This window comes from Acipenser ruthenus, chromosome 52 (assembly GCF_902713425.1).
Source record: "Acipenser ruthenus chromosome 52, fAciRut3.2 maternal haplotype, whole genome shotgun sequence".
In the NCBI taxonomy this organism is placed as follows: Eukaryota; Metazoa; Chordata; class Actinopteri; order Acipenseriformes; family Acipenseridae; genus Acipenser; species Acipenser ruthenus.
In genome coordinates this window covers 8,229,500-8,342,063 of record NC_081240.1, presented here as the reverse complement: position 1 = coordinate 8,342,063, position 112,564 = coordinate 8,229,500, and the positions used below count along the sequence as shown (strand labels likewise).

Here is a 112,564-nt window from a genome sequence, read left to right as displayed (position 1 = left end):
GTGTTCCCCAGCAGCCTCTATTTATGCTGCTGAAGGGAGCACGGCACACACCAGCCCAGCCGCCACAGCAGAGGGAGCCAGCACCGCCACAGCCTCCCTCTGAGTGGCCAGCATCCGCCCCATCGCCTCTGCCTCCACCACCACCAGGAGCAGAGCAGCAGGAGCTGCCTCTGTCTCCACCACCACCAGGAGCAGAGCAGCAGGAGCTGCTTCTGTCTCCACCATCACCAGGAGCAGAGCAGCAAGAGCTGCCTCTGCCTCCGCCGCCTCCACCGTCGTGGGAGGACTGCTTGCCCCTCCCACCTCCACCAGCAGAGGGTGAATGCCTGCTGGTTCCGCCTCCACCGTCGTGGGAGGACTGCTTGCCCCTCCCACCTCCACCAGCAGAGGATGAATGCCTGCTGGTTCTGCCTCAACCGTCGTGGGAGGACTGCTTGCCCCTCCCACCTCCACCAGCAGAGGATGAATGCCTGCTGGTTCTGCCTCAGCCGCCGTGGGAGGACTGCTTGCCCCTCCCACCTCCACCAGCAGAGGGTGAATGCCTGCTGGTTCTGCCTCAACCGTCGTGGGAGGACTGCTTGCCCCTCCCACCTCCACCAGCAGAGGATGAATACCTGCTGGTTCCGCCTCAGCCGCCGTGGGAGGACTGCTTGCCCCTCCCACCTCCACCAGCAGAGGATGAATACCTGCTGGTTCCGCCTCAGCCGCCGTGGGAGGACTGCTTGCCCCTCCCACCTCCACCAGCAGAGGGTGAATGCCTGCTGGTTCTGCCTCAACCGTCGTGGGAGGACTGCTTGCCCCTCCCACCTCCACCAGCAGAGGGTGAATACCTGCTGGTTCCGCCTCAGCCGCCGTGGGAGGACTGCTTGCCACTCCCAGCTCCACCAGCAGAGGGTGAATACCTGCTGGTTCCGTCTCAGCCGCTGTGGGAGGACTGCTTTCCCCTCCCACCATCGCCATTGCCTGGGGATGGCTGTTCTGCATCGCCTGGGGCTGCCTTTTGTTCTCTACAGGACACAGGGTACGAGGGAGAAGTGGAGCTCCCGCTGCCGCCTCCATGGCCAGGGGCTCCCCTCCCGAGTTCGCCTCCCGAGGGTCCGCTGCGGCTGCCGTCGCCTTCCGAGGGTCCGCTGCGGCTGCCGTCGCCTTCCGAGGGTCCGCTGCGGCTGCCGTCGCCTTCCGAGGGTCCGCTGCTGCTGCCGTCGCCTTCCGAGGGTCCGCTGCTGCTGCCGTCGCCTTCCGAGGGTCCGCTGCTGCTGCCGTCGCCTTCCGAAGGTCCGCTGCTGCTGCCGTCGCCTTCCGAGGGTCCGCTGCTGCTGCCGTCGCCTGGGGTCGCCAGGGATCCTGCTTCGCCTGGGGTCACTACACTGTGGTCAGAGCCCCACGGAGGGGAACTGCTGGCCGTGAAGAGGAGGGGGGAGGTCAGGAGACCAGCTCCCCCAGCCGCACTTTCGCGGCAGGAGTTTGGGTGGTCAGAGCCCCACGGAGGGGAACTGCTGGCCATGAAGAGGAAGGGGAAGGTCAGGAGACCAGCTCCCCCAGCCGCACTTTCGCGGCCGGAGATCATGTGGTCAGAGCCCCACGGAGGGGAACTGCTGGCCGTGAAGAGGAGGGGGGAGGTCAGGAGACCAGCTCCCCCAGCCGCACTTTCGCGGCAGGAAATACTGTGGCTGGAGCCCCATGAAGGGCAGCTGCCAGCCATGAAGAAGGGGGGGGAGGTCAGGAGACCAGCTTCCCCCGCAGCAATTTCGCTGCAGGAGAAAGGGTGGCCGGCCATGAAGAAGGGGGGGCAGGTCTGGAGACCACCCCCAAAATTTTTTTGGCCAGAGGAGCCGGCCGGTGCGCGGGCCATTGGAACGCTACGGCTGTTTGGGTGGGAGGAGGACATCCCACCGTGGCCGCCACCTTTGGTCCGCTGCTGCCCCTGTTCCTGCGCCGGGACTGCTAACCGGGACTTTGGGGACTAAGGGGGGAGGTGGCCGAAAAGGCCATGTGTGCTGCGCACAAGGGGGGGCATGTGTGGCGGAGTGTCCCGCCCCTATTTATTATTATTTGTATTTTTGTTTGCGGCGCGGGTAAAAGCGCCGCGTCTTTTATTGTTATATTTAAAAACCTCGTGAGGATGCATGGCTGATCAGCTACTGATTATTTAACTAGCTGACAGTCATGCATCCTTACCAAACGCGTGCAGACTCTGGCCGGGGGATAATAAGATAATTACCAACTAGTTAAATCCCTCGGCCAGAGTATATAAACCAGCAGCACTATGCACTCGGGGTGTGGAGTGTTCGAGAGTGGAGAACGGGAGAGAGAGAGAGGAAGAAAACAATTGCTAAAACGTGCTGGAGTATCCAGCACGAAACTTACTTGTTTGTTTATTCGTTCGGCCCTCGTGCCCTTTTGTTTGGTGTTTTGTTAAATCTTTTGTTTTTGTTTTGTTTATTAAATACGCTGAGTGCACCAGCACTCAGCTTCAACCGCCCATCCACTGTTTTGGTTTGAGTTACTTCCTGGTCCGTGACGTCATCCACATCACCACTGCGAGCCAGACTGTCACAAGCTCGTTCTAATATTTTGAAAAGAAAGGGCAGATTTGAATGGGGCCAAAAATTATTAAAGTTATCCAAGGCCATATGTGATTTTGATGAAAATTAATTCCTGGTATTCAAAATGAACTTCAGATATCTCAAAATGACTACCTGTTAATTTCGAGCTGTCGCTAATTTATTTTGAGATAACGCAAAATGAACAGGAAGTCACTTTGAGATATCTCAAAATTAAATTGAAATATCTCAAAATGAATGTCGATATCTTCAAATTCAGAAAAATACAGTTACTGTATTTAAACATTATTGCAATGTCTAAATCATTTTGAGTTGTCTCTAAATCATAATTGGCCTTGCCAATCCTGAGAGAACATGAAAACAACAAATCTTCAAACAACACATATCTGCAATGCAAGAATACAATGTGACACTCGCACACAATATTAAATGTGTTGTACACATTTTCATCACCCTAATATTGATGTTCATAAAGCTTGGTATAAAATTTGAATCCATAAGTAACAACATATTCTGCGTCTGCTAAGAAATAAATAATAATAATAATAATAATATTCAATTGTTTTATTCAATAGTGGGATTGCTGATACAGATTTCCCTGGAAGCAACAGACTCTGCACTGACAGTGGTAAACTCTTTGAAAGGTATGTTTCTCTACATTCTTTGGTGAAGGTTGTGTCCTTTTCAGTTGGTCCGTCTACAATGTCTTGTTTTTTTTTGCATTGCAGGTGGCTGTGTTTACCGTCCCAACATATGCATCTACAGAGACAACATTGTTAAGTTCGAAATCCAAGAGCAAAATCTTTCCAGGATCCTAAACGAAAAATACGAAAGTCTGTTGACAAATATCGAAAAGTTTGCAACATCCGTTTTTCAAAACATTGAAATTAATCGCCACATTGAGGACATTGTCACAACTGGAGCACATGTAAATTTCTGTATGTCGCTGTTAAATAACAAAATCAAATTCGAAGAGTTTAAAATCAATAATTCAGTCGTGATGCATTTTCCTAATGTTTCTGAATATTTTATTGAAAAGTTTTACAAGGAAAGGGAAGTCTATTTTAAGAATCTGGATATTGCACAAAAAGCATCCTCTTTATTGTACCTTGTTAACCGCCTTACATTTAAATCGCTCAATAGAATCATATCTAAGATATCTTTTGCGTGGTCTAGTAAAAGTATGTTGAAAGAGGAGACATTCAAAACATTTTATCACAAATACACACAGGAGTACCTGTCTCAATGGAAAGTTAAGTCTGGTGTTTTCATTGGGCCAGTCACACTGTCAGAAACTCTCAAGGCAAAAGTCAGAGGCTTTGTAAAAACAGCCAGCATTTATATAAGGGATTCCGCAAAGGATTTTTACAAAAGCAAAACATTTTGGGGGACCACGGCAGTATCTCTGACAGGTGCAGTGATATCACAGAGCCTGCAAGCACAAAGGTATATACAGATTGAAAATGAGATGAAAAACTTGGTGGAAAATCACAAATCTTTACTTTTAAGTCTAAAAACTATAGAACAAAACATCACTGATGCAATGCAAGATGTAGATGAAAAATGGCAAATCTCTCTTGATTTTTTTAGGAACATGACCTCGTACATAAACGACACAAAATCATCTTTTGAAGAGATACCCACAGAGCATCAATTCAAGTTAAAATACATGCCCAGTTTACAAAAACTGTTAGAAAACAACTTTGAAAATATCAATGTTAGCAATATTTTAATGAAACAGAGAATATTTTTAAATTATCTGACTGAAATGAAAGAATCAATTAAAAAGGTCAAAGCTGTTTTCTTGCTGGAGCTACACCTTTTGCTAGGGACTGAACGGGAACTACACCACAACAGGGAGGTTGATGATATTGTTGCTATTATAAATGGACATCTTGACAATGATGAGACTATGCATCAGAAAGTTGACAAGAAAAGAGTAATCTGTCAGATAGCTGAATGGCTTGAGCAAAATTATTATGATTATTACAACTTAACTTATTTTAGACAAAACTGCCCAAACTATTTCGATATGGATGTGATAGAGGTAGAACGCTTAAAACTCAAGAAAACAACGACAGTGTTAAACTCCATATTGATGGTTTGTGAAATGTCTCAGTTTAACCAATGCCCCCCTCTTTCACACATTTCAGAAGTCCTAAATTTAAGTGAAGAAGAAGCAAAAAGAAAAATCAAAAGTCTTAAGCCACACCTAACTATGTTCAATGGAATTGAATTGTGAAAAACGTTGACAGGCTTTTCAGAGAGTAAATGGAAATGACAGTTACACACTGAGTCTATCATTGTTTCAAATGATAAGGTGATTTACATAATCGGGCAGCAGTGTGGAGTAGTGGTCAGGGCTCTGGACTCTTGACCGGAGGGTCGTGGGTTCAATCCCAGGCGGGGGACACTGCTGTTGTACCCTTGAGCATGGCACTTTACCTAGATTGCTCCAGTAAAAACCCAACTGTATAAATGGATAATTGTATGTAAAAAATAATGTTATATCTTGTAACAATTGTAAGTTGCCCTGGATAAGGGCGTCTGCTAAGAAATAAATAATAATAATAATAATAATAATAATAATAATCAATTTTGTAAAAAGAAATCAGAAAATAAATGTTAAAGGTTTTTCACACAATTTCTGAGACAAAATGATGTTATATTTTATATTTTCTTTTTCTTGTGTGTTCTTTTCTTAATATTAGTTTTTAAAGCAACCTGAAAAAAAGTCTCCTTAAAGGTGAAAGACAAAAAAAGTTACTTATTGTATACAAAATTGTTTACATAATAAAAATTATTCCTGTACTTCTCCCCATTATAATGCAATATTTTTGTATAGTTTTTTTTCCAGCTGTGCACATGAAACTTGTTCTAAATACCTCAGGGATAGATGGTGTAAAAGAACATTAAAAAGTATTGCCAAATGCATCAGATCCAGTTGGCTGTTATATACAGTATGAACCCGTTCTCTGCTGAGGCCCTGGTGACACATTGTGTTACAGGCATTTTTTAAAAAAAATTTGGGACGCTCTCTTACATTAAATTACTGTTTATTTTAATACTCCTGGCAAACTATATATATATATATTTATATTACTACTGTACTATATATTTTTTTGTCAGACTCGGAAGTTTCTATTGGTGCCAAGTTTCTGTGGCCTATCTAGTCATGCAACTGTAACAGTTATAGACTATATTTAAATGGTTAATCAACGGGTATTAGTTTTAATAATTAGAAAGTCTAAATAACATTTATTGTTAACGGAAAGTGAAGCACGGTACAATGTTTAAAAGTAAATCAATAAGAGTTTGTGATATAGTGTTTGCTAGGGGGAATGTTTTGGGGGGAGCTCACTTCCGCTAGAGGAGGGAAAAAGAGCGTGTGTCTTGTGGTGGTGTGCTCACGTTATACAGCGAGAGAACAGTCCATGAGTTTAATGTGGAATGCCTGTAATGTTGGACTGTGATTAAAAATCACCTTCTTGAAGACAATATCTGGAATGGTCTTGATTTACAAACCCACACGAAGTCTCGGCAGTCTTACATTATTATTATTATTATTATTATTATTATTATTATTATTATTATTATCCATGTTATTGTGCGCAGGTCACCACTTACCTTGTATTACTACCGATGCCATTCTGCAAATCTATTTTCTTTATTGTAAATGCTTTTGAAGACCGTGACGCATCAGATCATGGGTGAGTGTTTGAGCGTCTCTGACTTCATTTACTGATGAATAATTATATTATCTATGCATTCAGACACTCCATCAGTAAACTAAAAACACGTATCCCTGTATTTCACATCAAGTGTTGTGTTCAGATTTGTTATTATTACTATTCATGTATTTGTCAGACGCCCTTTGCGCCACCTAGCGGCCACAGCTCGAAATGTTTCCTAAAGAAAAGTAGAAAAAACAGCTTTTTTTTCACCACATTCAAAGGAGGAACTAATTTGATGAATCAGTAAGTATGTTTTTATTTTATTTAATTATGAGACGCCTGCATAGACTGTATATCAGACCGCATTTTATAAGCAGGTGTATCTGCGCATGTCGGTAACCAGAAAAGTGAAGCGCTTCCATCAGCCCCCATAACTAAACTCACACATTACAATGGTGTGTAATTAATTATTAACAAATACATTTCCGCTGAGATTTTAATTGTTTAGTCTAATTGATATTTTTAGTAACCTAGTGACTGACTTCAGGGTCACCAGTTTAACATTATAAAACATCAGATTTGTATTTCTCAATTTGTTGTAAATGGATTGTACCGTATTGAAATTAATACAATAAAACGCAAACTTGAGTAAGGAATGGATTATTTATTACACAGGGTAGGTATTAGCAGTTACCATCATAACATGTGAATAAGTTAGTTAACATGGATTTGGCTTCAGAAACAGATGGATTTACTGTTTAATTTATTTAGAAGAATCAGGATACAGTTTCATATGTGTCTGTTTCCTGACTGGGTGAATCAGTCGGCTGCATATGAACCCCAATTCTGCAGACTCTGCTGTGTAACAGAAGCAGGGCTTGTGATTGTCGATGCTTTACCCCGAGTTCTTCTCCGCTCTCCTTTAACAATTCAATCGATACCTGTGAAGACATTCGTGTATCTCAATCACACTGAGAAACGCCTTCATAGTAACATTGATTTAATATACTGTTATTTTTCTGTGTAAATAGGCTTTTAAATTGGCCAAGCCTTCATTTTTCTTTAACAAGCAGAACAAGATCGCAACATGTCAATAAGCGACTCATCTTTATTAAAACCATAATGAAAAATAAAGTTCTGTGCTGTTCTGTTGTGTCTGTCATTGTGATGTCACTGCGAACATTGACACCCAAGCTGAAGTTTATTCTTATGGTAAACCAAGTCAAACCTTTTGTGAAGGAGGGCTGCAGAGCAAACTCAGACTTCACCTCTGGAGTATAGTGATAGTGCTGGTTGAATCACTATACCTTTTCTACACTCCACAATATTAGAAGAACAAATCTGTATCAAACTACAGCATGATTTCAATAACTCTGCCAGCTAATGCAAGTGAAGAGGATCTGGTGGCTGCTGTATGTCTTTTGAGAAGTGAAAACCCAAAGCTGAACCGTCAGTCCATTCCAGATATATCTGCAGGTGTGATGAAGGACCAAAGAGCTTCACAGCTTATCATTGCAAAGCCTTTCCTCACTCATGAAGAACACATGACATGTCCCTGCAGATAAACTGAGAGCTCTCGATTTCTCTCCAGTAGAAAGGAAAGATCTCGTCTGACTCGCTCGTGTCCTGTGTCCTGTATATAGGACTGGGTTTTTGGAAGGAGGAGGGATTGTTTGTGTGGCCAGTGTCCGGCCCTCATTCAGAGTCTCTACTGGGAATGGGCCTGTCCCATTGGGAGAAAGCTTCAGTCTTGAAGGAGCGCTGTGACAGAGGGTGACATTCTCAAACTCCTGTCCCACTCTCTCCTCTCCGCCCCTCTCACACTGATTAAGCAGTCTCTGCTCAGCCTGCTTGTCTAAACCTGGCCTCAGTACCAAACCCCGCCTCTTAGAGCTTTATATAACTCCTGGAATTCAGAAACACTGGTAAGTTTTGTTTCTTGTGAAACCCATCCCTGTCTCTGTATCATCTCAACAGAAACAGCAGAAGCACATATTGTGATTCCAGCCAGGATCACACTTCATGCTGAATCGAGGGTATTGACACAACTATTCCAATGGCTGGAGTTCCATCCTTCTTATATTCCTGTACAGAACCAGACACTCTAACACAACAGTCAAAAACATTGTGAATACTGTGATAAATCAGGAGAAATGGACAGTCTAAACATGGAAACAAGCTTGTTCTTGTTATTCCACTTGTTTTCCTTGTTGAAGAAGAAAACTCCCCTCCCCTCCAAAAACAATTGAGAACTGAAGTGGAGGCATTTCTGTTAATTTTACCCACTCAGATCCCTCGCTTTCTAAATATATTGGTGCATCTGAAAAGATAATAGCACCGTCTTCAAATACAAGCTAAAGATTGTCAGATTGTTAAACTATTTTACTTTAACAATGAAAATAAATAAATAAACTAATGTGAAATGAATAAATAAGTTTGTATTTAAGTTTTTAAAATAAGAGATATGATTTTCAATTTGCACTTTAATAAATACAATTGATTTGTTTTAAATTTTATCAGCAATAACTGCATGTAAATCTTTTTATTAAAGAAATACAATTGAAAATAGGTTGATCAAAGTATTGTTTATATCATCTATATATTCTTAATATTACATGTCTGATCTTTAATATCCCAGTATGTGTGTGCTGAATGATTCAATGTGATTTTTGCTTAGATCTTTATTTGAAATGCTTGCTAACTATTCCAGCAAGAATTGCCTCTGAAAACTCTTATCCAGTCTGATTGTGTGGAAACGAGGTGGGGAAGCATATTGGTGGTGCGCTGGGCACTGAAGTCCACAGGGTAAGCATTGTGCACTGCAGCCCGTGCAACAGACATACGCTTCCCCACAATCAGCCTCCAGGAGTCTTTTCAGAAGCAGTGTTTTGCTGGAATAGTTAGTAAGCATGGTGAATAAAATCTAATCAGAAACAGCCATAGACAATCCTCATCAGGTAAGAAATGTAAAGAACATGATGACGTTTAAACCTTTAACCTCAGTGTGGTCCCCATGAGTGTTCATTAATATCTATCTATCAGGAGAGTTTTCAAAATGAGCAATTGTATCTGTTCATGAAAACACAGCAGCATGGCTGATTGAAATGAAATCTCTTTGAAATGTTTGATGAAGGGGGTCAGGAGGTGGGGTCCTATTACCTGTAACACAGGAAGGAAGGAAGTGAACGGGGAGAGGAAACCAGTGTGGGGGCTGCAGGATCAATGGGCTTCACCTGAGTCAAAGAGAGTGGAAATAAAGAAGTGTGGAGAACAAAACGAGCAACAGCAAAACAAGAAGGGACTTGAGAGGATGATGTTCTGCTGATGAGAGGGAAGACATTGTCTGAAATGAATAAAACAAATAGTGCACAGATTTGAAAAGTAGGTCCCTTGATTGTAAGCTTTGTTTGAGTGTCTGTTCTGTATAAAATGGTTTTAACTCCTGAAATCAGCACTGTAATAAATGAGTATGTCAGTAACGTACACACCCTGTCTGATAACACTAGAACATGTCTAGTTCTCATAATATACAGCCTCCCCTGGACTGGAGGGACCATCCTTCACGTTCTCTTAGGGGGGGAGCAGTTCAGACTCTGTGCCTCAAGCTTGAACTGGAGGGAAGAAAGCAGTTGGTGCTCAGAGACAAGTTTGTGGTTGAGGACTAATGGACTTTGAGATGTGGATTAATGCCCACGAAGATTGAACTCCGCCAAACTCACTTCCCTTGTGAACTTCTGAGGAGTGAAGGTCTAGTGCAGTCAAATACATACTGTAGCTATAGAAGGGTTAATGTGACAATGCCATTCTCAAACTCCAGTCCCACTCACAACTCTCTCCTCTCCGCCCCTCTCACACTGATTCAGCAGTTTCTGCTCAGCCTGCTTGTCTAAACCTGGCCTCAGTCCCAAACCCCGCCTCTTAGAGCTTTACACAACCAGGAAATCAGCACAGTGAAGTTTCTGTTGTGAAAACGTCAGTCTCTCTGTCTCGCTGCAGCAAGAATGGCTTCAAACTTGTGGTCAGAGGATCAGTTCAGCTGTCCAGTGTGTCTGGAGCTATTGAAGGACCCAGTCACTACAGCATGTGGACACAATTACTGTATGGGGTGTATTAAGAACTGCTGGGATCAGACTGATCATACAGGTGTCTACAGCTGCCCCCAGTGCAGAAAGATCTTTACCCCAAGGCCTGTTCTGGGCAGGAACACCGTGCTGGCTGAAGTTGTGGAGAAATTAAAGAAGACAGGACTCAATCCTCCTCCTGCTCAAAGTTATGCTGGACCTGGAGATGTGTCGTGTGATGTCTGTACTGGGAGAAAGTTCAAAGCTGTGAAATCCTGTTTGACGTGCCAGGCCTCTTACTGTGAAACACACATCAAGCCACACTATGAGAGGGCTGCTTTCAAGAGGCACAAGCTGATCAATGCAATTGGAGATCTGGAGCAGAAGCTTTGTGCTGAACACCAGAAGGTTTTGGAGGTCTTCTGTAGAACCGATCAGACGTGTATTTGCTTATTGTGTACACAAGATGAACACAAGAGCCATGATACAGTCTCAGCTGAGAAAGAAAGGACTGGCAAACAGGTAAGGGTTTGAACCATTTCCTTGTAGCTAACCTAGAAGATAAGAATTCCCAGGGATATTTAAAATGCCTGTTTACTAGGTTATACAGTTTCTGATCAGATTTTAATTGTAGAGCTGTAGTATTTTAATTGCTCTACCTAAACTCAAGGCCGTAGCCAGCTATGAGGCACGGGCCTCGGTTAAAATCATACGAATCATTATTTATTTCGGTGCTTTTACACGTTGCTTTGCGCATATATATAGCACTCAGAAATAAAACTAGAAAACCTTAAATATCGGTATTGGAGGCTGTGTGGTCCAGTGGTTAAAGAATAGGGCTTGTAACCAGGAGGTCCCTGGTTCAAATCCCACCTCAGCCACTGACTCATTGTGTGACCCAGAGCAAGTCACTTCACCTCCTTGTGCTCCGTCTTTCTGGTGAGACGTAGTTGTAAGTGACTCTGCAGCTGATGCATAGTTCACACACCCTAGTCTCAGTAAGTCGCCTTGGATAAAGGTGTCTGCTAAATAAACAAATAATAATAGATAATTTCAACAGAGTTGAGCACCACATGGTCAGATACCAAATAAACTAATAATAATAATCCGTTCTGGTGTATCGTTAAAGTGGGGCTGTCGGTTAAAAAAAAAAAAACATAATAAAAAATAATATAATATAAATAATATAAAAACTGACATTCGCTCTAGCCTATCAGAGGCTTTGTTGAGTTGTTCTGTTTGAACTGGTGCGAGTAAAATTCATCCCTCTTTCAGTAAACACTGAGCTGAGAAACGCCACAAACAGAACTGTGAACTAGTGTGGTTTACTGAAATTAGATCAAACTGGCTACCTCTGCTTGTATTTTATTAATTATTATAGTATACTATTACATATTCACTGTAAGTTAAAAACAAAACAAAACAAAAAAAAACCTAAAAAATGTTTTCATTACTATGGTGTTTGAAAAGCTATTCTGGGAAAATCTATCATATCCCGTTTCAATCACAGCATGTTTAACTGTCCCCAGCATGGGGTGGCCATTCGTCCGGTTTTATACCGAACAGTCCGGTTTTCAGATGGTCTGTCCCCTGTCCGGTACTGGTACGGGTCCGGTATTTTTATTTTGAAACGCCCAGCTTCTAAGAACCACAATTGAATGTTATATTGTGTGTCTTCATTGGTTAGTATGCGTCATTTATTTAATCTCGCAATTATACTGGTAATGCGAATGCCACCAAAGGGCTCTCACTAAAAGCCCGGTGTTACGAGTGTGACGTCAAGAAAAAACAAAAAAACCCAGATCATCACTGGGTATGCGCACTGAAGGGATTTGACAAGCGCGCCACATTCAAAACTAATGCAGTTACTCGTCAGGTTTGCCATCTGCGTTTTGTACATTTGTTTACTTAAATATGAACTATACCACACCACAGGAACGTTTGTATTATTGTATTCACTTACTCATTAATACTATATTCATTATCAATAACGAGTCTTAACAAATCTCTTGTGGTATGTTATAGTATTAGTTTGCATTGCATTTCCCATTACAATATTATTTCCCTATATAGTAGGCAATGGCTATCTTATACAATTTCACAAGCTGTGTAAAATGACAGTAATATAGCAGTGGCACTTCATATTTTTTTGGTGCGCGTTGAAACAATGTAATATAATGTCGATGTACCTGCATGGTGAATAAACTAAGCAATCGGAACAATGGCTTGGTGCCAGTATTTATATATTACTTTAGAAGTGACACATATGCATCTATCTGCACTGGCAGAGCTGCTGTGCCCGTGCCTTTAAAAGTGACACATACGCATCTATCTGCACTGGCAGCGCTGCTGTGCCCGTGCCTTTAAAAGTGACACATACGCATCTATCTGCACTGGCAGAGCTGCTGTACCCGTGCCTTTAAAAGTGACACATACGCATCTATCTGCACTGGCAGCGCTGCTGTGCCCGTGCCTTTAAAAGTGACACATACGCATCTATCTGCACTGGCAGAGCTGCTGTGCCCGTGCCTTTAAAAGTGACAAATACACATCTATCTGCACTAGCAGAGCTGCTGTGCCCGTGCCAGGCCGTTGTTGCCAGTCTGCCCACAGTGAGAGGGTGTGTTTTCACCACAATTTTCAATTCTGTTTTAAATTCCACGAGTGTGTGAATCCTTCCTATTGAACTGTAATATAGCTTTAAATCCCACGAGCAAGAACAACCCTCCGTTTCTAATTGTAATCTCATTTTAAATCTCAAAAGCGTGTGCAATCCTCCAATAGAAATGCAGGAATGTGCTGCCACTCAGTTTAAAGTATTCAGAATGAATCAATGATAGATTCAAGTCAGGAAGGAGGTTCATTGCCCGACTGCGCTGGGAAAGGGATTTTTTTTTTTGGTTTTAGGTTATTTTATTGTATTTTTTCACATGGAAAGGGGTGAAGTCAATGTGAATTGAGTAACCATGTCCAGTGTTTGTCTGGTGTTTATTGGGTATAAACTGATTTCATTGTTTTGTATCAGGGCTGTTTTATCTGTGTTTATCGATTAAAAATGGAAATCAGAAGCCCTAAATATCCATTATAGAGAAAGCTGCTTCAGTTTCTTAGGTGCTTGACAAAAACAAACATGTAACACATGCTAGATCAGCCATCATTCACTGTTACTAGTATGAAACAGTACCATCTAGTGGACAGCTACTGTGGATCAAGTGTCCTTTTGTATTGCTGGCAGCTGTGCACTAGATGGTGTTGTATCTTACTACTATACACACATGTTGTCTGATCTAGCCTGTGCTACAGATGTCTATGGCCTGCAACTAGAACTGAAGTCAAAATATATTTGACTCAGAATTATTGCACACATTGTAAAGAGGTAAGGGGACAAGAAAATAGAAATTATATTTGAAGTAAAATGATTCCGTCAGTTTCAATAGCATACTTAAACAGGCCTGTGTTGGGTGTGACAGGATATCACTCAATGCCACATCAGAAATGTCACTGTGTCACTGTGTTTCTACACAGAAGCAGCTGGGAGAGACACAGACAGAAATACAACAGAGAATCCAGGAGAGACTGAAAGACGTGGAGGAGCTGAAACAGGCTGTGGAGTCACTGAAAGTGGGTATTGACAAGAGGGGGATTATTATTATTATTATTATTATTATTATTATTATTATTATTAACAGATGGACTGGAACACATCTACAGAAGTTTACTGTCTATACCTGATGTGTTGTTGATATCAATTCTAACCATGTCTCCTCTACTGTGTTCTTTCACTCAGAGATCTGCATACATAGAAATAAAGGAAAGTGAGAAGATCTTTACTGAGCTGATCCGATCCATTGAGAAGATCCACACTGAGGTTATTGAGCTGATTGGAGCTAACGAGAAGGCTGCAGTGAATCAGGCTGAAGGATGCATGAAGAAACTGGAGCAGGAGATTGCTGAGCTAAGGAGGAGAAACGCTGAGCTGAAACAGCTTTCAGAGACAGAGGATCACATCCATTTTCTACAGGTAACATCGCTGCTTGTTAGAAAATCTCAAGTCCATAACTGGGACGGTTTCAGACAGACCTCTCCAATTGAATGAATCCTTGCTTTTCCCCAGGAATGTTTTGGACCCCATTCTGTTTCACTGAAAACTCCTTTTCTCCACTTTCCTGTTGTAGAGTTTCCAGTCTCTCTGTGCCCCTCCTGAAGCTGGAGACTTACCCAGCATTACTGTCAATACAGACATCTCTTTTGGGGCTGTGAGGAAAGCTGTATCTGAACTTAAAGACCATATTGAGGACTTCTGCAAGGGGGAATTAGTCAAAATAACCACAACAGGTTGGTGTGAAATAGATTCCTTTTGTAGAGATTTATCAAATAGACCATGGCTTGAGGAGGGGCAGGACTTGCAAGACATTAATAAAGACCGCTTGCAGATTGTTGGCTATATGAATATTGCAGCAGGGAGCATGGAGGAGGGAGCAGGGAGTATGGAGAAGGGAGCAGGGAGGGCAGAGCAGGGAGCATGGAGTGAGTAGGGAGAAGTGAGCAGGGAGCATGGAGGAGTGCATGGAAGAGGCAGGAGGGAGCATGAAGGTTGGAGCAGGGAGGAGACAGGGAAGATGGAGCAGAGAGAAGGGAGCATGAAGACTGGAAGAGACAGCAGGGAGGAGGGAGCATGAGAGTGAGTAAGGAAGAGGGAGCATGTAAGTGGGAGGCGGCAACATGGAGGAGGGAGCAGGGAGCATGGAGGAGGGAGAAGGGAGCAGGGAGGACGGAGCAGGGAGTGATGAAGCAGACTGGAGGGAGAAGGGTGCATGCAGGAAGGAGCAGGGAGGAGGGAGCATGGAAGAGAGAGGAGGCAACAGGGGGGAGAAAACATGGAAGGAGGGAGCAGGGAATACAGAGCAGGGATTGATGAAACAGGGAGGAGGGAGCAGGGAGGAGGGAGTGATGTGAGGATGGAGCAGACAATGACTGCTGTATGTTTGATGCACAAGGGTGTCCTAATATGGACACCGTACTGATGGGTAAAGATATGTGATGGAGAGGAAGGAACACAAGACTCCAGTGCAGTGTTAGACGTGTTCACATTGACTTTGGCTGCTGCACCGATACAGAAGGAATACATATTCATTGTAATCATGAACATCTTGAAGTACGGATTTTTACATCCTGAAATGCCGTGAATAAGCCTTGTTTCTTTTCAGATTGCTGTTTGGAGTCTTGTGTGTGTTGTGTATTAATCCACATGTTTCAATTCTATTTCTCTCTCTTTTTTCTGCCCAGTGAATGAAGTTGCAGTTTACAGTCTGCAGGCTCCACAACCAAGGAACAGAGCTGAGTTTTTAAAATGTAAGTCTGTTTTCACTGAAACATTTGATTGAAAGATGTGTCACTCCATTGTGAGAAGAGCTAACACTACAGAACAGGGAGGGGTGGAGCTTGAGGGCAGCAATTATTATTATTTATTAGTAATTGTGAAGCCATTAATCTACACTCCTCTCCAACTAGTATTGGTTCAGATGAATACATGCAGAATGACTGGGGGAGGGGCATTTGTTGCCTGTTTTTCCACTCAGACCTTTCTCTCCCTAAATATCTTGGTATCCCTGAATAGATAATCATCCCATCTTTTAATACATGTACAATGCATGTGAAACCAGTTGTGGGGTAAAATGAACAGCTATTCTGTGCTGGTAGTAAATGTATATTGCAGTATCACTGCACTTGTGGGATGGATTGCTCATTAAAATATTAGACAGATTGGATGATATTCTAATGAAGATATTTAGTAAGCAAGGGGTCTGAGTGGGTAAAATGGCAACACATACCCTGTAGGAACATTAAGTGAACTGTAATTGTATGCAGAGCTGCATTTGATTGGTTCCAATTGAAGAAGTTTGATAAGATCGAGGAATTATAATGAACAAAACAATCAAACAGCAAGAGGGTTTAATTAGGAAGAAGGGAGGAGGGAGCATAAAGGAGGAAGGAGGGAGCATAGAGGGAGTAGGGAGGAGGGACCAGGGAAAAGGGAGGAGGGAGGATGCAGCAGGGAGCAGGTGAATTGTGTGAATTGTGACGGGTTAAATTAGGTGTGATCCTTCATTTTCCATTTTAAACGTGATTCAGATGAGTTTGTCTCTAGACTGATGTGAACTGGAGGAACGCTAATCAAAGTTTATCAGCGTTTATATTTATGTCATGTCAACTAGATAACTCCGCTATTCAGAAGAAGCTTCTTTTTATACAAGGGATATAAACAGAAAAACTGTGTCATGCAAAATATAGCAAAGTTATATTTAGAAAAACCACGATGTGAAACAACACAGAGCACAGAAATGACACATGTTTGCATTGTCTTTGAGACACTAATGACTCAATAATTGTCAACTGAATTTGTAAAGGGGAGGAGAAAAAGATAAAAACACAGAAAAAGCTAACGTTAATCAGACGTGATACCCATACTTCCACAGAAAAGCATGCACGCCGCAAAGCAGTCTGCACATTGGACGACACTTAACATGTGACAGTGCGCCATGATGATGTCACAAACAGTCATGTGACCCACAAAAGTGGTTTTTGTCCCACAGAATAGGTATTTTGTGCACATAATTAGCATTTTGTCCCACAGAAGAGCATTTCGTCCCATAAAATGATAGCTATGTTAAATAATTTTGTGGACGAAACTGATAACTTACTGCTCATGTATAAATATCCAGAGAAATTAGCATAACAACGTGATTTAACCCCTTAAATACACTTGTTACTTATTCAATGATAATACCTACATTGGCATGTGTGCCATGTTTGTTAGCTATTTTGACCATGAAATCAGTGTTGGGCTGAGCAAAAAAGAAATGAATATTGTTTAGGAGCTACCCCTCTATAAATATCCAGAGAAATTAGCAGCCCAAAATGATTTAACCTCTTACATACAAAGCCAATCATTCAGTTTGGAGCAAAGTCTGAATAAGAAACAGGCAAATAAAAAGCTATCTTCAGCCTCGTGTGAAACTGGTCATTTGTGAACAGGGTTCGGGTCAATTCCTTCTTTTCAATCTCAATTCCTTTTTAAAATCAATTCCCATTCCCTTGTAATCAATTTCAACACATCATTGATCACAATTGTAATTGGCAACATTCTGTTAAAATGGCAACAAATTACATTGAATTCACTCCTGTTTGTTAGTCAATTAAATCGACTTTAGATGAAAGACGTTGAACAATCACAACAATTATTATAATGTCTCTAAAATATCAATTCAAATTCCTTTGAAGGAATTGCTTTTAAAAAGGAATTGCCTCAACCCTGGTTGTGCATTGCCTGTATATTAAACACAAAGTGACTCTAAACCTTCTTTAGTAAGTACTGTAGACCCCTACTGGAATCACTTCTGAATAACGTTTCCAGTACCTTTTACAACACAGGCTGTATTGAACAAACATAAATACACATTGTCAAACACACTTACAGCTTGTATACAACACATGCAATTGTATAAGCTTTACATGTGTTTGAAAAGTTGTGTGTGTATATATATATATATATATATATATATATATATATATATATATATATATATATATATATTAGTGCCTATAGAAAGTCTACACCCCCTTGAACTGTCAGTGCCTTAGAGTTTCATGCATTTAAATGAGGATGTTTTTCCACTTATCTACACACAATACTCCACACTGTTAAGGGAAAAAAGTTCTTTTGGGTCATTATCTTGCTGTAGGATGAACCCCTGACCAACTAGGCGTATACTAGGGTATTGCATGGCGCTGCAAAATGCTGTGGTAGCAGTTTTGGTTCAGGGTGCCACTCACTCTGTGCAAGTCGCCGACTCTGGATCCAGCAAAAGAGCCCCAGACCATCACGCTTCCTCCTCCATGTTTGACAGTTGGTGTCACACACCGTGGAACCATCCTTTCGCCTACTCGACGGCGTACAAAAACCCTGCGTGATGAACCGAAGATTTCAAATTTTGATTCATCGATCCATAAGACCTTCTTCCAGTCTTCAGTAGTCCACTGGCGGTGCTTCATGGCCCAGGCAAGCCTCTTTTTTTTCTTATTTTGCCATCTTAGCAATGGCTTTCTTACTGCCACTCGACCTGTCAAACCTGCAGCTCGAAGTCTTCTCTTCATAGTTGAAACTGAGACTTGCTTACTTGACCAGTGTTAAGCTGTGCTTGAAGCTGTTGTCCTGTGAGCCACCTATCACGCAAGCTGTTGACTCTCAGAAACTTGTCTTCTGATTCTGTTGTGGCTTTGGGTCTGTCAGACCTCCTCCTGTCAGAGTTTCCTCCAGTTTCCAAGTGCCTTTTGATGGTGTAGGAAACTGTACTCACTGACACCTTGGCTTTCTTTGCAATTTCTCTAAAGGAAAGACCTACACTTTTAAGGGTTATAATGGTCTGTCTGTCTTCCTTTGTTAATTGCCTTTTTCTCGCCATTATGAGAGCAATATACTACTTCCTGCAGTACAATACTTTCCAAATAATGCTTAAGAGGGTGTAGTAACACAGTCTGTTCCAACACTGCTTTTATACAGACAGAGGGTTTGTAAGTAATCAACAAAAGTTGGGACACATGTAGGAATTGTTAGCATCAACTTTCAAGGCTTAATTTACTTCCATTGCTGCAGAACAGCTGTAAGTTGTTAACCCATTACTTGTTCCCTGAAAAAGGCCTTTTTGTATAACTCTGAAATGTACATTATTTTTCAGTTTTTGGTAACCTAAACTTTTTTTTTTTAACCTCTGGCAGTTTACCGCTTACCTTTGTACCATTTCAGGTTATTCACTGGACTTGAACTGCTTAAATTTCAATAAAAACTGGAAAAATGGGGGTGTTCTAAAACTTTTGACCGGTAGTGTATATTAGTGCCTATAGAAAGTCTACACCCCCTTGAACTGTCAGTGCCTTAGAGTTTCATGCGTTTAAATGAGGATGTTTTTCCACTTATCTACACACAATACTCCACACTGTTAAGGGAAAAAAGTTCTTATTGAGAAATTATATATTAAATACAAAACTGAAAGATCAGAATTTGATAAGTCCCCCCCTGAGTTATAACTTGGTGGAAGCACCTTTGGCAGCAGTTACAGCTGTGAGTCTGTTGGGATAGGTCTCTACCAACTTTTGCACACCTAGATTTGAGAATATTTGACCATTCTTCTTTACAAAACTGTTCAAGCTCTGTCAAGTTCCTTGGGGAGCGTTGAGGGACAGCAATCTTCAAGTTATGCAAAAAATTTTCGATTGGATTTAGGTCAGGACTCTGACTGGGCCACTCAAGGACATTTACCTTTTTGTTCCTTAGCTACTCCAGTGTAGCTTTGGCTGTGTGCTTTGGGTCATTGTCATGCTGAAAGGTGAACCGTCCCAGTTTCAGCTTTCTTACAGAGGACAGCAGGTTTGCCTCATGGACTTCTCTGTACTTTGTTCCATTCATTTTCCCTTCTATCCTGACAATTGCCCCAGTCCCTGCCGATGAAAAACATCCCCATAACATGATGCTGCCACCACCATGCTTCACAGTAGGGATGGTGTTCTTTGGGTGATGCGCTGTGTTGGGTTTGCACCAAACATAACGCTTTGCATTTAGACCAAAAAGTTCCATTTAGTTTCGTCAGACCACAAAACTTTTTGCCACATGGCTACAGAATCTCCTGACTGTTTTTTTGCATACTTCAAATGGGATTCAAGGTGGGCTTTCTTGAGTAATGGCTTCCTTCTTGCCACCCTACCATACAGGCCAGATTTGTGGAGTGCTTGGGATATTGTTGTCATATGCACACTTTGACCAGTCTTGGCCATAAAAGCCTGTAGCTCTTGCAAAGTTGCCATTGGCCTCCTGGTAACCTCTGATCAGTCTCCTTCTTGCTCGGTCATCCAGTTTGGAGGGACGGCCTGATCTAGGCAGGGTCTTGGTGGTGCCAGACACCTTCCACTTCTTAATAATCGTCTTGACCGTGCTCCAAGGGATATTCAAGACCTTTGATTTTTTTTTATACCCATCCCGATCTGTGCCTTTCAACAACTTTGTCCCAGAGTTCTTTTGAAAGTGCCTTGGTGCTCATTGTTGAGTCTTTGCTTTGAAATGCACTACCCAGCAGAGGAAACCTACAGGAACTGCTGAATTTATCCTGAAATCATGTGAATCACTACAATTTAACACAGGTGGAGGCCCCTTGGTGTGTGATTTTGAAGGCGATTGGTTACACCTGAGCTAATTTAGGATTGCTGTTACAAGGGGGGTGGACACTTATTCAACCAAGCTATTTCAGTTTTGATTTTTTAATTTTCTGTACATTTCTAGAATATTTTTTTCCACTTGGAAGTTGTGGGGTAGGATGTGTAGATAAATGGAAAAAATATATATTTTAATGCCAGGTTATAAGGCAACAGAAGGTGAACATTTTGAAAGAGGGTGTAGACTTTCTATAGGCACTGTAATGTGTGAAAGGAATGTGAATTGATTAAAAGGGAATGGGAATGTGAACTGGTAATTGATTTTAAAAAGGAACTGACCCCACCTTGGTTGAGAACATGTGACCATCACAGTCACAATGGTGAGTAAAACAAACTGAAATATCAACCAATATGTTAGATTGTTTTTGCAAACTTTATTTTATTTATTTGTTTAAAAGAAATGTGAGAAAGAAACCTTGTATTTTATCTTAGCAAAGGAAAAGTGTGAAGAGGAAGAAGAGGAAATGAAGAATCAGCCAGAGCCTCGAAGAAGAAACAGTAATGATGATAACCGTCCTGACAGTGAGTGAAGAGTAGAATGCAGAGTAGAATGCAGAATACAGAACAGGGTATCCTCATTCCTTGAATGAGGATACAGATGACATGCTTATTGATATCCTCATCAGTGAAATAGCCACAGCACTGTGTGAAAGTTCATGCAGTATTCTGTTTCTATAACTGGCATATACAGCATCCTGTGTGGAAAAGAAAGCCTGTTTCAACCTGTACGGTATTTAACAGCTGAGTCCAGAACATCTCCTCAGATTGCCAAGTAAAGTTATTTGATGCTGAACTCTGTACATTGTTGTGAAGAGTTCAAACATGCAGTTACCTTTTCTCTTTCATATTTATTTTCATTAGGGGTGTAACTCTAATGTCACGATACGATACGCATCACGATATGCAGGTCAGGATATGATATGAATCACAATGCATGCAATGGTCCTGATGGGCTACTTGTATGAAGCACAATAGGATCAAATGATCATTTAACAAGTGACTGTTTAATTAGAAGACAAGTGAAATGAGACAGGGAGAGTATGTATCCATACCAACTATAAAACACACTCTTCATTCAAGAACCACTCTGTGAACTACAGTGAGCTGAGCTGTGCTTTGGTCTTGAATCACGATGCACACGATACAGACCTCTATTATCAGTGTCCTGATTTATCGCTACATGATGAAATGTTACACACCTCGTTTAGATATACATTCTACTCAACGTAGAGTTTAATCTATTTAAACATGAATCATTAGTTGTAAGTTATTTAAATATTTTCCTTTTTTCTGTAGTGTCTGGATGTGAAGCGAGTGCAGAAGAGAACAAAGGAGAGACAGAGAAACAAGAACCAGGTAAGTAGATTTGTTATATTTTTCTTTACATTTCTCTTTTGTTTATATCAGGGGTGTTCATTGGTTTAAAGTCACAATTTACAGACACAATAGGTATGCGGTCGTTGTTTTTAATTCAAAAACCTTGTTTTAATGTTAACGTAGGCGCAAGCAAGGCTGTATTGTTTATGGGATGGGACTTGCAGCATCACATCCACATATCTGAAGCTTGTCCTTTCATATTACTTCATTGAACAAATGAGCTGCTTAACTAGTTAAAATGAAATTGTTCCAAGTCTACAGAAATGGATGATTTTAGGGGTTAGCTGTAAAACCTCCTGGATTGTGGCTCTCCAGGGACAAGGGCTGGCCACCCCCCGGTATAGCTGAAACAGCGCCTCCCTCTGGTCATGGGCTTCACGATTGTTAAAATGAGCTTCTCACAGTGGCAACAAATCACTTACATTTAAGTCACTTCTGTTTGTTAGTCAATAAAATTGGTTTTAAATAAAAGCAGTTGAACAGAAAGTGTCTCTTGTAAACCTTTTTCAATCAGGTTTACTGTAGCCCCCTACTGCAGACCCCGACTCGAATCACTTCTGAATAACCCTTTAAATCAATTCCAATTCCTTTTATTGCACAGGCTGTATTGAACACACATATATACACCTTGTCAAACTGTGGGTACTAATGGGGTATTTATTACTTATGGCAATAAAGGGACCTCCAGAAAACTGTAGGGAGATATTAACTGTATTGATTATTCATCAACTGTTTTATTAGTTATTTCTTAGTGGGAATATTTTTAATAAACTGTAAGTAGTCTGGTTATGGTGACATCAGCAATTATATCAGTGGAAACCGATACACTGTTGATGTTATTGTTTTGATCATTATTCTTGGATGTAGTTCCAACTATTGCCAAAATAACAATTGTTTATTTTAACATGTAAACCTTTTTCAATATCGCTCTTTGACGGTTGCAGGCACGATCTTCGACTTTCTTTTATTTATTTATTTATTTATTCATCCTAGAGAGTGCAGTTGTAATTGACAGTGGGATTTATACTCTTTAGACAAAGATTTATTTTAATTTCTCGCGGTGGCTCTGATTGCTGTTTTGTGTGTGGATTGGCACGCAATCTTGGCAGCAGTGTGGAGTAGTGGTTAGGGCTCTGGACTCTTGACCAGAGGGTCATGGGTTCAATCCCCGGTGGGGACATTGCTGCTGTACCCTTGAGCAAGGTACTTTACCTAGATTGCTCCAGTAAAAACCCAACTGTATAAATGGGTAATGTATGTAAAAATAATGTGATATCTTGTAAGTCGCCCTGGATAAGGGCGTCTGCTAAGAAATAAATTATTATTATCTTGATTCTTGCCCCCCCCCCTTGTCTCTTGCCTGATTAGTTCATTATCATAATTTAGAAAGAGGAATTTTTAAATGTACATAACTTTTTATGCGACTGGTTAGACATTTCAAACAGTATAAAACCTGCTGGACTGTGGCTGTCCAGGGAAGAGGGTTGGCCACCCCCCGTATAGCTGAAACAGCGCCACCCACTCTAAGTCTCATTTTTACTGCACCAAGACAAACTCAGATATTTCTTTACAAGACATACTAGGAGGAGGGTGAGGAAGCTGCTCCCGAACCTCATCACAACGTTATTAAAATAACCACAGACTTTCATTTTTCCATTCCCATTAATAGCCCTCACGGACAGCTTGCAAATAAACATTATTGTAGCATTAACGTGCATGTTAAACTCTTGTCTGGTGCAGTTGTTTGGAAAAAAATGTCATTCATTTACTTACCTGTTCTGGCTGTTGTGGGCGGCGTCGGGTTTTGACCTGGGATTGGAGTGGAGGAGAGAAAAATAAAGGGAAAAAGAGGTTACTTGTTTATGTAAAAAACTGAGTTATTTTTGGAATAAGGTGCACATTATTTCGAGAGTAATAGCCGGGGTGATCAACTTTAAGCAAATATACCTGTAAATGAGAGAAAGGGTTTATTATGAAAAAGAAAGTATTACTTAACATATAGCTTATGAGTAAAGCCGGAGCGCAGAGCGAGGGCATGTTTAGCAGTGGAGCTCAGAGCGAGGGCATGTTTAGCAGTGGAGCTCAGAGCGAGGGCATGTTTAGCAGGGGAGTGCAGAGCGAGGGCATGTTTAGCAGGGGAGTGCAGAGCGAGGGCATGTTTAGCAGGGGAGCTCAGAGCGAGGGCATGTTTAGCAGTGGAGCTCAGAGCGAGGGCATGTTTAGCAGGGGAGTGCAGAGCGAGGGCATGTTTAGCAGGGGACTGCAGAGCGAGGGCATGTTTAGCAGGGGAGTGCAGAGCGAGGGCATGTTTAGCAGGGGAGTGCAGAGCGAGGGCATGTTTAGCAGGGGAGTGCAGAGTGAGGGCATGTTTAGCAGGGGAGTGCAGAGCGAGGGCATGTTTAGCAGGGGAGTGCAGAGCGAGGGCATGTTTAGCAGGGGAGTGCAGAGCGAGGGCATGTTTAGCAGGGGAGTGCAGAGCGAGGGCATGTTTAGCAGGGGAGTGCAGAGTGAGGGCATGTTTAGCAGGGGAGTGCAGAGCGAGGGCATGTTTAGCAGGGGAGTGCAGAGCGAGGGCATGTTTAGCAGGGGAGCGCAGAGTGAGGGCATGTTTAGCAGGGGAGTGCAGAGTGAGGGCATGTTAAGCAGGGGAGTGCAGAGCGAGGGCATGTTTTGCAGGGGAGTGCAGAGCGAGGGCATGTTTAGCAGGGGAGTGCAGAGCGAGGGCATGTTTAGCAGGGGAGTGCAGAGCGAGGGCATGTTTAGCGGGAGAGCGCAGAGTGAGGGCATGTTTAGCGGAGCGAGGGCATGTTTAGCATTGGAGTGTAGAGCAAGGGCGTGTTTAGCTGGTGCATGTGTACATAACCAGGGCTAAAACAGAAGGGAGTGTGTCCGATGTTAGTTCATAGAGATTGTTTTAGTATACTCCAAGGGGAGGAGCCATAACCAGATGGGGGACATGCACAGAGGGCACATTAAGCCCCTCTGCAATAATGGGTCTCACTGCAGCACTGGCCCTGCACTGAGCTGGTGCAATCACCCTTAACAAACTGTTACACACAAAAGGGAAGTCATTTTCAACAGTTTACAGCCACAATAGGTATGCGGTCATTGTTTTAAAACAAGTCACGTTTTAATGTCCATGTAGGCTCAAGCAAGGCTGTATTGTTTATGGGATGGGACTTGCAGCATCACATCCACATATCTGAAGCTTGTCCTTTCATATTCAATTCCACACACTTACAGCTCATAATCTGTTTCAGATACAGAACCAGCTTCATATTTTAAATATTTTGGAAACTCCTTAGGCCAGATCTTAACAGTACCCTTATCTGTGACCTCATGTGGCTGCCATGTATGGTCCATGTGACTTTGTGGTTTCCAGATGACACGTAACAAATGATCTTCATATTCAGTACACAGCTGTATTCTGTGATCCTCTAGTTCAAGTTTGATCACGGGTATCGCACAAGAAATATGAACCCTTTGTGGCTGTCATGTGACAAAGCTGCCTCCATCACAGGGTCAAAGACTCAAACCTGAGAGACCATCTGAGGTACTGACTTCATATCTGCATTTGCATAACACTGCCTGCTCAATGTTTCAGTGCCCTTGACAGTCTAGCTCAGAGGTGGCCAACCCTGGTCCTGGAGAGCCACAGTCCAGCAGGTTTTATAGGTAACCCTTAAATCAGCCATTTCTGAAGAATGCAAGTTTTTGATCAATTTAGCAGCTTCATGTGTTCAGTTAAATCAGGAGTGGTCAGCACGTGTCCAGGAGAGCTGCAGGATGTTCAGGTTTTCATTCAAATTATTTCTAAATTACTTAATTGAACAAATTAGCTGCTTAACTAGTCAAAATGAAATTGTTCCAAGTCTTTAGAAGTCGATTTATTTAAGGGTTACCTGTAAAACAAGGCCAACAATGGCCAACCATGGTATAGCTGAAACAGCGCCCCCCACTGGTCAGAGACCTCACGATTCATGGCAGAGTCTTCCTTCCTCGCCTCCAGGATTCAGTGACTTTACATCGCTTCCATGGAGAGCCAACTCGAGTCGACTCGAGTGCGCTTGAATTGGCCTGAATTGTCCCAGAACTCGAGTTGGTGATAAAGGAGGCGTTTCCATGGTTTTCTGAGTTATTACGTGAGGTGGGCAGGAAACACTACCGACTTTCCCAGAAATACTTGCAAGTTAAACGTCAAGGCGTGAATTCACTGCAGACGGAATTATCGTCAAACTCTCAAAAAGGCTTTTCTCCTCCCTTGCTCCTGACAACGAACCAGTGGTAAAGAGACAACGCTTTGTGGTTACGCCTCTTTCGTTGTTACTGTGTATCAGTGTATGTTAAAATATTCACGTAGGGCCGCTCTTCAGCCATTCTTTATACATTTTTGCCAAGGATTAGTTAACGGTAAAAGCAGTAGCGGAGCCAGAGGAGGTGGGTGGGGTGGGGGTCAGGGGTGGGGTGGTAGGCAGGGGGTGCGGTCGCACCCATGGCCCCCTGAAAATGTAAGGTTTGTGGGCCCCTCTCAACTGCCCGAACACACATTTAGAAAAATACACCTCCACACACGCGCTTGAATAGGCTACTGTTGCAGTCATATGCTTAACTCTATAACTGGCACGGGACAATCTAATCGGCCCAGGTGTTGCTTTTAAAATGAGCAGTCTGATTGAATCGGCCCAAATGCGCACACTGTCTTTACCGCTGTTATTCTCCTTTTAAAAATCATGGATTGCTTTCAAAACTACACTACGCAGAAGACCAGCTATGACACTTGTATGATACGTTTTTTGTATGTTTATTTGGCCATTGGATAAGGAGAAATCAGGTTGTTTTGTGGGTGTTCAGTTGGCGTTGCGCTGCTGCTCTGTCTCTTCTGCGGTGCTCATACTTGTGTGCTGTGAGAGGAGTGATTTGAAAAAGGGAACTAGCTGTTTTGTGAGTTCAATTGTGTGGAATAATTTTGGAGTTGTATATACAGAAAAGTGTACCAAAGGTCCAAATTACCTGAGAAAACCTACAGTCAACCTCGTGATTTGATGTATTATTAATTTATTTAGTTATTGTCGCAAATCCGTTACCTCTTCACCCTTCAACACAAGGAAACGATACGGTGGTTGAGGTGAAACCTTATTTTAGTTTTATAATTTATTATTTTTATTTTATCATTAACTCCTTAATAATACTATTAGCCTCTTCAACAGTTTTTTTTTAATTTGTCAAAAAAAAGCAACAACAAAAAAGTTCAGAGGATTATTTTGCATGCTGCTTATTTTGAAGCAGTTAATACTGTTACCTAACCAGAAGAACATTATTATTATTATTATTATTATTATTATTATTATTATTATTATTATTATTATTATTATTAATACTACTAATAATAATAATATTTCATGACAACATCAATATTTTGATCGTTTTTAAATTATCCATTTCTCTTTGGCTAGCTTTTCTTTTTTTTTTACAAAAAAAATGTAATTTATTATAAAACAAATCAACAGTTTTTTTTTAATTTGTCAAAAAAAAAAAGCAACAACAAAAAAAGTCAAGTTCAGAGGATTATTTTGCATGCTACTTTTTTTTTCTACAAAAAATTTATGTAATTTTATTATGCATCAGAAATAAAACAAATCCCACTGCAGCTACTCCATCCCTCAAAACAAAATACAAATATATCAGCAGAAAAATGCAACTACATAAACCCTGACATTAGTGTGTGTGTGTGTGTGTGTGTGTGTGTGTGTGTATATAAAAATATCTCCGCCAGCCAAACCAGTGCACTGATAGTACCAGGGCACTAATAGTACCAGTGCACTAATTTGTGAAATTCTTTTTTTTTAAATTTTATTTATTCGTTTTGATCCAAGAACACGGACCGATACGATCTCCAATACAAGCATTTCTTACGAAGTGTGATTTAATAAACCAGAATATCAAATATAATTTTCGCTCAACGATGTTGTAGATGCTGTATATTTGTAAATAGTGGACTAAAGTAATATAAAAACACAATTCCATAATTTTTCCTTTTTTTCTTTTTTTGCAATAGTTCTGCATAGTTCTATTATTATTATTATTATTATTATCAAAAGGTGCTTTGACTAGGAGTTCAGGAGCTGCTCTTGCATTCTAGTTGCACTACCCTGCTTACCGTGCGTCACCGTGCGTCCGTGCACTAGCGCTGTATCACTGTGCACCGTGTGCACCACACGCACCAGGCACCATGCACACTGAGTACCCTGAGCACCATGTGCACCGTGCGTCCCTGCACTAGCGCTGTATCACTGTGCACCGTGTGCACCTCACGCACCAGGCACCATGCACACTGAGTACCCTGAGCACCATGTGCACCGTGCGTCCCTGCACTAGCGCTGTATCACTGGGCACCGTGTGCACCACGCGCACCAGACACCATGTACCATGCACACAGAGTACCTTGAGCACTATGTGCACCGTGCGGCCGGGCACTAGCGCTGTATCACTAGGCACCGTGTGCACCACACGCGCCGGGCACCATGCACACTGAGTACCTTGAGCACCATGTGCACCGTGCGGCCGTGCACTAGCGCTGTATCACTGGGCACCGTGAGCACAACGCGCACCAGACACCATGATCCATGCACAGAGTACCTTGAGCACCATGTGCACTGTGCGTCCCTGCACTAGCGCTGTATATCTGGGCACCGTGTGCACCACGCGCACCAGACACCATGCACACTGAGTCCCTTGGGCACCATGTGCACCGTGCACTGTATCACTGGGCACCGTGTGCACCACGCGCACCAAACACCATGCACACTGAGTCCCTTGGGCACCATGTGCACCGTGCACTGTATCACTGGGCACCGTGTGCACCACGCGCACCAGACACCATGCACACTGAGTCCCTTGGGCACCATGTGCACCGTGCGCTGTATCACTGGGCACTGTGTGCACCACGCGCACCAGACACCATGTACCATGCACACTGAGTACCATGAGCACTATGTGCACCGTGCGGCCGTGCACTAGCACTGTATCACTGGGCAACGTGTGCACCACGCGCACCAGACACCATGCACACTGAGTACCTTGAGCACCATGTGCACCATGCGTCCCTGCACTAGCGCTGTATCACTGGGCACCGTGTGCACCACATGCACCAGACACCATGCACACCGAGTACCTTGAGCACCATGTGCACCATGCGTCCCTGCACTAGCGCTGTATCACTGGGCACAGTGTGCACCACGTGCACCAGACACCATGTACCATGCACACTGAGTACCTTGAGTACCTTGAGCACTATGTGCACCGTGCGGCCGTGCACTAGCGCTGTATCATTGGGCACCGTGTGCACCACGCGCACCAGACACCATGTACCATGCACACTGAGAACCTTGAGCACTATGTGCACCGTGCAGCCGTGCACTAGCGCTGTATCACTGGGCACCGTGTGCAACACGCGTGCCAGACAACATGCACACTGAGTACCTTGAGCACCATGTGCACAGTGTGGCACCGTGCGTCCCTGCACTAGCGCTGTAGCGCTGTATGCACCGTGTGTACCATGCACACTGAGTACCTTGAGCAGTATGTGCACCGTGCAGCCGTGCACTAGCGCTGTATCACTGGGCACCGTGTGCACCACGCGCACCAGACACCATCTACCATGCACACAGAGCACCTTGAGCACTATGTGCACCGTGCGCCCGTGCACTAGCGCTGTATCACTGGGCACCGTGTGCACCACGCGCACCAGACACCATGCACACTGAGTACCTTGAGCACCATGTGCACCGTGCGCTGTATCACTGGGCACCATGTGCACCACGCGCACCAGACACCATCTACCATGCACACAGAGTACCTTGAGCACTATGTGCACCGTGCGCCCGTGCACTAGCGCTGTATCACTGGGCACCGTGTGCACCACGCGCACCAGACACCATGCACACTGAGTACCTTGAGCACCATGTGCACCGTGCGCTGTATCACTGGGCACCGTGTGCACCACGCGCACCAGACACCATGTACACTGAGTACCTTGAGCACCATGTGCACAGTGTGGCACCGTGCGTCCCTGCACTAGCGCTGTATCACTGGGCACCGTGTGCACCACGCGTGCCAGACACCATGCACACTGAGTACCATGAGCACCATGTGCACCGTGCGGCACCGTGCATCCCTGCACTAGCGCTGTATCACTGGGCACCGTGTGCACCACGCGTGCCAGACACCATGCACACTGAGTACCTTGAGCACCATGTGCACCGTGCTGCACCGTGCGTCCCTGCACTAGCGCTGTATCACTGGGCACCGTGTGCACCACGCGCGCCAGGCACCATGCACACTGAGTACCTTGAGCACCATGTGCACCGTGCGCTGTATCATTGGGCACCGTGTGCACCACGCGCACCATGCACACAGAGTACCTTGAGCACCATGTGCACCGTGCTTCCCTGCACTAGCGCTGTATCACTGGGCACCGTGTGCACCACGCGTGCCAGACACCATGCACACTGAGTACCTTGAGCACCATGTGCACCGTGTGGCACCGTGCTTCCCTGCACTAGCGCTGTATCACTGGGCACCGTGTGCACCACGCGCACAAGACACCATGCACACTGAGTACCTTGAGCACCATGTGCACCGTGCGGCACCGTGCGTCCCTGCACTAGCGCTGTATCACTGGGCACCGTGTGCACCACGCGCGCCAGGCACCATGCACACTGAGTACCTTGAGCACCATGTGCACCGTGCGCTGTATCACTGGGCACCGTGTGCACCACACGCACCAGACACCATGCACACTGAGTACCTTGAGCACCATGTGCACAGTGTCGCACCGTGCGTCCCTGCACTAGCGCTGTATCACTGGGCACCGTGTGCACCACGCGCACCAGACACCATGTACCATGCACACTGAGTACCTTGAGCACCATGTGCACCGTGCGCTGTATCACTGGGCACCGTGTGCACCACGCGCACCAGACACCATGCACACTGAGTACCTTGAGCACCATGTGCACCGTGCGCTTTATCATTGGGCACCGTGTGCACCACGCGCACCAGACACCATGTACCATGCACACTCAGTACCTTGAGCACTATGTGCACCATGCGGCCGTGCACTAGCACTGTATCACTGGGCACCGTGTGCACCACGCGCACCAGACACCATGCACACTGAGTACCTTGAGCACCATGCGTCCCTGCACTAGCGCTGAATCACTGGGCACCGTGTGCACCACACGCACCAGACACCATGCACACCGAGTACCTTGAGCACCATGTGCACCATGCGTCCCTGCACTAGCGCTGTATCACTGGGCACCGTGTGCACCACGCGCACCAGACACCATCTACCATGCACACAGAGTACCTTGAGCACTATGTGCACCGTGCGCCAGTGCACTAGCGCTGTATCACTGGGCACCGTGTGCACCACACGCACCAGACACCATGCACACTGAGTACCTTGAGCACCATGTGCACCGTGCGCTGTATCACTGGGCACCGTGTGCACCACGCGCACCAGACACCATGCACACTGTGTACCTTGAGCACCATGTGCACCGTGCACTGTATCATTGGGCACCGTGTGCACCACGCGCACCAGACACCATGCACACTGAGTACCTTGGGCACCATGTGCACCGTGCGCTGTATCACTGGGCACCGTGTGCACCACGCGCACCAGACACCATGTACCATGCACACTGAGTACCTTGAGCACTATGTGCACCGTGCGGCCGTGCACTAGCACTGTATCACTGGGCACCGTGTGCACCACGCGCACCAGACACCATGCACACTGAGTACCTTGAGCACCATGTGCACCATGCGTCCCTGCACTAGCGCTGAATCACTGGGCACCATGTGCACCACATGCACCAGACACCATGCACACCGAGTACCTTGAGCACTATGTGCACCATGCGTCCCTGCACTAGCGCTGTATCACTGGGCACAGTGTGCACCACGTGCACCAGACACCATGTACCATGCACACTGAGTACCTTGAGTACCTTGAGCACTATGTGCACCGTGCGGCCGTGCACTAGCGCTGTATCACTGGGCACCGTGTGCCCCACGCGCACCAGACACCATCTACCATGCACACAGAGTACCTTGAGCACTATGTGCACCGTGCGCCCGTGCACTAGCGCTGTATCACTGGGCACCGTGTGCACCACGTGCACCAGACACCATGCACACTGAGTACCTTGAGCACCATGTGCACCGTGCGCTGTATCACTGGGCACCGTGTGCACCACGCGCACCAGACACCATGCACACTGAGTACCTTGAGCACCATGTGCACAGTGTGGCACCGTGCGTCCCTGCACTAGCGCTGTATCACTGGGCACCGTGTGCACCACGCGTGCCAGACACCATGCACACTGAGTACCTTGAGCACCATGTGCACCGTGCGGCACCGTGCTTCCCTGCACTAGCGCTGTATCACTGGGCACCGTGTGCACCACGCGCACCAGACACCATGCACACTGAGTACCTTGAGCACCATGTGCACCGTGTGGCACCGTGCGTCCCTGCACTAGCGCTGTAGCGCTGTATGCACCGTGTGTACCATACACACTGAGTACCTTGAGCACTATGTGCACCGTGCAGCCGTGCACTAGCGCTGTATCACTGGGCACCGTGTGCACCACGCGCACCAGACACCATCTACCATGCACACAGAGTACCTTGAGCACTATGTGCACCGTGCGCCCGTGCACTAGCGCTGTATCACTGGGCACCGTGTGCACCACGCGCACCAGACACCATGCACACTGAGTACCTTGAGCACCATGTGCACCGTGCGCTGTATCACTGTGCACCGTGTGCACCATGCGCACCAGACACCATGCACACTGAGTACCTTGAGCACCATGTGCACCGTGCGTCCCTTCAGTAGCGCTGTATCACTGGGCACCGTGTGCACCACGCGCACCAGACACCATGTACCATGCACACTGAGTACCTTGAGCACCATGTGCACCGTGCGCTGTATCACTGGGCACCGTGTGCACCACGCGCACCAGACACCATGCACACTGAGTACCTTGAGCACCATGTGCACCGTGCACTGTATCATTGGGCTCCATGTGCACCACGCGCACCAGACACCATGTACCATGCACACTGAGTACCTTTAGCACTATGTGCACCGTGCGGCCGTGCACTAGCACTGTATCAATGGGCAACGTGTGCACCACGCGCACCAGACACCATGCACACTGAGTACCTTGAGCACCATGTGCACCATGCGTCCCTGCATTAGCGCTGTATCACTGGGCACCGTGTGCACCACACGCACCAGACACCATGCACACCGAGTAACTTCAGCACCATGTGCACCATGCGTCCCTGCACTAGCGCTGTATCACTGGGCACAGTGTGCACCACGTGCACCAGACACCATGTACCATGCACACTGAGTACCTTGAGTACCTTGAGCACTATGTGCACCGTGCGGACGTGCACTAGCGCTGTATCACTGGGCACCGTGTGCACCACGCGCACCAGACACCATGTACCATGCACACCGAGTACCTTGAGCACTATGTGCACCGTGCAGCCGTGCACTAGCGCTGTATCACTGGGCACCGTGTGCACCACGCGCACCAGACACCATGTACCATGCACACCGAGTACCTTGAGCACTATGTGCACCGTGCGGACGTGCACTAGCGCTGTATCACTGGGCACCGTGTGCACCACGCGCACCAGACACCATGCACACTGAGTAGCTTGAGCACCATGTGCACCGTGCGCTGTATCACTGGGCACCGTGTGCACTACGCGCACCAGACACCATGCACACTGAGTACCTTGAGCACCATGTGCACAGTGTGGCACCGTGCGTCCCTGCACTAGCGCTGTATCACTGGGCACCGTGTGCACCACGCGTGCCAGACACCATGCACACTGAGTACCTTGAGCACCATGTGCACCGTGCGGCACCGTGCTTCCCTGCACTAGCGCTGTATCACTGGGCACCGTGTGCACCACGCGTGCCAGACACCATGCACACTGAGTACCTTGAGCACCATGTGCACAGTGTGGCACCGTGCGTCCCTGCACTAGCGCTGTAGCGCCGTATGCACCGTGTGTACCATGCACAGAGTACCTTGAGCACTATGTGCACTGTGCGCTGTATCACTGGGCACCGTGTGCACCACACGCGCCAGGCACCATGCACACTGAGTACCTTGAGCACCATGTGCACCGTGCGCTGTATCACTGGGCACCGTGTGCACCACGCGCACCAGACACCATGCACACTGAGTACCTTGAGCACCATGTGCACAGTGTTGCACCGTGCGTCCCTGCACTAGCGCTGTAGCGATGTATGCACCGTGTGTACTGAGTACCGTACGCACCGAGTACCGTGGCACTATGTGCACCGTGTGGCGTGTGCAATGAGCACCGTGCATACCTAGATACTGAAGTACCAAGGGCTATGCGTGCACCGGGGTACCGAAGCACCAGGGGGGGAGGCTGCTGTGCAACAATGTCTACCGTAAACGCATGGTCACACACCTGGTCAGCGCGTAGCATAGACCAGGGAGACACAAGGGCTGAAGCCGCAGCGGGTGAGTTGAAAGCAGACAGCAAAAAACCACAGTAAAAACAGATTGAGAGCACACTGTTTCTATACAAGGGCCGACTCACTGAGGTGGTGCTAGAAGCTAGGGGGGAGGAGGGAGGATGAAGGAGGGACAGGAGGGAGGAGGGAGCAGGGAGGATGTAGGAGGTAGGAGGGAGTAGGGAGGATGGAGGAGGGAGGATGGAGGAAGGAGCAGGGAGAATGGAAGAGGGAGGAGGGAGCAGGGAGGATGGAGGGGGGAGAAGGGAGAGGGAGGATGGAAGAGGGAGCAGGCAGGGGGGAGCAGGGAGGAGGGAGTAGGCAGGGGGGAGGAGGGAGGGAGGATGGAGCAGGGAGGAGGGAGTGATTTGAGGACAGCACAGACAATGACTGTTGTATGTTTCAATTCTATTTATCTCTCTTTTTTTCTGCCCAGTGAATGAAGTTGCAGTTTACAGTCTGCAGGCTCCAGAGCCAAGGAACAGAGCTGAGTTTTTAAAATGTAAGTCTGTTTGCACTGAAACATTTGATTGAAAGATGTGTCACTCCATTGTGAGAAGAGCTAACACTACAGAACAGGGAGGGGTGGAGCTTGAGGGCAGCAATTATTATTTATTAGTAATTGTGAAGCCATTAATCTACACTCCTCTCCAACTAGTATTGGTTCAGATGAATACATGCAGAATGACTGGGGGAGGGGTATTTGTTGCCTGTTTTTCCACTCAGACCTTTCTCTCCATAAATATCTTGGTATCCCTGAATAGATAATCATCCCATCTTTTAATACATGTACAATGCACGTGAAACCAGTTGTGGGGTAAAATGAACAGCTATCCCTCCCAGTCATCCTGTGCTGGTAGTAAATGTATATTGCAGTATCACTGCACTTGTGGGATGGATTGCTCATTAAAATATTAGACAGATATTTGAAGAGTGGATGATATTCTATTGAAGATATTTAGTAAGCAAGGGGTCTGAGTGTGTAAAATGGCAACACATACCCTGTAGGAACATTAAGTGAACTGTAATTGTATGCAGAGCTGCATTTGATTGGTTCCAATTGAAGAAGTTTGATAAGATCAAGGAATTATAATGAACAAAACAATCAAACAGCAAGAGGGTTTAAAGGGTTCATAAGGTCCTTTGTATTTTATTGTGTTGCATGTTCCCATGTGTTGCTACAACTGTTTACGTGAGGTGTTTACTTTTTTATTTTGTTACATTTTGACCATTTTTTAAAAACTTTTAAATTGCATTTTCTGCCTCAAGATGGCTTCACATATACCGACATGGACCTCTCAGAACTACATTTCCCATCATCACTGGTAATTCCATCTCAATTACATATGTGAGCAGGAGGATGATGGGAAATGTAGTTCTGAGAGGTCCATGTGGGTATATGTGAAGCCATCTTGAGGCATAGAATGTAATTTAAAAGTTTAAAAAAGTGGTCAAAATGTAAAAAAAAAAAAAAATTATATATATATATATTAAAACAATACACACACCTTACGTAAACAGTTGTAGCAATACATGGGAGCATGTAACACAATAAAATAAAAAGGACATTATGAACCCTTTAATAAATAGCAGCAGTTTATAAAAGAAAAAAATAGAGAACTTATCCAAAGTCAGAAAGAAAATCTCAAGTAAGAATTATAGATAAAATCTATTGATCATCAACCTTAAACATTACAGTCTAAATATACTTGTCTATAAAATAGCAAGGAGGAGGGGGGGAGATAGGAGGGAACATGGAGCAGGAAGGATGGATCAGAGGAGAGGGAGCAGGGAGCAGGGAGGATGCAGCAGGGAGGTGGGAGCAGTAGGGAGCATACAGGAGGGAAGAGGGAGCATAGAGGTGGAGGGAACAGGGAGGAGGGAGCATACAGGAGGGAGCAGAGAGTTGGGAGGAGGGAGCATACAGGAGGGAGTATAGAGGGAGGATGGAACTGGGATGAGGGATGAGTGAGCAGGGAGGAGGAAGCATAGAGGGAGAACAGAACAGGAAGGAGAGAGGAGGGAGTATATAGGAGGGATGAGGGAGCAGGGAGGAAGCATACAGGAGGGAGGAGGGAGCAGGGAGGAGAGAAGAGGGAGCATGGAGGAGGGAGCAAAGAGGAGGGACCATAGAGGGAAGAGGAAGCAGGGAGGAGAGATCAGGGAGGAGGGAGCATGGAGAAGGAGAGGAGGGATGAGGGAGCATAGAGGAGGGAGGAGGGAGCATAGAGGATGGTGCAGGGACTGGTGAAGCAGGGAGAAGGGAGTGATTTTGAGGATGCAGCAGACAATGACTGTTGATTTTCTCAGTGATTTGACTTTTCTAACCGTCTCTCCTCTACCCGCCCTCTTCTCTTCAATCAGATTCCTGTCAGCTCACACTGGACCCCAACACAGCGTATAGAGAGCTCTGTCTGTCTGAAGGGAACAGAAAGGTGACACTGAGGGGAGAGACCCAGCGATATCGTCATCACCCAGAGAGATTTGATCGCTATCCCCAAGTGCTTTGCAAAGAGGGTTTGTCTGGGACTCGCTGTTACTGGGAGATTGAGTGGAGTGGGGGAGGGGCTGTTATAGGAGTCACATATAAAGGAATCAGCAGGAAAGGAGGGAGTCGTTCCTGTGCCCTTGGATTCAATGACAAGTCCTGGAGTTTGTTCTGCTCTGGTTCCAGTTACTTTGCCTCCCATAATAACAATGAAACTGCAATAACTGCCCCCCGCTCCCCCAGAATAGGAGTGTATCTGGACTTTAATGCCGGCACGCTGTCCTTTTACGGCGTCTCTGACACAATGACCCTCCTGCACAGATTCCAAACCACATTCAATGAGCCGCTCTATCCTGGGTTTAGGCTTGATTATCATGATTCTCCTGTAACAATCTGCTAGCTGAACTAGACTGTTTTGTGTTGTAAGAAACCCTTTGTATTGAACTCCCTGTCTGTCCTCTCCACTCCTCGGGTGAAGGGAATGTTCAATCTGACACAACTTTGGATGAAAGTTAGAGGGTAAAACGGCGCCACCTGCAGAGTGAAACAAGGTGAATTATTTGTTTTTAGCAACAAATGGATTTCATACATAATAACTATTTAATTTATTTAAGATTTATTATGTTTTATATATATTTTTAAAAATGGCATCCAATCGTCAGTGCTGTAAAGTTTTTAAAAAAGTGAGCTTAAGTTTGCTTTATTGTGTGTGTTTTTGTTTTTTGATTTCCATGAAATGTTTGTTCTGATTTTAGTAATGTGATTTAATTAAAAAAAAAAAAGATTAACTGTGACTTTTTCTTATTTATTAATACTGACACTCATTAAGCACAGGGAGGTCTGGTGAACAATTGTAAAGCACAGGGATGTTTGGTAAAGCATAGGGAAAAATTGTAAAGCACAGAGATGTCTGGTAAAGCATAGGGAAGCATTGTAAAGCACAGAGAGGTCTGGTAAAGCATAGGGAAGCATTGTAAAGCACAGAGAGGTCTGGTAAAGCATAGGGAAGCATTGTAAAGCACAGAGAGGTCTGGTAAAGCATAGGGAAGCATTGTAAAGCACAGAGAGGTCTGGTAAAGCATAGGGAAGCATTGTAAAGCACAGAGAGGTCTGGACTCTAACCCTGGGCTTGAGACTCAGCTCAGTGATTTGGATTCCTGAACAGCTTCTTAGTAAAGGTATTATTCAGCATGCCACCACACTGTGAACTAATAAGAAAAGACTTTCAGTACCTGGCAGGCTCTTGCGACATATCAGGCGGGTCATTTTCTTTACTCCTCATCTTCTTCTCCTTGTGGTCGGGTCCATGCCTCTCTCTACTGAATCACTCGTTCCTCAGTTAGCTGTGTTTCTCCTCTGCAATGCAATTGAAACAAGTCCGTTGTTAAAGAGTACAGCGCTTCAAATGTCATTTTTCTTTCTCTTTCTTTAGAGCGGCCCCTTATCTTTTCATGCTGTTTGAAATCATCCCGAGCGCTTCTTGTTATCACAGTTACTCAAATGATGTGTTCAGATTAGTTCAGATTGCATCTAACGCAAAGTTCACTTTTGACTGTGTCAATGCTGAGGCGATTTCTCTCGTCGGTCCACAGACTTCCCATAACACTGAACATGCGTTCTATGATCGCATTACCGCAAGGTACTGAGAAGACATGCCGAACCATTCTCAGAAGTGTTGGGCATTCCACTTTCTTGAAAAATGCACACCATTTGTCCACAGGCCCTGTGAGAGAGTCATCCTCAATTAGCACTGGGGCAGCGGTGCGTAAGACGCATTACTCCGTGTACAGATCATCATTCATGCCCGCCGCAGAATTTGCGTTCAAAAGGTTGTCCAGCTTCATCAAATAATCCAATGATTGCACAGTCTTGAAGTTTAGTGAAGAAAATACTTTAAAATGGGAATCTTCGAAAGAGAACCACTTCTCAAGGTAATCCACTGCATGTGGCAATTTCAGTTTGCCTGAATGATCAGAGGTTGCAAAGCCTTCAATTTTGTAAAGACAGAACAGTTTTTTCCATAATTGATGGATGTGTTGTCTGCCCCGTAAGCACACACGTCCTTAACATCCAGCCCAAGGTCTGTCAGAGCACAGATGCTGATGTCTCATTAGACTCCTCATAAAAATCCAAAAGAACATTGCTAACCCCTGTTCCTATATCCAAAAAACGAGCAGCCAATGGGAAACATTTTCTGTTTCCCTTGTTAGATATGGGGCGCCGTTTGTGTCATGCACAATTTTGTCCATGAAAGGGCTTTTCTGCACAAAATACATTACAACATGTATTTCGTCCCACAAAACGAAAAACAAATGCATATAATATTGTCCACAAAAGGCAAAAGACAGTTTTCATTTTGTGGACAAAAAGGTAAAAGGGAGTTTTCATTTTGTCGACAAAATTAAATTGAATGTTTTCATTTTGTGCACAAAATACACTTTTTCTTAGATCATTTTGTGGACATAATGAACAGTCAAGTATACATTCTGTCCACGAAAAGCAAAGTAAGTTTTCAGTTCCGTCCACAAAATCATTCAACATACAATTATCATTTTGTGGGACAAAATGCATATTTTGTGGGGCTAAAACTAATTTTGTGGGACGAAATACACATTTTGTAGCATACAGTGCTAATTCTGTGCACAAAATACAATTTTGTGTGCGCTGAATAGTGTATTTTGTGGACATAATTATCATTTTGTGGGACAAAATGTACTTTTGTGGGACAAAATGATCATTCTGTGCCACAAAATACAATTTTGTCGGACAAAATGATAATTATGTCCACAAAATACTCTATGTCGGACAAAATGCTAATTATGTGCACAGAATACAATTTTGTGGCACAGAATACTCATTCTGTGGGACAAAATGCACTTTTGTGGATCAAAATGTACTTTTGTGGGACAAAATGCTCATTCTGTGCCACAAAATACAATTTTGTCGGACGAAATGATAATTATGTCCACAAAATACTCATTATGTTGGACAAAATGCTAATTATGTGCACAGAATACAATTTTGTGGCACAGAATACTCATTCTGTGGGACAAAATGCTCTTTTGTGGGTCACATGACTTTCTATTTGTGACGTCACCATGGCGCACTGTCACATGATAAGTGTTGCCCAATGTGCGCACTGCTTTGTGGCGCGCATGCTTTTCTATGGAAATATACGTAATTTTATTCCAGACACGACAGTAACTATGGCTGACGCTGCTGGTCGTGTGTTCATCGCCGGGTCTTCAATACAGAGTCTTGTTGATGGGATCAGCAGCCTAACAAGACTCGTTCAATCTTTAGCTGAGCCTCGATCTAGCGGTGTACAACAACCTGCTGTACAGCATGCCAGTTCAACTGTCTGATGATAGGCAGCGGTCCAGCAGTGAATCACCTCTGCCACAGGTAAGTCTGATGAACGTTAGTTTATTTTATTTTTTTTAAGTCTCTCCCCCCCCCTTTTCGTCCGACTTTTCTCCTCCTCTTACAAATTCAATTGATGATTATTGGGTCATTAGTGTCTCAACGACAAAGCAGGAATGTGTTATTTCTGTGCTGTTATGTTTCACATCGTGTTTTTTTTTTTTCAAAATGTAACTTTGCTGTATCTTGCATGACACAATTTTGTTGTTTATATCCAATTTAAAAAAATCTTCTGCTGAATAGTTGAGTTATATAGTTTACATTAAATAAATACATATTAATACGACAAACTTTGATTAGCGTTCCCACAGTTCATACATCAGTCGAGAGACAAACGCATTTGAATCGCGTTTAAAATGGAAATATATAATAAGATTCCACCTAATTTAACTCCTGCCACAGTTCACACATTTCTTTCTTTAAATCATTATCAGAGATATCTGTAAAACGTTTATATGGGATATTATGATAATGAATTATTTGATACACTGTGCTACGACTTATGTTTAGGTGACATGCTATATCAACAATGTTGACATGAAGAGCGAGCAAGCCTTCAATAGATGAAACCAGGTCATCAGCATCCTAGGGAGAATTTGGGAAAATAAAAATAATTGATAATACATAAGTACCTATCCATCCATCTATTCTTTACACACACACCTTTACAACTCTTAAAATAGTGACTATTATAAATAACAAATGACAGTTCTTTCTTTATATTGTCTGTGCACGATTAAGTTAATACAGCTGATTTATAATTCCTCAAAGATTAATTATGTAAATTATATTTGATTCTTTATAATACACTATAACATTACTACAGTAGTAGTAATAGACAGTAGTCAATGTAACAAATATACAAACTGCTTTCCACATCTTTAATATCGAGGACCAAAATATTATGACCTGCACAACAGAGAAGCTGACAGTGGCTTATCAATGGAAATCAGTTTAGACATAAAGTAACACTTATAAATGACTTACATCAGGTTCAGGTGAGAAATTGGGCTCAGGTTGTTCTCCAATCTGCATCTAAATCAAATAAAACACAACAAATGTATCATTTAAGTGGTTAAAAAAGGATATATATATATATATATATATATATATATATATATATATATATATATATACATATATGCACAAGACATGTTAATGCACCTTTTTTTTTTTGTAAAATTGCCTTTTAAAATTCCCACTTGAAACAACGTGATAGCAGCATTTGTCAACATCTGCACATATGCTGAAACAAACGCGCTTTACAGCAAAGTTTTACTAGCAGCCCTAAGTTCCAGAGTTTATGATTTCCCAGTGGTTACCTAGTCGTCTTTTAAAATGACCTGACAGCACCAAAAATGTGTTTTTGTTTCTAGATTAAAATGGAGAAATGTGTGAACTGTGGCAGGAGTTAAATTAGGTGGAATCTTATTATATATTTCCATTTTAAACGTGATTCAAATGCGTTTGTCTCTCGACTGATGTATGAACTGGGAACGCTAATCAAAGTTTGTCGTATTTATATGTATTTATTTAATGTAAACTATATAACTCAACTATTCAGCAGAAGATTTTTTTAAATTGGATATAAACAACAAAATTGTGTCATGCAAGATACAGCAAAGTTACATTTTGAAAAAAAAAACACGATGTGAAACATAACAGCACAGAAATAACACATTTCTGCTTTGTCGTTGAGACACTAATGACCCAATAATCATCAATTGAATTTGTAAGAGGAGGAGAAAAGTCTGACGAAACGGAGGGGGCAGGGCGGGGCGGGGGGAGAGACTTAAAAAAATAAAAATAAACTAGCGTTCATCAGACTTACCCGTGGCAGAGGTGATTCACTGCTGGACCGCTGCCTATCATCAGACAGTTGAACTGGCATGCTGTACAGCAGGTTGTTGTACACCGCTAGTTCGAGGCTCAGCTAACGATTGAACGAGTCTTGTTAGGCTGCTGACCCCATCAACAAGACTCTGTATTGAAGAACCGGCAATGAACACACGACCAGCAGCGTCAGCCATAGTTACTATCTTGTCTGGAATAAAATTACGTATATTTCCATAGAAAAGCATGCGCGCCACAAAGCAGTGTGCACATTGGGCAACACTTATCATGTGACAGTGCGCCATGGTGACGTCACAAATAGAAAGTCATGTGACCCACAAAAGTGCATTTTGTCCGACAAAATGGGATTTTGTCCCACAGAATGAGTATTATGTGCCACAAAATTGTATTTTGTGCACAGAATTAGCATTTCGTCTCACAAAATGTGTATTTCGTCCCACAAAATTGTATTTTGTGGACAGAATTAGCATTTTGTCCGACATAATGAGTATTTTGTGCACATAATTATCATTTCGTCCGACAAAATTGTATTTCGTGGCACAGAATTAGCATTTCGTCCCACAAAATGTGTATTTCGTCCCACAAAATTAGTTTTAGCCCCACAAAATATGCATTTTGTCCCACAAAACGATAATTTTATCTTAAATGATTTTGTGGACGCAACTGAAAACTTACTTTGCTTTTCGTGGACAGAATGTATACTTGACTTCATTATGTCCACAAAATGATCTAAGAAAAAGTGTATTTTGTGCACAAAATGAAAACATTCAATTTCATTTTGTCGACAAAATGAAAACTCTCTTTTACCTTTTTGTCCACAAAATGAAAACTGTCTTTTGCCTTTTGTGGACAATATCATATGCATTTGTTTTTCGTTTTGTGGGACGAAATACATTTTGTAATGTATTTTGTGCACAAAAGCCCTTTCGTGGACAAAATTGTGCATGACACAAACGGCGCCCCATACTATCACTTATCCGGACCTTCCTTCATCCATCGCCCCGGTGCCACACTGCCATGAGCTCCCCGTACCCACTCCTCCGGAGAGAGAGCAGCCATCTTTAGAAGAGAGCAGCAAGTCAGAGAGCGAGGAAGACGTTGTAGATCCAGATGACAATTTCAGAGGTGGAGCTGAGGAGAGAAACCCATACTACCCCAACCAAAAAGACCTCAACGACTTGATTAGAGATCTTGGTCTCACCAAGTCCAATGCCGAGCTTTTGACGTCTAGGCTCAAGCAGTGGAACTTGTTGGATGAAAGTGTGCAAGTCGCAGATCAGAGGAAGCGTCACCAACCTTTTTCCAGCTTCTTCATCTGTCAAGATGGGCTCTGCTTCTGCCACAATGTGACCAGTCTGTTCGAGACAATCGGAATCGCCTGTAACCAGAATGAGTGGCGCCTCTTCATTGACAGCTCATCCAGGAGCCTCAAAGCCGTGCTGTTCCATAATGGTAACAAGTACCCGTCTCTTCCCCTGGCTCACTCGGTGCACCTCAAAGAGGATTACAACATCATCAAGACATTGCTGGACGCCTTGAAGTATGATGAGTACGGCTGGGAGGTCATAGGAGACTTCAAAATGGTGGCATTCCTGATGGGTCTCCAAGGCGGTTTTACCAAGTTTGGCCACTAATGGACCCCCGGAAGGTGCTTATGCCACCACTGCACATCAAATTGGGCCTTATGAAACAATTTGTCAGAGCTCTAGATAAGGAGTCGGCAGCCTTCAAGTACCTTCAAGACTTATTCCCTAAGCTGTCTGAGGCAAAGGTCAAAGCCGGTGTCTTCGTCGGACCACAGATAAAGAAGATCCTGGAGTGCAATGAATTCCCCAAGAAGCTCACTAGTAAGGAGAAAGCGGGAACAGCCTTGTCGCAGTGGTTCGGGGCTTCCTGGGCAATCACAAGGCCGAAAACTATGTGGAGCTGGTTGAGACTCTGGTGAAGAACTACGGCACAATGGGCTGTAGGATGTCCCTCAAAGTCCATATCCTTGATGCTCATTCTTGATAAATTCAAGGAGAACATGGGAGCGTACTCGGAGGAGCAAGGCGAGCGCTTCCACCAGGATATACTGGACTTTGAACGCCGCTACCAAGGACAGTATAACGAGAACATGATGGGAGACTACATTTGGGGGCGGATTCATGAAAGTGATTTACAGTATAATCGTAAATCTCGAAAAACTACTCACTTCTAAATCTTTTGTAGTCATTTTTGTATTACTTTAGTATAAATACATGTTAATTTGGATTCATATGTTGTTTTTTTCTGACTTTATGTGAACGAAAAGACACAAATTTGCCTGTTTTTTCATTGGAAATAGGTACATTTCAAAATATCACTGTCCTGGTTACAAAAGCAAAGTTTGTGGGGAATAATAGCCATTTTCTATACTTTTGAGGCATAAGCAATTAGGAAATAACACTTACTACCCAGGAACAAAAATTGTGTTACATAGTGTAATAATAATAACATGACTAAAAGGCATCTTGTACCTATTGCTTGCCTGTATAAAGGTATGTCTGAAGCCCCAGGGCTTATAGATTTGTCAGATGAACCTAGATCCCAAATAGTTCAGCTATAGACTATAAATATCTATAAATATCCATTTGATAGACAAAATCCAATTCGAAACAAGAACATGGTTTTCTGAGAACCTTGCCCATCATGTTTTTCAAACCTGCACATTTGAGACCTATGTAGCCAATGGAAGTGCAATATAGGAACACATTGTGGAATTATTAAGTTAGCTACAATCACATTAAGAGATACTTATCAGTACTTGCTGTGGGAATTCTAGCACTGTGCAGAGATGCCAACTAAGTCACCACTTGTTGCTTTTTATGTGTTTGTAATCAATAAATACTCAGGACATATTAAACATTTTATGCTGAAACACCTGTCCAGTTGTGAGTGTTTACAATTACAAAAACACTAACCTGACAGAGATTAAACAGTAAAAATTAGGCTGCCTGGACCCGAAGTGTAAAAACAAATAATTCATCTCGTTTCACTGCAGGTGGCGCCGTTTTACCCCCTAACTTTCATACAAAGTTTTGTCAGATTGAACATTCCCTTCACCCGAGGAGTTGAGAGGACAGACAGGGAGTTCAATACAAAGGTTTTCTTAAAACACAAAACAGTTTAGTTCAGCTGGCAGATTGTTACAGAGGAATCATAACAATGAAGCCTAAACCCAGGATAGAGCGGCTCAGTGAATGTGGTTTGGAATCTGTGCAAGAGAAGAGGATGGTTAGAAAAGTCAAATCACTGAGAAAACCTCCCTGCTCCCTTCTCCCTCTTCCCTGCTCAATCCTCCCTCCTCCTTGCTCCCTGGTCTCTGCTTCCACCTTCCTGGTCCTTCCTCCATGCTCCCTTCTCCACCCTCCCTCCTATATGCTACCTCTTCCTTCCTCCCTACTCCCTACTCCATATTCCTGGCTCCCTCCTGCTCCCACCTCCCTGCTGCCTCCTCCCACTTCCCTACTGTTCCTCCCTCCTCCCTCCTCATTGCTCCCTGCTCCCTCCTTCCTTCCTCCTTCATCCCTTCTCTCTGCTCCCTCCTCACTCCTCCTGCTCCCTCCCTCCTCACTGCTCCCTCCTCACTCTTACACACTCCCTCCCCGATGCTCACTACTCTGCCTGCTCTGACCTGTGATGTTTAAGGTTGATAATCAATAGATTTGTTCTATAATTTTGACTTTGGATAAGTCTTCTCTTTTTATTTTTCTGTCTTCAATAAACTGCTGCTATTAATTAAACCCTCTTGCTGTTTGCTTGTTTTGTTCATTATGATTCCTTGATCTTATCAAACTTCTTTGATTGGAACTAATCAAATGCAGCTCTGCATACAATTACAGTTCACTTAATGTTCCTACAGGGTATGTGTTGCCATTTTACCCACTCAGACCCCTTGCTTACTAAATATCTTCAATAGAATATCATCCACTCTTCAAATATCTGTCTAATATTTTAATGAGCAATCCATCCCACAAGTGCAATGATACTGCAATATACATTTACTACCAGCACAGGATGACTGGGAGGGATAGCTGTTCATTTTACCCCACAACTGGTTTCACATGCATTGTACATGTATTAAAAGATGGGATGATTATCTATTCAGGGATACCAAGATATTTAGGGAGAGAAAGGTCTGAGTGGAAAAACAGACAACAAATGTCCCTTCCCCAGTCATTCTGCATGTATTCATCTGAACCAATACTTGTTGGAGAGGAGTGTAGATTAATGGCTTCACAATTACTAATAAATAATAATAATTGTTGCCCTCAAGCTCCACACCTCCCTGTTCTGTAGTGTTAGTGCCACACACACTAGTAGAAAGACAACCAGGTGACTATAGCATTCACAATTTGACTGCTCAATTTAAAACTTGTCTTTCTCTCTTCCCACAGGAACTTTGGATTCTGTGTCACCATCTCTAACCCCCAGAATGAATGAACCAAGTGAGTAATTTCATGTATTTTATTACAAATTATTTGGAATAATAAGTCAAAATCAACATTTAAATGTAAGCGATGCTAAATTATCCCCTACAGGTTAGTATATGCAATACTAGTACATCTTTATAAGTCTATCAAGTAAACGTAACAATTCACTATTCAACTGTTAAATGTGAGCATTACTAATACATTCTAACACAAGTATCTGTAATAATACTAAATAAACTTAGCACCACTAGCGGCAGTAATAACGTGTAGCTCTTTACGTATATACTATTCTAAAATACTAAAAAACTCTATCTAAAATATATATTAAAAATAAAGAGCAATATACAAAATACAATGACAGGACAAGCCTGCCACTCCCGGAGCACAAAGGGTAGGTACTTTAGCAAGGAGCAAGCAGTCCTGATCAAATGGCTACTGAGTCCAGTCTCAGCACACAAGAGGAATGGGAGATGTTAATCCTTTACTTGGCAAGTGGTTACAAATCCTCTTCGGCCTCCAGGACCAGAGATCTTCACACCCAAGCAAAACCAAGGACCACTCAGAGCTCTCAGTCTAACAGGGGGAATCACTATCTTCTCAGTGGTCCTCGGTCCAGGGTGCCTATAGACAATTTAATAAGAAAGTCTCGAATTACAACACATACCAGCAACATTAAAGCAAATCATAAAGCCGTCCTTTAAATCATAATTGAAAGGATTTTCATACAGTCCCAGTACACTTTAAGCACAATAAAATGCTACACAGTCTCTGTAACCTCCTGCTTTATAAGTACACACTTTCCCTGGCACGTCCAACAGAAATGAAAGTTAAACTCTTCTAACAGTAACTTTGCTTTCATCTCTGTTTACACAATTTAAATAAAGCCTTCACTTCCCTCTTGCTCAGTCTATTTCTTTCTTTCTCTCTGTGTCTCGTCCTGAGTCCTCCTGTGCCTTGCTTTCTGGTTCCTTCCTCCGGTCTCCAGCTTCCAGCTCCAACCTTCTGTCTCGTCCCAGCCCTTTGTCTCATTCAAGCCCTTTGTCCCGCTCCAAACTTCTTTCTCGTTCCAGCCCTGTTGTCTCATTCCAGCCCCGCTTCTAGAGTGTGGAATGTCTGTGTTTATAGGGCAGGTAATTAACCACAATGAGTCAAGATGAAAAGCAACTGTAATGCATTTGTGACTAATTTCAACTATTAAGTCCCCAGTGCAAAAACAAATCTCTAATTGAAAATAATATTAACTCTCCACCATCAACGGTGGGTAAATAAACCAAATAACACAGAAAATAAAAAATAAAAAGACAATTACATACATATCAAAAACAAGTGCAAATTAATGACATAATTAGTGAGAGCTTGACCCAGCGGTGGCCAACTTAGGCGCACATGTGCCTAAAAGCGTAGAGCATTTGTTACATTTTTGTTGCTGTGGTTGTTTTGTTTTATTATTGCTATTCCATATTGGACACTATTATATTAAAACCCACTAATAATTGTTGGTCATAGTTTACTGGTGGCTTACGGAGACCATTGAGATCCACCAAAATGGATCGCAGTGTTTGGTGTATTGGCCACCACTGGCTTGACCAATATGTGAAAACAAACATAATTCATTCAATCACCATTTTCTAATTTTAGTCACTTGTGACATTAACTCTTCTCTCAATGGAGTGACACATCTTTCAATCAAATGTTTCAGTGAAAACAGACTTACATTTTAAAAACTCAGCTCTGTTCCTTGGCTCTGGAGCCTGCAGACTGTAAACTGCAACTTCATTCACTGGGCAGAAAAAAAGAGAGAGAAATAGAATTGAAACATGTGGATTAATACACAACACACACAAGACTCCAAACAGCAATCTGCCATGCTCTTAATCTTTAAACACAAGGTGCATCTGTTCAGTTTATCAGTGTAGCAAAGGACCCAGCTAACTCCACCATCATCATCATGAATCTTTCACACAAGAACTAATCTAATACATCTCCAGCCACTCTTTCACTGAGGTGTTAGGTCCTTCCAAAAAGGGAGAATGTCTCTGGAGATAAAATGTTTTACTGAAAGAAAAGCTTTACCTTTTAAACATCTGTCACTGCTCCTAGACAACTGCTGTTTCATTTGTTAAATAAAATACAGAAAACTGTTTTAAACCAAAGACTTTACTGTAGAGGATTTGGAATGCAAACATGACCATGACCTCCAATTCCTATAACTCTTTGATAAGGAAAAGTGCAGGACTGTAAGTTAGCATCCTATATGGAATTAATGTGTTTTTTAATGTTTGAATCCCTCTGTCTCTGTTTGAATGCTATTGTGTTGTGCTTAGAGAGGGGCTGTCCTAGGGTCCGTATCCCGTGACAGATGAAGAGCTGGTCAGATTGATGCAGAGCTCTTATCCTATGCACATAGCATTTCAGTGCCCGCACTGGGCAGAGGAAATTCAATCTCTCATCCTCGGTTGAAGCAAACGGAGGTGGGTGGAAGGACTCCAGTTCCACAGAGTGATTAATGTGGAAGGCTGTGATCACCCTGGGGAGGAAAGCAGGGTTGATGTGCAGAGACACCCTGCTGCCATCCTCCCAAACACACATGCAGGAGCTATGACAGCACCTGCAGCTCACTGACCCGCTTAGAGGAGGTGATAGGGAAGAGGAAGGCTGTCTTCATAGACAGGTACTTCAGCTCTATGGAGTGTAAGGGCTCAAAGAGGGCCTTCGTGAGAGCCTCTAGTACAATATTAAGGCTCCATTCAGGGAGAACAGTCCTCCAGGGAGGGCGTAATCGCCGAGCGCCTTTAAGAAAATGGGTAGCCAAAAATGCGCGACCGGAGACATTGAATCTACAGGGGCATGGCAAGCAGAGATAGCCGCTGAATACACCTTCAAGGTGGAAGGTGACCTACCAGCATCAAGCGGCGAAAATATAAACGTCACCGCCAAAGAATAAAATAAAACAAGGCAAGATATTACATTATTTCTGCAGGAGCCACTGTCCACAACGAAGCAAAACCAATGACAGCTTCAAAAGCAGTGGCTTTGATAAGCATACACAAAGACAGAACTAACACCGTGAATGCTACAAAACTATGGACACGTTTATAGCAAAGAATGAGCGCAGAGAAGCCGGCTCTGGGTGTGATAGCGAATGTTTCTGCATTCGTCATATTGTAACACTATAGAAGACTGTTGAAACATGTTGAAGCATTTGTTACCATTTCATGTAATTTGTGTTCGAAGCAGTAAATAACTGTAGAACTTAAAAAATAGCTGGCTTTTAGGTAGGCTATAACGATAAACAAATACTATGTAGACAGCAGTTTAATATTCTTTATCAATATACATTATTTATCAATGTAAATGGTGTACATGGTCATTTAAAAAAAAAAAAAACATTTAATTTATTTTTTAATTTATTATTAATAATATATATTTTTAATAATGTATTTTCCATTCATAGCCTGCTCGTATTAGGAATGCACGACGGAGCCACTATATCTGAAATACAAGAGTATGTTTGTGTGTGTGCGTGTGTGTGTCTCTCTGTTTGTGTGTGGGGGTGTGTGTCTGTGTGTCTCTGTGTGCCTGTGCTGCTGTTCAAGACTGTCACATCGCTATCATCACACTATACAGACCGATACTCAGATGTCGCTCTCATCGCTCGCTGTGCCCTCTAGTACCCACAGACGCAGCACCAGCTCGGTTGTCGGGGAAAAAGCAGACTTAGAACGAGAACGAGAAGGAGAAGACTCGACTGTCACCATGGAACTGATGACGACACGTTCTCGCACCTCTCTTGTGAACTCGAGCACGGGGAATGGGAACGAGGAGGTGTCTGCTGAAATCACCATGCCGGCTCCCGGCTCACCGAACCACTGCAAGCTGCGCGATAGGACCATTCTTTCAGAGGAGAAGCGCAGGCTGTGCGGCTGGGCGCTCGGCATTGCCCTCTCCGGGATTGTTCTCATGATTCTGCAAACCGAACTTTGCTGGTTCGTCTGCGGCAAGGTAGGCTGCTTCGAAATACTTTTAAAAAAAACTGTGCATTTAAAAAAAAAAAAAACATTTTGCAGGTGTCTTCTAACTTAAGCTGCTGCAACGCGCCTTCAGAATTCTGTAACATAGTTCAGCTGTCGAACTTTGTCATTTTAAAACATTTTCCTTTCTCAGCGATAGTACGTTTTAGAAGATTGATTATTTCGATTTTTGTGTGTGTGTGTTAAATCTCATCCATAACTATCAAATGCCCAGTGTTGCTCACTTTAGATAAGCTATAAAGGAACTTAAAATGCCTGGAATCATTTGCCATTACATTTATTACATTTATGTTATTATTTCTACCAGGGTTGGGTTGAATTCCAATTCATTTTTAAAATCAATTCCCGATTCCCAATTCACATTCACTTTTAATCGATTCCAACGATGCAACGATGAGCAGCATTCTGTTAAAATGCGCTTCTCACGGCGGCCGCACATCACTTCCATTGAAGTCACCGTTTGGTAGTCGATTAAACTGTCTTCTAATGAAAGCAGCTGAATAATCAACAATTATGTCGTCTCTAAAATATCCATTGAAATTGCTTCAAAGGAAGTGGGAATTGATTTTCAAAAGGAATTGGAATCGCAAACAGGACTGGATCCCGGATTCCATGAAGCACCTATCCGTGGATATCCCGATCCTGATCTGAATCGTTTATTGAACCAATTAGAGCTGCATCCAGACCCTGCAGTGGTGCATGATCTCATTGTACCTGAGAATGGCCCTCCAGGACTGACCGGAGACCCCCGATCCAGGGTGATTTCCCAGCGTGCTCTAACATGCGCTAAAAGACAGCGGTGTTTTATTTAGGAAAAAATAAATAAAATCTATAGGCACCTGTCTTCACTTTGTTAAAACTTTGTTTTGACCGTAGCGGTTTAAACTCACGTCGGGACATATTTCCAAAACGTTTACTCCAGTCTTTAATTCATTCCTATTTTTAAAAGCGCTTTTAAAATATTATTATTATTATTATTATTATTATTATTATTATTATTATTATTATTATTATTATTATTATTATTAACACCTGTTAATTTTACAAAACCAGAACCGAACTAAGGGATGCATTTCCGGTTCTCTGAAGCGCTCTCGAAGTGTTTTGTGTCTCATTCTGTAGCCTGATTTACCTGATTTTTCTCCTTTTAAAAATAGGAGTTAATTAAAACGGGGGAAACGCTTTGGAAATACAGCTCGTCACTTTCTTCACCCGCTGGGGTGCCCTTGTCTTAGTTCATTTGTCATTTGGAGCATTTTTAACTGGCATCTACCTGCGTTTAAACGTTATCTAATATTGTGACGAAAACTTCCTAGAATTGTATTAACTGCTCAAGTCAAGTCTAAATGCGATATGTCAAATTACATAAATAAATACAGCTTGTGTTCGGAATTTTTCATAGAAAATCCTTTGGTAGATAATTTTGTTAAATGTAACGCGCTGCTTCACGTTTGAAATAATCGAGGCTTCCAATTAAGAAGCATTGTGACGCGTGGAACCCTGAATGATTCTATTTACTGCTGGCTATTGGCTGCGTGTGAACGCATTGAATCCCCGGACGCTCAGTGTTCGGTGGCTGCTTATTCAAGGTAACTCGCTCTATCACTTGTAGCCTATTGCATAGCGTGAGGGTTACTGGTCGTTTAGAACATATTCATATACATTAATGATTTCATATCCCTGGCTTTAATAGCACATTATTTATTACAATAATTACAAGAGTCCCCACTTTAAATCTTCGACATACTTCTTAATATTATTCTTTGGCACGCTACTCCTCTTACACAGTTTATGCTAGAAACGCCGTTCAAACTTTAAAACCGGTAGACCGGTCTGGAATAGTGTGCTTGTATTCAACTTTTTGATATCTTTTATTCTTTTTAAACTATTGAGCTTTTTGTCCTTTTTTGTCCATCTTCATTCATTTTAATGGGACTTTCTTCAACATTCTAAAGCTCCCCATTGTTTTAAAACTCCCAGACTTCCAGCATTCAATTTACTGTAAACGACGTAACCTGTGACACAAATCAGCTACTTTGACCACTTTCTCAACAAGACAAAAAGTTAGAGGGTATGACATCTTCCGCCACTAAGTCCGCTTTATTTTCTTTTCTTTCTCGGTATGCATGCTGCGTACCGGTTATGTGAACCCCTGTCTAAGTTGTCTGTCTTTTCTTTGCCTGCTTCCTTGGTATTTTCAATGGTGTTTAATCGACCATGTAATTCCCGCGCAGTTTAGACCTGGTTTTCACATGTTAATTAAAACGCTAACACTGTTGATGGTTTGCTAAATCGCTGCATTTGTATGTAAATGAGGACACGCCCCTAAAGTTCAGGCCATGTCCCGCGCTCACGCTGCCTTGCCGAGTGGGCACTAACGGTCACTAAATCACATGAATGGGCAAAGTCTGTTTGCCACACGTGCGCCTGATTTGTGGCACGCTAACTGTTCACAGAACTGTTCTGCGATTACTTTAGGGGTTTGAACGTTGCTGAATAGGGCCCACAGTGCGGCTCAGTGCTGTCTCTGTGTGGTACTGGCTGCAGGTTCACTGACAGTGCGGCCCAGTGCAGGGGCTGTGGAGGCTCAGTGCAGTCTCTGTGTGGTACTGGCTGCAGGTTCACTGACAGTGCGGCTCAGTGCAGGGGCTGTGGAGGCTCAGTGCAGTCTCTGTGTGGTACTGGCTGCAGGTTCACTGACAGTGCGGCTCAGTGCAGGGGCTGTGGAGGCTCAGTGCTGTCTCTGTGTGGTACTGGCTGCAGGTTCACTGACAGTGCGGCTCAGTGCAGGGGCTGTGGAGGCTCAGTGCTGTCTCTGTGTGGTACTGGCTGCAGGTTCACTGACAGTGCGGCTCAGTGCAGGGGCTGTGGAGGCTCAGTGCAGTCTCTGTGTGGTACTGGCTGCAGGTTCACTGACAGTGCGGCTCAGTGCAGGGGCTGTGGAGGCTCAGTGCAGTCTCTGTGTGGTACTGGCTGCAGGTTCACTGACAGTGCGGCTCAGTGCAGGGGCTGTGGAGGCTCAGTGCTGTCTCTGTGTGGTACTGGCTGCAGGTTCACTGTCTCAGTAGGACCGGGTGTAAAGGGATGTGATTGTGTGGGTCTGCTCTTGTGTTGCAGGATTCGGTCTCTGTCTTCATTATCAGATTGCTGATCAGCCTGTCCACTGTGTGTCTGCTGGGGCTGCTGGTGGCGTTCCACTACAAAGACATCCAGGTGAGTAGCCTTTCAACCCTTATGAGACTTTCCCGTAGTAAAAGCACTGTAAAGTGTAATAAAGCACAGAGAAAGCATTGTAAAGCTCAGATAGGTCAGGTAAAGCATAGGGAAGCATTGTAAAGCGCAGAGAGGTCTGGTAAAGCATAGGGAAGCATTGTAAAGCAGAGATAGGTCTGGTAAAGCATAGGGAAGCATTGTAAAGCACATAGAGGTCTGGTAAAGGCGGAGCCGTCCTTCAAAATGAGATGTAAAACGGGGGTTATATTTTTAGTGACTGCAGCAGTTGTGCTGTATAGTTCTCACCCTAGTCTAAGTCGCTTTGGATAAAAGCGTTTACTAAATGAATAATTCAGTTACTAATAAATAATATAGCTAGCGCTTATAAGAGGTATGAAAAAGGTTTCCAAAGCATTGGCTAGTGCTTACTTTAAATTGAGGTAGAAGGGGTTGATGTAGAAAGTGCTAATTAAAGGGAAGAGCCGATTTTAAAGATGGTCAGCGCTCCTTTTAAAGGAAGGGACCAATGATTCTGTTAATAAAGCTAATAAGAGGTAAAAGAATAGGTTTTAAAGATGGTCAGCGCTCCTTTAAGTGACTCTGCAGCAGCAGCAGTTGTTGATGCATAGTTCACCCCCAAGTCTCTGTAAGTCGCTTTGGATAAAAAGTCTGATAAATGACTGAATAATAATGGCATAATAATGCAGCCAGTGCTGATAAGAGTTGTGCCGAAGGGCAGGCTGGTGATTGCCTCATGTTGTGTTCTTCAGCCAAGCTTCGACAGGTATCTGGTAGCTCCACGGTGCGTGTGGAGTTTCTGAGGCTCTTTTTGCAAGACAGTGTTTAAGACGCTCGCTAGCGGTGCGAGGGGTTGCCAGTTAGTGCCCAGCCTCCTCTGCTCTGTTACAAAGGCAGTGCTATTACTAAAGGGAACAAAACTGGGATAGGAGTCCTTCTGTCCCCTCCTGATGTGACCCCTTGTTGTCTGTCTGTCTGTCTGTCTGTCTCTCCACACAGGTGTTCATGATCGATCATTCCGTGGAGGACTGGCGCATCGCCCTCACTTCCTGCCGCATCTTCTCCATCTCCCTCGAGCTGGTAGTGTGTGCCCTGCACCCCGTCCCACTGGCCTGGCTCCCGGGGAGCGGAGAGGACGGGGTGGACGGGGAGGGGTTGAGGAGGACGGGCTGGAACTCCACGCTCCCCACCCCTCCCGCCTGCTCCCTGCCGGTCTGGGAGCTGCTGCTCAGCTCCATGATGTTCCTGCGGCTGTACCTGGTGCCTCGCTCCCTGCTGCTTTACAGCAAGATCCACCAGAGTGCCTCTTACAGGAGCATCGGCTCCCTCAACAACATCAACTTCCACTTCCTCTTCGTGCTCAAGCTGCTGATGAACACCCAGCCCGGCCTCACGCTGCTCGCCTTCATCGTCTTCCTCTGGCTCACCGCCTCCTGGATCCTCACTCTCTGTGAGAGGTCAGTGAGCAGCTGAGGTGCTTGTCTGCTGAGGGAGCACCTGAGAATGGGCTCCTCACAGGAATATAAAACAGTGAAAGCATGGGAAGCACAGAGAGGTGTGGTAAAGCATAGGCAAGCATTGTGAAGCACAGAGAGGTCTGGTAAAGCATGGGGAAGCATTGTAAAGCACAGAGAGGTCTGGTAAAGCATAGGCAAGCATTGTAAAGCACAGAGAGGTATGGTAAAGCATAGGGAAGCATTGTAAAGCACAGAGAGGTATGGTAAAGCATAGGGAAGCATTGTTATGCACAGAAACCTATGGTAAAGCATAGGGAAGCATTGTAAAGCACAGAAAGATCTGGTAAAGCATAGGGAAACATTGTAAAGCACAGAGAGGTCTGGTAAAGCATAGGGAAGCATTGTAAAGCACAGAGAGGTCTGGTAAAGCATAGGCAAGCTTTGTAAAGCACAGAGACGTATGGTAAAGCTTAGGGATGCATTGTGAATCACAGAGAGGTCTGGTAAAGCATAGGGAAGCATTGTAAAGCACAGAGAGGTCTGGTAAAGCATAGGGAAGTATTGTGAAGCACAAAGAGGTCTGGTAAAGCATAGGGAAGCATTGTAAAGCACAGAGAGGTATTTATTTATTTCTTAGCAGACGCCCTTTCCAGGGCGACTTACAATTGTTACAAGTTATCACATTATTTGTACATACCCTTACCCATTTATACAGTTGGGTTTTTACTGGAGCAATCTAGGTAAAGTACCTTGCTCAAGGGTACAGCAGCAGTGTCCCCCACCTGGGATTGAAACCACGACCCTCCGGTCAAGAGTCCAGAGCCCTAACCACTACTCCACACTGCTGCCCTTATGGTATGGTATGGTAAAGCATAGGCAAGCATTGTAAAGCACAGAGAGGTCTGGTAAAGCATAGGCAAGCACTGTGAAGCACAGAGAGGTCTGGTAAAGCATAGGGAAGCATTGTAAAGCACAGAGAGATCTGGTAAAGCATAGGGAAGCATTGTAAAGCACAGAGAGGTCTGGTAAAGCATAGGGAAGCATTGTAAAGCACAGAGAGGTCTGGTAAAGCATAGGCAAGCTTTGTAAAGCACAGAGACGTATGGTAAAGCTTAGGGATGCATTGTGAATCACAGAGAGGTCTGGTAAAGCATAGGGAAGTATTGTGAAGCCCATAGAGGTCTGGTAAAGCATAGGGAAGCATTGTAGAGCACAGAGAGGTAAAACAATACTTACACTGGCCTTGCCTCTCAGCTACGGAGCCTGCTCTTCAGTTGAATGGTCAGCCCTTGCCTCTCCATTCAGTTCAGTGGGCTGAGGCTCCAGTCTGATGAGCACTGTGCCCCTGCAGGCAGAGTGAAGGTGCTGTGGGCAGCATGGAAGATACGGTGTGGCTTGTCGCCATCACCTTCTTGACGATCGGATATGGAGATCTCACCCCCAAGACCACCTGTGGGAGGACAGTCTGCCTGCTCACCGGAGTCATGGTAGGAACACTACAGAGCGGGCTCTTCAGTTAATAACCTTGACCTCTCCACTACAGAGCTGGCTCTTCAGTTGAGTTAATAACACTGACCTCTCCACTACAGAGCTGGCTCTTCAGTTGAGTTAATAACACTGACCTCTCCACTACAGAACTGGCTCTTCAGTTAATAACACTGACCTCTCCACTACAGAGCTGGCTCTTCAGTTAATAACACTGACCTCTCCACTACAGAGCTGGCTCTTCAGTTAATAACACTGACCTCTCCACTACAGAGCTGGCTCTTCAGTTGAGTTAATAACACTGACATTCCCACTACAGAGCTGGCTCTTCAGTTAATAACACTGACCTCTCCACTACAGAGCTGGCTCTTCAGTTGAATTGTGAGGCGTTCCTCTTTGAACCGTACGGTTCTCATCCAGCCCTCACCTCTCCATTCTCTTCGATGCGCTGGGATGCGAGTCATTGCAATGTGCTGTTTCTATGTATACATTATGTTGAACCATCTGTCCTATGCTGTCTGTAGGGAGTGGGATGCACCGCCATGCTGGTTGCTGTCGTCTCAAATAAACTGGTGCTCAACAAGGCTGAGAAGCACGTGCACCAGTTCATGATGGACACAAAGGACACCAAGAAGGTAGGGCGGCATCACAGCCATTGTGTGTGCTGATGTGCTGGGGAGGCAAAATAAGCTGATCCCTGGAGCCAGCATTACACTTCAGCCATCAACACCAGGCAGAAGGATATTTACATCATCATATGGAAGGAAACACAAATGGATGGAGACGCAGATGGATCGCATTAGTTTACTGTAGAGCTAAGCTTTAGTTGGTGCTTATCTTGGCGAGATCTGAGTTCAAATCAGCATGATAGTGAGGTACTGTCAGATTAGCCACTCTGGCAAACTGGTGCGGGGGGGGGCAGTCTACCTGATGTAGCAGGGGGCTGTTCTCTGGGAACCCACGTGACCCCTGTGTTGAGATCAAGTGCTGATTGTGGTTGGTCTCTGTGTGCAGATACGCAACGCGGCAGCCAACGTCTTGAGGGAGTGCTGGCTGCTTCACAGGAGCAGCAGAGACAGGAGACACGGCGGAGAACACAGGAGGGACCAGAGACGACTGCTGAAGGCCATCCAAGTGTGAGTGAGACCAAGCGACAAACACAAGCACACACACGTACCTGAGTACAGAGATTTTGAGAGCATGTTGAATTATTTGGGGAATTGTCAGATTATATTTATTTTTTCTTAACCACTGGCAAAGATATGCACAGGTCATCAGTAGTGTGTAGAGCAGGATGCGTGCAGTGTGAGGTCATGTATCTAATATTTATTCATGTCCATATGCACTCTCATCCACTTTATTGTTGCAGTGTGCATCGTATGGAGAGCTCTGATTGGTATAATCCTAAGATTTAAACGTGTAGGAGGAGATTTAATGTCATCAGGCGAGTCTAAAACTCTTCTTACTTTTCCTTTGCCAGATTTCGGAACGCTAGGCTCCAGCAGAGGAAGAAGACAGATCATGGTAATAAAGTGGTGGACCTCTTAAAGGTACGTGCTGGAGCAGCTCTCCGCTGGACTGTCTGTTGCTGGGTTATTATTTGTGAGCTCACTGGTGTGATTTGCTATGTTAAGCCAAGGGAACACAAGGCCACTTTCTCAGGAACAGTGGCTTGAAACCTGGTTCCTGGAGACCGGGAGACTTAGTTTGAGGCATCTTTGCTGTATCAAACTCCAAGTCTCCCCTGGTGTGCCGTGCAGTGGCCTGTGTCCCTGTCTCTGTGTGTGTGTCTCAATCTGTCTCTGTGTGTGTCCCTATCGCTCTGTGTGTGTGTGTGTGTGTGTGTGTCTGCAGCTGCAAGTGATGATGTGTGTCTGTTTCTCTCTGTGTCTCTCTCACTCTCTGTGTGTCTCTGCAGCTGCAGGTGATGTGTGTGTGTGTGTCTCTGCTGCTGCAGGTGATGATGTTTGTCTGTTTCTCTCTGTGTGTCTCAGCACCTGCAGAGGATAACGTGTGATCTCAATGCGAACTGGAGCAACTCGTACAAGGAGCTGGAGCAGAGGATCGACTCCATGGAGCAGAAGATGGATGCGCTGAGAATAGCCTTCCATGACATATCGCAGCCCCTCTCAAGAGCCGTGCAGCACAGAGCAGAGGACTACAGCCTCACGTAGAGCCCTGTGTGAGGGGCTGGGGCTGGGAGGGTGAGTGGCTGGGGCTGGGAGGGCGAGGGGCTGGGAGAGTCAGGGACTGGGAAACTGGGTGCCAAGGTGTCTGAGCATCTGGATTCAGGGTCCCATTTCACCATGAACAAGAGGGGTGAAAATAAAACTTCTATTCCATAGCAGTTTCACCTAATCCAGGTTTTACTATGAGCTAAATTAGCCGCAGTATGTCTAGGTAACAAGCTCAGGTGTATCTTATTAAACTCTTAGTGAAACCAGGAATGGATCACACTGCTGTGCAACTGGAGTCTGATTCCCAGCCCTGTAGATAGACTTTGATTGAAGGAGGTTTGTAGCTGATTTTATAGTGAAGAAAGCTACAGTATGTTGGTGGTAACTGTGGGATGTTTAGACAGAAAGATCAGGGATGGGAATCAGACTCCTATTGCACAGCAGTGTCTACCATTCCAGGTTTTACTGCTACCCGCTTGATCAGCCTAGTGTGTCTAGGTAACAAGCTCAGGTGTGTCTTATTATTAAACTCCTAGTGAAACCAGGAATGGATCACACTGCTGTGCAACGGGAGTCTTATTTCCATCTCATTTTCTTTTTCTTAGCCTGTGATATCTGAGCAGATCTCAATCCGAGTGCTTCAATACATGTTTTATGCAGTACTCCATGAGAGAGAATTAAAAAGCAGCAAGCAGCTCTCTATCCAAGGCGAATCAGGGTCTAACAGGATACTCAATCACTAGAAACACTGAACAAAGCAAAATGATATAGCAAAACCGATAAACAGACTAACTCGCTATTTTCATAATTACCTTTAACGGATTAACACATTTGATATGATTGATTTAATGAATTAATAAACTGATATTATTAATGATCTTTCCTCCTCTGCACAGGTGTCTGTCTCCAGCCACCCATCTGTCTGCCTGTCTGTCCAACAAGACTCTTGTTGACCAGGAATAGTTGGACCAGAGCAGCTGTTGTTCTATCCTCCAAACACCAGGGGGCAGACTACAGCTTGTGAACAGCCACGGGACTCTGTGGTAAAGAAACTCAGGAAAGCCATGTGCCTCTTAACAAGCAAATCAAATGATTTTTTAAAATCTTTTTTCTTTAAGAACACAAACTGTGACGTGAACAATTAGGGTTGATCTGGGGTGCATTTCCACGCTATGACCAGGTCATCTGGTTGTGTGTTTTCGTGATCAGGTCACTAGACCTAGCGGTCACGGGTCCACTGAACCAGTGAACTCGGTTTGTGGCACGGCTCATGGTTGTAAACAGCGTCATGTGCACATATCTGTGCTCTGAGTTCATCCGATTCTGGCCTTCTAGCTATTCCAAAGACTAAAACAAAGGGCGAAAGAGCTTTTAGCTGTAATGCACCGAGATTGTGGAGTACATAGATTGCCATCTGATATCAGGGAAGCTCGGGTCACTAAGCTTGAGGTTAAAAAGTCATTTTTTTAGATTAACTTTTGAATCCTGATTTTGTGTCTCAATCTATTAATATTGTCATTTTACTCTTCTCTTTTTATTAATGTTATTTTTATGTTTTTCCTTCACTGTGTTTCTGTTGCTTTTAATTATTGAATTGTTCCTTAGTAACTGTTATCTTGCTAATCTTCTTATTATTAATCGTACCATGTTTTCTGTTGTCTGTGTTTAATTTGACTGCATTCTTGTTGTTGATTTTACTGTATTGTAAATTGCTTTTGGGACACTGGTGTGAAAGGCGCTATATAAATAAATAAACTTTAAACTTTAACCAGAGGCATTGTGGGATTGAGATTTCCTGTCAAGGTGGCAACGCAAGTTTACAACTTGTCTCTGTAACCTTTTCTGAAAAAGATGGACAACAAACATGTACTGAAATGCAGGAAAGATGTATTGAAGGTGGGTTTAAGGTCCTGTGAAGCATTGTTTGATATACCCCAAAAATAATCACATTTCATTTGCAGTTTACTGCACATATAACACAATAACAGGTACATTTTATAGTCACAAAAGGCTGAGTGGAGGCGATTGTGTAAATGTGTTTAATATTTTAATGTCAGATGGTTTGTGTAGATTATAAAGTCATGTATAATAATGGGGCTGATATATATTACACACACACTATTATTATTATTATTATTATTATTTATTTCTTAGCAGACGCCCTTATACAGGGCGACTCGTAAGCAAATACATTTCAAGTGTTACAAAACAAGTAATACAATAAGAGCAAGAGCATCAGGCTCAAAACGATTGATTAATTGCACTAAGTAAATGTTGATCACAAATTAAAAAAATTGAAATACGATGAAAGCACTTGGACCAAACTAACTATAGTCCATATCCATCGCAATGCAGTCTAACACGTTTGCCTAGAGATATATTTTGCATGATTTATTGGTATAGAACTTATGACAGACAGATGTATGACATTAGTCAGCATTATACACATAACCAACCTGTTGGTTCATCAGTAATACTCTGCGACTACATTTTCAACCTCTTTCAATGACCGGGTCCTTTATTGCATTGTGGTCACGTTCACAGGCTCTTGGTCAAAGGTTGCTTAACCCGCTTTCTTCCCTCCAGTTCAGGGCAAGCTTGAGGCACAGAGTCTGAACTGCTCACCCCCTAAGAGAACGTGAAGGGTGGTCCTCCCAGTCCAGGGGAGGCTGTATATTATGAGAACTAGACATGTTCTAGTGTTATCAGACAGGGTGTGTACGTTACTGACATACTCATTTATTACAGTGCTGATTTCATGAGTTAAAACCATTTTATACAGAACAGACACTCAAACAAAGCTTACAATCAAGGGACCTACTTTTCAAATCTGTGCACTATTTGTTTTATTCATTTCAGACAATGTCTTCCCTCTCATCAGCAGAACATCATTCTCTCGCTTCTTGTTTTGCTGTTGCTCGTTTTGTTTTCCACACTTATTTCCACTCTTTTTGACATCCCTTAAACCCTGTCTCACAATTTATAAATCTCTTTCAAAATTCTAAACTGTAACTCAATCAAAACCTCTGTACTTTAAAGTCATAGCCATTGATAGAGGATGTTACCTGCACCTCCACACTCAATCAAAACCTCTGTGCTTTAATTAAACTCCTCACCATTGATAGAGGATGTGCCTGTTTCTCTTCTTCTCAGCTGTCTGGTAAAACCTGGATATTTTATTCCAACAGAAATCCAGTAAAAAATACAATAAATGAATAACAAAGAGAAGCTGTGGTGTCTTGTTACTGTTATATTGTACGCTGACAAAAACAGTATAATAGCGCTATGTAACACTCATCTTTATTGTTACATAATTCCATATCTCACTCAAATGAATCAATAGACTGAACAGGATTGTTGGCAAACATGATGACTGCGTATATTTTAAACAATTTGTTTAACAGATTCCACACGGCCATTTCAGTAAGGCTGTCATATCACAGGAGTAGTGTTGTTAATGGCACTCTGTACATTCATTATATACATGACTGTGACAGGAAAGACCGAGTTTGAGACTCAGAGACAGTATAAAGTTAAAAAATAAAGTTTTTTAATAAACAAAACTACAAAATAAACAGGCACGAGGGCCAAACAAAAAGGTTTCAAAACACAAAACAGACACAAAACAAAACTTACAAATTAAGGCTTCCAGGCTGGGCGTTGCCTTCACTGGATTCAATAACTAATAAAACACAGCACAAACAAAACCACTCTTCTTCTCCTTCCAGAACTCTCTCTCTCCTAATGGGAGGCTGAAGCCTCCTTTTATGCCAGGTGGCTCAGTCCTTAATTGAATAATTAATTAGTTGATTGCTCCCACCTGAAGCAATCAATCTGGGCAGGGAGGAGAATTGAACTCCTTCTCTGCCAGTATTTCTAAGGGCAGAGCCCTGCTCTGCCACAATGACATTTTAAAATAAGAATTCTACAGACCTTGCAAAGCAAAATCAAACCTGCTTTTCTAAGTGTGTTTCTATTATGCTTTCAAGGACACTTCTTCTTCTGTAGTAATAACTCAAGAGCTGAGCTCTTTTTCAATGAACTGTGATGGAAATTCAAAAAGAATTCAAAAGGTTTTCAGACTGTGTTTCCAGACAAACCGAAATGGGTCGGTTTGGAAACTAATCATATGTGAGAAGATCCTTTAACAATTTTTACCTGGTCCTTCAACTTACAGTTTAATATTGATTTTCTTAGTCATGTGTCACACACACACACACACACACACACACACACACACACACACACACACACACACATACATGCTGTAACAGGGTGGTTGAGGATAGATGTATTAGCCTACGGCTGGATAGGGTCTTATTCCCTCAGGCACTCTCTTAAACCCTAGTAGGTAGATGTAGTACCATTGGGCTGACCACTAGGAGGCACTGTTCTGCAACTTGGTGGTTCTATGCAACACAGCACACACACAGATACATACACTCTCACACACACCCTTGGAATCCAGATTTCATCAGAGACAGACAAGCTAATGAAAAGAAAGTACATTACTGTTTATTAAACCTTTTGGATGATACAGATTCACAGGACCAAACATAGTGTACAAAACACTCCTGAATGATTTGAGTTATTTATTTATTTTATTATTGTTAAATCAAGTTATCAATATATATTTAAAACATATTGTTATATTTCTAATGATATAATAACAGTTCAAGTTTACTTTCCACCCCCACCTCCCCTATTTCATTCCTTTGGTCATCCACCAATCTATATTCATTTCAAACACTCCTGAATGTGGATATGAAGAAAACAGAGGAAACAGTGACATCTAGTGGAGAACAGAAACCAGACACAAGCAGACAGCAATCATGTACTGTGTGATTAGAAACAACACGTCTATTAATATCAGTCTCCTGTCAGATCGCAGATAGGATAACAGGATCACTGTCACCAATCTCAATCAGGGTTTATTCAGACTGCCGTGCTGGTTTGAATTCATTGGAAAGTGGGTTTCTTCTTGGAAATAAAGTTGCAGTCGTCAGTATTTATTACTCCTCAAGTGGTAGATAAAGCAAGGAAAATTCAATGTAATTTAAGAATATAATGGGGAGAGTGGATTATAACAGAGTAGAAATATGTAGGAAACGAGTTCAATAAAATGCATGATAGTGAATGAAATAACGTTTAACACCCTGTGTAAAAATACAGGAAGGAATCTCAGTCATGTCATTTATGAGAAATGTCTTCTTTCTTGTGATGATATTTCACTCACATTATTGTTAAAATAAGCAATACAAATACTATAGACATGTTGAACTGCCTAACGAGTAGACCAAATGCATCTAATTAAGTGTTTGTTAGAGTAATTATCCAAACGTTTCCAGAAAGCCAATTAAATAATTTACAAAAATATATTAATAATAACACAAGGAAAAGGCACATTTTACATATTGATTGCTGTATAAAGGTATGTATGAAGCCCCATTGTATATAGATTTGTCGGATCTGAATCCCAAATGGTTCAGCTAGATACTATAAATACCTATAAATATCCATTTGATAGACAAAATCCAATTAGAAACAAGAACATGACTTTTTGAGAATCTTGCCCATCATGTTTTTCAAACCTGCACATTTCAGACCTATGTAGCCAATGGAAGTGCAATATAGGAACACATTGTGGAATTATTTATTTAGATACAATCACCTTAAGAGATACTTATCAGTATTTGTGTGGAGTAGTGGTCAGGGCTCTGGACTCTTGACCGGAGGGTCGTGGGTCCAATCCCTGGTAGGGGACACTGCTGCTGTACCCTTGAGCAAGGTACTTTACCTAGATTGCTCCAGTAAAAACCCAACTGTATAAATGGGTAATTGTATGTAAAAAATAACGTGATATCTTTTAACAATTGTAACTCGCCCTGGATAAGGGTGTCTACTAATAAATAATTAATAATAATAATAATTTGCTGTGGGAATTCTAGCACTGTGCAGAGATGCCAACTAAGTCTGCCACTTGCTGCTATTTATGTGTTTGTAATCAATAAATACTCAGGACATATTGAACATTTTATGCTGAAACAGCTGTACAGTTGTGAGTGTTTACAATTACAAAAACACTAACCTGAAAGAGATTAAACTGTAAAAATGAGGCTGCCTTGGCCCCAAGTGTAAAAACAAATAATTCACCTCGTTTCACTCTGCTGGTGGTGCCGTTTTACCCCCTAACTTTCATCCAAAGTTTTGTCAGATTGAAAATTCCCTCCACCCGAAGAGTGGAGAGGACAGACAGGGAGTTTAATACAAAGGGTTTCTTACAACACAAAACTGTCTAGTTCAGCTGGCAGATTGTTACAGGGGAACCAGAATAAATATAAACCGCAGGATAGATCGGCTCAGTGAATGTGGTTTGGAATCTGTGCAGGAGGGTCATTGTGTCAGAGACGCCATAAAATGACAGAGTGCCGGCATTAAAGTTCAGATACACTCCTATTCTGGGGGAGCGGGGGGCAGTTATTGCAGTTTCATTGTTATTGTGCCGGGCAGTGTAACTGGAACCAGAGCAGAACAAACTCCAGGACTTGTCATTGTATCCAAGGACACAGGAAAGATCCACTCCTTTCCTGCTGATTCCTTTATATGCAACTCCTATATAAGCCCCTCCCCCACTCCACTCAATCTCCCAGTAACTGTGAGTCCCAGACAAACCCTCTCTGCAAAGCACCTGGAGATAGTAATCAAATCTCTCTGGGTGATCAGAACATCTCTGGGTCTCTCCCCATGTCGCCTTTCTGTTCCCTTCAGACAGACAGAGCTCTCTATGCGCTGTGTTGGGGTCCAGTGTGAGCTGACAGGAATCTGATTGAAGAGAAGAGGACGGGTAGAGGAGAGAGGGTTAGAAAAGTCAAATCACTGAGAAAATCTCCATAGAACCAACCAAAAGTTAGACTTATAAATACATATTACAACAGGTTCTTTTTATAATGGCTGTTTCTGGCATAAGGCTACACCTTGAAAACAGAAGAGGCATTGAAGTACAAAGGTACAGAAGGGAGTAATAGGATTGTTTGTATATTTTGGATGAGTTTGCAGCTGGTAATCAATGCACAAAGTAATGATGCTATTCATTGTAAAATATTATACACTGCCCTCCAACTAGTATTGTTTCAGATGAATACATGCAGAATGACTGGGGTGGGGTATTTGTTTCCATTTTCAACACTCAGACCCCTTGCTTAGTAAATATCTTGAATAGAATATCATCCACTAAAATCCCTCCACTGTCCTCCCTTTTCCCTGCTCCCTCCTCTATGTTCCCTCCTCCATTCTCCCTGCTGCCTCATTCCTCCTCCATGCTCCCTTCTCCCTGCTCCCTCCTCCATGCTTCTTCTTTTATGTTAACTACTCCCTCCTCCATGCTTCCTGCTCCCTCATCCATTCTCCCTTTTCTCTGTTTTCTCCTCAATCCTCCCTCTTCTATTCTCCCTCCTCCCTCTTCCCTTTTTCCTGCTCCCTCCTCACTCCTCCATGCTCCCTTGTCCATAGTCCCTCATCCATGCTCCCTCCTCTATGCTCTTCCTTCCTGCTTCCTCCTCCATACTCTCTGCTCTCTCCTCCATCCTCCCTCCTCTATGCTCCCTCCACTCTACTTCTTCCTTCATCCTCCCTCCTCCCTGCTTAATGCTATATGCTCCCTCCTACCTGCTCCCTCCTCCCTGGTTCATGATATCTCCTCCATTCTCCCTCCTCCCTCCCCCTCCTCCCTCCTATTTTATAGACAAATATATTTAGACTGTGATGTTTAAGGTTGATAATCATCCTTACTGTATTTATTTCTGAATTTGGAGAAGTTCTCTCTTTTTATTTTTCTGTCTTCAAAAAACTGCTGCTGCTTTTAATTAAGCCCTCTTGCTGTTTGATTCTTTTGTTCATTATAATTCCTCGATCTTATCAAACTTCTTGAATCGGAACCAATCAAATGCAACTCTGCATACAATTACATTTCACTTAATGTTCCTACTAGGTATGTGTTATATTTTACCCACTCAGACCCCTTGCTTACTAAATATCTTCAATAGAGTATTGTCCACTCTTCAAATATCTGTCTAATATAATGAGCAATCCATCCCACAAGTGCAGTGATACTGCAATATACATTTACTACCAGCACAAGATGACTGGGAGGGATAGCTGTTCATTTTACCCCACAACTGGTTTCACATGCATTGTACATGTATTAAAAGATGGGATGATTATCTATTCAGGGATACCAAGATATTTAGGGAGAGAAAGGTCTGAGTGGAAAAACAGGCAACAAATGCCCCTCCCCCAGTCATTCTGCATGTATTCAACTGAACCAATTTGTTGTCTGTTGGAGAGGAGTGTAGATTAATGGTTTACAATTACTAATAAATAATAATAATTGCTGCCCTCAAGCTCCACCCCTCCCTGTTCTGTAGTGTTAGCTCTTCTCACAATGAAGTGACACGTCTTTCAATTAAATGTTTCAGTGAAAACAGACTTACATTTTAAAAATTCAGCTCTGTTCCTTGGCTCTGGAGCCTGCAGACTATAAACTGCAACTTCATTCACTTGGTCGAAAAAAAGAGAGAGAAATAGAATGTGTTGTTTAATGTGTGAATCCCTCTGTCTCTGTTTTTTTTTTTATTTCTTAGCAGACGCCCTTATCCAGGGCGACTTACAATTGTTACAAGATATCACATTATTTTTACATACAATTACCCATTTATACAGTTTGGTTTTTACTGGAGCAATTTAGGTAAAGTACCTTGCTCAAGGGTACAGCAGCAGTGTCCCCTACCAGGGATTGAACCCACAACTCTCCGGTCAAGAGTCCAGAGCCCTAACCACTACTCCACACTGCTGTTTAAATGCTATTGTTTTGTTTTCTCATGTAATGCACTAGAAGCTTAAGGAGGCTGTGTGGGCCAGTGGTTAAAGAAAAGGGCTTGTAAACAGAAGGTCTCCGGTTCAAATCCCCCCCAGCCACTGACTCACTGTGTGACCCTGAGCAAGTCACTTAACCTCCTTGTGCTCCGTGTTTTGAGTGAGATGTAGTTGTAAGTGACTCTGCAGCTGATGCATAGTTCACACACCCTAGTCTCTGTAAGTCACCTTGGATAAAGGCGTCTGCTAAATAAACAAATAATAAGAAACTCCCTTCCTGCTCTCATCACTCGGGATGTCACTGTAAATGAGGTGGGGCGTTTCAACCTGGGGAAATCATTTGAAATAAAACATCTGCAATATTCATATAGCCAACAATCTGCAGGAGGTCTTTATTAATGCTTTGCAAGTCCTGTCCCTCCTCAAGCCATTGTCTCTTTGAGAAATCTCTACCAAAGAAATCTATTTCACACCAACCTGTTGTGGTTATTTTGACTAATTCCCCCTTGCAGAAGTTCTCAATATGGTCTTTAAGTACAGATACAGCTTTCCTCACAGCCCCAAAAGAGATGTCTGTATTGACAGTAATGCTGGGTAAGTCTCCAGCTTCAGGAGGGGCACAGAGAGACTGGAAATTCTACAACAGGAAAGTGGAGAAAAGGAGTTTTCAGTGAAACAGAATGGGGTCCAAAACATTCCTGGGGAAAAGCAAGGATTCATTCAATTGGAGAGGTCTGTCTGAAACCGTCCCAGTTATGGACTTGAGACTTTCTAACAAGCAGTGATGTTACCTGTAGAAAATGGATGTGATCCTCTGTCTCTGAAAGCTGTTTCAGCTCAGCGTTTCTCCTCCTTAGCTCAGCAATCTCCTGCTCCAGTTTCTTCATGCGTCCTTCAGCCTGATTCACTGCAGCCTTCTCGTTAGCTCCAATCAGCTCAGTAACCTCAGTGTGGATCTTCTCAATGGATCGGATCAGCTCAGTAAAGATCGTCTCACTTTCCTTTATTTCCCTCTGTGCAGATCTCTGAGTGAAATAACACAGTACAGGAGACATCCTTACAACTCATATAAGAAACACATAGCGATTTTCTGTAGACTTCAGCAGATTTGCGCAAGTCCATTGATCAGTTTAGAAATCTGTTCTAATGGATGTGTAAATGGATAACAAGTGACAGGATTCAATCTTTTGATATTTTAAAATACAGTTTGTTCCATTTATTTTTCTTAATAATAATAATAATAATAATGATAATAATAATAATAATAATAATAATAATAATAATAATAATAATAATAATAATAATAATAATAACCCCCTCTTGTTAATACCCACTTTCAGTGACTTCACAGCCTGTTTCAGCTCATCCACGTCTTTCAGTCTCTCCTGGATTCTCTGTTGTATTTGTGTCTGTGTCTCTCCCAGCTGCTTCTGTGTAGAAACACAGTAACACAGTGACATTTCTGATGGAGCATTGAGTGATATACTATCACACTCAATACAGACTATTTCGGAGCACGCTGTGTTATTCACACCGCTCCCATTAATATGGAATTAGATTAACAATACAGACATTATGCAAACAGATACCCTACGTGTCAATATCTAAAGGTATGCTATCTAAACTGTCAGAATAATTCTTAATTAAATGGAATGTAGCAAATTACATGATCTTTTTTTCACTGTTTCTTTACCTCCTTATGATGTTTTCAGTGATTCAGAGTGGTCATTGCAATTCTTATTTTAATGAGTCTATGTTATGGGGCCTTAACCTGAGTTCAGAAGCTGGTCTTCGGTCTTGTTGCCAGTCATAGACAACGCAGACAGGCTAGATCAGTCAACATGCCTGCATTGTGGCAAAAGCCAGCACCATCTAGTGCACAGCTGCCAGCAATACAACAGGACACTTGACTTACAGCACCTGTCCACTAGATGGCACTGGCTCTTACTACTTGTGGTAAGGTTAGCATCAAGGCCCAGGTGTTATCGGCAGGGAGAGTGACTCAGACACAGAATTGCCTGTGTGGCATCAATTACCTATCTGGGAAATAGCCACACCTGTGATTGCTGGCAGGGACAGGTTTAACCCTGTCCCTGCTAACCTTACATTCCCCCACACACTCTTTACAAGGACAGGGCTGCTGCTCTGTCACACTGCTAACTGAGAACTGTTGCTGATCCAGCGTGTGTCACATTACATAAGCTTATGACAGGCACCTAGACAACTGAAGCTGCTTTCTCTAATGTAGATTGCATTTCATATGTATTTTGGGCACATGCTTTTGTTTATTTGTTTAAATCAGATACCAGGCTTTGTTTGTTACACAATTTAACTATGGTATGATATATAAGATATGATATATGACAATAAAACATATTCAAACATGATATATAAGTTACACAATAAATAGTAAAATAACCGTATCAAAATAGTGAAAATGAAAAGCAATTGAACCAAATAAAAAGAAAATCCAAATAAACCAGAAACTACAAATATAAACCTAATCCATAATAATTTAGGCTGAGAAAGTAAAATAGGTCTCAATACAATATTCAATTCAATGCATTAATTGGTCTCAAAATGATCTAACATTTTATGAATAGACACACTAAATATCCTGGGAATTCTTATCTTCTAGAATAGCTACAAGGAAATGTTTCAAACCCTTACCTGTTTCCCAGTCCTTTCTGTCTCAGCTGAGACTGTATCATGGCTCTTGTGTTCCTTGTCTGCACACAACCAGCAAATACACGTCTGATCGGTTCTACAAAAGACCTCAAAAACCTTCTGGTGTTCAGCACAAAGCTTCTGCTCCAGATTTTCAATAGCGTTGACCAGTTTGTGCCTCTTGAAAGCAACACCCTCATAGTGTGGCTTGACATGTGTTTCACAATAAGAGGCCAGGCATGTCAAACAGGATTTCACAGCTTTAAACTTTCTCCCAGTGCAGAAATCACACGGCACATCTCCAGGTCCAGCATAACTTTGAGCAGGAGGAGGATTGAGCCTTCTCTTCTTGAATTCTCCAGCAATTTCAGCCAGGATGGTGTTTCTGTGCAGAACAGGCCTTCGGGTAAAGGTCTTTCTGCACTGGGGGCAGCTGTAGAAACGTCTATGTTCAGTCCGATCCCAGCAGTTCTTAATACACCCCATACAGTAACTGTGTCCACATGGAATAGCGACCGGGTCCTTCAGTATCTCCAGACACACTGCACACAACAACTGCTGCTCTGCTACCAGAATATTTGCTTCTGCCATTTCTGCTGCAGTGAGGCAGAGAGACTGACGATTTCACTACAAACGAAACTTCACTGTGCTGTGATTTCCTGGAATTGTGTAAAACTCCAAGAGGTGGGGTTTTGGACTGAGGAAAGGTTTAAACAAGCAGGAGGAGCAGAAACTGCTGAATGAGTGTGAGAGTGGCAGAGAGCAGAGAGTTGGGAGTGGGGACTGTCACAGTAACCCTTTAACAACTATCCCTCTCCCCCCCCATCATGACACCCCTCATTTAACAATGAAAGATTGATTCAGGACAGCATATTATATGATATTGTAAATATTTACAATGTTAAGATTAGGAATTAAACAGCAGGGCTGATGAGTCTAACTTTGTGTTTCTGTCTAAAATCTATAATATGTAAACTTAGAAAGTTCTGTTACACTGACCGTATTTTTTTTTTTTACAACGGTTTGAACAGCATTTCTTTACTTGTCGTTACTGTATAAATTCTGTCAATAACTTCTGTCACAGTTTCTGTATAACTTCTGTCATAGGGCAGCAGTGTGGAGTAGTGGTTAGGGTTCTGGACTCTTGGCCGGAGGGTTGTGGTTTCAATCCCCAGTGGGAGACACTGCGCTTGTACCCTTGAGCAAGGTACTTTACCTAGATTGCTCCAGTAAAAACCCAACTGTATAAATGGGTAATTGTATGTAAAAATAATGTGATATCTGTATAATGTGATATCTTGTAACAATTGTAAGTTGCCCTGGATAAGGGCGTCTGTTAAGAAATAAATAATAATAATAATAATAACAACGAGTATAGCGTGTTGGATTTTTAAAGGCAGCAATAACCAGGGGTGTAGCTAGGAATGCATTTTTACCAAGGCAAAAATCTAATTTGTCTAAAAAAAACCCTCCATATCCTATATATATATATATACACACACACAGTGCCTATAGAAAGTCTACACCCCCTTGAACTTTTTTCACATTTTGTTGTGTCAGTGCCTCAGAGTTTCATGCATTTAAATGAGGATTTTTTCCCACTTATAAACACACCATACTCCCCACTGTTAAGGGGAAAAAAGTTTTTATTGAGAAAAAAAATATATATTAAAAATACAAAACTGAAAGATCATAATTGGATAAGTCTCCACCCCCCTGAGTTAATACTTGGTGAAATCACCTTTGGCAGCAATTACAGCTGTGATGCTTCACAGTAGGGATGGTGTTCTTTGGGTGATGTGCTGTGTTGGGTTTGCACCAAACATAACGCCTTGCATTTTGGCCAAAAAATTCAATTTTAGTTTTGTCAGACCACAAACACTTTTTGCCACATGGCTACAGAATCTCCTGAGTGTTTTTTTGCATACTTCAAACGGGATTCAAGGTGGGCTTTCTTGAGTAATGGCTTCCTTCTTGCCACCCTACCATACAGGCCAGATTTGTGGAGTGCTTGGGATATTGTTGTCACAGGCACACTTTGACCAGTCTTGGCCATAAAAGCCTGTACCTCTTGCAAAGTTACCATTGGCCTCTTGGTAGCCTCTCTGATCAGTCTCTTTCTTGCTTGGTCATCCAGTTTGGCGGAACAGCCTGATCTAGGCAGGGTCTTGGTGGTGCCATACACCTTCCACTTCTTAATAATCGTCTTGATCGTGCTCCAAGGGATATTCAAGGCCTTTGATATTTTTTTTATACCCATCCCCTGATCTGTACCTGGTGCTCATGGTTGAGTCTTTGCTTTGAAATGCACTACCCAGCAGAGGGAACCTACAGGAACTGTTGAATTTATCCTGAAATCATGTGAATCACTACAATTTAACACAGGTGGAGGCCACTTAACTTGGTGTGTGATTTTGAAGGCGATTGGTTACACCTGAGCTAATTTAGGATTGCTATTACAAGGGGGTGGACACTTATCCAACCAAGCTATTTCAGTTTTTATTTGTAATTAATGTTAATTAATTAACTACAAACTTCTAGAATATTTTTTTCACTTGGAAGTTGTGGGGCAGGATGTGTAGATAAATGAAAAAAAAACTATTTGAATGCATTTTAATTCCAGGCTATAAGGCAAAAAAGGTGAGCATTTTGAAAGGCTTTCTATAGGCACTGTATATATCTGTTATAAAGGTGAAAGTTATCATCTTATAAAGTCTGATGACTATTAATGCAAACTGCAAAGTAATATATGTCGCTAACTGTTTAGCCAGCGATCCACCTTGGATGATGTTTGAAATATCATGACCCATATTTTTTAAAACAAATTGGCTCCCAGCAAAACCACACCAACCTAAAATGACCCTTTTCACACTGTAGAAATATGTGATATTAAAAGGGCAGGAAGAATAGAAGTTATAAATATGAATCAGTAGATGTGTTTATACCTTCACTGAGAGACATGCGTTTGATTCACTGCTACTGAAATTAATGCTGAGACCAATGACACTGAAGTTAATGCTGAGACCGGTGACACTGATGCTACAAATGTCAGGACTGTCCAGTCCCTGACCACATTCCATGACTCACCTCTTCAGAAAGTACCTGTAGAACTCCTCTGTTTTTCCCATTGGACACTTATCACCCTTCCTTAAATGCACTTTACTTGTTCTCAGCTTTGTGCTGAACACCTAAATATTTTTGAGGTCTTTTGTAGAACCGATCAGACGTGTATTTGCTGGTTGTCTGCAGACAAGGAACACAAGACCCATGATACAGTCTCAGCTGAGACAGAAAGGACTGGGAAACAGGTACTGTCCCTTGTTTTCCTTTTAGACATCCATTAGAACAGATTTCTAAACTGATAAATCTGCCGAAGTTTACAGAATATCACTATGTGTTTCTGATATCAGTTGTAAAGATGCCTCCCCTGCTGTGTAATTTCACTCAGAGGGCTGCACAGAGGGAAATAAAGAAAAGCAAGAGGATCTTTACTGAGCTGATCCGATCCATTGAGAAGATCCACACTGAGGTTATTTAGCTGATTGGAGCTAAAGAGAAGGCTGCAGTGAATCAGGCTGAAGGACTCATGAAGAAACTGGAGCAGGAGATTGCTGAGCTAATAAATAAAAAACACTGAGCTGAAACAGCTTTCAGAGACAGAGGATCACATCCATTTTCTACAGGTAACATCACTGCTTGTTAGAAAATCTCAAGTCCATAACTGGGACGGTTTCAGACAGACCTCTCCAATTGAATGAATCCTTGCTTTTCCCTAGGAATGTTTTGGACCCCATTCTGTTTCACTGAAAACTCATTTTCTCCACTTTCCTGTTGTAGAATTTCCAGCCTCTCTGTGCCCCTCCTGAAGCTGGAGACTTACCCAGCGTTACTGTCAATACAGGCATCTCTTTTGGGGCTGTGAGGAAAGCTGTATCTGTACTTAAAGACCATATTGAGGACTTCTGCAAGGGGGAATTAGTAAAAATAACCACAACAGGTTGGTGTGAAATAGATTCCTTTGGTAGAGATCAAATAAACCATGGCTTGAGGAGGGACAGGACTTGCAAGACATTAATAAAGACCTCCTGCAGATTGTTGGCTATATGAATACTGCAGATGTTTTATTTCAAATGATTTCCCCAGGTTGAAATGCCCCACCTCATTTACAGTGACATCCCAAAATAATGATAGCAGGAAGGAAGAGAGTTTCTAAAGACATTACATGAGAAAACAACACAATAGCATTCAAACAGAGATAGAGGGAATCAAACATTAAACAACACATTCAATCCATATAGGATATTAACTTATAGTCCTGAACTTTCTTATCACAGATTTATAGGAATTAGAGGTCTGGTCATGTTTGTATTCCAAATCTTCTACAATAAAGTCTTTGGTTTAAAACAGTTTTCTGTATTTTATTTAGTGAATGAAACTTCAGTTTATACCCTGGGGTCTAGGAGCAGTGACAGATGTTTAAAAGGTAAGGCTTTTCTTCCAGTAAAACATTTTATCTACAGAGATGTATTAGATGTGTGAGATTCCTGATGAGCGTGGAGTTAGCTGGGTCCTTTGCCACGCTGATAAACTAAACAGATGCAATTTGTCTTTAAAGATTAAGAGCATGGCAGATTGCTGTTTGGAGTCTTGTGTGTGTTGTGTATTAATTCACATGTTTCAATTCTATTTCTCTCTCTTTTTTCTGCCCAGTGAATGAAGTTGCAGTTTAGTCTGCAGGCTCCAGAGCCAAGGAACAGAGCCGAGTTTTTAAAATGTAAGTCTGTTTGCACTGAAACATTTGATTGAAAGATGTGTCACTCCATTGAGGGAAGAGCTAACACTACAGAACAGGGAGGGGTGGAGCTTGAGGGCAGCAATTATTATTATTTATTAGTAATTGTGAAGCCATTCATCTACACTCCTCTCCAACAAGTATTGGTTCAGAATGACTGGGGTGAGGCATTTGTTGTCTGTTTTTCCACTCAGACCTTTCTCTCCCTAAATATCTTGGTATCCCTGAATAGATACATGTACAATTCATGTAAAACCAGTTGTGGGGTAAAATGAACAGCTATCCCTCCCAGTCATCCTGTGCTGCTTGTAAATGTATATTGCAGTATCACTGCACTTGTTGGATTGCTTACAGTAGCGGAGCCTGTGAGGGTTGGGGGGGGGGGGGGCTAGGCCCTGGCCCCTGGCCCCAAAAATAAAGGTTGGTGGGCCCCTCTTGGCTGCCTGAAAACACTCTTAGAAAAATACGTCTCCACACACACACACTTTTGAATACTGTTGCTGTCATATGCGCGGCCCAACTGTGCACACTGTCTTTACCGATGTTATTCTCCTTTTAAAAATAATGAATTGCTTCGAAAACTACACTACCTAGAAGACCAGCTATAACACTTGTATGATACGTTTTTGTGTCTTTATCGGGCCTTTGGATAACGAGAAATCAGGTGGTTTTGTGGGTGTGTCATTAGGCTTTGCACTGTTGATCTGTCTCTTCTGCAGCGGTGCCTGCTTTTGTGCTGTGTGAGAGGAATAATTTCAAAAAGCAACAACCTGTTTTGTGAGAGTTCTATCTTTATCTTCTATATTCTATCTTTTAATACCACAGTCTTTAAAATAGCAGGGAGGAGGGAGCATTGAGGAGGGAGCAGGGAGGATGGAGGAAAGAGGCGGGAGGATGAAGCATAGGGGAAGGAGGAGGGAACATGGACAAGGGATAAGGGAGGAGGGTGCATAGAGGAGGGAGAAGGGAGCATGGAGGAGGGAGCAGAGATGAGGGAACAGGAAAATGGAGGAGGGGGATGCAGCAGGGATCATGGAGGAGAGACAAAGAGTATGCAACAGGAAGGGGGGAGCAGGGAGGAGGGAGCAGAGAAGAGGGAACATAGAGGAGAGAGCAGGGAGGAGGGGTGAAAGAAAGGAGGGATCATGGAATAGAGAGGAGGTTGCATGGAGCATGGAGGAGGGAGCTTGGAGGATGGAGCAGGGACTGATGAAGCAGGGAGGTGGGAGTGATTTGAGGATGCGGCAGACAATGACTGATGATTTTCTCAGCGATTTGACTTTTTTAACTGTCTCTCCTCTACCTGTCCTCTTCTCTTCAATCAGATTCCTGTCAGCTCACACTGGACCTCAACACAGCACATAGAAACCTCTGTCTGTCTGAAGGGAACAGAAAGGTGACACGGAGGGGAGAGACCCAGCGATGTTGTGATAACCCGAAGAGATTTGACAGCCGATCCCAAGTGCTTTGCAGAGAGGGTTTGTCTGGGATTCGCTGTTACTGGGAGATTGAGTGCAGTGGGAGAGGGGCTGATATAGGAGTCACATATAAAGGAATCAGCAGGAAAGGAGTTGATCATTCCAGTCTCCTTGGATGCAATGACAAGTCCTGGAGTTTGTCCTGCTCTGATTCCAGTTACACTGCTTGGCACAATAACAATCAAATTGCAATAACTGCCCCCCGCTCCCCCAGAATAGGAGTGTATCTGGACTTTAATGCCGGGACTCTGTCATTTTATGGCGTTTCTGACACAATGACCCTCCTGCACAGATTCCAAACCACATTCACTGAGCCGCTCTATCCTGGGTTTTTCGTTTATTCTAAATCCACTGTAACAATCTGCCAATTGAACTAGACTGGTTTGTGTTGTAAGAAACCCTTTGTATTGAACTCCCTGTCTGTCCTCTCCACTCCTCGGTTGAAGGGAATGTTCAATCTGACACAACTGCGGAGCGAAACTAGGTGAATTATTTGTTTTTAGCAACAAATGGGTTTCATATGAAATATGTTGATTGTGCATATATGTGAGGCAAAGTAATACTTTTGATTAGAAAGAAGTACATATCAGCCTAATAACAAGGAAAAATACATTCCCTTGTCAGCCCGCAGTTTAGCGAATCCAGCTTATTAATATTCCAATGCGCACGGGCAAGTGCCTCGTCATTTTTCATGGCTGGCTGTGACCCTGTGTGTATATATATATATATATATATATATATATATTGTAACCTGGCCGGCACTCATGGTCGTTCGTTTGCCCCTTCCAAAGCAGACCCAGGACACAGGAAATGGAGTTTCAAGCGTGGTTGCGCTATTTTTAATAAACACAAAAATAAACACAAACACAAAACAAAACCTAACTCCGTTTTGGAGTAATTACTAAACGGGTTATTCCCTGACTAACTTGCAGGACGGCTAAGCCGTTTACCCGGCACCACGGAACATAAACCAAAACCACGCAGGTTTAACACAGCACATACTTCTTTTAGGACTGCTCGGAAGCAGAGCACCTCTCTTCTGCTTCCTTCTACTCAGCAGCCCCGTGCAGACTGACTGCACATCTTAAATACCTCTGCACCTAGTACTAATTGATAATAACTACCAGGTGCGGGTGATAATTAAACAAATAAAACAATTAATTTAAACAAAATGTGCATTTGCACATGTTTTTGGCAGGAAAGATTTTAACCCCCTCCCTGCCGTGTTACTATATATATATATATATATATATATATATATATATATATATATATATATACAGCTGTAGTCAAAAGTTTACATACTTTAGTTTACAAAATGTTTTCTTCAAAAGATTTTCCCTATAATTATTTGTTTGAGAAATTTCTAGAAATTATAAATTTCCATTGGGATATGTAAACTTTTGAAAACAACTGTGTATATATACAATAGTTTTAAAGTATTAACGATATTTCAAAGCAAATCAAAATACTAAGGTCTATGATAAACAGCCTTTAGTGTTTACATCACTGTTGCTAAACATTATAACAACAACACGCATCAATATCTGTGGATATGACATACATTGCATTATGGGTAGCATATTACTCTGGGCTACAAACGGAGCTCTTTCTAAAAGGCACAGTCTGGTAACAAGGCGTTATTGAAATGAGAATGTGTTCTCAAGGGTTTGACTTGAGTAAAGAAAATGAACGATTGATTGATTCATATTTCAGCTGAAAATTAATAATTACCAGAGATCCTAATTTTAAAAAAACGAAATTCTCAGACAATAAAAAAAACATGTTATTCCGCAATTAAAATAAAGTCTAAAATTGAGTCGTCGTTCACAAACAGTGCTACTGAATAACAGTTAACACTGGCAGTGTTTATTGAAACACTTTATTTTTACAAATGTGATTAAATATAGTCATGTTTTGACCATAACTGTATTTCATTTCTTTTTCAAGAATAGTTATGTTTTATATATATTTTTAAAATGGCATCCAATAGTCAGTGCTGTAACAGTTTTTCAAAAAAGTGAACTTAAGTTTGCTTTATTGTGTGTGTTTTTTTCTTCTTCTTTGATTTCCATAAAATATGGCAAACATGTTTGTTCTTTTTTTCAGATTATAGTAATGTGATTTAATAAAAAATTTAATTTGACTAACTGTGACTTTTCTTATTTATTAATACTCATTAACACTATTTTTTCATTAAAAAGTCTTTGTTGTTTAATGTGGGAGAAAGAAAGAGCCTGGACTAATTTGAGCTCTCAGGAAGCTAAACTAAACTTTATTTCTCTTGACAGAGCAAACATAACGTGTGAGGTCACTCACTGGGTGTGTGGCTGCGGCTATATTACATCCAACCACTACAGTCTTTGCCGCAGAACTTCTTGCAGAGAAACGCGCTTTTGTCTTTGTAGATTTTAGGAAATTTGACTGCAAATTTCCGTGGGGACCTTCCCAAAACAATGGCTTTATACTGCCATCTAGTGGTTGAAAATAAAATCCAGGCTTTACTGTGTTGAGTTGATGCTGGATTCAAAACGAGCTTCTCTTTTAGGAAGCTACAAATGATGTCATGTAAAACGCGACTGCCTGCCTTCTCCTTTCTCATGAATATTAAGTAAGCCCTCCCTCCGTAATGAATATTAAAAGAGGAATTAAACAGGCGTACATTAAAATTAACATGTTTATTTATATGTATCTTAAGTTAACTTTGAAGAATTTGAATGGCTGTATTAGTAATCGAATTGATGTAATCATAGTCTGTTATATTATTGCAATAACTGAATATATGTCTAGAAACTTTGAATAAAACTAATTATAAACTAGTAGCTGCTGCAGCCACAGTGAATCTTGTGGAGGCCCCGGGTAATCTGGCATAGCGGTGCACTCAAACCAGAGAGAAAAAAGGAAATTACATTACATTGTGTGTTTCGATTATAACTGAAAAAATTATGCAAGCTCCGCTCTAGGGCAGCTTAGAGTATCTGTGCTCCTGAAGGGTGAGTGGGCGGTGTCTTTATAAAATAAACTCATCATTCCCTTAAGCTATTGGCCCGCTGCAGGACCATCTAGCTTCCCTATTGGATTTCACAGACGGCTATCAAACAGTCACACTCAGCCCTTGGATACTCCGGATTTGTAGACTGTGTTTTATTACACTTTGCTGTGCTTTTACTACAGGGAACTTATATAAGGGTTAGCTTACCATGGTTTGTTCTTTAGCATGCTTTACCAGACCTCTCTGTGCTTACAATGTTTCCCTATGCTTTACCAGACCTTTCTGTGCTTTACAATGCTTCCCTATGCTTTACCAGACCCCTCTGTGCTTTACAATGCTTCCCTATGCTTTACCAGCTCTCTCTGTGCTTTACAATGCTTCCCTATGCTTTACCAGACCTCTCTGTGCTTTACAATGCTTCCCTATGCTTTACCAGACCTCTCTGTGCTTTACAATGCTTCCCTATGCTTTACCAACTCTCTCTGTGCTTTACAATGCTTCCTTATGCTTTACCAGACCTATCTGTGCTTTACAATGCTTCCTTATGCTTTACCAGACCTATCTGTGCTTTACAATGCTTCCCTATGCTTTACCAGACCTATCTGTGCTTTACAATGCTTCTCTATGCTTTACCAGACCTCTCTGTGCTTTATAGTGCTTCCCTATGCTTTAGATTTCACTGTGCTGCTGTATTACACTTTGCTGTGCTTGTACTGTGGGACACGTTTATAATGCTCTCTCTCATGCTCACAAGGGATCTTCTCTGTCCTTCTAATTAGGTAGCAGGCTACAGACACTGCAGCTATTACTGCTGCATATCTCTTCCCCTTTCATCCAGAAACCTCCTTCTTTTTACTGCCAGCTCCCTGAGAGTGTTTGTGTCAGGGTTACTACTCTGTGTTTGATACAGACTGGGAAGATTGAAACGCATCTCACATTGATTCCCTCCACTGTAACACTGCTTACAAAGTCCCTCTCTCTGGGCTTCCTGTTTCATTCCTGTCTCTCTGGTTCACTCTCCCTGATTCTCCCACCAGCAAAACAAACTGGCGAGAAAAAAGGCTTGTTTTGAGTCTCTTGTTTTCCATGGTAAATGTGTTATTTATTAACACAGTTCAGATCAGATTACACTGTGTAACAATTTTTTTTTTTTTTTTTTGTTCCTGGGTAGTAAGTGTTATTTCCTAATTGCTTATGCCTCAAAAGTATAGAAAATGGCTATTATTCCCCACAAACTTTGCTTTTGTGACCAGGACAGTGATATTTTGAAATTTACCTATTTTCCAGAACATTCCAGATAGATTCAGTGCTGAGTGAACTTGGAGTAACTTCTAGAACTTTCTAGAACTTTCCAGTAATATAAATAGTAGTATAAATACAGGGGCCTTAAGCCCACCAGTTCAGTTTAGTTCCAGCTGCCTAAGTGGATGCATATCTGCATTTTTCTGAGATGGCATCAAGGTCATAGGAGACTTCAAAATGGTGGCATTCCTGATGGGTCTCCAAGGCGGTTTTACCAAGTTTCCCTGCTATCTTTGCCTTTGGGCCAGCAGGGACACCAAGGCGCACTACCACAGGCGGGACTGGCCACAGCGGACCGAGTTCTCTGTGGGGAGGAACAACGTCAAGTGGGAGCCACTGGTGGACCCCCGGAAGGTGCTGCTGCCACCACTGCACATCAAATTGGGCCTTATGAAACAATTTGTCAGAGCTCTAGATAAGGAGTCGGCAGCTTCAAGTACCTTCAAGACGTCTTCCCTAAGCTGTCTGAGGCAAAGGTCAAAGCCGGTGTCTTCGTCGGACCACAGATAAAGAAGTTCCTGGAGTGCAATGAATTCCCCAAGAAGCTCACTAGTAAGGAGAAAGTGGCTTGGAACAGCTTTGTCGCAGTGGTTCGGGGCTTCCTGGGCAATCACAAGGTCGAAAACTATGTGGAGCTGGTTGAGACTCTGGTGAAGAACTACGGCACAATGGGCTGTAGGATGTCCCTCAAAGTCCATATCCTTGATGCTCATCTTGATAAATTCAAGGAGAACATGGGAGCGTACTCGGAGGAGCAAGGCGAGCGCTTCCACCAGGATATACTGGACTTTGAACGCCGCTACCAAGGACAGTATAACGAGAACATGATGGGAGACTACATTTGGGGGCTGATTCGTGAAAGTGATTTACAGTATAATCGTAAATCTCGAAAAACTACTCGCTTCTAAATCTTTTGTAGTCATTGTTGTATTACTTTAGTATAAATACATGTTAACTTGGATTCATATGTTGTTTTTTTCTGACTTTATGTGAACGAAAAGACACAAATTCGCCCGTTTTCTCATTGGAAATAGGTAAATTTCAAAATATCACTGTCCTGGTCACAAAAGCAAAGTTTGTGGGGAATAATAGATATTTTCTATACTTTTGAGGCATAAGCAATTAGGAAATAACACTTACTACCCAGGAACAAAAATTGTGTTACATAGTGTTATTGACAGTGTCACAAGCTGCCGGAGCAGGATTGTGATAGAGACGGCTTGTTTTGAGTCTCTTGTTTTCCATGGTAAATGTGTTATTTATTAACACAGTTCAGATCAGATTATTGACAGTGTCACAAGCTGCCGGGGCAGGATTGTGATAGAGACGGCTTGTTTTGAGTCTTGTGGTTACCTCTTTGTTTTATTAAGAATGTTCTTTTTGAAATATTGGATTGCTGTTGATTATAACAGAAGATTGACAAGCAGTCAAACAGACCCCTGCACTAGTTTACTGTAAAGCTATGTCTTAGTTGGTGCTTATCTTGACGAGAACCGAGTTCAAATCAGCATGAAGTTTTAACATCGACTCTCGTGTAATGGAAATCAATACTCGTTGTTTTATTGTTTTGTATTCTATAACTGTGTTTGTTTTCTAATTAATGTTCATTGAGAAACCTGATCTCAGAGCTGCTGCCCTTTTCACTATTTCTCTCTAAAGTCTGCTTTGCAAATAAGCCATGAAAGCAGAGCTTCATTATAACAATATACAACAATAACCCTGTGTCTTTGAGTGTCTGTTCTGTATACAATAGTGTCATGGATTGCAGAGTGGTGATGTCAGAACAAGGAAGTAAATACAGACACGACTGGTGAAATGAAATGATGGATGCGCTTGCTTGCGACGGTTTATTACAAAATAAAAGGTTTGATCACAAAACAAAACAAGACACGGCACTTTAGCCAAAATAAACAGACAAACAAAATGAACAGACACTAACAAACAGGGACGAATACTAAACAAACACATACCACGTAGCAATTGCCTATAATTATCTCTCCTCACTCTCTCCCGTTCTTTCGCCCTGAACACACAACCCAGAGTGGGTGAAAACATGCTGCTTTTATGCAGTTGTACCGAGACTCGATTGGTAGTCAATCATTCAATTAGAATCTCGATACAACTGCACGTGAATTAAGTGCAATTTCCCGTGTTCACATACTAATACATTTTACCTGCACGTGAAGTGATGTGCAATCCTCGTGCCTAAATACAAATATACATTTTAAATCACTCGTGTTGCACGGACACATTTATATCCCGTGCACCAATATCTATACACCAACATTTACACACAACACGTAACATATAACCCACACATGCACAGAGGGGCGGGGCACATTGCCAAAAATAGTTTCAACACTCATAAAATCAGCACTGCATAAATAAGTACAGAATGTCAGTAACGTACATACCCTCTCTGATAATACTGAGCTTGTGCTAAACAATGTCAGTTTCTCAGAATATCTGGAGGGAGCACCTTTCTCTTAGGGGTGAGGGAGGGAGCAGTTCAGTCTCCATGCCTCAAGCCTGCCCTGGACTGGAGGGAGCACCCTTTCTCTTAGGGGGTGAGGGAGGGAGCAGTTCAGTCTCCATGCCTCAAGCCTGCACTGGACTCTAGGGAGCACCCTTTCCCTTAGGGAGAGAGCAGTTCAGTCTCTTTTGTACAGAAGTGAAAGCCCAGTGCAGTCAATGTATATCTTTTAATAGTAATATTTGTTGGGGGATTTAGAAACGGTATCATATAATATACTGTGCTGAATCAATCTTTCATTATTAAATGAGGGACTTGGTGGAAACAAAGAGAAGGGTTACTGTGACAGTCCCACTCCCAACTCTCTCCTCTCCGCCCCTCTCACACTGATTCAGCAGTTTCTGCTCCCCCTGCTTGTCTAAACCTGGCCAAAGGTCCAAAATCCTGCCTTAGAGCTTTACACAACTGCAGGAAATCAGCACAGTTTGTTGTCAAATCATCAATCTCTCTGCCTCGCTGCTGCAAGAATGGCTTCAAACTTGTGGTCAGAGGATCACTTCAGCTGTCCAGTGTGTCTGGAGATATTGAAGGACCCAGTCGCTATTCCATGTGGACACAGTTACTGTATGGGGTGTATGAACTGCTGGGATCAGACTGATCATACAGGTGTCTACAGCTGCCCCCAGTGCAGAGAGACCTTTACCCGAAAGCCTGTTCTGTGCAGAAACACCATCCTGGCTGAAATTGCTGGATAACTCAAGAAGAGAAGGCTCAATCCTCCTCCTGCTCAAAGTTATGCTGTACCTGGAGATGTGCCGTGTGATTTCTGCACTGGGAGAAAGTTCAAAGCTGTGAAATCCTGTTTGACGTGCCTGGCCTCTTACTGTGAAACACACGTCAAGCCACACAGTGAGGTTACTCCATTAAAGAGGCACAAGCTGGTCAATGCAATTGGAAATCTGGAGCGGAAGCTTTGTGCTGAACACCAAAAGGTTTTGGAGAGGTTCTGCAGAACTGATCAGACGTGTATTTGCTGGCTCTGTACAGAAAAGGAACACAAGAGCCATGATACAGTCTCAGTTGAGACAGAAAGGACTGGGAAGCAGGTAAGGGTTTGAACCATTTCTTTGTAGCTACCCTAGACGATAAGGATTCACCAGGATATTCAATGTGTCTATTTAAAATATTAGATCGTTTCACATTAGATCCATTAGTGTATTGATTTTTATATTCTACTGAGACCTATTTTACCTTCTCAGCCCAAACTATTATGGATTAGGGTTATACTTATTTGTAGTTTGTGTTTTATTTTGATTTTATTTCATTTTGACTATTTTGATATGATTATATTACTATTTATTTTGTAACTGTAAATACAATGCTAATACGAGATCAACATATTAGCACCACATTGATATTGGTATTAAATCAGCCTGCAAATGTATTTGTATGCCAGTGTAATCGCAATAATAATATATTCCTACTTACATTTAAAATAAAATATCACTACAATATAAACATATTGATATCTCAATATTATCAACCAGCAGCCACAGAGGGTCCCTCACACACACACACACAGAGGGCAATTTAGAGTGACCAATCAATCTGAACAGCATGTCTTTGGACTGTGGGAGGAAACCGGAGTACCCGGAGAAAACCCACAATGTGAACACATTGGGAGAACATGCAAACTCCACACAGACAGATCCCTAGGCCGGATTCGAATCTAGGACCATGGCGCTGTGAGGCAGCAGAACTAACCACCACGCCACCGTGCCACCCATTTTAAAAAAACAGAAAGAGAAAAATGAAAGTTTCTTCAATGTAGTGGATTTCTTCTCCGCTACTCAAAGAGACTCAGGACCCCAGGCAGGTTACCAACTACAAAGTACTTTATTTAATGCGCCAGTGAAGAACAGTGTACAAACTGTCTTAAAGCTGACTACAAATACAAGCACATATAAACATGTTAGTGGTGATACTAAGCAAAGAATAGGTGTGTACTAAAAGCACATCACAGGTTTGAACAGAAAGTTCTGCAAGACAAAGAGTGTTGTGACTTCAAAACTTCTTCCTCAAGATAAGTTACAAACTAGCTGACACCAGTCCTTGTGATAAGAAGATGCTGTGGAAGTGAGTACACATTCTTATTGTGGGAGACAGTTTTACTAAGCTTGAAAGTCCAGCAACCTTCCACTGAAGGCCATTGCTATGCAGAAAAAAGAAAGTCAACAGAAATTCACTCAGAAATGAACCTCTTCATTCAAACACTAAACAGACGGCTACTTCAGCTTGCAGACTCTTACACTGGAATCAGAATAAATATAAAACCCAGGATAGAGTTTCTCAGTAAATGTGGTTTGGAATCTGTGCAGGGGGGTCATTTTGTCTCCAGAGACTCCATAAAATGATAGCGTGCCAGCAGTAAAGTCCAGATACACCCCTATTCTGGGGGAGCGGAATAATTTTACTTCAGATGCATTGTTATTCTGCCAGGCAGAGTACCTGGAATCACAGCAGAACAATTTCCAGGACTTGTTATTGTGTCCAAGCTGAAAGGAAATGTCCTCTCCTTTCGGGTCAATTCCTTTATATGCGACTCCTATATCTACCCCCTCCCTGCCACTCCACTCAATCTCCCAGTAGCAGGGAGACCCAGACAAACCCTCTTTGCAAAGCACTTGGTACAAGATGTCAAATCTATCTGGGTGATCAGGATATGGCTGGACCTCTCTCCGTCATGTTACCTTTCTGTTCCCTTCAGACAGACAGAGCTCTCTATGTGCTGTGTTGGGGTCCAGTGTGAGCTGACAGTAATCTGATTGAAGAGAAGAGGAGGGTTAAAGGCCAGAGATGCTTAGAAAAATCAAATCACTGAAAAACAATCTGCACTGGGTTGGAAATTGCTGTCCTCAAGCTCCACTCCTCCCTGTTCTGGAGTGTCAGCTCTTCTCAAAATGGAGGGACACATCTTTCAATCAAATGTTAGTGAAAACAGAATTCTTACATTTTAAAAAGTCAGCTCTGGTCTTTGGCTCTGGAGCCTGTCGACTTTGAACGGCAGCTTCTTTTGCTGGGGAGAAAAGACAGAAATGGAATTGAAACTTCTGAATAAATTGAGAACTCCGTGTGAGTTAAAACAGATATCCCCCCCCCCCCAAAAAAAAAAAAAAAAGTTTGTGTAACTGAAGGAGAAGGTGGCTGGAAAGTTAAGTTTGTAATTATGCAATACATGTCTGTGATTCTCTAGCAACACAACTAATTCATTCCTCCTCCCCTCTCCCCTCTCCTCCAGTCCTCCTGTCCTCCCCCCTCTCCTCTGCTCCCCTTCCCCCTCTCCTCTGCTCTCCTCCCCCTCCTCTCCTCCCCCTCCTCTCCTCTCCTCCCCCATCCTCTCCTCCCTCATCCTCTCCTCCTCTCATCCCCTCCCCACTCTTCTCCACTCCTCTCATCCCCACTCTACTCCCCTCCTCCTCTCCCTCCTCTCCTGCCCCTCTCTTCCCCTCTCCTCTACTGTGGTCATTGACAGTGTATAATGTTCCCTTGACAACAGTAGAGAGAAGCTTTTATCAGTCCACAGTAAATGATTGGGAATTCCACGCTGTCTCGGCTGAGTGGGACTTCATGGGAAAGAAATTCTGCTCCTAACAGCCTCTACTCTAACCAAGGAGTATAACAATTGTACTGTTATAATAATATATGGGTTCAGTAATTTCACTTACAATTTTTCTTGGGTGAGCTCACTCCGAGGAATGGGTGTCTGAAAAATGTATCTGTAAGAACGCAAGAGATTTATAAGCCTCTATTGCAAGCAGACCATCACAAAAAGCAGAAATGATTTTACTTGGAATCAATTTTATGAATGCAATCAATAATGATGATTGGTGGTCAATGACTAGAGATAACTGAGGTGCAGGCAATATGATGCAATATGATGGCAAATGAAAGTAAAGCTGTGCAGTAATAGCACAAACTTTCACAAATTTCCCTGTCATTGTTATCCACTGGAAAACTGGAAATTTTCTGTCGAATGCAGTTTAAATTACAAAGACAGTTTATATTAAGGTTGATTTCGGTATTAAAGGGCTAGTGTGTATGTAAAACTAGGGAGATCCATCCATCCATCCATCATCATTAACCGCTTAATCCTTTACAGGGTCTCGGTGAGCCAGAGCCTAACCCAGCATACACAGAGCGCAAGGCAAGACTACACCCTGGATGGGACGCCAGTCCATCGCAGAATTAGTGAGATATATTATGTAAATTCAATGATACAACATATTGAAGAAAACTTGACAAAATAAAATTTACCCACCAAATTCAATGCGATCTTTAGGATTGCACTGCAACAGCCCGCACAGTAGGTGGCGCAAGTGAGTGGAGATCCCCTGTGGGATGCTGGCATAAAGAAAGAGGCACGTAGTTATTTAACATTTTAAATTCATTCAAAAACGGCCAACGGTACTGTTAAAAGTTTAAATAGTGAATAGGCAACTGGCAACTCAAGACCATAATTTAACAAATCAGTGTTTCTTTAAAACAACAAGAATACATTTGATATTTAGGATTAGTAACATAGGACAGCAGTGTAGAGTAGTGGTTAGGACTGTGGACTCTTGACCGGAGGGTCTTGTGTGGGTTCAATCCCAGGTGGGGGACACACTGCTGCTATACCCTTTTGCAACTTTACCTAGATTGCTCCAGTAAAAACCCAACTGTATAAATGAGTAATTGTATGTACAAAATGGGTGGCACGGTGGCGTGGTGGTTAGCGCTGCTGCCTCACAGCGCCAGGGTCCTAGGTTCGAATCCGGCCTAGGGTGTCTGTCTGTGTGGAGTTTGCATGTTCTCCCTGTGTTCGCATTGTGGGTTTTCTCCGGGTACTCTGGTTTCCTCCCACAGTCCAAAGACATGCTGTTCAGATTAATTGGTCACTCTAAATTGCCCTCTGTGTGTGTGTGTGTGAGAGTGTGTGGTCCCATCCAGTGTGTGGTCTTGCTTTGCACCCTGTGTATGCCGGGTTAGACTCCGGCTCACCGCAACCCTCTAAAGGATTAAGTGGTTATTGATAATGGATGGATGTACAAAATAATGTGAAATAAATGTAACAATTGTAAGTCACCGTAGATGAGGGTGTCTGCTAATAAATAAATAACATGTTGTTTAAGTGCACACAAGTTTAGTTGAGTTTGTGAAGAAACATTTTGAATGGCAGGTGCTTTACATTCTAGAGGCAGGCTTCTGAACTGTTCAATTTGATGCAGATATAAATAGAGAGCTAGCAAACACTCATTCCTGTTTACTTAACAAGCACATCTTTATATAGAAATTTTGGGGGAAAAAATGTTTAGTATAGCATGTTACCAAAAACGTATACACCCTGTTACGCTTAGCTTTACAGGAGATTCCATTTCTATAATGTGGTTTAGATGAGATACTGCATGTAGTGTAGTGCTCGTGAATTATATTGAACACAGAAGAGGATGAACATTATTACATTAAAAGTATATTAAAAATGACAAGTGGGGTTGGATACAGAAATAAAACACAGGTAAAGAATGAAATACAAACAGTACACTTCAGCAATACTACAGGTTAAAAAATACATCAAATAAAAAAGGTTTTGTACAGAGGGATAGGTGCCCAATTATTTGTCATTTGGAAACTGCTTGCCTGGAGTAAGGGTGATCCACTTAGCAATGGATGCCCATAGGTTTTATTTCCCCCTTTGTCCCCTCTACTGGGTGCTAACAGATCATATAATTATTATTATTAATTTCTTAGCAGACGCCCTTATCCAGGGCGACTTACAATTTACAATTATATTTTTGTTTTTCACATACCCATTTATACAGTTGGGTTTTTACTGGAGCAATCTAGGTAAAGTACCTGCTTGCTCAAGGGTACAGCAGCAGTGTCCCCCAACTGGGATTAAACTCCTCCGCTCAAGAGTCCAGAGCCCTAACCACTACTCCACACTACTGCCCATATAAGCATTGTAGTGGACAAGCATAGGTGGGGTGAATGGCCTTTCCTCATTTTGAAATTTCTTATGTGTCACTTCACAGGTAGAAGTTTAAACAGTGTCACAGTGGATGAAAATCTGATTACCAAAACATGGCAGAAAAATTGAAAAAGCACGGGAAAAAATCTAAGAGGAGTTGAGGAAAGATGTTAGGGGGTGTGAAGCAAATATACTTACTTGGGAGTCGAGTTCTTGTGTTTCTCAAAGAGGCGACAGAGCTCTTGAGGGTTGCTAGCCTGAAAATTATCAACCCAAAAGTATTTAAGATGGGTGTGAAACACAAAATATCTTTAGACACACTAAAAGAAAAAAAAACATTACTAGTGACTACGTTTACATGCAGGCAATACCAGAGTATTTCGAATAGCAGTATAACAACAGCCCAATAACAGCTTATGTCACTCACTTGATAAAAATACTGAATAGCACAAAGAACATTGGAAACCTAGCAGTGAACTGTTCAGGGTTCACACCGGATTGACAATGTGATGCTAGAAACTGTCCTCAGCACAATACTAATCAGCATGATTCATCTGGTATACCGGTAATAGGCGATAAGTGAACATGTCACAACAGCATGTGGACTCACCTGAAATGGGACCTGGCCAGTCAGACATTGGTACACTATGATTCCTATACTCCACAGATCAACTTTTGCATCATAGGTCTTGGCCATTATAACTTCAGGAGCCTGGAAAAAAACACAGAAAGCACAGTGAAAGAACAGTAATGCACAGAACAGCAACAGAACAGCAAAATATCCATCCATCCATTGTCATTAACCGCTTAATCCTTTACAGGGTCGCGGTGAGCCAGAGCCTAACCCGGCATACACAGGGCAATGCAAGACGAGACTACACCCTGGACGGGACGCCAGTCCATCACAGGGCACCACACACACACACACACACACACACACACACACACACACACACACACTCATACAGAGGGCAATTTAGAGTGACCAATCAACCTGAACAGCATGTCTTTGGACTGTGGAAGGAAACCAGAGTACCCGGAGAAATCCCACAATGTGAAAACACATTGGGGAGAACATGCAAACTCAGCTTAAAATATTACCATCAATAATACTATGCATCTAATGCCTATGCAAATCCTAGCAATAGTAACAGCCATACAAAGTGGTAAAGCACTCACCATGTACAGAGGAGTACCACACATTGTAAGTGCCATCATATTGGTTGGCTGGAATCTGGCTAACCCAAAGTCGGCTGTAGGGTAAAAGAAAGGAAGTGAGGCAGGAATAGCAATGTGGCGTTAGTCTTTATGGGGCTCAATTTCTTGGTCCTCTAATAGTTAGACCATGTCACTAGTGATGGAGGGGGGAGAGGGGGAAGAGGAGGAGGTGGGAGGAGGAGAGAAGAGGAGGAAGGGGGGAGGAGGAGCAGAGGAGAGGAGGAGGGGGAGGAGCAGTAGCTCACCAATCTTCAAGCGAATGTTTCTGGGGTTGGATTTGTCCCCTCCTGTAAGGGCCAGCAGGATGTTCTGTGGTTTGAGGTCTCGGTGGATGACTCCCTTGCTCTGCAGCACCTTCATGGCAGATGTGATCTGCTGCAGGAACAGACGGATTGTGTCCTCATTTAGGGGCCCTTTGGCTATGAAAAAAAGTGAACAAAACCTCAAATAAAGAAAACCATTGCCAGGAGTTGAATAAACATGATTTTTATTTTAGTGTTTCATCCATCCATCCATCCATTATCATTAACCGCTTAATCCTTTACAGCCGGAGCCTAACCCGGCATACACAGGGCAATGCAAGGCAGGACTATACCCTGGACGGGACGCCAGTCCATCACAGGGCACCACACACACACACACACACACCACACTCACACAGAGGGCAATTTAGAGTGACCGGTGCTGAGATCATGGAGCTAATCCACTCTCTTCTACCTCACATTAAACACTTTGATATATTAAGTCCAGTTTACTTGAATTAAGAAAATATGTAATTTCATAGGCAGGGAGTACTTCAGTGGTGTTTAAGAGACGCATGTAATATCCTTTCCTATTACTAAGTGATTTATTTACTTTGATGTCGCACTGCACCTCTGCTCGAAAATTGCTCAAAATCAGTTGATCGTTCGTTTCTGTTCACAATTGCTGTGTTGTCAGGGTACTGAGTTTCTATTTGCAAAAACACCAACGTTTTTCCACAAGTTTGGCATGTTTTTCCTAAGAACACCCCTATGCACTAACGTTGTAATGCCAGAGGGGAAATAACAGAGTGCAATATCCTGTACAATTAACACTTTAATAAGCTATATGTTCTACATTTAACTTTAAAGACATGTAGCCTCGCATGGGTTTTCTCCAGGTATTCCGGTTTCCTCCCACAGTCCAAATACATGCTGTTCAGGTTGATTGGTCACTCTAAATTGCCCTCTGTATGAGTGTATGTGTGTGTGTGGTGCCCTGCGATGGACTGGCGTCCCGTCCAGGGTGTAGTCTCGTCTTGCATTGCCCTGTGTATGCCGGGTTAGGCTCTGCTCACCGCGACCCTGTAAAGGATTGAGCGGTTAATGATAATGGATGGATGGACATGTAGCCTGGCTTTCAGCACCTATTACAAAAATAAAAAGCAATCATATCACCTCTCAAAGGACATTTAGTTGTATTTGACACAAAAACTTAAAACTAGGAGTTTAAAAAGAGATACACAAACTAAACCAGGTATCAAAGTTTTCAAATGTAACTTACATTTCAGGTAGTCTGCCAGATCCCCTCCATTGCAGTACTAGCAAGAAAAAAACAAATCAAAACAGGATCACATCAGATAACTACCACACAGGAGCTTAAAGGGGAGCTCAAGCTGTTTACTTAATGTTGCTACAACTATTTAAGTAAGATGTGTATATTGTTTTTATTAATATATTTTGATATCCTGATTAAACTGCAGTCTACAGTGCTCGGTTTTCAAGATGGCTTTCCAAATGTACCCTTTAGAAGAACTTTTCAGAACTACATTTCCCATCATCTTCCTACTCATGTATCTATAATGGGAGTGATGGGAAGTGTAGTTCTGAAGTTCTTCATCTGAAGGGTATGTTTAGAAAGCCATCTTGGAAACTGAGTGCTGCAGAAGACTGCAATTTAATAATAGTGTAAAAAAATGGTCAGGATGACAAAAATACATAAATAATACACACACCTTACTTAAACAGTTGTAGTGACATATGGGAACATGTAACACACAAAAGTGATGAGTGGGGAACTTTAATAATTCATCAAATAAAGTACAAAGGCAAAAATTCACAGAAAACATTGCATGGAAATAAAAGACCATTAAACAGCTTATTTTATGCTCGTTCTGAGTGTACAAACAGTATGTTTCATAAAAGAAAGATTCAAAACACACAGTGCATGTCAATAGAAATAACCAGAAATTGTCAGTATAACTGGATTATAAATGAAAGTAGGATCATGTTCTTTTTTTATAAGAAAAATCACAATCAAACTGTTGATTTTAGGCTATAACTATAAGTGATTCACACACTTTAATGCATCAAAGCTATGACTAAAGATTATGCACTATTCATTTTACAATGTACACAAAAAAGTCTGTGAATAAAGGACCATCATCCATCCATCCATTATCATAACCGCTTAATCCTTTAGAGGAGTCAATACAGTGAAATACATACATACACACATATAGACTCTATATAGAGAGACAAGGAGTCAATACATCCATCCATTATCATAACCACTTAATCCTTTAGAGGAGTCAATACAGTGAAATACATACATACACACATATAGACTCTATATAGAGAGACAAGGAGTCAATACATCCATCCATTATCATAACTGCTTAATCCTTTAGAGGAGTCAATACAGTGAGCCGGAGCCTAACCCGGCAGACACAGGGCACAAGGCGAGACTACACCCTGGACGGGACGCCAGTCCATCGCAGAGAACCACACACACACACTCTCACTCAGAGGGCAATTTAGATTGACCAATCAACCTGAACAGCATGTCTTTGGACTGTGGGAGGAAACCGGAGTACCTGGAGAAAACCCACAATGTGAACACATTGGGAGAACATGCAAACTCCACACAGACAGATCCCCTAAGCTGGAATCGAACCTAGGACCCTGGAGCTGTGAGGCAGCAGCGCTAACGACCATGTCAATATATTAATGAGCAAAAGCATACTAATCACACACAGATGGGAAAGGTGACTTACCTCCATCACCAGATAGACACAACTAGATGTTTTCTAAAAAAGAAAAGCAGGTAAAGATGAGTGTGAATGCCAAGCACTGTTAAAGGGAACGGCAGAATTAAATCTTAATCAATTTCAACAAAAATGATGCATGTGATAAAAGTTTGCATTTGTTTTTTTGCATATGTATTACATAAGAAATAACCCTTGACAGGTTGTGTGGTAAGACCATTATTACCACATGTATATGTATATATCTACACAGAGGCTGGCATTCGTTTATTTGTCTAGACCAGGGGGTTTTAATATTTTTGGGTGTGCAGACACCCTATTCAACCAAAGATTTTGCAGAGTGACATGTAGTTATATGCCATATATGGAAAACTCCATTCATTATCATTAACTACTTATTCTTTTACAGGGTTGCGGTGAGCCGGAGCCTAACCTGGCAGACACAGGGCAATGCAAGGTGAGACTACACCCTGGACAGGACGCCAGTCCATCGCAGGACACCACACACACACACACACTCACACAGAGGGCAATTTAGAGCGACCAATCAATCTGAACAGCATGTCTTTGGACTGTGGGAGAAAACTGGAGTACCCGGAGAAACACATTGTGGAGAGCATGCAAACTCCACACAGACAGACCTCCAAGGCCAGATTTGAAATCAGGACCCTGGCACTGTGAGGCAGCAGCACTAACCACCACGTCACCGTGCCGCCCCTATAAAATGATCAGACATATGAAATTAATATTACCTGGAAATCATACAATCTCACAAAATTGTCATGTTTCAGCCCCTAAGGAAAAAAAAATAATAATTGTATTGATATGTGACAGGGTGGCTGGGCGGTGTGACATCAGGACAGAAGCAGGAATAGAAACTCACACCAGGTACTGCAGTTTAAAAGGCTTGCGCCCTTTTAATTAAATAATACAAAAATAAATAAAAGGTTTGAACAAAAAGAAACTTGCTCACAGAGCAAAATAAATATTGAAACAAAACAAGTCACGAACCCAAAAATAATACGATCCCAGGTCAGGCTGGGCAGTTGCTGTCACTGTTACTGGAATCGTTTTAAATAAAGTTTTGTTTTGTTTTGTTTTGTTTTGTTTTGTTTTGTTTTTCTCTCACTCCTCTCGCTCACTCTCTCCTGCTAACACCCACCCGAGTGCAGCGAGCTGCAGGCTTTTATAGCGTGGCCGAGGGGTTTAACTGGCTAGTAATTAATCCATTACCCCTCGGCCACAATCTGCACGAGCTTTTAAATTACCATGGATGGGGCTAGCCATCCACGCTACTAAACAATACAAACAAAATCGGCTACGCCGTCATCTATAAATACAGTAATAACCCTGATCTAAAAATAAATAAATCTGTATAGGGCTGCTCGCCCTGTTACATGATATAACATTAATTGTGAAGGAAACTATTACCATGGGCAAATACAGAGAAAACAAAATTGCCAATGTTCTTACCTTTAAAATCTGTATCTCCCTGTCTAACTGTGTCCAGTAAGTTTGATCAAAAGAGAGGTTTTTCGTGTGTATACATTTGATGGCAACTTCACCGTTTTTCTTGTAAAAAAAGAAAAATGAAATATGTACCTCATTTACATTCATTTCATCCATGTGCACTTTTGTATATATCATCAGGTGCATTCATGTAACACTTTTTTTCCATCAATCTATCCATTATCATAACCGTTTATTCCTTTAGAGTGTCACTGCAGTGAGCCGGAGCCTAACCCGGCAGACACAGGGCAATGCAAGGCAGGACTCCACCCTGGATGGGACACTGCCAGTCCATCGCAGTGTTTCACACTTTTTAATAAAGAATATTCCACTTCAATTAAAATGCATTCATTTAAACTCCAAAAACTGTAAACTTTTTAAAAATGTACAGCTTTTTTTGTTGTTGTATATTTTGGACCAAATTGAATTCTCCATTCGTGTTGTACCACTGCTAACAGATGTTAGACAGCACGTGTCTTTGAAACTTGTCTGTACTTGGTGACAATACTTTAAATATATATTTTTACTAAGCTTTGTATCTTCTGTGGGTTTGACAACCAAAAGTTACAGTACATATAGCCATGACGTAACAACAGACAACTGCAGAACAGGCAGAATGCATGCTGCGTTCAGTGTGAATGGCCCTTTAGGCTATTGGCTCATATTTGAGTCTCAACTTGCATATTCCCAAGCAGACCACGTGACTCGCAAGCAATGCAAAGTGACTGATACATCAGCAGAGAGAGAAAGAGACCTGACAGCTGAAGTTGCCACACACTTCAGAGAGAGAGCAACAGTGAGTACCAAAGAGAGAGACAAACCACACACAACCCCCCTGTTCACCAACACGTCCTGTTTAAGCAAGCAGTTCCTAATTAATTATCAGTTTGCAATGATATTCCAACAGCTTTAAACACTTACAAATGGTAAGAAATGTTCATATGGAGAATATGTTTTGGGGACCCATTGTCATGGGGGTGAATTGTCAACCAATTATCGGAGGAAACTATTATCACAGGGAAGAATTGTCACCAGGACCAATTATCAGGGAGGACCTATTATCACAGGGAAGAATTGTCACCAGGACCAATTATCAGGGGGGACCTATTATCACAGGGAAGAATTGTCACCAGTACCAATTATCAGGGGGAACCTATTATCACAGGGAAGAATTGTCACCGGGACTAATTATTGCCAGGACCAATTGTAGGGGACAATTTACCATTGACCCAAAAATGTCAGCACTCTTTAGTGAATAAGCTTGCATATTAAGTGACCTTCTTCGCTGTATTTTTGATGTAGGTGTATACATTTCCACTATTAACATAATTCATTAAATCCCCAGTACTCGGTACTTTTCCTGTGCATTGTTTACCTCACGTTTACTGCTTAGTCAAGGTGCGCACAGTACGAGGTAAGTGGCTTACTGCATGGCAAACTGGTTACCGCTGTTTAGTGCATGTCCCAAAATGTTCAAACTCCTTCTTAGAAATTCTGTACAGTCATAGAAATGTAGCTATACATTAAAGTAACACATCTGCATATTCTTTATGATTATCATAGATTTATATTCTTTCCAAAAGGTACATCGATCTTTGACAGCAAACCCTATATAGTAGGCCCAGAAGATTTAGTGTACTGAATTTTAGTAATTCGGTAGAGAATTGCAGTTTTAAATGACATTACATGAAGTGAAAACAATCTAAAAAAAGACAATAATAAACAAATGTTTAGAAATATAAACAGTAGGCTACTTACCTCTTTGTGCCTTCCCTTAAATACCATACCAAATGCACCTTGTCCTAGGACATCTTTCATGCTGTACTCAAATTTCCCCACTGTCTCCATTTCCCTCTACTTGTGGATGCTGCAATTTGAAGGGAAAATATAAATGAGGCTCTAGGGATGTCTTCTAAGTAACCCCGGGTTGTTCCATTGTCAAACCCTCGACAGCTAGAAAGTTACCCCTTTTCCTCCCAATTCCGTGGGCTATCTTCGCGAAAAAGAAAAGTTGGTACAATCATGTGTGTCAGAGCTGTATCTCTGTCATTGTTTAAATGCTTGTGTTTTAGTTCCTGTGTGTGCCTGTGGGTGGGTGTCTGTGTGTGTCAACTGAGCGTATCAATCATCCATCCCATCCATTATCATTAACCGCTCAATCCTTTACAGGGTCGCAGTGAGCCGGAGCCTAACCCGGCAGACACAGGGCGCAAGGCGAGACTAGACCCTGGATGGGACGCCAGTCCATCGCAGGGCACCACACTCACACACACTCACACACTGAGGGCAATTTAGAGTGACCAATCAACCTGAACAGCATGTCTTCAGACTGTGGGAGGAAACCGGAGTACCCAGAGAAAACCCACAATGCAAACACACTGGGGAGAACATGCAAACTCCACACAGACAGACCCCTAGGCCAGAATCGCACCTAGGACCCTGGCACTGTAAGGCAGCAGCGCTAACCACCACGCCACCGTGACACCCACCAGCAATGTGTTTGCGATATCTAATACTGATAGTCTGTACAGCCTATGCGCCAGAACATAATATTGTAATTAAAAACATGCAACACATTAAAAAATAACAAAATTAAAATGAATATACAATAAATAACATTTAAAAGTAAGGATGAAATAAATAAAGCAAGGGTTAATATGACAATGATGTACTCACCCTAATTTTCTCAAATGAGCAGCTGATGGTTGGTGAGAATTTATTTATTTTAAATTTTTGCAATTGTAATATTTACAGCTGGAATTAAAAGGCAATCTTTAGTTACTATTTTATACCCTCAAGACCATACTCTGTTGGTTAGTATTTCTATAGAACTATCTGTGAGCCCCCTTTGTTGAGTGGGGGCTATAGTCTCACTAGGTCCTTTTTCTGTCCTGGCCAAACGTATTCTAACATTATGAGTATTATTTAAAACTAAAAACAGCCTCTTTAAAATATGTGTCTCTGTGAGGAGAGAGTAAGGAGAGCTGAGCTGACAGGTAAAGTGCTCCAGGGGGAGTAGCGACCGGTTTTACTCCATGAAGCATTCGAGTCTTCATATCCCTACACTGTACTGTCTGTAAAGAGGGGAAACGCACTATTTACTGTGGTTACTCGTAATGCACATCCGTCCTTACAGTGTTATAAAATTGAACTTTCATTTACAGAAAACATTGCCACAAATTAAAAAAAAGATACAAAATATTGTTTATTTTATTGCGTATTGTATTATTATTCAAAATATAAATAGAAATCTCATGGATTTTTTTTTTTTTACACAAGTAGGCTATGTATTTCAGTGAAAAAAGCGCCAAAACAGTATTATTTTTCTATTTGAATAACTCCAAGATTTACTCAGCTACTTCAATGACTAAAACACTGAGAACGGCTCTTTTTGTGTCGAAACAAGTCTGTTATTGTTGTTTTCACAAATTGATTGAAATAACTTTAACAAACGGTTTGAGGTTACAATACAACTACAGCCGTCTGTTAATGCACCACAACCCACATCCCTTACGTAACACACTGGAACAGCACTATTAAAAAAAAAAACTCTGTAACACAAGAATTATAACTAAATACATTACCTTGTCTTGAGTTTAGGAAAAGAAGCGGAATGTCTCTGTGACTCGATGCACTTTCTGAAGACTTGTGTGAAAAATATGTTCCGCATTTGGTTTTTATAGCTTGCTATATATATTTTTATGGGAAATGTTACCAATCCACAAACCTGTTTGTCAGAAGCTGTTGTTTTGCTTTTACTTACAACCAGTCTTTCAAGATTAATTGAAACTATTTTCCATGGTAACATTATGTTGGCCCAATTCTTCCGCTTTACCATTTATAGGGCACACATAAAATTTAAATTACTACAATTTTTCTTCGCTGATTGTATGAAAAAAAGGGCTCTAGACCAGAGTGTTGTGTTCAAATCCCAGGTGGATAAGACGGCTGCTGTTGTACCTTTGACCAAAGGTACTTTACCTAGATTGCTCCAGAAAAAAAATGATAGCAATGAAGTTTGTTTTTACCAATCAAAAATACTCCTCAAGTGTCCGATCAAGAAAGCATTGTAAAATCACTTAAATGACAGGAAACTGAAACACAGTTACACCAAGTGCTGGGTTAACTACCGAGCCAGCCCAGATCAGAGCTTAGTCTGCTGCTACATTAACACGAGATCCCCCAACTCAGAAACTGATTGATAAAAGTATAAGTTAATGCTTTAAGTGAAAGAGTAGACCTATGCAGTATTTGCAGATGTCAGTGACATGGCTGTGTCTGTTTAACTCTTGACTCGCTTTCTGTTCTTCTCATGGTCATATTCAATCAAGAGATTTAGTAACCTGTCCAACACCGGCTAATAAGGACCTTTTGCAAATGAGGCCCCGCATTGCTAAGAATTAAGCCAACACCCTGTTTCCATAGAACAATTCATGGCTTCGGGGTAAAGACAAGTTCTAACAGAAATGCAATGGCTGCTGAGAAAGAAGTTCAATCAACTTGTTTTTTTTGTTTTTTTACTGGAGGAATCTAAGTAAAATACCTTGCTGAAGGCTACAGCAACAGTGTGTCTCCCCCATCTGGGTTAATAATTGTAAAGGCTATTGATTCTGAAATGTGCTAACAATTAGATTTACTCTGAATTGTTTTAATTTACTCTGAATTGTTTTCATTTTTAAGCAATCTGTAGCGCGTAACTTCTTATCGAGTTAGAAATCAGAAATGTGCATATAAGGCAGGCGTGGGCGAGCAATGCAGCACTCCCTGTTCCTTGGTATTCCCACTTGGTGTTTGATTAGTTTAATTTGCAATAGTAAAGGACCAGAATAAGGGTGTCTGTCAAACATTTTAAACAAAATGTATGTGTGACAGAAAGACAATGAGTTCTGGTTTGAAATCTCTCTCCCGACCTGTGAGGGCACTAAATAGCAAAAGGAGAAGGGTCTGGACGGGCTGGCCTGACGGTTCATTTCTGGGGCTGGGAAGTCGGTCAGCCTGGAAGGAAGTGAGACTCTGTTGTTGGAAAAAATTAACCTGGAAGGTAAACGAGGTAGCAGCTGCAAGTAATAAACGCAGCTGCAATCGTTTACCAAGGGGTCATGAGGGATAGCATTTAGGGGCCAGAGAAACGCTAATCTTTTCCTTCGCTTGGCTTGTGTGCATGACCTAGAAGGACGTAGAGCCGCAATAGTTACTGCCTGTGGGGAAAGAGTATTCGTGAGTGTTTGTTTGTTTGGTCTTGTCAGTAATTGTCTTGTTTATTCAATCACCAGATGGCTAAACACGTTCCGGAGCTGTCGCTAAAGGCCAGCAATAAAACCCGGAACAGCACTTCACTGTATTGTCACTATAAACTGTATCACCCACCACGAGCACTACAGCGCGCACCCAGGACTGGTGACCGCGTTTGTACATTGTGGGAGAGATACATGTGTTTATTGTTTGGGACTGTAACCCTGTTCTTATCTCCGTGCAATACACATCGTTGTGTATTTCCGGGGTTTATTATTTGGTTGCCAGATCTGGATTATAAAATAAAACCCCTTTCCAAACCTGATTACAATTGTTTGTGGTTTCTCCTGCACTGCATCACCGCTACACCTGTTCACAATCACTAGCCACTTTGCCTCAATCAGTCTCTCTTTTTGTTGGTTCTGTACCATTCAAACCTAGTGGAGATTTTCTCAGTGATTTGACTTTTCTAACCGTCTCTCCTCTAACCGTCCTCTTCTCTTCAATCAGATACTTGTCAGCTCACACTGGACCCCAACACAGCGTATAGAAACCTCTGTCTGTCTGAAGGGAACAGAAAGGTCACATGGGGAGAGACCCAGCAATATCCTGATCACTTAGAGAGATTTAATTACTATCTCCAAGTGCTTTGCAGAGAGGGTTTGTCTGGGACTCGCTGTTACTGGGAGATTGAGTGCAGTGGGGGAGGGACATCTATAGGAGTCATATATAAAGGAATCAGCCGGAAAGGATGGGATCATTCCTGTTTCCTTGGATTCAATGACAAGTCCTGGAGTTTGTTCTGCTCTGGTTCCAGTTACACTGCCTGGCACAATAACAATCACACTGCAATAACTGCCCCCTGCTCCCCCAGAATAGGAGTGTATCTGGACTTTAATGCCGGCACGCTGTCCTTTTATGGTGTCTCTGACACAGTGACCCTCCTGCACAGATTCCAAACCACATTCACTGAGCTGCTCTATCCTGGATTTGAGCTTGATTATAATTCCACTGTAACAATCTGCCAGCTGAACTAGACTGTGTTGTAAGAAAACCTTTGTATTGAACTCCCTGTCTGTCCTCTCCACTCCTCGAGTGAAGGGAATGTTCAATCTGACACAACTTTGAATGAAAGTTAGGGAGTAAAACAGCGCCACCTGCAGAACAAAACAAAGTGAATTATTTGTTTTTAGCAACGAATGGGTTTCATATGAAATATGTTGATTGCCCATATATGTGAGGCAAAGTAATACTGTTGATTAGAAAGAAGTACATATCAGCCTAATAACAAGGAATAATACATTCCCTTGGCAGCCCGCAGTTTAGCGAATCCAGCTTATTAATATTGCAATGCGCACGGGCAAGCGCCTCGTCATTTTTCATGGCTGGCTGTGACCCTGTATATATATATATATATATATACAGCTGTAGTCAAAAGTTTACATACTTTAGTTTACAAAACCATTGCTTCAAAAAATCTTTAACAAGACATATTTAAATGTTTTGTACTTTCAGATATCATTTAACATTGTTGAAAACGCGTATCACAAATTCAACATTTAATGTCAATATGACAATTAAATCTGAATAAAATGCTTCAGTGTTTAAATCTTGTTTTTTTTTTACACTTGGCAAGTCAACATTTAGCTGACATGTTAAAACTGGGAATCTAATAAATAATTCTGTGAAAAAATACATGGATCATAAATCTTTATTTTACACTTGGCATCAACATTTAGAGAACAGATAAATCCGAATATGACACCTCCAACACTGAGACATTGTCGCTCCCTGCTGGAGAAACAAAGACCTGTAGTGTAAACACCTTAATACAGGGGTGGTTGGATATCGACCTCCCTTTGACGGACTTGAAAATATTTCAGATCTCTACACACATTCAGTTGAAAATCAATTCTTTGTATTTACCACTAAGTAGTATAGCACTTGTTTGAGTTTAAAGACAAAGCAGTATGTCAGCTAGTTTCTGGGATATCAGATTTAACTGAATTAACCAAATCTCCTCACCACATTTCTGAGAGAGGAAAGAAATACTAAGCATGTTGTTTGATAGCTATTAAGCTATTAAAGTACAATGTCTGTTCATGTGTTTCTTTAGAACAATCAAAATATCAAGTCTTTCAGCATTAAGTAGTGATGTTAATTTTGTTTATTATTATTATTATTATTATTATTATTATTATTATTATATGCAAACTGGTTTCTTCTCCATTTCAAAACGCTCTGACGTCTGTCAGCTAGGCTTTCATCAGAGAGCAATGCCTGTAGACAAACCCAGGATTCCTCTCCAGTATAATGCAATATTACACAGTGACAGAGTGACAGTGAGCTGCTTCAATTCCAATCAAAGGGAATCATGTGAAATATCTGTTGGGCAGCTGCTCCAATGCATTGCTATTATTGAAGAGTGAAGAATGAACTGTTACAGTGAAGCCTAAAAACCCTTCAAGAAACAACATCTAAACAGACAGACGAGCACATCAGTGTCAAAACAGACACTATGGGGCTGAATCACCTGCCATACCACTGTCAGTAGGGGGTAGGAGCCCCCTGGGACTGATAAACCTGCCATACCACTGTCAGTAGGGTGTAGGACCTCCATGGGACTGATAAACCTGCAATACCATTTTCAGTAGGGTGCAGGGTCACCAAGGCCAGCCAGGATGACAGTGATTGGTCCTGGCAGGTTGAGAGTCTGCAAGGTGTTTAAATTGTTCTGGAGGGATACATAACCATTCCTCAGTGATTCCCACCATTGTCTAATTCCTTCAGGGAACTTGTATGTTATTGCATTGGGGTGGAAGTCTGTTCTCCAGAATGAGCCACACATAGAGAGAGTCCTATCACTGTGGAGACTGTTGTTCCTTGTGAATGAAACATCAGGATTGTGTGTTGTCTTGGATACGGCAGTGAAGCGAGGACTTCCTACTGTCAGCCCTCTCTCAAAGTCACTGCAATAGGATCGGATGTGCTGTTCTACCATTGGAACTGAAACTGACTGGCAACAGGGAGATGCAGCTTCTATACATCCCAGAATCCATGCCAGGGATCTGGAGAACAACTGAAGCAGTCACTGCGGCTCTGCCTGGTTCTCATATCGCAGGGGTCTAGCATCAGTAAGTGCTAACAGGTCTGTGCTGTTCTGTTGTGTCTGTCATTGCTGGGAAACTGAACGTTCTGACTTCACTGTGATGTCACAGTGCCTGTGATGCCACTGCAAACATTGACACCCAAGGTGAAGTTTATTCTTATGGTAAACCAATTGCAAAAAAGATGTTAAACCTTTTGTGAAGGAGGGCTGCAGAGCAAACTCAGACTTCACCTCTGGAGAATAGTGATAGTGCTGCTTGAATCACTATACCTTTTCTACACTCCAAAGTATTAATATAACAAATCTGTATCAAACTACATCATGATTTGAATAACTCTGCTAGCTAATGCAAGTGAAGAGGATCTGGTGGCTGCTGCATGTATTTTGAGAAGTGAAAACCCGAAGCTGAACCGTCAGTCCATTCCAGATATATCTGCAGGTGTGATGAAGGACCAAAGAGCTTCACAGCTTATCATTGCAAAGCCTTTCATCACTCATGAAGAACACATGACATGTCCCTGCAGATATACTGAGAGTCCTCGATTTCTCTCCATTAGAAAGGAAAGATCTCTTCTGACGAAGATCACGAAGATCGAACTCCACCAAACACACTTCCCTTGTGAATTTCTGAGGATTCAGACCCACACAGAAGTGAAGCTCTAGTACAGTCAAATACATACTGTAGCTATAAAAGGGTTACTGTGACAATGCCATTCTCAAACTCCAGTCCCACTCCCAACTCTCTCCTCTCCGCCCATCTCACAGTGATTCAGCAGTGTCTGTTCAGCCTGCTTGTCTAAACCTGGCATCAGTCCCAAACCCCGCCTCTTACAGCTTTATATAGCTCCTGGAATTCAGAAACACAGGTAAGTTTCGTTTCTTGTGAAACCCATCCCTGTCTCTGTATCATTTCAACAGAAACAGCAGAAGCACATATTGTGATTCCAGCCAGGATCACACTTCATGCTGAATCGAGGGTATTGACACAACTATTCCAATGGTTGGAGTTCCATCCTTCTTATATTCCTGTACAGAACCAGACACTCTAACACAACAGTCAAAAACATTGTGAATACTGTGATAAATCAGGAGAAATGGACAGTCTAAACATGGAAACAAGCTTGTTCTTGTTATTCCACTTGTTTTCCTTGTTGAAGAAGAAAACTCCCCTCCCCTCCCAAAACAATTGAGAACTGAAGTGGAGGCATTTCTGTTAATTTTACCCACTCAGATCCCTCGCTTTCTAAATATATTGGTGCATCTGAAAAGATAATAGCACCGTCTTCAAATACAAGCTAAAGATTGTCAGATTGTTAAACTATTTTACTTTAACAATGAAAATAAATAAATAAACTAATGTGAAATGAATAAATAAGTTTGTATTTAAGTTTTTAAAATAAGAGATATGATTTTCAATTTGCACTTTAATAAATACAATTGATTTGTTTTAAATTTTATCAGCAATAACTGCATGTAAATCTTTTTATTAAAGAAATACAATTGAAAATAGGTTGATCAAAGTATTGTTTATATCATCTATATATTCTTAATATTACATTTCTGATCTTTAATATCCTAGTATGTGTGTGCTGAATGATTCAATGTGATTTTTGCTTAGATCTTTATTTGAAATGCTTCCTAACTATTCCAGCAAGAATTGACTCTGAAATCTCTTGTCCAGGCTGATTGTGTGGAAACGAGGTGGGGAAGCATATTGGTGGTGCGCTGGGCACTGAAGTCCACAGGGTAAGCATTGTGCACTGCAGCCCGTGCAACAGACATACGCTTCCCCACAATCAGCCTCCAGGAGTCTTTTCAGAAGCAGTGTTTTGCTGGAATAGTTAGTAAGCATGGTGAATAAAATCTAATCAGAAACAGCCATAGACAATCCTCATCAGGTAAGAAATGTAAAGAACATGATGACGTTTAAACCTTTAACCTCAGTGTGGTCCCCATGAGTGTTCATTAATATCTATCTATCAGGAGAGTTTTCAAAATGAGCAATTGTATCTGTTCATGAAAACACAGCAGCATGGCTGATTGAAATGAAATCTCTTTGAAATGTTTGATGAAGGGGGTCAGGAGGTGGGGTCCTATTACCTGTAACACAGGAAGGAAGGAAGTGAACGGGGAGAGGAAACCAGTGTGGGGGCTGCAGGATCAATGGGCTTCACCTGAGTCAAAGAGAGTGGAAATAAAGAAGTGTGGAGAACAAAACGAGCAACAGCAAAACAAGAAGGGACTTGAGAGGATGATGTTCTGCTGATGAGAGGGAAGACATTGTCTGAAATGAATAAAACAAATAGTGCACAGATTTGAAAAGTAGGTCCCTTGATTGTAAGCTTTGTTTGAGTGTCTGTTCTGTATAAAATGGTTTTAACTCCTGAAATCAGCACTGTAATAAATGAGTATGTCAGTAACGTACACACCCTGTCTGATAACACTAGAACATGTCTAGTTCTCATAATATACAGCCTCCCCTGGACTGGAGGGACCATCCTTCACGTTCTCTTAGGGGGGGAGCAGTTCAGACTCTGTGCCTCAAGCTTGAACTGGAGGGAAGAAAGCAGTTGGTGCTCAGAGACAAGTTTGTGGTTGAGGACTAATGGACTTTGAGATGTGGATTAATGCCCACGAAGATTGAACTCCGCCAAACTCACTTCCCTTGTGAACTTCTGAGGAGTGAAGGTCTAGTGCAGTCAAATACATACTGTAGCTATAGAAGGGTTAATGTGACAATGCCATTCTCAAACTCCAGTCCCACTCACAACTCTCTCCTCTCCGCCCCTCTCACACTGATTCAGCAGTTTCTGCTCAGCCTGCTTGTCTAAACCTGGCCTCAGTCCCAAACCCCGCCTCTTAGAGCTTTACACAACCAGGAAATCAGCACAGTGAAGTTTCTGTTGTGAAAACGTCAGTCTCTCTGTCTCGCTGCAGCAAGAATGGCTTCAAACTTGTGGTCAGAGGATCAGTTCAGCTGTCCAGTGTGTCTGGAGCTATTGAAGGACCCAGTCACTACAGCATGTGGACACAATTACTGTATGGGGTGTATTAAGAACTGCTGGGATCAGACTGATCATACAGGTGTCTACAGCTGCCCCCAGTGCAGAAAGATCTTTACCCCAAGGCCTGTTCTGGGCAGGAACACCGTGCTGGCTGAAGTTGTGGAGAAATTAAAGAAGACAGGACTCAATCCTCCTCCTGCTCAAAGTTATGCTGGACCTGGAGATGTGTCGTGTGATGTCTGTACTGGGAGAAAGTTCAAAGCTGTGAAATCCTGTTTGACGTGCCAGGCCTCTTACTGTGAAACACACATCAAGCCACACTATGAGAGGGCTGCTTTCAAGAGGCACAAGCTGATCAATGCAATTGGAGATCTGGAGCAGAAGCTTTGTGCTGAACACCAAAAGGTTTTGGAGGTCTTCTGTAGAACCGATCAGACGTGTATTTGCTTATTGTGTACACAAGATGAACACAAGAGCCATGATACAGTCTCAGCTGAGAAAGAAAAGACTGGCAAACAGGTAAGGGTTTGAACCATTTCCTTGTAGCTAACCTAGAAGATAAGAATTCCCAGGGATATTTAAAATGCCTGTTTACTAGGTTATACAGTTTCTGATCAGATTTTAATTGTAGAGCTGTAGTATTTTAATTGCTCTACCTAAACTCAAGGCCGTAGCCAGCTATGAGGCACGGGCCTCGGTTAAAATCATACGAATCATTATTTATTTCGGTGCTTTTACACGTTGCTTTGCGCATATATATAGCACTCAGAAATAAAACTAGAAAACCTTAAATATCGGTATTGGAGGCTGTGTGGTCCAGTGGTTAAAGAATAGGGCTTGTAACCAGGAGGTCCCTGGTTCAAATCCCACCTCAGCCACTGACTCATTGTGTGACCCTGAGCAAGTCACTTCACCTCCTTGTGCTCCGTCTTTCGGGTGAGACGTAGTTGTAAGTGACTCTGCAGCTGATGCATAGTTCACACACCCTAGTCTCTGTATGTCGCCTTGGATAAAAGCGTCTGCTAAATAAACAAATAATAATAATCCGTTCTGGTGTATCGTTAAAGTGGGGCTGTCGGTTAAAAAAAAAAAAACATAATAAAAAATAATATAATATAAATAATATAAAAACTGACATTCGCTCTAGCCTATCAGAGGCTTTGTTGAGTTGTTCTGTTTGAACTGGTGCGAGTAAAATTCATCCCTCTTTCAGTAAACACTGAGCTGAGAAACGCCACAAACAGAACTGTGAACTAGTGTGGTTTACTGAAATTAGATCAAACTGGCTACCTCTGCTTGTATTTTATTAATTATTATAGTATACTATTACATATTCACTGTAAGTTAAAAACAAAACAAAACAAAAAAAAACCTAAAAAATGTTTTCATTACTATGGTGTTTGAAAAGCTATTCTGGGAAAATCTATCATATCCCGTTTCAATCACAGCATGTTTAACTGTCCCCAGCATGGGGTGGCCATTCGTCCGGTTTTATACCGAACAGTCCGGTTTTCAGATGGTCTGTCCCCTGTCCGGTACTGGTACGGGTCCGGTATTTTTATTTTGAAACGCCCAGCTTCTAAGAACCACAATTGAATGTTATATTGTGTGTCTTCATTGGTTAGTATGCGTCATTTATTTAATCTCGCAATTATACTGGTAATGCGAATGCCACCAAAGGGCTCTCACTAAAAGCCCGGTGTTACGAGTGTGACGTCAAGAAAAAACAAAAAAACCCAGATCATCACTGGGTATGCGCACTGAAGGGATTTGACAAGCGCGCCACATTCAAAACTAATGCAGTTACTCGTCAGGTTTGCCATCTGCGTTTTGTACATTTGTTTACTTAAATATGAACTACCGCACCACAGGAACGTTTGTATTATTGTATTCACTTACTCATTAATACAATATTAATTATCAATAACGAGTCTTAACAAATCTCTTGTGGTATGTTATAGTATTAGTTTGCATTGCATTTCCCATTACAATATTATTTCCCTATATAGTAGGCAATGGCTATCTTATACAATTTCACAAGCTGTGTAAAATGACAGTAATATAGCGGTGGCACTTCATATTTTTTTGGTGCGCGTTGAAACAATGTAATATAATGTCGATGTACCTGCATGGTGAATAAACTAAGCAATCGGAACAATGGCTTGGTGCCAGTATTTATATATTACTTTAGAAGTGACACATATGCATCTATCTGCACTGGCAGAGCTGCTGTGCCCGTGCCTTTAAAAGTGACACATACGCATCTATCTGCACTGGCAGCGCTGCTGTGCCCGTGCCTTTAAAAGTGACACATACGCATCTATCTGCACTGGCAGAGCTGCTGTACCCGTGCCTTTAAAAGTGACACATACGCATCTATCTGCACTGGCAGCGCTGCTGTGCCCGTGCCTTTAAAAGTGACACATACGCATCTATCTGCACTGGCAGAGCTGCTGTGCCCGTGCCTTTAAAAGTGACAAATACACATCTATCTGCACTAGCAGAGCTGCTGTGCCCGTGCCAGGCCGTTGTTGCCAGTCTGCCCACAGTGAGAGGGTGTGTTTTCACCACAATTTTCAATTCTGTTTTAAATTCCACGAGTGTGTGAATCCTTCCTATTGAACTGTAATATAGCTTTAAATCCCACGAGCAAGAACAACCCTCCGTTTCTAATTGTAATCTCATTTTAAATCTCAAAAGCGTGTGCAATCCTCCAATAGAAATGCAGGAATGTGCTGCCACTCAGTTTAAAGTATTCAGAGTGAATCAATGATAGATACAAGTCAGGAAGGAGGTTCATTGCCCGACTGCGCTGGGAAAGGGATTTTTTTTTTTGGTTTTAGGTTATTTTATTGTATTTTTTCACATGGAAAGGGGTGAAGTCAATCTGAATTGAGTAACCATGTCCAGTGTTTGTCTGGTGTTTATTGGGTATAAACTGATTTCATTGTTTTGTATCAGGGCTGTTTTATCTGTGTTTACCGGCTAAAACCAGAAATCAGAAGCCCTAAATATCCATTAAAGAGAAAGCTGCTTCAGTTTCTTAGGTGCTTGACAAAAACAAACATGTAACACATGCTAGATCAGCCATCATTCACTGTTACTAGTATGAAACAGTACCATCTAGTGGACAGCTACTGTGGATCAAGTGTCCTTTTGTATTGCTGGCAGCTGTGCACTAGATGGTGTTGTATCTTACTACTATACACACATGTTGTCTGATCTAGCCTGTGCTACAGATGTCTATGGCCTGCAACTAGAACTGAAGTCAAAATATATTTGACTCAGAATTATTGCACACATTGTAAAGAGGTAAGGGGACAAGAAAATAGAAATTATATTTGAAGTAAAATGATTCCGTCAGTTTCAATAGCATACTTAAACAGGCCTGTGTTGGGTGTGACAGGATATCACTCAATGCCACATCAGAAATGTCACTGTGTCACTGTGTTTCTACACAGAAGCAGCTGGGAGAGACACAGACAGAAATACAACAGAGAATCCAGGAGAGACTGAAAGACGTGGAGGAGCTGAAACAGGCTGTGGAGTCACTGAAAGTGGGTATTGACAAGAGGGGGATTATTATTATTATTATTATTATTATTATTATTATTATTATTATTATTATTATTATTATTATTAACAGATGGACTGGAACACATCTACAGAGGTTTACTGTCTATACCTGATGTGTTGTTGATATCAATTCTAACCATGTCTCCTCTACTGTGTTCTTTCACTCAGAGATCTGCATACATAGAAATAAAGGAAAGTGAGAAGATCTTTACTGAGCTGATCCAATCCATTGAGAAGATCCACACTGAGGTTATTGAGCTGATTGGAGCTAACGAGAAGGCTGCAGTGAATCAGGCTGAAGGACGCATGAAGAAACTGGAGCAGGAGATTGCTGAGCTAAGGAGGAGAAACGCTGAGCTGAAACAGCTTTCAGAGACAGAGGATCACATCCATTTTCTACAGGTAACATCGCTGCTTGTTAGAAAATCTCAAGTCCATAACTGGGACGGTTTCAGACAGACCTCTCCAATTGAATGAATCCTTGCTTTTCCCCAGGAATGTTTTGGACCCCATTCTGTTTCACTGAAAACTCCTTTTCTCCACTTTCCTGTTGTAGAGTTTCCAGTCTCTCTGTGCCCCTCCTGAAGCTGGAGACTTACCCAGCATTACTGTCAATACAGACATCTCTTTTGGGGCTGTGAGGAAAGCTGTATCTGAACTTAAAGACCATATTGAGGACTTCTGCAAGGGGGAATTAGTCAAAATAACCACAACAGGTTGGTGTGAAATAGATTCCTTTTGTAGAGATTTATCAAATAGACCATGGCTTGAGGAGGGGCAGGACTTGCAAGACATTAATAAAGACCGCTTGCAGATTGTTGGCTATATGAATATTGCAGCAGGGAGCATGGAGGAGGGAGCAGGGAGTATGGAGAAGGGAGCAGGGAGGGCAGAGCAGGGAGCATGGAGTGAGTAGGGAGAAGTGAGCAGGGAGCATGGAGGAGTGCATGGAAGAGGCAGGAGGGAGCATGAAGGTTGGAGCAGGGAGGAGACAGGGAAGATGGAGCAGAGAGAAGGGAGCATGAAGACTGGAAGAGACAGCAGGGAGGAGGGAGCATGAGAGTGAGTAAGGAAGAGGGAGCATGTAAGTGGGAGGCGGCAACATGGAGGAGGGAGCAGGGAGCATGGAGGAGGGAGAAGGGAGCAGGGAGGACGGAGCAGGGAGTGATGAAGCAGACTGGAGGGAGAAGGGTGCATGCAGGAAGGAGCAGGGAGGAGGGAGCATGGAAGAGAGAGGAGGCAACAGGGGGGAGAAAACATGGAAGGAGGGAGCAGGGAATACAGAGCAGGGATTGATGAAACAGGGAGGAGGGAGCAGGGAGGAGGGAGTGATGTGAGGATGGAGCAGACAATGACTGCTGTATGTTTGATGCACAAGGGTGTCCTAATATGGACACTGTACTGTTGGGTAAAGATATGTGATGGAGAGGAAGGAACACAAGACTCCAGTGCAGTGTTAGACGTGTTCACATTGACTTTGGCTGCTGCACCGATACAGAAGGAATACATATTCATTGTAATCATGAACATCTTGAAGTACGGATTTTTACATCCTGGAATGCCGTGAATAAGCCTTGTTTCTTTTCAGATTGCTGTTTGGAGTCTTGTGTGTGTTGTGTATTAATCCACATGTTTCAATTCTATTTCTCTCTCTTTTTTCTGCCCAGTGAATGAAGTTGCAGTTTACAGTCTGCAGGCTCCACAACCAAGGAACAGAGCTGAGTTTTTAAAATGTAAGTCTGTTTTCACTGAAACATTTGATTGAAAGATGTGTCACTCCATTGTGAGAAGAGCTAACACTACAGAACAGGGAGGGGTGGAGCTTGAGGGCAGCAATTATTATTATTTATTAGTAATTGTGAAGCCATTAATCTACACTCCTCTCCATCAAGTATTGGTTCAGATGAATACATGCAGAATGACTGGGGGAGGGGCATTTGTTGCCTGTTTTTCCACTCAGACCTTTCTCTCCCTAAATATCTTGGTATCCCTGAATAGATAATCATCCCATCTTTTAATACATGTACAATGCATGTGAAACCAGTTGTGGGGTAAAATGAACAGCTATTCTGTGCTGGTAGTAAATGTATATTGCAGTATCACTGCACTTGTGGGATGGATTGCTCATTAAAATATTAGACAGATTGGATGATATTCTAATGAAGATATTTAGTAAGCAAGGGGTCTGAGTGGGTAAAATGGCA

The 112,564-nt window shown here is 42.4% G+C and overlaps 6 protein-coding genes and 1 long non-coding RNA gene across 10 annotated transcripts in view; 4 read left to right on the top strand and 3 right to left on the bottom strand.

The window, feature by feature from the left end:
- Positions 1 to 10,188: 10,188 nt before the first annotated feature.
- Positions 10,189 to 37,792, top strand: LOC117965767 (tripartite motif-containing protein 16-like). Of its 2 annotated transcripts, none has more exons than XM_059016296.1 (9): positions 10,189 to 10,821; positions 13,825 to 13,920; positions 14,087 to 14,320; positions 14,475 to 14,634; positions 15,586 to 15,651; positions 20,995 to 21,060; positions 21,859 to 21,918; positions 34,959 to 35,024; positions 36,887 to 37,792. In XM_059016296.1, exons 1-9 carry the CDS (start codon positions 10,240 to 10,242, stop codon positions 37,408 to 37,410), a joined length of 1,854 nt encoding a protein of 617 aa, XP_058872279.1. In that variant the 5' UTR covers positions 10,189 to 10,239; the 3' UTR covers positions 37,411 to 37,792. The 2 variants fall into 2 exon arrangements, with proteins under 2 accessions (XP_058872279.1, XP_058872278.1); XM_059016295.1 differs by having other exon boundaries at positions 20,995 to 21,084.
- Positions 37,793 to 46,761: 8,969 nt separating this feature from the next.
- LOC131723052 (uncharacterized) lies at positions 46,762 to 48,843 on the bottom strand. The gene is made up of 3 exons (XR_009320111.1): positions 48,815 to 48,843; positions 48,456 to 48,521; positions 46,762 to 47,854 (listed from the first exon to the last, which is right to left on the bottom strand). It is a non-coding gene; the product is annotated as an uncharacterized LOC131723052 (long non-coding RNA).
- A 1,530-nt stretch (positions 48,844 to 50,373) lies between these two features.
- Positions 50,374 to 60,895, top strand: LOC117965746 (intermediate conductance calcium-activated potassium channel protein 4-like). The gene is made up of 9 exons (XM_059016321.1): positions 50,374 to 50,743; positions 53,890 to 53,985; positions 55,003 to 55,460; positions 56,812 to 56,947; positions 57,470 to 57,580; positions 57,960 to 58,081; positions 58,426 to 58,495; positions 58,940 to 59,149; positions 60,019 to 60,895. Exons 1-8 carry the CDS (start codon positions 50,381 to 50,383, stop codon positions 59,117 to 59,119), a joined length of 1,536 nt encoding a protein of 511 aa, XP_058872304.1. The 5' UTR covers positions 50,374 to 50,380; the 3' UTR covers positions 59,120 to 59,149; positions 60,019 to 60,895.
- A 2,806-nt stretch (positions 60,896 to 63,701) lies between these two features.
- LOC131723025 (tripartite motif-containing protein 16-like) lies at positions 63,702 to 71,299 on the bottom strand. Its single transcript, XM_059016311.1, has 6 exons — positions 70,664 to 71,299; positions 69,328 to 69,423; positions 68,785 to 69,018; positions 68,471 to 68,630; positions 67,612 to 67,677; positions 63,702 to 65,944 (listed from the first exon to the last, which is right to left on the bottom strand). The coding sequence occupies exons 1-6, from the start codon at positions 71,249 to 71,251 to the stop codon at positions 65,418 to 65,420; spliced, it is 1,671 nt and encodes a 556-aa protein (XP_058872294.1). The 5' UTR covers positions 71,252 to 71,299; the 3' UTR covers positions 63,702 to 65,417.
- Positions 71,300 to 76,423: 5,124 nt separating this feature from the next.
- On the top strand, positions 76,424 to 77,590 carry LOC131722949 (tripartite motif-containing protein 16-like). Its single transcript, XM_059016120.1, has 2 exons — positions 76,424 to 76,502; positions 76,778 to 77,590. Exons 1-2 carry the CDS (start codon positions 76,424 to 76,426, stop codon positions 77,305 to 77,307), a joined length of 609 nt encoding a protein of 202 aa, XP_058872103.1. The 3' UTR covers positions 77,308 to 77,590.
- Positions 77,591 to 85,067: 7,477 nt separating this feature from the next.
- LOC117432773 (serine/threonine-protein kinase ULK1-like) lies at positions 85,068 to 99,822 on the bottom strand. Of its 2 annotated transcripts, none has more exons than XM_059016343.1 (14): positions 99,023 to 99,822; positions 97,197 to 97,305; positions 95,403 to 95,501; positions 94,682 to 94,723; positions 93,939 to 93,971; positions 92,447 to 92,483; positions 91,168 to 91,341; positions 90,884 to 90,957; positions 90,315 to 90,416; positions 89,903 to 89,961; positions 88,016 to 88,098; positions 87,423 to 87,473; positions 86,708 to 86,773; positions 85,068 to 86,518 (listed from the first exon to the last, which is right to left on the bottom strand). In XM_059016343.1, exons 2-14 carry the CDS (start codon positions 97,284 to 97,286, stop codon positions 86,439 to 86,441), a joined length of 990 nt encoding a protein of 329 aa, XP_058872326.1. In that variant the 5' UTR covers positions 97,287 to 97,305; positions 99,023 to 99,822; the 3' UTR covers positions 85,068 to 86,438. The 2 variants fall into 2 exon arrangements, with proteins under 2 accessions (XP_058872326.1, XP_058872327.1); XM_059016344.1 differs by lacking the exon at positions 99,023 to 99,822 and adding an exon at positions 98,115 to 98,654.
- Positions 99,823 to 106,670: 6,848 nt separating this feature from the next.
- LOC131723021 (tripartite motif-containing protein 16-like) overlaps positions 106,671 to 112,564 on the top strand; it is a 20,055-nt gene continuing 14,161 nt past the window's right edge. The window contains exons 1-5 of one of the 2 annotated variants that reach the window (XM_059016297.1): positions 106,671 to 107,303; positions 110,246 to 110,341; positions 110,529 to 110,762; positions 110,917 to 111,076; positions 112,028 to 112,093. In XM_059016297.1, coding sequence (XP_058872280.1) covers positions 106,722 to 107,303; positions 110,246 to 110,341; positions 110,529 to 110,762; positions 110,917 to 111,076; positions 112,028 to 112,093 — 1,138 coding nt within the window. In that variant the 5' untranslated portion in view covers positions 106,671 to 106,721. The remainder of the gene's footprint in view (positions 107,304 to 110,245; positions 110,342 to 110,528; positions 110,763 to 110,916; positions 111,077 to 112,027; positions 112,094 to 112,564) is intronic. The other variant, XM_059016298.1, reaches the window with a different exon arrangement.

Excerpts from the sequence above, each read along its gene's own strand:
- LOC117965767 (XM_059016295.1), top strand. The coding sequence starts at position 10,240 with ATGGCTTCAAACTTGTGGTCAGAGGATCAGTTCAGCTGTCCAGTGTGT. Across the intron at positions 14,321-14,474 it reads ATCACATCCATTTTCTACAG|AGTTTCCAGTCTCTCTGTGC; the intron begins GTAACATCGCTG and ends TTCCTGTTGTAG. Across the intron at positions 35,025-36,886 it reads CAGAGCTGAGTTTTTAAAAT|ATTCCTGTCAGCTCACACTG; the intron begins GTAAGTCTGTTT and ends CTCTTCAATCAG.
- LOC117965746 (XM_059016321.1), top strand. The coding sequence starts at position 50,381 with ATGTCGCTCTCATCGCTCGCTGTGCCCTCTAGTACCCACAGACGCAGC. Across the intron at positions 55,461-56,811 it reads ATCCTCACTCTCTGTGAGAG|GCAGAGTGAAGGTGCTGTGG; the intron begins GTCAGTGAGCAG and ends GTGCCCCTGCAG. Across the intron at positions 58,496-58,939 it reads AAGTGGTGGACCTCTTAAAG|CACCTGCAGAGGATAACGTG; the intron begins GTACGTGCTGGA and ends TGTGTGTCTCAG.
- LOC131723025 (XM_059016311.1), bottom strand. The coding sequence starts at position 71,251 with ATGGCAGAAGCAAATATTCTGGTAGCAGAGCAGCAGTTGTTGTGTGCA. Across the intron at positions 69,424-70,663 it reads CAGAAAGGACTGGGAAACAG|AAGCAGCTGGGAGAGACACA; the intron begins GTAAGGGTTTGA and ends GTTTCTACACAG. Across the intron at positions 68,631-68,784 it reads ATCACATCCATTTTCTACAG|AATTTCCAGTCTCTCTGTGC; the intron begins GTAACATCACTG and ends TTCCTGTTGTAG.
- LOC131722949 (XM_059016120.1), top strand. The coding sequence starts at position 76,424 with ATGGAGGAGGGAGCAGAGATGAGGGAACAGGAAAATGGAGGAGGGGGA. Across the intron at positions 76,503-76,777 it reads TCATGGAGGAGAGACAAAGA|ATTCCTGTCAGCTCACACTG; the intron begins GTATGCAACAGG and ends CTCTTCAATCAG.
- LOC117432773 (XM_059016343.1), bottom strand. The coding sequence starts at position 97,286 with ATGGAGACAGTGGGGAAATTTGAGTACAGCATGAAAGATGTCCTAGGA. Across the intron at positions 90,958-91,167 it reads AAACATTCGCTTGAAGATTG|CCGACTTTGGGTTAGCCAGA; the intron begins GTGAGCTACTGC and ends TTTACCCTACAG. Across the intron at positions 89,962-90,314 it reads CTGGCCAGGTCCCATTTCAG|GCTAGCAACCCTCAAGAGCT; the intron begins GTGAGTCCACAT and ends GATAATTTTCAG.